General features: G+C 45.0%; 4 protein-coding genes across 4 annotated transcripts; 2 read left to right on the top strand and 2 right to left on the bottom strand.

The window, feature by feature from the left end:
- Positions 1 to 38,035: 38,035 nt before the first annotated feature.
- Positions 38,036 to 44,855, top strand: GPATCH4 (G-patch domain containing 4). The gene is made up of 8 exons (XM_075283223.1): positions 38,036 to 38,115; positions 39,141 to 39,253; positions 39,572 to 39,645; positions 40,513 to 40,605; positions 40,839 to 40,949; positions 41,397 to 41,512; positions 42,502 to 42,552; positions 43,668 to 44,855. The coding sequence occupies exons 2-8, from the start codon at positions 39,175 to 39,177 to the stop codon at positions 44,491 to 44,493; spliced, it is 1,350 nt and encodes a 449-aa protein (XP_075139324.1). The 5' UTR covers positions 38,036 to 38,115; positions 39,141 to 39,174; the 3' UTR covers positions 44,494 to 44,855.
- A 1,818-nt stretch (positions 44,856 to 46,673) lies between these two features.
- NAXE (NAD(P)HX epimerase) lies at positions 46,674 to 51,441 on the bottom strand. Its single transcript, XM_075283192.1, has 6 exons — positions 51,247 to 51,441; positions 50,684 to 50,792; positions 50,393 to 50,503; positions 47,608 to 47,721; positions 47,123 to 47,270; positions 46,674 to 47,018 (listed from the first exon to the last, which is right to left on the bottom strand). The coding sequence occupies exons 1-6, from the start codon at positions 51,405 to 51,407 to the stop codon at positions 46,816 to 46,818; spliced, it is 846 nt and encodes a 281-aa protein (XP_075139293.1). The 5' UTR covers positions 51,408 to 51,441; the 3' UTR covers positions 46,674 to 46,815.
- A 4,543-nt stretch (positions 51,442 to 55,984) lies between these two features.
- On the bottom strand, positions 55,985 to 73,328 carry TTC24 (tetratricopeptide repeat domain 24). The gene is made up of 11 exons (XM_075281215.1): positions 72,636 to 73,328; positions 70,830 to 71,045; positions 70,386 to 70,514; positions 64,237 to 64,358; positions 63,779 to 63,898; positions 62,040 to 62,146; positions 61,252 to 61,373; positions 60,245 to 60,371; positions 59,211 to 59,281; positions 58,286 to 58,334; positions 55,985 to 56,137 (listed from the first exon to the last, which is right to left on the bottom strand). The coding sequence occupies exons 1-11, from the start codon at positions 73,297 to 73,299 to the stop codon at positions 56,041 to 56,043; spliced, it is 1,824 nt and encodes a 607-aa protein (XP_075137316.1). The 5' UTR covers positions 73,300 to 73,328; the 3' UTR covers positions 55,985 to 56,040.
- A 6,473-nt stretch (positions 73,329 to 79,801) lies between these two features.
- On the top strand, positions 79,802 to 105,488 carry IQGAP3 (IQ motif containing GTPase activating protein 3). The gene is made up of 38 exons (XM_075283193.1): positions 79,802 to 79,903; positions 81,713 to 81,800; positions 81,888 to 82,044; positions 82,295 to 82,372; positions 82,450 to 82,526; positions 82,863 to 82,930; positions 83,130 to 83,243; positions 83,550 to 83,728; positions 85,130 to 85,217; positions 85,297 to 85,460; positions 85,590 to 85,677; positions 85,761 to 85,924; positions 86,029 to 86,189; positions 87,441 to 87,562; positions 87,848 to 88,011; positions 88,364 to 88,454; positions 88,730 to 88,897; positions 89,018 to 89,160; positions 89,245 to 89,415; positions 95,737 to 95,820; positions 97,706 to 97,777; positions 97,857 to 97,926; positions 98,160 to 98,368; positions 98,462 to 98,614; positions 98,752 to 98,915; positions 99,010 to 99,234; positions 99,339 to 99,479; positions 99,558 to 99,642; positions 100,321 to 100,547; positions 100,629 to 100,761; positions 100,839 to 100,941; positions 101,945 to 102,092; positions 102,188 to 102,275; positions 102,355 to 102,567; positions 104,084 to 104,250; positions 104,336 to 104,437; positions 104,529 to 104,637; positions 105,339 to 105,488. Exons 1-38 carry the CDS (start codon positions 79,864 to 79,866, stop codon positions 105,453 to 105,455), a joined length of 4,935 nt encoding a protein of 1,644 aa, XP_075139294.1. The 5' UTR covers positions 79,802 to 79,863; the 3' UTR covers positions 105,456 to 105,488.
- Positions 105,489 to 144,179: the final 38,691 nt, after the last annotated feature.

Genomic DNA, 144,179 nt, shown 5'->3' on the forward strand with positions numbered 1-144,179 from the left:
GTATTAAACACCTTCTTGCTTCCCACTGTTGAAGAACAATTCGGGGATGGCGATTGCACCTGTTCATACTGCACGGCCTGTGGCGGAGTGGTTACACCACAATAACATCTCTGTAATGGACCGGCCTGCACACAGTCCTGACTTGAATCCTATAGAGAACCTTTGGGATGTTTTGGAACGCCGACTTGGTTCCAGGCCTCACCGACCTACATCGATACCTCTCCTCAGTGCAGCACTCCGTGAAGAATGGGCGGCCATTCCCCAAGAAACCTTCCAGCACCTGATTGAACGTCTGCCTGCAAGAGTGGAAGCCGTCATCAAGGCTAAGGGTGGGCCAACACCATATTGTATCCAGCATTACCGATGGAGGGCGCCACCAACTTGTAAGTCATTTTCAGCCAGGTGTCCGGATACTTTTGATCACATAGTGTAGATCAAATTAGTCAGGAGGAGGGTGATACGTGCCCTCCGCCCCCCCGGCTTCTGTAAATGGTCATAGCTGTGACCATTGCAACCCCAATAGTTACACAGTGCTTATGGGCCCCTACGGACTCCTGACTTGAAGACCTAGTTGCAGCTGTGAATACTGCAACCCCAATAGTTACACCGGTGCTTACGGACCGCTAAGGCCTCCTAAATTAAGGACCTAGTCACAGTTGTGGTCGTTGCAACCCTAATAGTTACACAGTGCTTCTGGACCCCCTAAGGCTCCTGGGCATGGGTGTGACTTCTCTCTCTGCACCCCCTCTAATTACACCCCTGGCTACAACCAGTGCTTATGGGCCCTAAGGCCCCTTGACTAAATAATTGGTTGGCAGCTGTGACCATTGTAACCTCAATCGCTAGCCCAATGCTTACGGACCTCTAAGGCCCCCTAACCTGTTCACAGCTGTGACCACTGCAACCCCAATAGTTACAGAGTGCGTCTGGGCCCCCTAAGGCTCCTGGGCACGGGTGTTACTGCACTCTCTGCACCCCTTCTAATTATACCCCTGACTACATCCAGTCCTTATGGGGTCTTCTGACTTATGGACCTGGTCGCAGCTGTGACCTCTGCAACCCTCTATCGTTACACCAGTGCCTGTGGTCCCCTAAGGCCCCCTGACCTTGTCGCAGCTGTGACCACTACAAACCCAATAGTAGCATAGTACTTCTAGGCCCCCTAAGGCTCCTGGGATAAGTTGCTTTAGCTACGAGGAGTGACGGTACACGAGCGTAACGTGTTGCGAAGAGAACGCCCATGTGTCATCATAGGGATCACTGTGCCCAAGGTCGCGCGATGCTTGTTATCACTTCTATTACTCTACCCTGTAATGACTAAGTACTCTACAAATACATTTTCTCATCTATTCTTATAAACGCGCGCCGCTTGCGTTCCCTTAATTTGTCATCATTTCACGTGCTCCGGGGATTAAGAAAACTTGCGTTATTCTGAATGACTGAGTAATATACGGAGAGACTTGCGGGGACGGTTGAGTCATATCTCGCTAATAAAGGTTTCATTAGCAAATGGAAATTGTGTTACTAATTAGCAGACAGCCATATTTATATCCGTGCCATTACCAAGACGGACTGACGCAGAAATACTTGGCAAAGCCGTCCTACTAGAACATGACGCGTAGACTAGATGTCATGAATGCCGCACGTTTTATAGAAATTTATGTAGGCCGCCCTATTTGCATACTTCCCAACTGTCCTGGATTCAGCGGGACAGTCCCGGATTCCATGTCCAGTCCCGCTGTCCCAGTCAGTGACAGGGATGTCCCGGTATCGATTCGACGGCGTCTTCTGGACACACATGAGTTAAATATAATGGTGACGCCGGAGCCGTCCTCAGCTCCTGCTTCACCGCTCTGTGTGGAGCTTGGTCGCAGGAGCTGTAGGCGCAATGTGATGACGTCACTCACTTCGTGCCTGCAGCGGTACAGAACAAAAGGCTTCACAGAGCAGCAGGGGAGCGAGGAGAGGTGAGTATCAGTGTTTTATTATGTTAAACTGGAGGCAGATGAAGGGGGGCATTAAACTAGGGTAGATGAGGGAGGCATTAAATTGGAGGCAGATGAAGGTGGGGACATTAAACTGAGGGAGATCAAGATGAACATTAAACTAGGGGGGTAAATGGAGGGGGAGGGACATTAAATTGGGGTAGATGGAGGGGGAATTAAACTGGGGGCAGAGGATGGGGGGACATTAAACTGGGGGAGATGAAGATGAACATTAAACTAGGGGCAACTGAAGGGGGCATTAAACTGGGGGCAGATGGAGGGGGCATTAAACTGGGGGAGATGAAGAGGAACATTAAACTGGGCGGACAGATGGAGGATGACATTTAATTAGAGGCAACTGGAGAGGGACATTAAACAGTGGAGTTCGCTGGACGGGAACATTATACTGGGGCAATTTGGAAGGGGACATTAAACTGTGGGGGAAGCTGGGGGGGGGCATATCTGCTTCTAGTTGCCCTCAGTTTAATGTCCCCTTCCAGTGAACTCCACGGTTTGATGTCCCCCCCAGTTAATGCCCCCCTCCAACACCCCCAGTTTAGTGTCCCCATACAACTACACCCACGGTTTAATGTCCAGCTGCCCTAGTTTAATGTCCCCCTCTAGTTTCTTCATACTGTGGTGCAATTGAAGGGGAACATTATAATGTGGGGTACATAATGTTAGGGTGACTATAGGAGGATTATACTGAGTGGGGGCACATAGAAAAATGGATGAGAATGGGTGAAGTCAATGAAGAAGTGGGTGGAGCTAAATTTGGCATGGGGCGCAGCACATTCTGTCCCTCTTTCTAATATTTGAAAGTTGGGAGGTATACATTTATCACGTACAGGAAATAGAATAAAAATATCTTCTATGTACCGTCATCTAGAGATGGCCCTCAGACAACAGTGGGCCCAGTACATTAAAAAATTGCCAATGATGTGTGAGTGCAGACAATAGGCACACAGCAGGGGCATAACTAGCAAAGACTGGGGCCCGTAGCAAACTTTTGATTTCATTTGAGCCCCACATGGCATAGCAACCTCTTTCCTGGCCCCCAAACAATATAACACCCCATTTACACACGTTATTATGTCCTACAGTGGCCTCCAGACAGTATAATGTCCCATAGTGGCCCCTGCACGCAGTATAATGTCCTATAGCGGCTCCTCCACACAGTATAATTGTCCCATAGTGGTCCCTGCACACAGTATAATGTCCCATAGTGGCCCCTGCACGCAGTATAATGTCCTATAGCGGCTCCTCCACACAGTATAATTGTCCCATAGTGGTCCCTGCACACAGTATTATGTCCCCATAGTGGCCCCTGCACACAGTATTATGTCTCACAATAGCCTCTTGGCAGAACCCACAATTAAGGGGGGGGGGGGGGAGGAATCACTGCCCACAAATTATTATTATACTTGGGGGTCTGTTCAGTGTTAGCGATGTGATATGGGACACATGGGGGCCCCCTGGAGGGCTGAAGGGGAAGCAGATGCAACTGTGGGAATAATCGGGGATCAGTAATAAATATAATAGGTGTATATGGCAGTATGGTAACATGGTGTAGTGTAGGTGTATATGGCAGTATGGTAACATGGCGTAGTGTAGGTGTATATGGCAGTATGGTAACATGGTGTAGTGTAGGTGTATATGGCAGTATGGTAACATGGCGTAGTGTAGGTGTATATGGCAGTATGGTAACATGATGTAGTGTAGGTGTATATGGCAGTATGGTAATATGATGTAGTGTAGGTGTATATGGCAGTATGGTAACATGGTGTAGTGTAGGTGTATATGGCAGTATGGTAACATGGTGTAGTGTAGGTGTATATGGCAGTATGGTAACATGGCGTAGTGTAGGTGTATATGGAAGTATGGTAACATGGCGTAGTGTAGGTGTATATGGAAGTATGGTAACATGATGTAGTGTAGGTGTATATGGCAGTATGGTAATATGGTGTAGTGTAGGTGTATATGGCAGTATGGTAACATGGTGTAGTGTAGGTGTATATGGCAGTATGGTAACATGGCGTAGTGTAGGTGTATATGGAAGTATGGTAACATGGCGTAGTGTAGGTGTATATGGCAGTATGGTAACATGGTGTAGTGTAGGTGTATATGGCAGTATGGTAACATGGCGTAGTGTAGGTGTATATGGCAGTATGGTAATATGGTGTAGTGTAGGTGTATATGGCAGTATGGTAACATGGCGTAGTGTAGGTGTATATGGAAGTATGGTAACTTGGCGTAGTGTAGGTGTATATGGAAGTATGGTAATATGGTGTAGTGTAGGTGTATATGGCAGTATGGTAACATGGCGTAGTGTAGGTGTATATGGCAGTATGGTAACATGGCGTAGTGTAGGTGTATATGGCAGTATGGTAATATGATGTAGTGTAGGTGTATATGGAAGTATGGTAATATGATGTAGTGTAGCCCCTCTTGACTGTGGTGCCGTCATCAGGATCCTGAGCCCCCCCTGTAAATAACTCGGGGGCCCCTAATACTATATATGATTGTGTAACCTATACAACCCCTTTAGGGTTACTGAACAGATCTGGAATAATGAAATCTCGGTGTGAAAATCTTCTATATCCTGTTAATTGGCGTCAGAATGTTTCTGTCATTGATAAATATTTACATCCATTTACTATCATGTCATTTACTTTCTTAATTAGCAACGAGAAATCATTTGACCCAATTAGCACAAGAGCGATTTCCATATTTTATCACAGACACCTGCGAGTCTATATTCACAGCACAAAAGGTTTATTATCAGCTACAGAGATGCAGCTCAGGAGATATCATCATCTCTGGTGACTTAAAGGGGTAGTCTCGTATTAGACATCTATGGCATATCCACTGGGCCCCTCACCTAGACCTAGAATGGGGGGCCCATCCACTCAGGAGGGCCAACAATGGCATCTGCCAACTACTTATTCCCTTCCCTCCATTAGGAAAGACTCACGCGGTTGAGTATTAGTGTGTTTGGAGAAGTCGGAAGAATAGATATGGGGACCATGACCACCCTTAGTAGGTAACTGTGTCTTTAAAAGGGTGTGGTCTACTCAAAATGGGTGTGGCTTTGCTGGATCGGCGGCACATCCATTTATTCTAGGTTTCCTTATTTTTACCTGGACAATTTCAAGAAAAAAATCTGTAGGTTGACAGCGGGATATGGCACAAAGTGACCGCTATCTAGATAGTTGGTAGAGAGCGCCAAATCTGTTTTGGTCTAAACAACCTCCAACCAATATTTTGGTTCTCCCCAACTTCTTAGGGCTCGTTCACATCTGCGGCCCGGTCTCCGTACTTAGGTTTCCGTTTCCTGCCTAAAACACAGGCAGGATACGGAAACCTGCAGGACTCTTTCATACACATTCATTTGAATGGGTGAGAAAGCTGTCCGGCCGTGAGCGGCAGTGAGCGTTTTGCGCTCTCCGCCGCGAAACCGGGTTTTATAATCCGGACACAGAGTCGGACATGCAGTACTCTGTGTCCGGATAAAAAAAATCCGGTTTCGCGGCGGAGAGCATAAAACGCTCACCGCCGCGCACGGCCGGACCCGGTCTATGGTTTCCGTCTTCTGGCATGCAGAAGACGGAAAGCACAGAACGGAGACCCCAGACGCAGGTGTGAACCCAGCGTAACTGTTTTAGTAATCAAATTTTATTTAAAAAAAAAAAAAAACGTGAAGAAGCTCCCTAAGGTCCCTGATGATTGACCTCATCCTTCCTTCACTCGGGAAACTTGGCGAGATGGCGGTGGTGAAGGGATGATCCTTCTAGGTATGGCCACAAGTTTTAGACACTGTGTAATACACCAAAACTTGGGTCAAAAAGTTGGATATTAGAAGACACATGGACAATGTCAGACAAGCCCACCAGAGTACCAGATGATCCATGGTAGGCCCAGGCTCAAACACAATAATGGTCCGGCAGAAGGCCACCAAATTTGAAGAATACTATGCTCCATTTCCCAAGGGTTGGGCCCTCAGAATGATCTTTTTTGGTGGGCCTGAGGAACCATAGTCTGACTCCGTGTCAAGGAATTCAACAATGGAGCAGATTTACTACTGCGGTTATGACTTGACCCTGGTGTAAGATGTACCAAAATTTGGCAAATTTTTGGCCATCAAGTCTGAGATCAAAATTTTCAGACAAATGGGTGTGGGTTTGTTGGAAAGGGGTGACGCATTGCTAAAAAGGGGTGTAGCTTACCCAAAATTTGGCACATTTCCAGATTGCCCAAGGTAACGGTCTAACTATTAGTAAACGTGAGATGATATTGTGCCACGGAAAGACATACCAAGTATGCTCAGCCCTAGGAGCCACCAGCACTGATGTGGTTAGGTTCTCTACAACTTGCCCAATCTCTGTTGACTCCCATTTCCCGGTGGGTTTTGGTGACGTTCAGAAGAGTTGAGAGAGTCCATATGAAGCATTTCCAAAGAGATACCTCTTCGGGTCCCCTTTCACCCTGTCCCTAAGATTTACTATGGTGGTACCAAGAGAAGTTTGAGGTCCTTCTGGGCAATTGATATTCATTATAGCCTGTTCACGGAGCCCATAAGGACCTAAATCCCACAACGAAATTCATATCATTTGATATTTGACCTAGACGGGCCCCTCAGCTGCTGGGCCCCAAGTCACGCATACACTTGGTGTGAAGAACATGCATGAATCCAATGGAATCAATTCTATTTTGTACATAAGAGACATGACTAGGTGACATCTGGACTGAAGCTGGAGATGAAGGGGGCGCACTGAAAGAGTAAAAGAACCTGGCGGGCCCCCCTGGGGAGAGCGAGTGTGTGTGAAGTTATGCCGTGGAAGAAAATATATGAGGAACAGAGCAGGTAAAACCCCCAGAAGCCTCTTCTGTAATCCTGCCCAACTTTCATCTGAGGCGACACGCTGAGGTGTACGTTAAACTATCTCAGCGGGAGTTGTGGTGGGGGGGGGAGGAATCGGCTTTGGACTGGACATCAAATCTGAGCTATCAAGCCGCAGAATCTCCCAATAACACAGTCTGCGCTCCGTGCCATTAACCCTTCTCCCACTTCTGGTGTTACGGGTGGGCTTTATAATCTCTATCCATCGGACCCCAGATCATCGGTCGTAAGGGAAGGGTTAAATCAATAATTTTTTGTAACATTACAAAAAAAGCACAAAATGAGATTTGAGGTCATGTCGCACTAGGAGGAAGGGGTTAATCTGATTATCTATGGTACATTTACCTACCATGGAGGGGTTACATGGCATCAACGAATTCGGGTATTGGTAGGGTGTCCAAAAATTTCAAAAAGTTTCCATTCACGTAAGACTCCTACGGATGCGTCTATCCATTGTTATGAATAATAATACTAGAAATGCTATGCTATACCATATGATTTATAATCATTCTTTTTAAGTAGGGTGACCCTGATAATGGGTGACCCTTACACCTTTTTTATTATTTTAGATAAAAACATTTTTCTTTCAAAAATTATACAGAATTTTCAGAATAAAAAAAATCATAAAATAAGAAAAAAATATAAAAAATATGATAAATATATTATAAAATAAAAAAATATGATAAATATAATACATTATAAAATTAAAAAAAAATATGATAAATATAATAAATTCTAAAATGTAAAAAATAAAGAATATGATAAATATATATTCTAAAAAAAAATAAAAAATTATAAATATATTCTAAAATAAAAAATGTAAAAAATATGATAAATATAATACATTATAAAATTAAAAAATATGATAAAATATATTATCAAATAAAAAAATATGATAAATATAATACACAAAAATATAGTCAAAATAATAATAATAATACTGTCATTAAAGTAAAACAAATTATTAAAATAAATCCAAATAAAAGAACATCATCAAACTTTGACGATCCACTCCACACTGACTCACGACCGACCCTGTTGTGTTCCCATACACCTGTTGGCATCATATACAAAAATTTCATACCTAAGTTTAACACACTTTAAAATCTCACATCGCCCTATAAAATCCACCCTCTATACCTACATCATTTTACATCCTAAGACAATTGGAAAAAAAAAAAAAAATCCAAAAAATTTTGCAATTTTTTTTTTTTTTTTTACCAAAAAAATTGCCTATATTAATCAAAAAAATGCCTTTTTATTTTAGAACCCAAAAAATTGCCCTTTTATTTTTTTTGTGCAAAAAAACCCCCAAAAACAAGACAAAGGAAAATTATTGTAGGTGTGGAATAAAAAAAAAAACATTACAAATCTAAAAAAAAAAAAAAAAAATTCTAACAAGGAATAAAAAATAAAACGTGGCAAAATATATAAAATCTGAAATAAGATGAGTGAGTCTTGTAAGATACGAGGTGCATTGGGCACATTGGTGTCTGCTGTAATATTTTATATAAGACACCTGTGGAATCCTAATCCCTTTTTTGCTTTTTTTTTTTAAATAAATTTTTAGAATTTTAATTCTGCTCATGGTTAAGACCCGGGATAAGAATGCGAATCACTTACCTTGGGCTTCTGCAACAGATGCCGGCTTGGAGAGAACTGAAATATCACATTGTCAATGCAATCTCTCATCTTCCCTTGACGCCAACACCCTTCTCCAGCGAAGGCACACACAGTAGTGTGGGTGGGCGAGACACACATGCACACACACACACACACACGCTCACACACATACACAGGGCAGTGCTTCTCAAGGCTGGGGCTTTTCAACATTGGCCTTGCTTCATTTGATTGGCGGCTTTGGAGGAGAGAGGTCTTAATCTGCCTGACATACAAGCTCCTATGGTCCTATGGTGTAGGGCGAGTGTGCGAGAGTGTGCGTGTGTGAGCACAACTGATGTCATCTTTTGATAGGCACAGAAATGACACAATAGAGGTCTCCACGCTCGGAAGATGGAAAGGAGAAGAAAAGGGGGGGGGGGGGGGAGGAGGAAAAAAAAATAATTAACCCCCGAGGTGCTGGATTTAGAGGAAAAAAATACTACAAAAAAAAAAAAAATCTCACGTGAGACGAGTTTATTATGCTCGACATCAATATGGCAGGGGCTGTTAACTCTTTGCAACACACATGGGCAGGGAGTGTGCCGGGCACGGTAGGCAAACCCTAATGCAATTGTAGTAGTAGGATTTGGTGTATGGAACCATGCAACGTTACGCCCCTTTATAGCACTGGTGGAGACGATCGTGACAATCTCAGAATCGGTCCCATCTGGGTACGACAAAGGATTGCCATTGTGACTACCGTATAGAGTGGTATAGGTAAAGGTCGGGGCCCTGGGCATATGGAATGAACGTGGCTGTGGCCAAGCATACATTTGTATTCTTTTTTAATGTAGATTGTGATCACAATGTACATTTTTTTCCCTATCAGTATGTCTTTATAGTAAAGGAGGAAATCCACGAAAACACGGGGAGAACATACAACCTCCTTGCAGTTGTTGCTCCTGGCAGGATTCGAACCCAGGACTGCAGCGCTGCAAGGCTTCAGTGCTAACCACTGAGCCACCGTGTTGCCCCTGCGTACATCTGTATTCTGTGGGGACAGGGGTGGAAGCAGATTGTCTCCCCTGATAACAAAAGGATTGGCCATAGAAATCCAACCATCATCTGTCGAGTTGGTTGGGAGCCCCTGATACACATCAGATAAAATCTTCAGATTTGGCTGACTTTTCTCTGTTGTTAGTGGGGGGCAGGCAGTGCCGCACCTCTCATGAGGCGACCTAAAGCGACCGCTTCAGGCGGCGCTATGCCAGGGCCCCGGGGGGGCGGCATTTTTGCTGACCTAAGCCAGTCCAGGACAAGCTGTCCTGGACTGGCTTAGCATCACCGTCTCGGCAGCCCGGCACGGGAAGCGAGCGAGCGGTGGATTGGGGAGGCCCTGTGGACACAGCGTTGCTCCAGCGGCCTCCCCTCACACTTAGCAGAGAGCAGGTCCTCTCCCTGCCTGCTCATGCCGCCCTGTCCGCCCCGCCCCCTCCGCTCCACCCCGCCCCCTCCCCCCACGGCTTTCTGTCGTCCGCCTCAGGCGGCAAAAAAGCTAGGTTCATCCCTGGTGACAGGGGAGGACTTCGGTGCCATAAACCCATGATGGAGTCTTATCTCACCTGAGAACAATAGGATCGGCCATAAAAATTCTACAACAACAGTCGGAATGGTTATGAGGCCCGATACACAAGATAAAATGTCTGTGTTCCTCTAAATTTTTTCTGATTTCTATGGGGACAAGGGAAGACATCGATGACAGGCGGCAGATTGTAAAAAAAAAAAAAAATCGACAACCCCAAAATCTTCAGTCGGGATGGTTTGGAGGCCTTGATACAGTAAAATCTCAAGGTTTGGCCAAAATTTGGCAACAAGGGAGGATTTTGATGCCAGATACCTTTGGCAGAGGTTTATCTCCCCCGAGAATACAACTATTGGGTATGGAAATTCACTGACGTCTGGCCAGACGCCGCTGACTGTGACTTACCTCTCCTGAGAACAAAAGGGGTTGGTTGTAGACATTGACGAAATCTGTTGGGAGAGTTGGAGGCCCGATCCACCTAAGATAAAATTTCCAATTTCGGACATCTTTTTTCTGTTGTCAGTGGTGACGGGGGAGGACAATGATACCAGACACCTCTGGTGGCGGCTTATCTCCCCTGAGATCGAAAGGATTGGGCATAGAAATGTTGGGATGGTCGAGAAGACCCAATACACAGAAGATAACATCTCCAGGTTCAGCCAAATTTTCTCTGTTGTCAGCGGGGACAAGGGAGGATGTCAAAGTTAGACATCTCTGGAAGCGACTTATCTTCCCTGAAAATAAAAGGTCTGTCCTTAGAAATTCGGCAACATTTGTCCAATATCATGTGTCCGACATTATCAGTTGGGACGGTCCAGTGGCCGTGATACACCACTAGGGTTGAGCGATCGGGATCGGAAAAGATCGGATCCCGATCGGCGATCGAGCAAATTTCAAGATCGGGATCGGCTGGAAAATGATCGGATTTTGAAATCTCAAGATTGGCTCAACCCTAAAAGTGACTTTTCCCATAGAGAAGCATTGACTAGGGTTGAGCGAGAAAGATTGGCGATCAAGCAAATTTCACGATTGCGATCGGCTGGAAAATGATCAGAAATCGGATTTTAAAATCGATCCTGAAATCTCAAGATTGGCTCAACCCAATACATAAGATAAAATCTCCCGGTTCGGCCGATTTTTCTATGTTGTCAATAGTGACAGTGGAAAATATCAAGGTGGACATCTCTGGCAGCGACTTATCTTCCCTGAGAATAAAAGGATTGTCCATGGAAAGTCAACAACATCTGTCCAATATCTTCTGTCGGGACGGTCGGGAGTTCCCGATACATATAGGATAAACTCTCCAGGTTAGGCCGACATGTCACTATTGTCAATGGGGACAGGGGAAGATGTCGGTCGATTTCAGATATCTCTGGCAGCGGCTTATCTTCCCTGAGAATAAAAAATTCGGCCACCTTTGTCTGATGTCATCTGTAGGGACAATCGGGCGTCCCTAATACACATAAGATTGAATTTCCAGGGTTGGCCGACTCTTACAAAGACAAGACGGTAGTCAAGAGGGAATAGGACAAAGACATAACAGATTTATAGGCCAGTGAAGGTCTATATATATATATATGGGGGACCACCCAAGGGGCCCCGTAATTGCCACCATTGGTGGTAGTCGCTCTCCTTCCTTTTCACCTTAAATTTTAGGCGGTTATTTTTCTCTTGTAGGGGAGAGGCTGCTCCTTTAACACCGACGAAACACAGAAAATCCCGTTATTCATGGTCGACCTTGGCGCTTTATCACGCGCCGCATTCTGTATCTGAACACGTACAAATAGACAGGTCGCCGCTTTCTGCAGATTATCCAATCCGAACTAAAAGTCATTGTTCTGCCAAAATAAAAAAAAAGGGGGGCCTGGAGATATATCTAAACCCCCCCCCCCCACCCGCTGCTCTTGACTCCCCCCCCCCCCCCCAACCACTTGACGTCCTGTGTATAATCTCATTATAACTTTAACCCTTTCACCACCGCAGCGTCTGCTTCCAGATCGCCCCAGAGGGGTTACCATGCTTAGTATATAAGCGACAACCCCCACCCCAGTAAGAAATAATAGTAATAATTATATTAATGAGTGGCGTATCTCTGGGAGTAAGACTGCAGATTAGAGCTAAGAGGCCTCATTTCCTGCCCGTAATGATGGCGAGATGGTTTCATGTGGCTTGAGATAATGGTCTGAGGAGCAGGTAAGGAAACAGAAGAGGACACATCATTAGTATCGGAGTCAAATACAGACCGTGCACCGACCGCGCTCCACAGCAACCGATATAGTGGTGGACATAGGTAGGGACCAACGTAAACCTGATCCACACATCGATCCCGCTCTTAGGAACAGCGCTCATCTCTTTCCAGTCGGTGTATCTAAGCCTATGATGTGTCGTACTGACTCCTGAACAGGTGTATCTAAGCCTATAAAGATAATGGGGCAGGTTTACGATGACAGCGTTATCATCGCCAATGGAAGGTGTTCCCCGCACAACATCATTGCGCCCCCTTTTCTGAAAAGTGCCAAGGATGGCGCAAATAAACAAAAACCCAATTTTTTGTGCAAAGAGATTACGTCTTTTCATGCCTTGTACACCATAGAATATATACAAGGCATAATAAGTCCGCCCCATTGTCTGCTGGACTGGTGTATCTAACCCTATTAGGTGAGATATTGGGCCCACACCAAAAAAAAAAATAAAAAAAAAATGCACATTTTTGCGCAAAAAAAGTTGAAAAATCTCCCTTCTTGTACATCAGAAAACTGACATACAAGACGTATTGAGTCTGCCATGTTGTTTGACAAACTGGTGTATCTAAGCCTATCATGTGTGATATTGTCTGCTGAGCTGGTGTATCTAAGCCTATCTGGGTATATTATATGTATCTACTATGTATAATACTGTTCTGCTGAGCCAGAAATTATACCTTGTGGGGGCCTGTAAAGGGGGCTAATACCATGTGAGTTCTAGGAAAGGGTGTGTTATACAGTGTGGGGGCCAGTAAAAAGGGGTTTATACTGTGTGGGGGCCAGAATAGGGGGGCGTTATACAGTGTGAAGGCCAGTAAAAGGGGCATTATACTGTATGGGGGCTAGTATAGGGGGCATTACACTGTATGGGGGCCAGTAAACTAGGCGTTATACTGTGTGGTGGTCAGTAAAGGGGGCATTATACTGTGTGGTGGCCAGAATAGGGGGCGTTATACTGTGTGAGGGCCAGTATAGGGGGCAATACACTGTAGTGGGCCAGTAAAGTAGGCGTTATACTGTGTGGTGGCCAGTAAAGGGGGCATTATACAGTGTGGGGGCCAGTTATTGGGCATTATACTGTATGGAGGCCAGTAAAGGGGGCATTATACTGGGTGGGGGCCAGTAAAGGGGGCATTATACAGTGCGGGGGCCAGTAAAGGTGAGTGGTGATGTGCCATTTTTGATTTACCCCGGGGGGGCCTCAGTCATTCCTAGTTACACCCCTGTATGTCACATTACTACTGAGCCAGTGTATGATCTGGTCTGATAGCGTCTTCTACACCAGTGTATCTAAGTCTTCCCTGTTGGATACGCCCTTAGAGAGCTGAAGTATTTTATCGGGCATTCATCTTTATTATTTAGCATTCCTCCTTTTTTGCTGTCAGACTCCATATCGATTTTTTCCTGCCGGTCGGCCTCAGATTCGTATTTTCTTCTGTTCTCTCATCCCCGTCCAGGGTCTCTCTGTGATTTTATTGACTTAGTGATATGAGGAGCTGCGGTTCCGGCATCGGTGCCTTTAAGCCTTTCCCAGGGAGGTTGGTTAATACAGATGTGAGTACGCACAACCTAAGGCCGGCAGCGGTCAGCTCTGCTACATGTCTAGTATTATTGTTCGATTCTAGGCTATGGCTGTATTATATTACTAGATTATCTATACAGCCCTTGGATTAGTAATATGAATATTATTATGACCTTTATCATTTTCATTATTACTATGAATATTACAACAAATATCATCGTTATTTATTATCAGAATTATTAATTATTATTATTGTATTAATTCAATGGTGCTGTACATTATTATATTAATTCCATAGTGCTCTACATTATTATATTAATTCCATGGTGCTGTACATTATTATATTAATCCCATAGTGCTGTACATTATTATATTAACCCCATGGTGCTGGACATTATTATATTAATTCCATGGTGATGTACATTATTATATTAATCCTATGGTGCTGGACATTATTATATTAATTCCATGATGCTGTACATTATTATATTATTCCCATGGTGCTGTACATTATTATATTAGTTCCATGGTGCTGTACATTATTATATTAATCCCATGGTGCTGTACATTATTATATTAATCCCATGATGCTGTACATTATTATATTAATCCCATGATGCTGTACATTATTATATTAATTCCATGGTGCTGTACATTATTATATTATTCCCATGGTGCTGTACATTATTATATTAGTTCCATGGTGCTGTACATTATTATATTAATCCCATGATGCTGTACATTATTATATTAATCCCATGATGCTGTACATTATTATATTATTCCCATGGTGCTGTACATTATTATAGTAATTCCATGGTGCTGTACATTATTATATTACTTCCATGCTGCTGTACATTATTATATTATATTCCATGGTGCTGTACATTATTATATTATATTCCATGGTGCTGTACATTATTATATTATATTCCATGGTGCTGTACATTATTATAGTAATTCCATGGTGCTGTACATTATTATATTACTTCCATGGTGCTGTACATTATTATATTAGTTCCATGGTGCTGTACATTATTATATTAATCCCATGGTGCTGTACATTATTATATTAATTCCATGGTGCTGTACATTATTATATTAATCCCATGGTGCTGTACATTATTATATTATTTCCATGGTGCTGTACATTTGAGGGTTTACATACAGTACACAAAATATACAAGCAGATATGATACCAACAGTGTGGTGCAGGTCTACTATAAGGATATTCCACAGATTGTGATTTCCACAGTTCCGTGTGCGGGTTGACAGTCCGTGCTGCAAAACTCAGTTCCTATTCCTGCCCGGTTTGGTGGCTGAGCTCGCTGGCCCCAATTAATGGGCCCATGGAAGCATTGTTCCATTGTTGTCAGCAGAACATCCGCTATTTGCGGCATATCCTTGATTTTCGGCTGCTAGTTGACATGGTTACACTAAGCAGTGATCCTGAAGAAGGCCTGTAACTGTTAAGCAATGAGCCGGAAAGAATAAAGTAATCTACAGTAATTATCTCAGGTCAATATGGCGGAAAGCTGACGGAGACGAATCCGAACCATATTCAGTGTTTCTAATGTCAATGGTTTCCCTGTAACAATCCACTATCTCAATTAACGTCCATATTCACACAAGATGGCCGCATCCCGCTGTCTAATTCATGTACTTTTTGCTTAAAATAACAAAAGAATGCAATTATACAGATTATGCAGATGTAAATTATTATGTTGCCAGGCGACATTACAGGGAAAATAAGTTTGGCGTAATTGTCTTCAAAAAACACACACAAAAAAGAATAAGACATAAAATGTTATACAAATCCAGCACCGAGTAAGAGGAAACGTCACATGAGCCAATAACCACAGATAATACACACAGTGATGTCACAGTACAGGATAATACACACAGTGATGTCACAGTACAGGGATAATACACACAGTGATGTCACAGTACAGGATAATACACACAGTGATGTCACAGTACAGGGATAATACACACAGTGATGTCACAGTACAGAGATAATACACACAGTGATGTCACAGTACAGGATAATACACACAGTGATGTCACAGTACAGGATAATACACACAGTGATGTCACAGTACAGGGATAATACACACAGTGATGTCACAGTACAGGATAATACACACAGTGATGTCACAGTACAGGGATAATACACACAGTGATGTCACAGTACAGAGATAATACACACAGTGATGTCACAGTACAGGATAATACACACAGTGATGTCACAGTACAGGGCTAATACACACAGTGATGTCACAGTACAGGATAATACACACAGTGATGTCACAGTACAGGATAATACACACAGTGATGTCACAGTACAGGGATAATACACACAGTGATGTCACAGTACAGGATAATACACACAGTGATGTCACAGTACAGAGATAATACACACAGTGATGTCACAGTACAGAGATAATACACACAGTGATGTCACAGTACAGGGATAATATACACAGTGATGTCACAGTACAGAGATAATACACACAGTGATGTCACAGTACAGGATAATACACACAGTGATGTCACAGTACAGGATAATACACACAGTGATGTCACAGTACAGGGATAATACACACAGTGATGTCACAGTACAGGGATAATACACACAGTGATGTCACAGTACAGGATAATACACACAGTGATGTCACAGTACAGAGATAATACACACAGTGATGTCACAGTACAGGATAATACACAGTGATGTCACAGTACAGAGATAATACACACAGTGATGTCACAGTACAGGATAATACACACAGTGATGTCACAGTACAGGGATAATACACACAGTGATGTCACAGTACAGAGATAATACACACAGTGATGTCACAGTACAGAGATAATACACACAGTGATGTCACAGTACAGAGATAATAGACACAGTGATGTCACAGTACAGGGATAATACACACAGTTATGTCACAGTACAGAGATAATACACACAGTGATGTCACAGTACAGGGATAATACACACAGTTATGTCACAGTACAGGATAATACACACAGTGATGTCACAGTACAGGGATAATACACACAGTTATGTCACAGTACAGAGATAATACACACAGTGATGTCACAGTACAGGGATAATACACACAGTGATGTCACAGTACAGGGATAATACACACAGTTATGTCACAGTACAGGGATAGTACACACAGTGATGTCACAGTACAGAGATAATACACACAGTGATGTCACAGTACAGGATAATACACACAGTGATGTCACAGTACAGAGATAATACACACAGTGATGTCACAGTACAGAGATAATACAGACAGTGATGTCACAGTACAGGGATAATACACACAGTGATGTCACAGTACAGAGATAATACACACAGTGATGTCACAGTACAGAGATAATACACACAGTGATGTCACAGTACAGGGATAATACACACAGTGATGTCACAGAACAGGATAATACACACAGTGATGTCACAGTACAGGATAATACACACAGTGATGTCACAGTACAGGGATAATACACACAGTGATGTCACAGTACAGAGATAATACACACAGTGATGTCACAGTACAGGGATACTACACACAGTGATGTCACAGTACAGGGATAATAAACACAGTGATGTCACAGTACAGAGATAATACACACAGTGATGTCACAGTACAGGGATACTACACACAGTGATGTCACAGTACAGAGATAATACACACAGTGATGTCACAGTACAGGGATAATACACACTGATGTCACAGAACAGGATAATACACACAGTGATGTCACAGTACAGGATAATACACACAGTGATGTCACAGTACAGGAAGGTATATCTGGAAGAAGTAATAATACACAAGGCTGCCTTCAGTTTCATCCCCATTTTACTAGTCATCACTAGCAGTACATTCTGTCTCTGTAGAATTGGGGCCCCTTAGTTGTTGTGTCCCATAGCAGTCACTATTCCTGCTGCCTGGTAGTCATGCCTTGGTTTTGATATATAGTTTTGTAATGGTTTCCATATACTTACGGTGCTCACATCACACTGGCATACCTCCCAACTGTCCCAGATTCCGCAGGACATTCCCGGTTTCGGAGTCCTGTCCCGCAGTCCCAGTCGGTGGGATGTTTGTCCTGCTTTCAACTCATCTGGGTCTGGAGGATGCAGATGAGTTGAATACATTGGCTAAGCAGGAACTGCCACAGTTCAGCCCCTGCGCTGCAGCTCCTGGAGAGGTAGGCGTGATGTGATGACGTCACTCACATCGCGCCTACAACTCTGTGAGTTGAGACTGTGGAGAGAGCTGCGGGGGATCAAGGGAAGGGTGAGTATCAGTGTTTTTTATGTTAAACCTTGAGGGCAAATTGAGGGGGAACATAATGAAGGGGGCCCATGAAACTAGGGGCAGATGAAAGGGGGGGTGACATGAAACTAAGGGCAGATGAAAGGGGGATGACGACATGAAACTGGGGGCAGAGATGGAGACGAGGACATGAAACTGAGGTCAGATGGATGGGGGACATGAAACTGGGGGAAGAGATGGAGCGGGGACATGAAACTGGAGGTAGATGAAAGGGGGGACATGAAACTGGGGGAAGAGATGGAAGGGGGACATGAAACTGGAGGCAGATGAAGGGGGGACATTAAACTGAGGGCAACTGGAGGCAGACATTAAACTGTGGGAGTATCTGGAGGGGGACCTATCTGCCTCTAGTTGCCCCCAGTTTAATGTTACTCTGCAGATACCCCTATGGTTTAATGTCCCCTTTCAGCAGGCCAAGTTTAATGTCCCCCTCTAGTTGCCCCCAGTTTAATGTCCCACTTCAACTGCCATTAATTTATTGTTCCCCTCCAACTACCCCCACTGTCAATGGCCCCCTCCAGCTGCCCCAGTTTCATGTGCCCATCTAATTTCTCCCAGTTGGGGCACCAGGAGAGGGACTTAATACTGTGGGGTAGTCCAAAGGGAACATTATAATGTGGGGACATATAGTAGGATTATATGGTGTAGGGGCACATGAAAAATGAATGAGAATGGGTGGAGTCAACATAAAAGTGGGTGGAGCTAAATTCGCCGCATAGCGCGCTGCACATTTCGTCCATCTTTCTGTTTTTCATACATTGGGATACTATACTATGTCACTGGCCAGGCCCTTTATCCCATGGTATTAGTAAGTGCAGGGCCTGTACATTTCTATAGAACTCAGGTGACTCTATGACTGAGTGACTGACAGATAGAAACACAAGAGTGACACAATTACCAGAAGAGTTCCCAGTTTGTAGGTTCGGGCTTTTCGGTACATTTAGGGAGTCCATATTGGATATAATGCCTGCCAGCCAAGCCTGTAATATTCGGCTCCTCTCTGCACCGCCTGGAGATTTTAAGCTCTATAAAGATTCCCAATTTCTTATTCAAATACTTCACTTTTAGCTCAGATGGGTTTCAATAATTCATGTGATGTATTGTCTTTAAGCTATTTAACTTTATAATCAAATCAACGCGACCACGGTTCACTTCTCTGTCGCTCTGAAGCGTTCACTGCGGCTCATGTCATTTGTTGTATCCAGAAAGACTAATTAGCAACCTTATTAGTGGCAATCAATGAATCTGCCTCTTACTGACGGAGCAATTCCGAAACGCAGACAGCTTGTGGATCCTGCTCTATAATATTCTTATGCTATATACCAGAGATACCCGGGTTATACCGGCATGATCCGTATCACTATATAGAAGAAGATGTATAACTTATATCAGCTGTACATATAGAATAATATAAAGGAGATACCCAGGTTATACCAGCTGTACATATATAATTATATACAGTATATACCCAGGTTATACCAGCTATACATATATAATTATATGCAGGAGATACCCAGGATATACCAGCTGTACATATATAATTATATACTGTATATATCCAGGTTATACCGACTGTACATATAGAATTATATACAGGAGATACCCAGGTTATACCGGCTGTACATATATAATTATATACAGGAGATACCCAGGTTATACCAGCTGTACATATATAATTATATACAGGAGATACCCAGGTTATACCAGCTGTACATATATAATTATATACAGTATATACCCAGGTTATACCAGCTGTACATATATAATTATATACAGTATATACCCAGGTTATACCAGCTGTACATATATAATTATATACAGTATATACCCAGGTTATACCGGCTGTACATATATAATTATATACAGTATATACCCAGGTTATACCAGCTGTACATATATAACTATATACAGGAGATACCCAGGTTATACCAGCTGTACATATATAATTATATACAGTATATACCCAGGTTATACCAGCTGTACATATATAATTATATACAGTATATACCCAGGTTATACCAGCTGTACATATATAATTATATACAGGAGATATCCAGGTTATACCGGCTGTACATATATAATTATATACAGGAGATACCCAGGTTATACTGGCAGGGTCCATATCACTATATACAAGAAGGGTCAATGTACTTGTAAGAGGTCTGGGTGACTTGGTGACCACATTATTGGACATAGCTATAGACATAAGACTATACGACATCTGCTGGTTTAGTTTATTCACCTTGTGGTCCGTATCGCCGGCCTTCTACGAGGATGTCCTCAGCGTGAACTTATGTGATGGCCGGAGCTGTACTTCCACTCTTTCCTCACCGCAGACTAGAATTTCTCTGATCATCTTCCTCTCACTTGTTTGTAGACTTGCGAGCTCAGTATACCCTTGAGATATCAGCGGATATGAAGAAAACAAGTGAATCGAGAGAACGGCAGACATAACACGACGCGGGGGAGTGTCACCCACACGATACGTGTCTGCAAGTAGAAAATTCTGTCAATGTCCGAGTTTGTTCCCTGCAAGACGGATGAATGAGCTTCTTCTAACTAGGATGTTATTCCGCGCTGTATGGCGAAGTGGGACAAACCACTCCAGGCCCAGGTCCAAACAATGAGCCTTAAAGTTGTTCGTAGGAGATAGATTAAATGGAAACCGGCACCAGGACTGGCCAAACACAAAAGAGAACTTGGCCAACAGTAATCATCCCTGGGTCTCCCATAAACATGTATTATAACGTCAACTTGGCCAAACATGCTAGATGGTTCAATGAAGATGCCAGATCGGTGGCTATCTGGCCAAAAATCTTCAACTTTCCAGTGGACAACCATTGGCTACCCAAGGACTGGATCAAATCCACAGCATTGGCCACATTTTTAGCCACCGTCTTGTCACCTCAACCATCATTTATGGTCAGCAACCCTCATGACTTTTCGATCTGTCCAAAAGGACCTTCTAGTTCCATACTTAGGTTGGTAAAATAGAGATGATTAATATCGTCCTTAGGAAACACCAAAAACACAACTTTTGGGTAGAGGTTTTTAAGCTACACCACCTTTTAATATCAGGACATAGCCAAATTTCTAAGGATTGTTTCCAAAATTTCGAGACAGCCATGGCAAATTTAGGACAATTGGCAACTATGATTTCAGTTCAGCCCACTGAGGACCTTCTACGGGTTCAGATTTGAGTGCGCTATGTCTGTATGAAGTCAATGGGGTTGGGCTGCTCTGTAGAGACGTTATATGGACCAGTCCATCTCTTGGCTTGATTGATCTCCCAGAGGCCATGAACATCATGGAGAGCATGAGCGGACAAGTAAGGAGTACTGGCCTTGACTTGATCTGCGCTATTGTATGTGTTGATCCTGATGAAGGTAGATTATTACCTTCCCGTATAACCCATCGGTGGTGATGTAGGATCCGAATTCATCAAGGCTAGCTGACTATAAGGTAGTAATAATAATAATAATACGGGATGATCACCAACTTTCTGTGGGATGAAGTTCTAGTATCATCATCAGGTGGGGGTCCATTGATGGATCCCACCATTGGTCTAGTGTGGAACCAGGGGCGTAACTACCGGGGTAGCAGTTGCCACAAGGCCCGGGACATTAGGGGCCCAGCGACAACCGCTACTGTTTCGGTAATGGGCCCTACATACTTACTGATCCTGGCAGGGGCTGGGATCGGTAAGTGACGGCGCGGGCTCCACAAGCACTATTATATTCAGGGGTCTTTTTGGACCCCCGAGTATAACGATCGGAGGCCCGGGAGAGGTAAGGGAACATAAAAAACTGTGTTACTTACCTCTCCAGGCAGGCTTCGGCCTACTTGCGTGACGTCATATGACTAAGGGACTAAGGGGCCACTAAGGGACATAATTCTGTGTACTGGGGCCACTATGGGGCATAATACTGTGTGGAGGGGCCACTATGGGGCATAATACTGTGTGGAGGGGCCACTATGGGGCATAATACTGTGTGGAGGGGCCACTATGGGGCATAATACTGTGTGGAGGGGCCACTATGGGACATAATACTGTGTGCAGGGGCCACTATGGGACATAATACTGTGTGCAGGGGCCACTATGGGGCATAATACTGTGTGCAGGAGCTACTATGGGGTATAATACTGTGTGCAGGGGCCACTATGGCACATAATACTGTGTGCAGGGGCCACTATGGGACATAATACTGTGTGCAGGGGCCACTATGGGGCATAATACTGTGTGGAGGGGCCACTATGGGACATAATACTGTGTGCAGGAGCTACTATGGGACATAATACTGTGTGCAGGGGCCACTATGGGACATAATACTGTGTGCAGGGGCCACTATGGGACATAATACTGTGTGGAGGGGCCACTATGGGACATAATACTGTGTGCAGGGGCCACTATGGGACATAATACTGTGTGCAGGGGCCACTATGGGGCATAATACTGTGTGCAGGAGCTACTATGGGGTATAATACTGTGTGCAGGGGCCACTATGGCACATAATACTGTGTGCAGGGGCCACTATGGGGGATAATACTGTGTGCAGGGGCCACTATGGGGCATAATACTGTGTGGAGGGGCCACTATGGGACATAATACTGTGTGCAGGAGCTACTATGGGGTATAATACTGTGTGCAGGAGCCACTATGGCACATAATACTGTGTGCAGGGGCCACTATGGGGGATAATACTGTGTGCAGGGGCCACTATGGGACATAATACTGTGTGCAGGAGCTACTATGGGACATAATACTGTGTGCAGGGGCTACTATGGGGAATAATACTGTGTGGAGGGGCCACTATGGGACATAATACTGTGTGCAGGAGCTACTATGGGACATAATACTGTGTGCAGGGGCCACTATGGGACATAATACTGTGTGCAGGGGCCACTATGGGACATAATACTGTGTGCAGGGGCCACTATGGGACATAATACTGTGTGCAGGGGCCACTATGGGACATAATACTGTGTGCAGGGGCCACTATGGGACATAATACTGTGTGCAGGGGCCACTATGGGACATAATACTGTGTGCAGGGGCCACTATGGGATATAATACTGTGTGCAGGGGCCACTATGGGATATAATACTGTGTGCAGGGGCCACTATGGGACATAATACTGTGTGCAGGGGCCACTATGGGACATAATACTGTGTGCAGGGGGCCACTATGGGACATAATACTGTGTGCAGGGGCCACTATGGGACATAATACTGTGTGCAGGGGCCACTATGGGACATAATACTGTGTGCAGGGGCCACTATGGGACATTATACTGTGTGCAGGGGCCACTATGGCACATAATACTGTGTGCAGGGGCCACTATGGGACATAATACTGTGTGCAGGGGCCACTATGGCACATAATACTGTGTGCAGGGGCCACTATGGCACATAATACTGTGTGCAGGGGCCACTATGGCACATAATACTGTGTGCAGGGGCCACTATGGCACATAATATTGTGTGCAGGGGCCAGTAAGGGACATAATACTGTGTGCAGGGGCCACTATGGGGGATAATAATGTGTGCAGGGGCCACTATGGGACATAATACTGTGTGCAGGGGCCACTATGGGACATAATACTGTGTGCAGGGGCCACTATGGCACATAATACTGTGTGCAGGGGCCACTATGGCACATAATACTGTGTGCAGGGGCCACTATGGGACATAATACTGTGTGCAGGGGCCACTATGGGACATAATACTGTGTGCAGGGGCCACTATGGGGCATAATACTGTGTGCAGGGGCCAGTATGGGGGATAATACTGTGTGCAGGGGCCACTATGGGGCATAATACTGTGTGCAGGGGCCACTATGGCACATAATACTGTGTGCAGGGGCCAGTATGGGGGATAATACTGTGTGCAGTTGAGGTCTTCAGTGTCAGTCGAGGAAGGGGGGGAGGCATGTCAAAAGTTCGCCACGGGGCCCCGCCATTCCTAGCTACACCACTGTGTGGAACGGGTATATGTGGACCATCTGGACTCTCGGACGCTTTGTCATTGCCGGCTCGGCCTACCCATAGTTTTTGAGATCCCCATTTTGGGTTGTAGATACTTCTCTGGTGAGGTTTCTAGTAGGAGCCCCATGTACCCCATAGGGTTGACGGGGCCAGATACATCTTAAAGCTTTTTGATGAAGGTCTTCCTATACCATGACCTGGATCTGACTCTTAGCTTGAAGGGCCACATGTGCTCGTATGATCTACTGTGGATGGGTCTCTATTGTTTACCCTTTGAGGGCCACATGGGCACCAGGAATTTAGTAGCATCTATCCAATCTGAATTTAAAAAAAGTACTGTAGAGAAATTTAGGACCAAACTCCACTAAACAGTCAAGACCGTCCACTTTTTGGTGAACCAAGATCTTCTATGGATATGGGGGGCTAAATGTGCCAATGAGGCCACAGATTGGTCATGCACCTAGCCAATGTAAATACACCTGTAGAAATGTACTGTAAATTTTTTTACAAAAATTTCCTAGTAAAAAAACCCCCAAAATAATAAAAAAATCCAATAAAATATGTCGCAGGTCCGGGGCTAAGGCGACATCAAAAGGGTTAATATATACGTATAATTATGTTGATATCGCCTGACATGAAGCAAACAGGATCGGCGTACAGCGGGGCACCTGCTGCCATGGAAACAGAAAGCTTTCGCTCCCCTCGCGGGGAGATGTACTCCGTGTAATCATATACATAAAAACGACATTTTTTTTTTGTTTTTTTTTTGCTGTTGTGATAACAGAGAGCGCTCGACTGGATGTACAAAAGGACACCCCCCCCCCCTATTTAATTGGTAGGCCGCCCGTCTTCCGTTCTTGTTGACACCTAGCTTATTTCTACGGATTTTTTCGGAAACCGATTTTTCTTTGTGTCCCCAAAATTTTTAAGCGGAAAAAAAAATACCCAAAAATATTAAGACCAAAATCCCTCGTATTCTCCTCGCAGGTCTTGCTTACCAAAAAATACAAAAAAAAAAATAATTGAAAATTGTGATTTTTTTAATTTTTTTTTATTTTTTATTGTGACTGGTAAAAATAGAACATGCCAAAAAATTAAAAAAAAAAAATACAATGAAATCTGCATTTCATTACCATATTGTTTTTCATAAAAGTCCCCCCCCCCCCCCCTTCCCCGACCATCCGCTCCGCTCCTGGCTGCAGAGACTTCATTGGTGTATAGGATTTCTTGGCTGTTTTTGGATTTGCTCCCTTTACCAGCAGGAAGGATCCGAAAATAGAGAAGGCAAATTTAACGGCTTTTAGTTTCTTTGTAAGCAGAGTCAGGAGCGGGAGCAAGGGGGCGAATGCCAGAAGCCACTGGGCCAAATCCAATCTATATGGGATAGACAAGGAACTACTCTATGGAGTGCAAGCACCAGTGACGTCAGTGCCTCCAATGCTTGTACTGTGATGCCCAGAACCTGGAGATGATCCCCAACTTCAGTGCGCATGCACCCGAGCGCCCAAGCCGACTCTATACTTTGTAAGCACAGAATTGTCAAGCATCATTGAGCTGACTGACAGCAGAGAGGACGGGTGAACTCCTCAACAGTGAAAGGGAAGACCTAGGGTGGAGTTACATTGACTTTTAGTGCTAGGTCACCACCACTGTGACCTTATACAGTATATTACACTACTTACCCTGTACTGATCCTGTGTTACATCCTGTATTATACTCCAGAGCTGCGCTCACTATTCTGCTGGTGCAATCACTCTGCAGAGTGTGTAACAGTGTATTAATGTCCTAATAGTGTGTTGATCCTAGATGGGCACCTTCTTTCCCCTCTTCCTACATATAACCAGTATATACATATGACCAGTGTATACATATGACCAGTGTATATATATAACCAGTGTATACATATGACCAGTGTATACATATGACCAGTGTATATATATAACCAGTGTATACATATGACCACTGTATACATATGACCAGTGTATATACATACCTCCCAACTTTTGAAGAACCGAAAGAGGGATAAAATGCGCGCGCCGCGGCAAATTTAGCCCCGCCCACTTTTGTGTTGACCCCGCCCACTCGTTAATGTTTCATGTGCCCGCACACAGTATAATCCTCCTACATTCACCCTTAAATTATATGTCCCCCCTCTATCTCTCCCCCAGTTTCATATACACCCTTCATCTGCCCCCAGTTTCATGTCCCTCTTCCAGCTCTGCCCCCAGATTCATGTCCTCTCCATCTCTGCCCCCAGATTCATGTCCCTCTTCCAGCTCTGCCCCCAGTTTCATGTCCCTCCATCTCTGCCCCCAGATTCATGTCTCCTCCATCTCTGCCCCCAGATTCATGTCCCACATCTCTGCCTCCAGATTCCTGTCCCTCCATCTCTGCCCCCAGATTCATGTCCCCCATCTCTGCCCCCAGATTCATGTCCTCTCCATCTCTTCCCCCAGTGTCATGCCGTCCTCTCCTTCATCTGCCCCCAGATTCATGTTCCACCTCCACATTAAACTTACCTTCTCCTCCGCTCCCTCACTGCTCTCTGCCCACCTCTCTCCCTGACACACGCGGCTGAAGCTGCTCGCGTGCTCGCTTCGCCGCTGCGTCTCTCTCTCGCTGACACATGCGGCTGAAGCGAGGAGCTGACCTGTGTCAGCTACTCGCTTCGCTGCTGCCGCCGGCTCCTGGCTTGTACATCGCGTCTACAAGCCAGGAGCCGGCGGCAGCAGCTAAGCAAGGAGCTGACACAGGTCAGCTCCTCGCTTCAGCCGCACGTGTCAGCAAGAGAGAGAGACGCAGCGGCGAAGCGAGCACGCGAGCAGCTTCAGCCGCGTGTGTCAGGGAGAGAGGCGGGCAGCGGCGAAGCGAAGAGCTGACCTGTGTCAGCTCCTTTCTTCAGCCGCATATGTGTTCAACTCAGATCTGCGTCCTCTGGACGCAGATCTGAGTTGAAATCGGGACATATCTCCCTCCAACCGGGACCGCGGGACATGTCACCCAAATCGGGACTGTCCCGCGGAAATCGGGACGGTTGGGAGGTATGTATATATATAACCAGTGTATACATATGACCAGTGTATACATATGACCAATGTATATATATATATAACCAGTGTATACATATGACCAGCGTATACATATGACCAGTATATACATAATACAAGTGTATACATATGACCAGTGTATACATATAACCAGTGTATACATATGACCAGTGTATACATATGACCAGTGTATACATATAACCAGTATATACATATGACCAGTGTACATATGACCAGTGTATACATATGACCAGTGTATATATATAACCAGTATATACATATGACCAGTGTATACATATGACCAATGTATATATATATATAACCAGTATATACCTATGACCAGCGTATACATATAACCAGTATATACATAAAACCAGTGTATATATATATATATAACCAGTGTATACAGGGCCGGCGTCAGCGCACGGCATAGTCGGGCAAGTGCCAGGGCCCACAGAGCCTCTGGGGGCCCCCCGGCACTTGCCTGTCACGATTTCAGCTCATCGTGTCCGTCCGCCGATGAGCTGGAATACATACGCGATGCAGGAGCTGTGAGTTCAGCTCCTACTTTAAAGCTCCGGCCCGGCTTGCGTGTGTAGGCGCGATGACGTCATCACGCCTACACACGCAAGCCGGGCCGCAGCTAAGCAGGTATACATATGACCAGCGTATATATATAACCAGCGTATACATATGACCTGTATATACATATGACCAGTGTATACATATGACCAGTATATACATATGACCAGTGTATACATATGACCAGTATATACATATGACCAGTGTATACATATGACCAGTGTATACATATGACCAGTGTATACATATGACCAGTATATACATATGACCAGTGTATACATATGATCAGTGTATACCTATGACCAGTATATACATATGACCAGTATATACATATGACCAGTGTATACATATGATCAGTGTATACCTATGACCAGTATATACATATGACCAGTATATACATATGACCAGTATATACATATGACCAGTGTATACATATGATCAGTGTATACATATGACCAGTATATACATATGACCAGTATATACATATGACCAGTGTATACATATGACCATTGTATACATATGACCAGTGTATACATATAACCAGTATATACATATGACCAGCGTATATATATGACCAGCGTATACATATGACCAGTGTATACGTATGACCAATGTATATATATATAACCAGTGTATACATATGACCAGCGTATACATATGACCAGTATATACATAATACAAGTGTATACATATAACCAGTGTATATATATGACCAGTGTATACATATAACCAGTGTATACATATGACCAGTGTATACATATAACCAGTGTATACATATAACCAGTGTATACATATAACCAGTGTATACATATAACCAGCGTATACATATGACCAGTATATACATATGACCAGTGTATACATATGACCAGTATATACATATGACCAGTGTATACATATGACCAGTGTATACCTATGACCAGTGTATATATATGACCAGTGTATACATATAACCAGTGTATACATATAACCAGTGTATACATATAACCAGTGTATACATATGACCAGCGTATACATATGACCAGTATATACATATGACCAGTGTATACATATGACCAGTATATACATATGACCAGTGTATACATATGACCAGTGTATACCTATGACCAGTGTATATATATAACCAGTATATACATATAACCAGCGTATACATATGACCAGTGTATACATATAACCAGTATATACATATGACCAGCGTATACATATGACCAGTGTATACATATGACCAGTATATACATATGACCTGTGTATACATATAACCAGTGTATACATTTGACCAGTATATACATATGACCTGTGTATACATATAACCAGTGTATACATTTGACCAGTATATACATATGACCAGTGTATACATATGACCAGTATATACATATGACCAGTGTATACATATGACCAGTGTATACATATAACCAGTATATACATATGACCAGTATATACATATGACCAGTGTACATATGACCAGTGTATACATATGACCAGTGTATATATATAACCAGTATATACATATGACCAGTGTATACATATGACCAATGTATATATATATATAACCAGTGTATACATATGACCAGCGTATACATATGACCAGTATATACATAATACAAGTGTATACATATGACCAGTGTATACATATGACCAGTGTATACATATAACCAGTGTATACATATAACCAGCGTATACATATAACCAGTGTATACATATGACCAGCGTATACATATAGACTCTCTGCCCACATCCCAGACTTCATATCTGCAGACGAGAAGAGGAAACTCTACATCCTACTGGGAGAAGAAGAGGCCACTGTGGAGATCGCTGCCCAATACGTGTCCAGCTGTCACCAAACAAGAGGAAGATGAGACTCCACGGACTGTTATATTTATCCCAATACACCCGCCCCACCCCCACCTCCAACCCCCCCATATAGCAGTCACCAACTAAGAGGAAGATGAGACTCCACGGACTGTTATACCCCAAACCAACCGCCCCGCCCCACCCCACCTCTCCATATAACGGTCAGAAACTAAGAAGAAGACGAGACTCCATGGACTGTTATACCCCAAACCACCCACCCCACCCCCACCATACCCACCACTCACCCACTTGAGTCCAACTCCCCCCCCCACACACACACTTTACTAGCTTTGGCAATGCCAAATATCTATTCGGACGTGCCAATAAAGCTTTTTTGATTTGATATAACCAGTGTATACATATAACCAGTATATACCTATGACCAGCGTATACATATAACCAGTATATACATAAAACCAGTGTATATATATATATATATATATAACCAGTGTATACAGGGCCGGCGTCAGCGCACGGCATAGTCGGGCAAGTGCCAGGGCCCACAGAGCCTGTGGGGGCCCCCCGGCACTTGCCTGTCACGATTTCAGCTCATCGGTGTCCGTCCGCCGATGAGCTGGAATACATACGCGATGCAGGAGCTGTGAGTTCAGCTCCTACTTTAAAGCTCCGGCCCGGCTTGCGTGTGTAGGCGCGATGACGTCATCACGCCTACACACGCAAGCCGGGCCGCAGCTAAGCAGGTATACATATGACCAGCGTATATATATAACCAGCGTATACATATGACCTGTATATACATATGACCAGTGTATACATATGACCAGTATATACATATGACCAGTGTATACATATGACCAGTATATACATATGACCAGTGTATACATATGACCAGTGTATACATATGACCAGTGTATACATATGACCAGTATATACATATGACCAGTGTATACATATGATCAGTGTATACCTATGACCAGTATATACATATGACCAGTATATACATATGACCAGTGTATACATATGATCAGTGTATACCTATGACCAGTGTATACATATGACCAGTATATACATATGACCAGTATATACATATGACCAGTGTATACATATGATCAGTGTATACATATGACCAGTATATACATATGACCAGTATATACATATGACCAGTATATACATATGACCAGTGTATACATATGACCATTGTATACATATGACCAGTGTATACATATAACCAGTATATACATATGACCAGCGTATATATATGACCAGCGTATACATATGACCAGTGTATACGTATGACCAATGTATATATATATAACCAGTGTATACATATGACCAGCGTATACATATGACCAGTATATACATAATACAAGTGTATACATATAACCAGTGTATATATATGACCAGTGTATACATATAACCAGTGTATACATATAACCAGTGTATACATATAACCAGCGTATACATATGACCAGTATATACATATGACCAGTGTATACATATGACCAGTATATACATATGACCAGTGTATACATATGACCAGTGTATACCTATGACCAGTGTATATATATAACCAGTATATACATATAACCAGCGTATACATATGACCAGTGTATACATATAACCAGTATATACATATGACCAGCGTATACATATGACCAGTGTATACATATGACCAGTATATACATATGACCTGTGTATACATATAACCAGTGTATACATTTGACCAGTATATACATATGACCTGTGTATACATATAACCAGTGTATACATTTGACCAGTATATACATATGACCAGTGTATACATATGACCAGTATATACATATGACCAGTGTATACATATGACCAGTGTATACATATAACCAGTATATACATATGACCAGTATATACATATGACCAGTGTACATATGACCAGTGTATACATATGACCAGTGTATATATATAACCAGTATATACATATGACCAGTGTATACATATGACCAATGTATATATATATATAACCAGTGTATACATATGACCAGCGTATACATATGACCAGTATATACATAATACAAGTGTATACATATGACCAGTGTATACATATGACCAGTGTATACATATAACCAGTGTATACATATAACCAGCGTATACATATAACCAGTGTATACATATGACCAGCGTATACATATAACCAGTGTATACATATGACCAGTGTATACATATGACCAGTGTATATATATAACCAGTATATACATATGACCAGTGTATACATATGACCAATGTATATATATATATATATATAACCAGTGTATACATATGACCAGCGTATACATATGACCAGTATATACATAATACAAGTGTATACATATGACCAGTGTATACATATGACCAGTGTATACATATAACCAGTGTATACATATAACCAGCGTATACATATAACCAGTGTATACATATGACCAGCGTATACATATAGACTCTCTGCCCACATCCCAGACTTCATATCTGCAGACGAGAAGAGGAAACTCTACATCCTACTGGGAGAAGAAGAGGCCACTGTGGAGATCGCTGCCCAATACGTGTCCAGCTGTCACCAAATAAGAGGAAGATGAGACTCCACGGACTGTTATATTTATCCCAATACACCCGCCCCACCCCCACCTCCAACCCCCCCATATAGCAGTCACCAACTAAGAGGAAGATGAGACTCCACGGACTGTTATACCCCAAACCAACCGCCCCGCCCCACCCCACCTCTCCATATAACGGTCAGAAACTAAGAAGAAGACGAGACTCCATGGACTGTTATACCCCAAACCACCCACCCCACCCCCACCATACCCACCACTCACCCACTTGAGTCCAACTCCCCCCCCCACACACACACTTTACTAGCTTTGGCAATGCCAAATATCTATTCGGACGTGCCAATAAAGCTTTTTTGATTTGATATAACCAGTGTATACATATAACCAGTATATACATATGACCAGTGTATACATATGACCAATGTATATATATATATAACCAGTATATACCTATGACCAGCGTATACATATAACCAGTATATACATAAAACCAGTGTATATATATATATATATATAACCAGTGTATACAGGGCCGGCGTCAGCGCACGGCATAGTCGGGCAAGTGCCAGGGCCCACAGAGCCTGTGGGGGCCCCCCGGCACTTGCCTGTCACGATTTCAGCTCATCGGTGTCCGTCCGCCGATGAGCTGGAATACATACGCGATGCAGGAGCTGTGAGTTCAGCTCCTACTTTAAAGCTCCGGCCCGGCTTGCGTGTGTAGGCGCGATGACGTCATCACGCCTACACACGCAAGCCGGGCCGCAGCTAAGCAGGTATACATATGACCAGCGTATATATATAACCAGCGTATACATATGACCAGTATATACATATGACCAGCGTATATATATAACCAGCGTATACATATGACCAGTATATACATATGACCAGTGTATACATATGACCAGTATATACATATGACCAGTGTATACATATGACCAGTATATACATATGACCAGTGTATACATATGACCAGTATATACATATGACCAGTGTATACATATGATCAGTGTATACCTATGACCAGTGTATACATATGACCAGTGTATATATATATATGACCAGCGTATACATATGACCATTGTATACATATGACCAGCGTATATATATATGACCAGCGTATACATATAACCAGTGTATACATATGACCAGTGTATACATATAACCAGTGTATACATATAACCAGCATATACATATGACCAGTATATACATAATACAAGTGTATACATATAACCAGTGTATACATATAACCAGTGTATACATATAACCAGCGTATACATATGACCAGTATATACATATGACCAGTGTATACATATGATCAGTGTATACCTATGACCAGTGTATATATATATAACCAGTATATACATATAACCAGCATATACATATGACCAGTGTATACATATAACCAGTATATACATATGACCAGCGTATACATATGACCAGTGTATACATATAACCAGTATATACATATGACCAGTGTATACATATAACCAGTATATACATATGACCAGTATATACATATGACCAGTGTATACATATAACCAGTATATACATATGACCAGTGTATACATATGACCAGTATATACATATGACCAGTGTATACATATGACCAGTGTACATATGACCAGTGTATATTATACAGTCCTATGAAAAAGTTTGGGCACCCCTATTAATCTTAATCATTTTTAGTTCTAAATATTTTGGTGTTTGCAGCAGCCATTTCAGTTTGATATATCTAATAACTGATGGACACAGTAATATTTCAGGATTGAAATGAGGTTTATTGTACTAACAGAAAATGCGCAATATGCATTAAACCAAAATTTGACCGGTGCAAAAGTATGGGCACCTCAACAGAAAAGTGACATTAATATTTAGTATATCCTCCTTTTGCAGAGATAACAGCCTCTAGTCACTTCCTGTAGCTTTTAATCAGTTCCTGGATCCTGGATGAAGGTATTTTGGACCATTCCTCTTTACAAAACAATTCAAGTTCAGTTAAGTTTGATGGTCACCGAGCATGGACAGCCCGCTCTCAAATGATCTGAAAACAAAGATTGTTCAACATAGTTGTTCAGGGGAAGGATACAAAAAGTTGTCTCAGAGATTTAACCTGTCAGTTTCCACTGTGAGGAACATAGTAAGGAAATGGAAGACCACAGGGACAGTTCTTGTTAAGCCCAGAAGTGGCAGGCCAAGAAAAATATCAGAAAGGCAGAGAAGAAGAATGGTGAGAACAGTCAAGGACAATCCACAGACCACCTCCAAAGAGCTGCAGCATCATCTTGCTGCAGATGGTGTCACTGTGCATCGGTCAACTATACAGCGCACTTTGCACAAGGAGAAGCTGTATGGGAGAGTGATGAGAAAGAAGCCGTTTCTGCACGTACGCCACAAATAGAGCCCCCTTAGGTATGTAAAAGCACATTTGGACAAGCCTGTGGACTGTTGAAACAAAGACTGAGTTGTTTGGTTATAAAAAAAGGCGTTATGCATGGCGTCCAAAAAAAACCAGCATTCCAAGAAAAACACATGCTACCCACTGTAAAATTTGGTGGAGGTTCCATCATGCTTTGGGGCTGTGTGGCCAATGCCGGCACCGGGAATCTTGTTAAAGTTGAGGGTCACATGGATTCCACTCAGTATCAGCAGATTCTTGAGAATAATGTTCAAGAATCAGTGACGAAGTTGAAGTTACGCCGGGGATGGATATTTCAGCAAGACAATGATCCAAAACACCGCTCCAAATCCTCAGGCATTCATGCAGAGGAACAATTACAATGTTCTGGAATGGCCATCCCAGTCCCCAGACCTGAATATCATTGAACATCTGTGGGATGATTTGAAGCGGGCTGTCCATGCTCGGCGACCATCTAACTTAACTGAACTTGAATTGTTTTGTAAAGAGGAATGGTCCAAAATACCTTCATCCAGGATCCAGGAGCGGATTAAAAGCTACAGGAAGCGACTAGAGGCTGTTATCTTTGCAAAAGGAGGATCTACTAAATATTAATGTCACTTTTCTGTTGAGGTGCCCATACTTTTGCACTGGTCAAATTTTGGTTTAATGCATATTGCACATTTTCTGTTAGTACAATAAACCTCATTTCAATCCTGAAATATTACTGTGTCCATCAGTTATTAGATATATCAAACTGAAATGGCTGCTGCAAACACCAAAATATTTAGAACTAAAAATGATTAAGATTAATAGGGGTGCCCAAACTTTTTCATAGGACTGTATAACCAGTGTATATATATGACCAGCGTATACATATGACCAGTGTATATATATAACCAATGTATATATATGACCAGCGTATACATATGACCAGTGTATATATATAACCAGTGTATACATATGACCAGCGTATACATATGACCAGTATCAAATCAAATCAAAAAATGCTTTATTAGCACGTCCGAATAGGTATTTGGCATTGCCAAAGCTAGTAAAGTGGGCGGGTGGGGGGTGGGGGAGTTGGGTTGGGTGGGTGGGGGGTATGGGGGGGTGGTTTGGGTTATAACAGTCCATGGAGTCTCATCTTCCTCTTCGTTGGTGACCGCTATATGGGGGGTGGGGTTGAAGGTGGGGGTGGGGTGGGACGGGTGTATTGGGATAAATATAACAGTCCGTGGAGTCTCATCTTCCTCTTGTTTGGTGACAGCTGGACACGTATTGGGCAGCGATCTCCACAGTGGCCTCTTCTTCTCCCAGTAGGATGTAGAGTTTCCTCTTCTCGTCTGCAGATATGAAGTCTGGGATGTGGGCAGAGAGTCTTTGGTAGTAGACGGCCCTCACAGCTGAGTATTTGGTGCAGTGTAGCAGGAAGTGGGTCTCGTCTTCTAGGGCCCCCTGGTCACAGTGCTGGCATAGTCTGTTCTCCCGTGGCTTGTACGTCTGCCTGTATCGCCCCGTCTCTATCTCTAGGTTGTGGGCGCTCAGTCTGTACCGGCTCAGGGTCTGTCTGTGTTTGGGGTGGCGTATTCTCTCCAGGTAGGTGGCCATGGTGTAGTCCCTTTGTAGGGATTGGTACACGGTGAGTTTCTTGGAGTTATTTATTTCGTTTCTCCATTCTTCAATGTACCGCTCTCTGTTTGCCTCTGTGGTCGCCTTTATTTTGGCCTTGGTTATCATCTGTTGGTGTTTTTGGTTTGGTGGTTGGCTGCTGTTTGGTTGGTGAGTGTCTGGTTTGCTCAGGTGGCTTAGCCATGCTTGGTGGTGGTAGGAGTCGGACTTGCTCACCTGGATGTGTGCCTGGAAAGCTAGCGCCCTCTTCTGTATGGTGAGCCATAGGGGGAGTCTGCCTAGCTCTGCCCTGCAGGCCATGTTGGAGGTGTTGCGATGGACATGGAGCAGGTATTTGCAGAACTCCAGGTGGAAGATCTCTGTTGGGCTGGAATCCCACTTTGACTGGTCTGGGTAGGTGGCTGGGCCCCAAACCTCACTGCCATAGAGAAGGATCGGGGAGATGACTGCGTCAAATATCTTCATCCAGACCCTCACCGGTGGTTTGAGGTGGTACAGTTGTCTTCTGATGGCGTAGAAGGTTCTGCAGGCTTTTGCTTTCAGGGTTTCTATTGCGGCTTTGAAGCTTCCTGATTGGCTGAGCTCCAGCCCCAGGTAGGTGTAGCTGTTGGTTTTCTCCAGTGTGGAGCCGTTCAGTGTGAATTGTGAGGTGGTGGAGGCTTTATTGTGGCCCTTCTTCTGGAATACCATGATTTTGGTCTTCTTCTGGTTGATGGGTAGGGCCCATGTGGTGCTGAATTTTTCCAGCACTGACAGGCTTTCTTGGAGGTCTTTCTCGGTGGGGGCCAGGAGTAGGAGGTCATCGGCGTATAGCAGGAACTTCACCTCTCGATTGTTCAGGGTGAGGCCTGGGGTTGGTGAGGTCTCCAGGGCTGTAGCCAGTTCATTGATATAGATGTTGAAGTGCGTTGGGCTCAGGCTACAGCCTTGTCTGACCCCTCGGGCCTGTTGGAAGTATGCTGTCCTTTTCCCATTCACCTTCACACTGCATATGACCAGTATATATATATGACCAGTATATACATATGACCAGTATATACATATGAGCAGTATATATATATGACCAGTGTATACCTATGACCAGTATATACATATGAGCAGTATATACATATGAGCAGTATATACATATGAGCAGTATATACATATGACCAGCCCCCCAGTAATGATGTGTTTCTCTGACATAATCGGCCGTTTCCGCCATGTGCAGATGTGATACCACAGAGAGGTCACAGAGTGCAATGGCCTCATTACTGGCGGAGTCTCCTCCTCATACAGGCCACAGGGGGGCGCTCAGTATCACTCTGCACTATGAGCGCTGCTCTGGAGCCATGGTCTGACCAGGAGACCATCTATACTAGTGTGGGAGAGCCGGGTTACAGGGCCGGTCTGGCTACACGGACACAGTAATGGAGAGTTATCCAGAGCGGCACAGAAGGGGGCGGGGAGCAGCTGTCCATGGCAATCAATGGAGTCATCACATCTGGAAATTAATGAAGCTGACTGGTTGTCATGGGCAACTGCTTGACATTTAAACGTGCCAATCCCCCGATACAGCGCCCCCCTCTGTACATGGCTGTGTATGACAGGCCGCGCCAAGCCTAAATGTTCAACCCCTCACATGCCGCAGTCAGGATTCAACTCATCCCATCTCATCCTACGTGACAATCTCCTATCATGGAAGCTGTGGCGCCCCCTAGGGTTATCAGGACTAGAAGACACCCCCAGGGCCTGAGCACTGCCCGCTGTCCTGACACCAGAGAGCAGCAGCTGTGCTGCAGGGCTGGAGCCTGACGTCACTTCCGGGAAGATGGCGGCGCCCATGGAGCGCACCACGCCGGTCTGATCTGCAGCCGACAACGGGAACTACTGGTAGCGTTACCATTACTGTACCTGGAGGAGTGAGGGGGCCGGTAAGTGTCCGTGCCGGGGCTCGTATACCGTGTATGTGACTAGTACTGCCTGCTGACGGCTTCCATATACACATCGTATTATTATCTCTTCTCCTGCCTGCTGACACCTTTCCTGTATATGACATATTTGTATCACGTCTCCTGCTTGCTGACGTCTTCCTTGTATATTATCACTGCTCCTGCCTGCTGACACCTTCCCTGTATATGTCATATTTATATCACTGCTCCTGCCTGCTGACACCTTCCCTGTATATGTCTTATTTATATCACTGCTCCTGCCTGCTGACGGCTTCCATATACACATCGTATTATTATCACTGCTCCTGCCTGCTGACACCTTCCCTGTATATGTCATATTTATATCACTGCTTCTGCCTGCTGACACCTTCCCTGTATATGTCATATTTATATCACTGCTCCTGCCTGCTGACACCTTTCCTGTATATGACATATTTGTATCACTTCTCCTGCTTGCTGACGTCTTCCTTGTATATTATCACTTCTCCTGCCTGCTGACACCTTCCCTGTATATGTCTTATTTATATCACTGCTCCTGCTTGCTGACGTCTTCCTTGTATATTATTACTGCTCCTGCCTGCTGACACCTTCCCTGTATATGTCATATTTGTATCACTTCTCCTGCTTGCTGACGTCTTCCTTGTATATTATCACTGCTCTTTCCTGCGGACAACTTCCCTGTATATGTCATATTGTTATTGTTATCACTTCTCCTGCCTGCTGACTTCCTCTCTGAATATAATATTATCATGATACTATTACAGCTCCTGCCTGCTGACCTCTTCCTTATATATGAATATTGCTCCTGCCTGCTGACATCCTCCCTCTATACACCACATTGTTATTCCTGCTGCCTAGTACTAGTCTAGTTGTAGTCTGGCAGTAGCCGCAGTGCTATAGGGAGAGGATTGGTAGATGTATTGGTGCCCTATAGGACAGATTTGACCTTCTCTTGACTCTGCTCTTTCCCTTGTCTACATGATATATGACTTGTACTTATATTACAGAGACGTAGCAGAGCCGCTCACCCCTGTATACAAGATGGACGCCCCATCTAACATCAAGAGCGCCGGCATGAAGTTTGCGGAGCAGCAGATGCAGCGGCATGGCTGGACAGAAGGTAAAATCCAACCTGCATAGCAGAGCTGAGTTTGTTGCTGCATTCATATTCATTCATTCATATCATTGCACACGCAGGGATAGTCAGCTCAGCGTCATACATCTGTATTCTCAGACAGTGACATCTCTTTAGTCCGATATTCCAGCAGTCTGAGCCTGAACTGCAATGTAGAGGGGTATCCCGGATGTGGCCAGTAGAGGGCAGTGATTGGATATATGTCAGGGCATGCTGGGAGTTGTAGTTATATCAGCTGGGGAGCCATGGGCCGGCGACCACTGGTGTACGTGTATCTTACCTGCGTGTTCTGCTTCCTTTTAGGAAAAGGTCTCGGCAAAAATGAGGATGGGATGTCTGAAGCCATTAAAGTGAAAGTGAAGTGCGACTCGGCCGGGGTAAGGGGCAGGGCCAGGGGATCCTAACACCCAGCTTGTGGGGCCCCGTAAGATTTGTACTTGAAGGCTTGGAGTCCTTGTAAGAACTGCACCCTGATGGAGGGGAATCCCCATGAGGTTTGTACTTTAAACCTTGGGAATTCCTATAAGACTCATTCCATGATATTTGCAGGTCCCCATAAGATTTGTCCTCTGATGCCTGGGGGTCCCCATAAGATTTGTCCTCTGATGCCTGGGGGTCCCCATAAGATTTGTCCTCCGATGCCTGGGGGTCCCCATAAGATTTGTCCTCCGATGCCTGGGGGTCCCCATAAGATTTGTCCTCCGATGCCTGGGGGTCCCCATAAGATTTGTCCTCCGATGCCTGGGGGTCCCCATAAGATTTGTCCTCCGATGCCTGGGGGTCCCCATAAGATTTGTCCTCCGATGCCTGGGGGTCCCCATAAGATTTGTCCTCTGATGCCTGGGGGTCCCCATAAGATTTGTCCTCTGATGCCTGGGGGTCCCCATAAGATTTGTCCTCCGATGCCTGGGGGTCCCCATAAGATTTGTCCTCCGATGCCTGGGGGTCCCCATAAGATTTGTCCTCCGATGCCTGGGGGTCCCCATAAGATTTGTCCTCCGATGCCTGGGGGTCCCCATAAGATTTGTCCTCTGATGCCTGGGGGTCCCCATAAGATTTGTCCTCTGATGCCTGGGGGTCCCCATAAGATTTGTCCTCTGATGCCTGGGGGTCCCCATAAGATTTGTCCTCTGATGCCTGGGGGTTCCCATAAGATTTGTCCTCTGATGCCTGGGGGTCCCCATAACATTTGTACTTTATGACATTATATGAACCCTTTTCCAATGCTGGTTCTCGCCCTGTAGGTGGGACACAACCCCGCAGAGCAGTTCACCTTCCACTGGTGGGATCACGTGTTCAATAAAACCGCTTCAAGCATCTCAGTGGAGTCGAATCAGGTGAGTGGAGGGTCTTCTAAGGGGCAAACGTTGTGACATTTAGAGGGGAACAGCTCTCCATTGTGACCTTTACAGTCTGCGAAGACATCCTGGATCTGTGTGGTCAAGGTGCCACCACCTAAACCCCCTTGAACCAATGGGCAGCAGCACGTTCGTTCCTAGCGGTCATGGTAGGAGATACCAGGAGGCGCCATGTTGTCAGGCTCTCAGTAACTTTATTGTTCTGTCTTCAGGACGGTGTTACGGTGAAGAAGCTCTCAGAAGATGATGGGCCGGCTGTGTCCAGTAAGAAGCCTCGGAAGGCCATGCTGCACAGTAACATGCTGTACGGGCGCTTCATTAAGGTGATTGTTATATATGGGATTAATAATAACCCCAATACACAATGACCAGGGCCAATTATCTGCCCCAAGGGGCTCGGGGGACACTTTAAGATGGTGCTTGTTTCTAATAAAGTTTAAAGTGTCTCCATCTTTGGATCCAAGCCTGTAGTAAATTTGCTGCCCTTCTCCCTTATTAGGGTTGTTAGGACCCCCCTCCTGAGCCTAGTCAATAGAACAGAGGTGGGACGGACTTAAACAAGTCCCTCCTCCTTTTCTTACACTAGCCTGAAATGCGGAGCAAACGTTGATGGCCTCCTGCTTACAATCAGCAGGGTTCAGAATAAAGCTTTGAATGTGAATGGAGTATAAAACATAACCGTCATCCATAGTGCACGTAGACGTGCAAAGCTGGAGTTACCCTTTAAGCGGTTAAGCCTGATGCTGGTGTTTGTCACATGGTATTTGCAGTCGGCCACCTTGACATCTGGCGGGGAGAAGCCGGTGGAAGAGCCGTCGTCATCTTCAGACTCCAGCGACAGCAGCGAAGACGAGGACTCCAAGCTTGATCTATCATCTGCGACTAAGTACGTTGGTATCGCCGCAACCCAAATTGGGTATTTTGTGGGTGCAGTAAAAAATCTTCTATATAAACTCAATGACAGGACACACGCTCTGATTTTCTTTCATTTAAAGGGATTTTCCCATTGAAACCTCTTTTTTTGTGGATAAGACGTCGGAGTAGTCTTTAGAAAGGCTATTCGTCACTTACCTTTAGACGTGATCTCCGCCGCGCCGTTCCTTAGGAATACTGGTTTTTACCGGTATGTAAAGTAGTTCTCTCACAGCGATGGGGGTGGGCCCCAGCGCTGAAAATGCAATGGGGGCGTCCCCACTGCTGCTCGCGAACACGATCCCGAGACGCCTCTATCTTCGGCTGGATCCTCCCCTTCTCTGTCGTCTTCCTCCTGCGTCACCTCCGACGGCTGCGCAGTTGGCTTTGCCAGTCAGACACCAACAGAGCCGGGGGCAAATGCTGTCCGGCGGCCATTTTTGGGAGGCCGCTCCTGCATTGAACTACAAGAGCAAGAGCGGCCTCCCAAAAATGGCCGCCGGTCGGCATGCGCAGTCGGCTCTACTAGTGTGTCACTGGCAGAGCCAACTGCGCAGGCGTCGGAGGTGATACAGGAGGAAGATGACAGAGAAGGGGAGGATCCAGCTGAAGATAGAGGCGGCGCAGGATCGTGTTCTCGAGCAGTAGTGGGGACGCCCCCATTGCATTTTCAGCGCTGGGGCCCGCCCCCATTGCTGCCAGAGAACTAATTTTCATACCGATAAAAACCGGTATTTCTAAGGAATGGCGCAGCGGAGATCACGTCTAAAGGTAAGAGACGAATAGCCTTTGTAAAGGCTACTCCGACGTCTTATCCACAAAAAAAGAGGTTTCAATGGTAGAATCCCTTTAACCCTTAGAAGACTTTGGGTGTAGAATTTGGGACCTTCTTCAGATGCTCGACTGACACAGCTGCTTCGCTCTTCTTTTGTACTAACTTGTAAATTGTTTGTGCTTGACCAGGTTGTCGGACAAGGACCTCATGAAGATCTGCGGAGGCCGCACCGCTCACAAGTAGGTCCATGGGATGTTGAGTGGAGATGTTTCGGTGATATATTTGAAGCTGTCGGTAAAGAATCGGTCCATAGGTCAGCCACCATCTAAGGAGGGGTGAACAAGTTTCCTTACAAATGGTGGAACCTTTACTTACTTTGACTTGAGTCAGTAGAGTAAGGGCAAGTTCACTCATGATAGATATTTTTGAGGGATCAGCTATTTTAAGTGTATGTGGGTGGGGTAGGTTGAATATTGAAATCTTAATTTGTGGTAATACGCCATCATCGGTTGTCTGGCAGCGGTTTACTTGCGCCCCTTACCCATTGAGAATAGCATGGTTGGTATTAGTAGTAGAACAGCTGTGCACCAAAATAATGGACGTCGCAGGCGCTGAACCAGCAAGGTACTGTTGTGAGATGCGCATTCTGAGGTAAAACGTTAGTAAAATATATGGTAGGTGTAGACTGTGCTTTATAGGGATTCTACCATGAAAACTGCCGTGCCGTTCCTCAGAAATACCGTTTTTTACCCGTATGCAAATGAGTTCTCCTACAGCGATGAGGGCGTCCCCACCGCTGCCAGAGAAGTGTCTCCAAGCACCGCCTCCTTCTTCGTCCACCGCGTCATCTTCAATGTCTTCTTCCGGCGCAGGCTTGTAATTTCTAGCAGAGCAGGCGCACAGGCCACGGGAAAATGGCCGCTAACAATACTGTGCAAGCGGCCATTTTCCCGTGGCCTGTGCGCCTGCGCAGTCTGCTCTGCCCAAGGTCCGAGGCCTAGAAGTTACAAGCCTACGACGGAAGGAGACATTGAAGATGACACGGCGGACGAAGAAGGAGGTGGCGCTTGGAGACACTTTTCTGGTAGCGGTGGGGATGCCTTCATCGCTGTTTGAGCGCTGGGGCCCGCCCCCATCCCTGCGGGAGAACTCATTTGCATATCGGTAAAAAACGGCATTTCTACGGAACGGCACAGCGAAGACCACGTCTACAGGTAAGAGACGAATAGCCTTTCTAAAGGCTATTCCGACGTCTTATCCACAAAAAAAAAAATGTTTTAATGGTAGAATCCCTTTAAGGATACCAAGTCATTTGTTTTTACATCCCTCAATGTAAAATCTGTTGTTTCCTCAGAGGGGCGAGGCACGGGCTGACCATGAGCGCCAAACTCTCGAGAATTGAAGAGCAGGAAAGAGCGTTTATGGAAAAGTATGGCAAGAAGGAAACCAACCCACAAACGACCAAGCCATCTTCTGAGGTGCCGTCAGTGGAGGAGATGAAAGGTAACGATGGGAAGGTGCATAAAAAGAAAAAGCAGAGGCAAAGTAACGAAGAAGACGATCCCTCTGATGGCGAAATACCGAAGAAGAAGAAAAAGAAGCACAAGAAGAGAGACTGTGAAGAAACGGTGGAAGACGTGCCCAGTGGTCGTGACCAAGACCCTGCTCCTTCTGTGGAGGTGGATACAAAGACCTCAAAGAAGAAGAAGAAGAGTAAAGTTCTGGAAAACATAGAGATGGCCGAAGAAGATCACAAAAACGATTCTTCTGTAGAAGGTGAAACCACCAGACCTGCAAAGAAGAAAAAGAAGAGGAAAACTGTAGAGAATGAAGAGTCCATGATAGTCAACGGCCATACAGAAGCAAAGGAGGAGCAAGAGGATGGAAATACAGAAGAGGAGGCAGGGAAGAAGAAGAAGAAAAAGAAGAGGAGGACAGAAGATCACGAGGAGATGGTCATCACCGAAGAGACCATAGCAGGTCCTGAGGAGGAGCAGACGGGGAAACCCAAAAATAAGAGGAAGTGGTGTGAGGAAAATGGTATCAGTACAGAAGACACAGAAAATGGAAGAAGGAGAAAGAATAAACAGGGAGATAAGGAAGAGGAGCCCAATGAGGAAGACGACACAAATGCCACCAAGAAGAAGAAGAAATCGAAACACAAGGACAGAAAAGACTGAGCAGAGTGGAGGGAGCCCGAGAGGAGATTTATGAAACGGTCTTTTTGCCCATAGCAACCAATCACAGCACAGCTTTTCCCAGAGGAGAAAATGAAAGCAGCGCTGTGATTGGTTGTTATGGGCGACAGGCGGTTTTTCATGAATCTCGATGGTTTGTCACGTTTTTGTGGCAGAATCGGAAATGAATTGTTTTATTTTGGTCCAGACATGGACGGCGCTTGGTCGTCTACAGGACCTGCGTTTCTTTCCCAGGGCATTATGGGAAATCTCTCCAATGATGGAGACTGAGGCCACGTGTTCGCTCCTGAAATGGTTTTCATATTCGCTAGAAATAATTCTAGGAGGAAGACAAGGAACTCAGCAATGGATTTAGTGGCCGAACTCCTGGAGATGCTTTTTACTTTGAAATGATATGTAAGATATGTAAGATATAATAATCCTGTCATACTGTAATAAAAGGACAATCTGCCGCGTGACCGCCACAATGGAAGCTGAGCATCTCACTGGCGCATTGCTCTGGGTCACGTGATCGCCTCTGTATGGCTGGTACGTCACTCCAGGTCACGTGATCGCCTCTGTATGACTGGTACGGCACTCCGGGTCACGTGATCGCCTCTGTATGACTGGTACGGCACTCCGGGTCACATGTTCACCTCTGTATGACTGGTACGTCACTCCAGGTCACGTGATCGCCTCTGTATGACTGGTACGGCACTCCGGGTCACGTGATTGCCTCTGTATGGCTGGTACGGCACTCCGGGTCACGTGATTGCCTCTGTATGGCTGGTACGGCACTCCGGGTCACATGATCGCCTCTGTATAGCTAGTACGGCAACGTGGATCTTGTGAAAACCTCTGTATGACTGGTACGGCACTCCAGGTCACGTGATCGCCTCTGTATGACTGGTACGGCACTCCGGGTCACGTGATTGCCTCTGTATGGCTGGTACGGCACTCCGAGTCACATGATCGCCTCTGTATAGCTAGTACGGCAACGTGGATCTTGTGAAAACCTCTGTATGGCTGGTACGGCACTCTGGGTCGCGTGATTGCCCTTGTATGGTTGGTACGGCACTCCGAGTCACGTGATCACCTCTCTATAGCTGGTACGGCACTCCAGGTCATGTGATCACCTCTATATAGCTGGTATGTTGCGTTGTATCATGTGCTCATCTCTGTAGTGCCACAGCTCTGTGAGATCAGCATATACAGCCACGCTATCACAACCAGACATACATAGGGGTAGGCATTGTACCTCACGGCTGTGTGCAGCATAAGATACAAGCAGGTCTCCTTACGGCTGTATTCACATTGGCCAGACTTGTTTTTCTGTAACATCTTCCTCTTACAATGGTGATAGTGCTAGATACAGCTATCTCCAGGACTCCAAAAACCGATCCCAATGGAAACCTTTACTTGTTACCGCTCCACTCTGCTACAATCCCCTTTTTCACCAGAAGATTTGTAAAATATAGCATTGTATTGTCAAGCTTAAAACAGCGCCACTCTTGCTCACAGGCTATATGTGGTATTAGCTATCCGATATTGTATGTAATGTGTTTGATGGGCATTATATTGGGACGCAGAATAGATATTACACTTATCTATTCCCATATTTGTTTGGGACTACATGGAAGGGCGTAGTCAGGTGGATAGGGGAGGGGGATCTATAGGACATAGTGTGAAAGAAACCTTATTACATGAGGCTGGGCTGTAATATCAGGCACAGCCAAGTGTGGAGCAGAATTAGGTCCCAGAAGAAGATGGGAAGATGACTATACGATCGCTAAAGGCCCCACTGATCGCAAGAATGGGCGTTGCGAATCCTCCCATTTGATTGGAAAGGTAGTCACGTATGCTGCCACACCATTCATCTTTATAGGACTGCCAAGAGTAGCTGAGGTGAATGGCAGCACATAGGCGAGACAACCGTCCCTTTCATAGGGGGATTAGGGACTCCGCATTCTCATGACAAGTGGTCGGCCCCCCACAAATTGGACAATTATTCCCTAACCTATGGATAAGCGTTGTTTGCAGGAAAACGTCACTGCAGAGATAAGCGTCACGTGTGTCGTTTGCCGCTTATCTCCAGAAGGAAAGAGACTGGAGCGGAGTTTAGTCTGGTCTTACAGTGCACGGTTCTGACTCTTCACATTGAAGACAAGCCTCTGCAGTCACATCTAAGCGTTTATTGATGCTCTACAAAGTGCTAAGGTTCAGTTCTGATAGAAGTCAAGAGGCGAAGCAGCAGCTGTGCCGGTGATCTGTCCTCCGTTGCTTCTGTCCTCCGGTAAGGTAAGTTCTGCGGGGTTTGCAGTGTCTTCAGAGCAGTCTGTGGACACATTGGGTATCGGGGTAATCCGGGAGATACAGGCTGTACTTCTTCTGTAAGGCCATGGGGACAAAGCGTCCGCCCAGGTAGTGGTAGCGTCCGGAGAAGTGAACGGCGGACTTTTTGGGGGCGGTCAGGGAGATGAGCATGTCCGGCTGCAGGCCGTCTGGGTTTCCTTTCTCTACATCCCACCCTAAATAAGACAGGTAGAGGATGTTAGTTTCTAAGAAGAAATTGTGCCAATACATAGCTAGGCTAGTTTTCCATTCAGGAGGTCGGGAAAGCTGGGTGCCTTACCGGACGGGATATCCACGCTTGCAATGGGGATGGTGATACGCCTCAGTGTATTCAGGATGCTGCCAAAGGGTTCCCGCACCGCGCCCTTGAAGCTGAAGCCAAAAATGGCGTCAATGACCAAGTTGTAAGCGCCATCGATGACCTCTGCCTAGAGGGAAAGTAGTATCAGCATGGGAAGGAACCGAGACAAACTGGACTTAAAGGGGCAGTACAATAACACATGGATACGGCTACCATTATAGATAGAGCTTTAAGGGGGGGGGGGGGAGGTTGTAAAATAATCCTACTACGGGAACATGATGCTTTGCCACATTCAGAGATAGGGGCATTGGAGTCAATCACTATGCATCTCCTGCTTCTCCTTAATTGTGCACAGGGGGCGACAAAGAGCACATGTAAATGCTCCCCCAGTAGGTGGTCTATTACATAGCAGTGTGTACATAATAGAGGCGATGACTTTACATTGAATATATAGATGGAGTTACCTCTTGGGGAAATTCGGACAGAAAGGGGATGTCCATCTTTTGGCACTGTGTGGTTAGATTCTCAAACAGGGTCTTGTTTGGACGCTTGGGGTAATAAATGGCCGGCTCGTATCCCTGAGGAGAGAGGAGAGAGTCTGAAAGGAGGCAAATCTGCAAGAGGAAGCAACATGGACGACACGGATACTCGCTTCATCCCCCTGCTGCCGGTCTGCAATACTGCAAGTGTCACATAATCTACATGTCTAGACCCATCCTGTATTATACTCCAGAGCTGCGCTCACTATTCTGCTGGTGCAGTCACTGTGTACATACATTACATTACTTATCCTGTATTATACTCCAGAGCTGCGCTCACTATTCAGCTGGTACAGTCACTGTGTACATACATTACATTACTTATCCTGTATTATACTCCAGAGCTGCGCTCACTATTCAGCTGGTACAGTCACTGTGTACATACATTACATTACTTATCCTGTATTATACTCCAGAGCTGCGCTCACTATTCTGCTGGTGCAGTCACTGTGTACATACATTACATTACTTATCCTGTATTATACTCCAGAGCTGCGCTCACTATTCTGCTGGTGCAGTCACTGTGTACATACATTACATTACTTATCCTGTATTATACCCCAGAGCTGCACTCACTATTCTGCTGGTGCAGTCACTGTGTACATACATTACTTATCCTGTATTATACTCCAGAGCTGCGCTCACTATTCTGCTGGTGCAGTCACTGTGTACATACATTACATTACTTATCCTGTATTATACCCCAGAGCTGCACTCACTATTCTGCTGGTGCAGTCACTGTGTACATACATTACTTATCCTGTATTATACTCCAGAGCTGCGCTCACTATTCTGCTGGTGCAGTCACTGTGTACATACATTACATTACTTATCCTGTATTATACTCCAGAGCTGCGCTCACTATTCTGCTGGTGCAGTCACTGTGTACATACATTACATTACTTATCCTGTATTATACTACAGAGCTGCGCTCACTATTCTGCTGGTACAGTCACTGTGTACATACATTACATTACTTATCCTGTATTATACTACAGAGCTGCGCTCACTATTCTGCTGGTGCAGTCACTGTGTACATACATTACATTACTTATCCTGTATTATACTCCAGAGCTGCGCTCACTATTCTGCTGGTGCAGTCACTGTGTACATACATTACTTATCCTGTATTATACTCCAGAGCTGCGCTCACTATTCTGCTGGTACAGTCACTGTGTACATACATTACATTACTTATCCTGTATTATACTCCAGAGCTGCGCTCACTATTCTGCTGGTGCAGTCACTGTGTACATACATTACATTACTTATACTGTATTATACCCCAGAGCTGCGCTCACTATTCTGCTGGTACAGTCACTGTGTACATACATTACATTACTTATCCTGTATTATACCCCAGAGCTGCGCTCACTATTCTGCTGGTACAGTCACTGTGTACATACATTACATTACTTATCCTGTATTATACTCCAGAGCTGTGCTCACTATTCTGCTGGTGCAGTCACTGTGTACATACATTACATTACTTATCCTGTATTATACTCCAGAGCTGTGCTCACTATTCTGCTGGTGCAGTCACTGTGTACATACATTACATTACTTATCCTGTATTATACTCCAGAGCTGCGCTCACTATTCTGCTGGTACAGTCACTGTGTACATACATTACTTATACTGTATTATACCCCAGAGCTGCACTCACTATTCTGCTGGTACAGTCACTGTGTACATACATTACATTACTTATCCTGTATTATACTCCAGAGCTGCGCTCACTATTCTGCTGGTACAGTCACTGTGTACATACATTACTTATCCTGTATTATACTCCAGAGCTGTGCTCACTATTCTGCTGGTGCAGTCACTGTGTACATACATTACATTACTTATCCTGTATTATACTCCAGAGCTGCGCTCACTATTCTGCTGGTGCAGTCACTGTGTACATACATTACCTTACTTATCCTGTATTATACCCCAGAGCTGCGCTCACTATTCTGCTGGTACAGTCACTGTGTACATACATTACATTACTTATCCTGTATTATACTCCAGAGCTGCACTCACTATTCTGCTGGTGCAGTCACTGTGTACATACATTACATTACTTATACTGTATTATACTCCAGAGCTGCGCTCACTATTCTGCTGGTGCAGTCACTGTGTACATACATTACATTACTTATCCTGTATTATACTCCAGAGCTGCGCTCACTATTCTGCTGACTTCAGAGCTGTAATCTATGAGAATTCCCTACTTATTAAATCTCGTCATTTGGTGCCATCTTCACACCGGGCTTTGTTCTCCGCTGCATTATAAGAACTCATCCAAGCTTGCTGATTGTTTCCAATGGACACCAGTAAAATAGTGCATGCAGCTCTGGAATATCATACAGGATGTTTTTCATGAAGATATTTTTTTATGTAGATCACCTTCATACACTTCTTAGCCATGATGAGACCCCCTGTCCATATGGTGTAGTCCCCCCATGGTGGCCGGGACTGTAGAAGCCGTCTGTAGGTTGGTAGCAGTGACCACACCTTGCCCTCCATGGACTTCTTCCTCTAACATGTCACCCCTGGTATATACACCCCATGCCCTCACCCCCCGCTCCCTGTAATTTTCCTGGGGGCGGCTGCTCCCGTCATGTGATGGGTCCTTGAAAAGCAGCAGATGTGCTGGGAACAGTCAGATGAAAGCAGCAGTGGCCATAACGGGACAACCCCTTTAAGGGTGACAACTTACAAAAAGCTTCAGGTGCCTGGCGCACACCAGTCCATCGCCGCCGTTGTTCCCGGGGCCACAGATGACCAGCACGGTGGGCAGGCTGGATGTGAAGGAGCTGACGGGATAAGCCTGCAATACAATGAGATGTGTATAGAGGGCGGCAGAGAGCAGAAACTACATATCCCATGAGCACCTGGGCCAGATCTCCACCCCCTCCCCCACACAGGGTGGTGACAGATGGGCAGTGTCGTCGGTCCCCATTACTGTATAATGCCCCTTACCCTGGCGCTAATAGTACGCAGGGCCTACCTTGGCGATGGCGGTGGCACAGCTCAGTCCTGCCAGCTCCATCAACTGATCCACACTGAACTTGTAGTCATTGAACAGCTCCTCGTCCACCGCTTGCGCCTCCTCCTGGCTGATAAATGGCAAAACAGGCTATACAATTAGTTATGACAACCAATATTCTGTACTACCTGCCGTCACCACCAGGGGGAGCTCACTGTATACCATTTAATTAATCCTATGGCATTCTGTACGCACTTGGCACCCCCTAGTGGCAGCTACAGGCAAAAGAAAAGTAAGTCTCCGTAACCCATTGATTTAAAGGTGTAACGCGCGTACGCCGCCACGGGATCCGTTTTGAAGCCCTCAATAAGTCGTTAAATGTTTTCTTAATTACACAAATGAGCCTAATTTACATATTTAAATTAAACTAAGGCGCCTCCACTTTATCATCTATTCCAGGAAGGAAGCTGGAGGCGTTCCCAACGACAGCCAATCAGATCACGTCTCTGCTATTGGTTGCTGAAGAACTGTGAGCCGCCACTGGGGGGCAGCAGAGAGTATATACAGTCACCCTCCCCCCTCACCTGAGGTATCTCAGCGCCCCCGCCATGGTGGCCCCGGCTCGGTACTGCCTGCACGGAGCTTTCCCGCCTCCCGCCGCCCGCAGACAGGTTTCCGCCCTCACTCCCAGGCGAGCGCCCCCAACCAGGAGGCCGAGGCCGAATAGTGCTCGGATTCCGTACATCCGACACAGGCCACGCCCCTTCAAGCTCCGTCACCGCTTCTTCCGGGTTTTATGTAGTGCGCAGGCGCCGTGAACTTTAGCGATGCTTTTTTCGCGCATGCGCGATAGGTAACATTGCTATTAGAGGGCATGGTGGTCACCTATAGGAATTCTAATGGTTATTATTTATAGGCCTTCCTTGGTACTAGATATTGTGATAGTTATTATTTATAGGTTTTTTATTATATATTATAATAGATATTATTATCAGCTGTACTATTATATAAAATCATGTTAGAAATATATCTACCTTTAAGTAATGTTTACTCTCATATCTACTAATGTTATTGGAATATTTCTGGATAGTTTTGTTTTATCTCTTATATTATCATGTAAATAGATTTAACTACCAGGTGGGAGGTATAGCCGCTACTATGGGGCCCCACAAGTAAGGGGCCCCGCATGTCCACACAGTGGTAAGAAGCCAGGACAATCTGCAGTACGGATGGTGGAGGGTTAAACCAAACTGTGCTATAGTCCCTGAATTTCACAGACAATATTGTCACATTTGGGGTGTCCTAGCGGGCAGGGGTTGTGTAAATCCTGCCCAAAAGTGGCCGTTCAAAAGGTAGCAGGACTGAGCTACCCCCAAATCTTTATACTTACCTAGAGGCGAGTCCCATCAGATACAGCTCTGGTGCTCCGGGTACCTGGGTGCCTAGGCTTCAGTACCCATCATGTACCCAATGGCTGGGGTATAGTACCACGCAGCAGTGAAGCCATGGTGTACTACTCTGCAGCAGGAACCGGATAAGTATAGACTTTTATTTGTTGTTGTGGCCATGGACAGCTTTAGGATAAGGCTATATGGGACCCTGAGACCTGGCTCTTATCTGCGTTCGGTATTTGGGACCCCCTGAATGGAATACCAAACACACTAAAAAGTGGTTAGCTAAGAAAACACAGGAACCCCATAGACTGTAATGGAATCTCTGTGTGTTCCACAGTGTCCACATGAATCATGCAGAGAGCGAAAAGTGGTTCCTGTGGTTTCTTTTATGTAGATTGTGAGCCCCGTATAGGGATCACAATGTACATTTTTTTTCCCTATCAGTATGTCTTTGTAGAATGGGAGGAAATCCACAGGGAGAACATACAAACTCCTTGCAGATGTTGTTCCTGGCAGGATTTGAACCCAGGACTCCAGCGCTGCAAGGCTGCAGTGCTAACCACTGAGCCACCGTGTTGCCCCTGTGGTTTCTTAGCTTTTTAATGCGTTTGTTAGGGGGCGTTCACACTACCGTCGGTGTCCGATGCTAATGTCCGTTCAAAATCTTGTGCGGACATTAGCAGCGAACACTATCTGTGTCCGTGACATTTTGCATTCATTTAAATGGACATCGGGTGCGTTCTTTTACTGTCCGTTCCCAAAGATGTCCGACTTTTCAAGCGGACAGAAAAAATGTGTGTATTTGGTCCTAGCACTGAATCCATACCCGCCATTATTATATTATTATCTGGTTATCGCTATATGAAGACACAAAAAATATAAATATTGCAAAATATATCATTTTAATATATATTCAAAAAGTTAAAGTTTTTCTGCAAATCACAACATTGAGGTACGACACATAAAAACATCCAATGTCTAGTATTGTGTTGTGTATTCACAGCCCTATGTTAGAGGATCGCGCCATGATATAAACCGTACACAGTAATACAAAGGTATAGTAAAATAATTTTATTTTGACCTTATCAGGTAAAGTATTTCTAGAAATATCATTGAATATGCATTTAATAAAGTTAGTAAAAAAAACACAGGCGCTGCGCTGTGATGTCACGTTGTCCGTGGCGCGCAGTGGTACGGTATTATTTTATACAATTTTTATTTGACCATTGTTTTAGAAAATGTAGAGTTATGAGAGTGGAGAGCTCTGGAGGACCCAACACGACCATGTCCTGGGCAGACAACCCATTGTTTATATTATGATTTGTGTAATGCTTAAAATCTCCAGTGGTGGCGCTGTAGGGAAACTGAACACTTACTGGCCGCGTTCCCCAATAGATTACAGTTGATTATTGGGGGTCACAAAGAAAATCTGCCCCTGTTGCTTGAATTTATCATAGTGATGTCCTCGCATAGATCGCCATAAATCTGCGCCAAATGTGCGTCTGGCACAGATTCGTCATAAATCAATGGCGGAAAAAGTCAAGTGACACTGGGGATGTCACTTTAAAAAAAAAGTATATCCAAAGGACCCCATTATAGTCAAAGGGGGTCCCTCGGGCTCTTTTTGTGTCTGCTGTTTTTGCTGTTCCTCTGACGGATCAGAAGAACGGACTGCTCGGTGCAGATGTGGTCGTAGCCGGAATAGGGTTTGTGCTTATGGCAAAAATTTTGTGACATTTTACGCGCTCGCTGCACCTCTAAAATGAAGAGGTGAACTAGATTTATACATTGTGGCCGCGAGTATGCGTAGTCGGCGAGGCACGAGGATCTACAAGTTTGACCACCTGGTCTGGAAGAAGACGAGTGACGAGGACGTTCCTGAAGAAGATGGAGGAGGGACTGGAGAGTTCTCTCGCAGCATTGGGGACGCCCCCAGTGCTGCGACAGAACTCATTTGCATACCGACGAAGTCTAGGACGGAAGACGACACGAAGAGGCCGTTCCAGAAGAAGATGGAGGCGGTGCTGGAGAGTTCTCTCGCAGCATTGGGGACGCCCCCAGTGCTGTTTGAGTGCTGGGGCCCGCCCCCAGTGCTGTGACAGAACTCATTTGCATACCGACAAGCCCAGGACGGAAGACGACACAGGGAGAGGCCATTCCAGAAGAAGATGGAGGCGGCGCTGGAGAGTTCTCTCGCAGCATTGGTGACCCCCCCAGTGCTGAGAGAGAACTCATTTGCATACCGATGAAAACCGGGATTTCTACGGAACGGCGGCGCAGAGAAGACATCTAAAGGTAGGAGAAAAATAGCCTTTCTTAAGGCTATTCCTACGTGTGATCGAGAAAAAAAATGTGTTTTAATGGTAGAATCCCTTTAATAAAGGGCCCCAACAGGCTCAGGGCTCCAGATAGTTTTATAAATTTAGCCCATTTTTGAATCTAACTGGCCTCCTGGGATGCTGCCCCACTTTCTACACCACTCTCTTACGCGAGTGTAATGGCGACAATTTCTGCAACTTTTTAAAAAGTTGCATTTGATAAATCCGGCCTGCATTAATCTGACTACACCTGCTTTCCAAAAGTGGAGCCGGCGGTGAAAAAAAAATATGTAAAAATGTTTGCATTAAAAAATAAATTATTTGAGACTTTATTGACCCCAGGGATTGATAAATTCTCCCCCTTATGTTCCATGAAAAAACAGGTGACATTACTGAGGCATAGGGTTACGCATACTTTAAAAATGACTTTTCACCTCCTCCACCAGCTTGAGCATCCTTTAATAGGGGCTACTCTGCACATTTTGGTGCAGTTGGAATTTTTTCTCTAGCCCCCTGCATTCCCGAGCAATCACGATGTAAGTTTTGATCTGTGATATGGTAACTAGACTCCCTAATGACAAGTGGGTGGTGTCAGGCAGAAGCAGGCAAGGGGACAAGCTCCAATCAGAGGCAAGCACTGTCAGAGCTCTGAGTCACTTCAATCAGGCAGATACTCAGAGCTCAGAGTCTTTCCCCCTTTGCCTGCTTCCACCTGACACCACCCACTTGTCATTAGGGAGTCTAGTTAACATCTCAGACACCAAAACTACCAGCAGTGATTACTCAGGAACGGTGCACGCTAGAGAAAAAATTCCAACTGCGGCAGAATCAGCGAAGAGGCTCCTCTTAAAGGATGAAAGTAACTGAACGTGGGGAAAGGTTGCCTTTAACGACCGCACAAATCGCCATTAACCGTTCACTGACAAAATGGCCTCTTTGATGAGTAGTCATGAAAGACTGTTTCGTCTTTGTCACCGCCGCCATGTCTTGTGATTTTCTCGAGAACATTTTGCGCTCAGTTCTGATTGAAATAAAAACCAGCAATCTACTACAACGTAGCGAGTCCTCTCCACGGAGATTGCCTCTCCAGCCGGGAGCCATCTTCTCCGTCCTGTGCCCGCGTTAATACCAGGACCATTTTCTACTTCTTGTACAAATTAACGCAATTTTTTTTTTGCGGGTCTGAAAATCGCTCTCATTTTCTAAATAGACCAATCAGCCGGTGGCAGCCGTCCTCCAATCATGCCGCAAGCGATATTAAAATGGCCGCCGGCTTCCCAGAACGCTATCTGCTGGATGAGTAAATGATATATTTATGCCAGAGATTGAGGGCACTGATGAGACAATGGCTCTGAGCCCTCGCAATCTGAGGTACTGGATGTCATCCTGCAGTGATGATAGACATGGCCTATGTACTATATGAAGGCGGCCATCTTGAAAGTTGAATGCGGTGTTACCTACCCATAAAAAAAATTTCCGTATCAGCCGCCACTGTAACTCAAGTGATTACAAGTGAATCCGAAAGAAGAGGCAGACATAGATATCCCAAGGTTGATATGGATGTGGCGATCATCTCTCGTCCTTCTAAGGTGCTGCTGGTTTTTGGCGGCAACATTGAAGTAGTTATTGTCTTGTTGTATTGACTGTCTGAGTAATGGAGGAAGGGTCACATGATGGCGCACATTCTGGACTGCAGTCTGGACCTTCTTGGCTTGTCGACGTGTTCGGATCTAGGTACGTGAAGACAATCCAAGGACTGACTCCTGAAATTAGATAATACTGAGATGAGTCAAAGAAAAGAGTAAGATGGGAGATACGTGAACATAGCATCACCAGCAGAATAGTGAGCGCAGCTCTGGAGTATAATACAGGATAAGTAATGTATGTACACAGTGACTGCACCAGCAGAATAGTGAGCGCAGCTCTGGAGTATAATACAGGATAAGTAATGTAATGTATGTACACAGTGACTGTACCAGCAGAATAGTGAGCGCAGCTCTGGAGTATAATACAGGATAAGTAATGTAATGTATGTACACAGTGACTGCACCAGCAGAATAGTGAGCGCAGCTCTGGAGTATAATACAGGATAAGTAATGTAATGTATGTACACAGTGACTGCACCAGCAGAATAGTGAGTGCAGCTCTGGAGTATAATACAGGATAAGTAATGTAATGTATGTACACAGTGACTGCACCAGCAGAATAGTGAGCGCAGCTCTGGAGTATAATATAGGATAAGTAATGTAATGTATGTACACAGTGACTGTACCAGCAGAATAGTGAGTGCAGCTCTGGGGTATAATACAGGATAAGTAATGTAATGTATGTACATAGTGACTGTACCAGCAGAATAGTGAGTGCAGCTCTGGAGTATAATACAGGATAAGTAATGTATGTACACAGTGACTGCACCAGCAGAATAGTGAGCGCAGCTCTGGAGTATAATACAGGATCAGTAATGTATGTACACAGTGACTGTACCAGCAGAATAGTGAGTGCAGCTCTGGGGTATAATACAGGATAAGTAATGTAATGTATGTACACAGTGACTGTACCAGCAGAATAGTGAGCGCAGCTCTGGAGTATAATACAGGATAAGTAATGTAATGTATGTACACAGTGACTGTACCAGCAGAATAGTGAGCGCAGCTCTGGGGTATAATACAGGATAAGTAATGTAATGTATGTACACAGTGACTGCACCAGCAGAATAGTGAGCGCAGCTCTGGAGTATAATACAGGATAAGTAATGTAATGTATGTACACAGTGACTGTACCAGCAGAATAGTGAGCGCAGCTCTGGAGTATAATACAGGATAAGTAATGTAATGTATGTACACAGTGACTGCACCAGCAGAATAGTGAGCGCAGCTCTGGAGTATAATACAGGATAAGTAATGTAATGTATGTACACAGTGACTGTACCAGCAGAATAGTGAGCGCAGCTCTGGAGTATAATACAGGATAAGTAATGTAATGTATGTACACAGTGACTGTACCAGCAGAATAGTGAGCGCAGCTCTGGGGTATAATACAGGATAAGTAATGTAATGTATGTACACAGTGACTGCACCAGCAGAATAGTGAGCGCAGCTCTGGAGTATAATACAGGATAAGTAATGTAATGTATGTACACAGTGACTGTACCAGCAGAATAGTGAGCGCAGCTCTGGAGTATAATACAGGATAAGTAATGTAATGTATGTACACAGTGACTGCACCAGCAGAATAGTGAGCGCAGCTCTGGAGTATAATACAGGATAAGTAATGTAATGTATGTACACAGTGACTGCACCAGCAGAATAGTGAGCGCAGCTCTGGAGTATAATACAGGATAAGTAATGTAATGTATGTACATAGTGACTGTACCAGCAGAATAGTGAGCACAGCTCTGGAGTATAATACAGGATATAACTCAGGATCAGTACAGGATAAGTAATGTAATGTATGTACACAGTGATTGTACCAGCAGAATAGTGAGCGCAGCTCTGGAGTATAATACAGGATATAACTCAGGATCAGTACAGGATAAGTAATGTAATGTATGTACACAGTGATTGTACCAGCAGAATAGTGAGCGCAGCTCTGGAGTATAATACAGGATAAGTAATGTAATGTATGTACACAGTGACTACACCAGCAGAATAGTGAGTGCAGCTCTGGAGTATAATACAGGATAAGTAATGTAATGTATGTACACAGTGACTGCACCAGCAGAATAGTGAGCGCAGCTCTGGAGTATAATACAGGATAAGTAATGTAATGTATGTACACAGTGACTGTACCAGCAGAATAGTGAGCGCAGCTCTGGAGTATAATACAGGATCAGTAATGTAATGTATGTACACGATATATACTAAAATTGTGTGTAATGGACATTCCCTTCACATATAATATTTATTCCTTACCTCCCCGCCACCAGTGTCTTCATCTTTAGCGTTTCATAGTCATGGTTGCCTGAAAGACACAGAAGAACATGTTACCTATAATCTCGCTATGTGCATTGTCACGTGTATTACATATTCCTACCATATTTCACCTAATATCTGATCACACAGGACGATTTATAATTTGGCGACATTAAATAAAGCTGACATTTACTTAGTCATATCCTGACAGATAAGCGGACATTTCCATCAGTATCTGCCAAATGAATTCTATAGTATCGTCCTTCATCGGAGGATATTGCCCCTGTTTTCATAGATCCCCCGATACACAGACAGAAGTACGACATGACCCATATTTTGACGGCCCGTTACAATGGTCGTGTGAATAGCCCCCATTCACTGACATTGAATTTAGTGCTGACGTTAAAGGAACACAGACGTCATGCGGTTGTTATTCACCGTGGTGTGAGTATAGCTTTAGGGTGCATTCACACTACGTTTACTGAAGCTTATTCTGAACGTAAAACACGTTCAGAATAAGCGGCGTATAAAGCAGCTCCATTCATTTCTATGGGAGCGGGGATACGAGCGCTCCCCATAGAAATGAATGGGCTGCTTCTTTCACTCCGAGCAGTCCCATTGAAGTGAATGGGGAGTGCCGGCGTGTACGCTCCGGCATGAGCAGAGCTAGCCGTACACGCCGGCACTCCCCATTCACTTCAATGGGACTGCTCGCAGTGACAGAAGCAGCCCATTCATTTCTATGGGGAGCGCTCGTATCCCCGCTCCCATAGAAATGAATGGAGCTGCTTTATACGCCGCTTATTCTGAACGTGTTTTACGTTCAGAATAAGCTTCAGTAAACGTAGTGTGAATGCACCCTTAGGGTAATGCGCCTGTTGAGGAGAGGCACCGTTATGTTAACCCACGCGCTGCTGATACTTACTTTTCTGGGTGTTCTGCAGGGCACAGTTGTGGTAGAACGGCTCTGGCTGTAGGTAGGTGTTATTCAGATTACTAGAAAGAAGAGTCACAGGTCAGTGATAATATACAGAGGGGCGGGGAGATAGCTAAGAGGGGTGCAGGGGTGTACATAGACACACGTTGCACTTGAACACATCCAACCTTTGTTGTCACAGTAGATATAGCACTACTGAGGGTGTCTGGCAGCGGCTTACTCTCTTCCTCTGTATATGGCAGGCCAGAAAGAAGAGCTATATATCAAAGTATTAGAAGGTGTATCTTCACCTTAAAGAGGACCTCTCACCACCAACTCCATCTCTTTGCTCCGCTCCACTGATTCTGACACATTTGAAATTTTTTCTCTCGCCCCCACCGTTCCTGAGTAGTCAGTGTTCTTAGTTTCAGCTCCCAATAGGCTGACTTAGATATCTACAGTAAGATAGGCGGAGATAGTCTGAGCCAGTAGAGAGCCTAATTAGCATATTGGGCACTGAAACTAACAGCAGTGATTGCTCAGGAATAGTGAGGGTTAAAAAAAACCTCCAACTATGCCAGGATAAGCGGTGCGGCGCCTACTAGAGGGTGCAAAGAGTTAGTGGTGGTGAAGGTGGCACCCTACATGCCCTAAACGAGTCCTAAAATGGCTGCCAACCCTGTTACGGCCTGAAGTAGCAGAAAGGGTATTGCCCTGGGGTCTCCGGTGACCTGTAAAACCCCCATTATCCAGCTGCTGCCATGCGACAGGACCCAGGAAACGCGAACAGCGTCCATTTCGATGTCAATACCGAGAAAGCAATCTGATTCGCTTGCCCTGAGCACCATCTATCCAATAAGTGGGGGCCACAATGTTCAGCGTAGGGGCCCTTTCTGATCTGCTGAGAGTCCCATTGAAATAAACCGCGCATGCGCAGTCACCTGTCCATTTGGGGTCAGGTAGATGGTGCTACCCCTTTAAGAACTTCCTTAAGTGGTGATACCTGTATCCGGGGTGATAAGTGATTTAACCAGTTCCTTTACCTGTTGGCCTGAGGATGGTTTCTAGAACAGATGGCGGCGCCGGTGTCGGTCTCCTCGCAGTCCTCGGAGTACGCATTGGTTACCACTGTGAGGGTGTCGGAGTCGTCCTCCTCCTCTCTGGCTCCATCTGTAAGAGAAATCAGCGGGTTCTATACAGATGTTCTCTTTGTCTGGAGAACAGATCGATGTTCTTACAACATCAACTCAACAGGAAGGAGGCGACGTGTCACTAAGCAGGTGCACAGACAAATCTGCCACAGGTGGGGGCGCTCCGTGCAGACACTTAAAGTCATTTGTCACATGCCGGTTACTCCCTGTGGACCAAGTCACACCTGCAGTCCTGTTCGATGTGTTTATTCACCTGGATGTACGAGGACAAGGACTGAATCCTTGAGATCTGATACTACAGCCAAAGACTAGTATATAATATGGAGCTAGGAGGCAAAGATAGCAACATGGGCTTCTTAAAGGGGTTGTCCAGTATTAGGAAAACCCGGCTCCTTTCTCCTATAAACAGCACCACACCTGACCAAGGGTTGAGCATGGTACTGCAATCCAGCCCCATTCGTGTTAATGAAGCTGAACTGCAATACCAGACACAACCATTAGACACGTGTGGCGCTGTTTAAAAAAGAAAGGAGTCGTGTTTTTAATGACGGTCCACAGTCAGTTTCAATGGAACTAAGCTACACTACCTGGCCGAACCCGTGGATAGCTATGAACAAAAGCAGCCATGTTATTCTAGTCCCGGACATCCCCTTTAAGGGAGACCTGGCCTTGTCTACCTATCATTCCTTGGGCCGCTCAGAACAATCCCTTACAATAATACTGCAAGTCAATCATGGGATGTCCTGTTGTTAGGACAGTAGGTAGGTATTTCATTTCCCTACAGCGCCTCCACTGGCGAAATGAAGCATTACACGATTATTAAAATCGGGGGATAAAATTGTGAAGATTGCAGATTGTACGAGATTTATCAGACTAACGTATTTTTCTTGACCACATACCTGATGCTCTGTTTTCTGAGATTGGCTGGCCGTTGGTTCTAGTGGTCGTCTTGGTCTTTATGGTGGCGTAGGTCGCCTCAGGTTGCGGTGGTTGGCTCGTTCTTCTGGAAAGTCTTCGAGATCTGCGGACAATTGAAAATTAAAAAGCTTATCTATCTATTTCTAACCCCGTAGAGGTGAGTTCATCTGCGGTGCCACAGAAGGTTCTAGTGGTCATACATGTGAAGAACCGCTGACCCTTCATCAGGACTTCTCTAATATGGATGGTGCCTCCTGACTTTTCCCACATGGCCAATGTTCCGGACAAAAATTCAAGCAGTTGGATTTCAAGAACCCAAACCTTAGTTCCTAGGTGCTACTTATTACCCTCTTGTAAGAAAGGGGGCGATAGTTGTTGACTTTCTAACATATATCCATCTTAAAGGGGCGTGTTCACAAAAAATCAGTATATCAAGCCAGCCCCGCAGCTAGCTAGGTTAGGGTCACCTGGTCCAAAAAAAATTTTCCCCTTGTGAATCGGCGCCTCCATTGCTGAGATACAGCCATTTGGGTCAATTTCAAAGGGGCCTTTTGGAGCAATGGCAGCGCCCTTGCACATTGACAAAAACAGCAATATCTCGGCAACGGAGGCAGCGATCCACAAGGGGAAAACACCGTTTGATTCAGGTGACCCGACACTATCTATTTGCAGGTCTGGGTTGATAGGTTGGAATTTGGCGACACACTCCCTTTAAGGCCTGCACTCTTCTTGGCCTTAAGGTATATCATAGATACAGATGTATACTCACTGTTGGACATCCTGAGGAGACATGTGCGTCATGATGGCATGCCCTTGGTTTACGTTTGAAGGGTGTCTTGCAAGTTTTGCCCCAGGGATCTTCCCAGCAAAGCCTCTCTATAATACAACAATAGTGAAATATAAATTTTGAGTTATTTAACCCCTGAAATTGGTGGCCAAGAAATGAGTCTCCTACACGATACCAGATTCTGGGCGACAACCACTAAGGAATGCTCTTCCAAAGTCAGGGCTGGTGGATTATGTTCCCAGTCAGTGGCCCAGGGAACTGGTTAGGTCAGGCAACACAGGGTCAAAGGGCAGGATCAAGCCAGGGTCAGACACGGCAGGGATCATGACATTACAGTGGGAGGAAGTAGCTAACTTCTCCTCCTATTTAAGTTTCACCAACTTGTTAATTCTTGGAACATGTGTATCATCATCAGCCATATTAGCTTTCATGGGACAACACTCTCTATCACCAGGTCACCTATAGTTTCCTCCCTTTCCTACTTCTCATTTGGATAGTGACATCAGAGAGGGAGGAGATAGCTAACTTCTCCTCCTATATAGGTTTCATAATTCTGGAAAATTTGTCTCCTAGGAGTACATTCTCCCAAGAATAGTGACATCAGAGAAGGAAGAAGTAGCTAGCTTCTCCTCCTATTTAGGTTTCATCACCTTGTTCATTCTGGGAACATGTGAACCATAGTTTCATGGGACAACATTCTCTGTCACCTGGACACTTTTTCTTCCCTTTCCCATTTCTCCCTGGGATGGTGACATCAGAGAAGGAAGAAGTAGCTATATTCTCCTCCTAATTTGGTTTTACCACCTTGTACATTCTGGGAATGTGTGTTTGGTCATCAGCCATATTAGCTCTCACTGGACTGCACTCTCTGGCACCAGGTCACCTATTGTTTGCTCTTTTTCCCACTCCTCCCCGGGATCTTGATATCAGAGTGGGAGAAAGTAGCTAACTTCTCCTCCTATTTAGGTTTCACCAACATGGAGACATGTGTATCATCATCAGCCATATTAGCTGTTATGGGACAACACTCTTGGTCACCTATAGTTTCTTCCCTTTCCTACTTCTCCTTTGGATAGTGACATCAGAGAGGGAGGAAATAGCTAACTTTCCCTCCTATTTTGGTTTTAACACCTTGTTCATTCTAGGAATGTATCTATGGTGATCAGCCATATTAGCTCTCACTGGACTGCACTCTCTGGATCCAGGTCACATATTGTTTCCTCTCTTTCCCACTCCGCCCTGGGATCCTGATATCAGAGAGGGAGAAAGTAGCTAACTTCTCCTCCTATTTAGGTTTCACCAACTAGTTAATTCTGGGAACATGAGTATCATCATCAGCCATAATAGCTTTCATGGAACAACACTCTTGGTCACCTATAGTTTCCTCCCTTTCCTACTTCTCCTTTGGATAGTGACATCAGAGTGGGAGGAAGTAGCTAACTTCTCCTCCTATTTAGGTTCCATTATGAGAACATGTTGAAAAGGCCCTTTAAAATATCAATTTCAACAACGTTCAGCTAATAATGGAATTCTGCACAATAGTGATCCTGTTTTTGTCCACGTTGTATTATCACATCCGCAGTAATGAGAGAGCAGCCGCTGTTCTTGTAGATTGTGGTTTCAAGGTTGGATTGTGGAAGAATCAGGGCCGGCTGCAGGAATGTGATGAGCTGGAAGGTTTTTCTGACAACCACACACAGCGCACATGGGGATGCACTTACCAGCGGTGCGCTCGGGGGTATCCCTACTCCGTGGCTGAGGTGCCGGTTTACAGATAGCTTGTATTGGAGGGCATCAGTCAGCTTGTTCACTATACGTTCTTGAGCATTGTCCGAGTCCTCCTGGAATGAACAGACCATGGTCCAAGTCAAAGAGCTTCTCCTGGATAAGGAATCTTCCAAAAACAGCGCCACACCAGTTCATAGGTTGTGCCTGGTATTGCAGCTGCACTGATGTCAATGAAGCTGAGCTGCAATACCACTTATAACCTGTGGAGAGGTGTGGCGCTGTTTTCGGAAAAAGTCGTAAAAATGTACAAACCCCATGAAGATAAAATGCTGTTTCTTAAGGAATTGTAATAAAATGGAGTTATATTAGACAATTCCCTCCGGTATACGTGCTATACCCCCCGGCTGTAATGTTCTCCACTAAACACTATCTGTATCCTGGGAGATCTGACCTTGGCTTTGGAGAGTAAGGCCAGCGCCTGCTTGTAGTACAGAACGGCCTTCTCCGCATCCCCCAGGCGGAATCTGGCAGCTCCGAGTCCTTCACATGCCTGCCACTGACCATGGACATCATCTAGTGGACAAGAAGGACATACCAAATATCACAATTATAGGGGAGGCCGGAAAAATCCATCTAGTGGGTGACATTATCCTGAATTGAGGCTGGGGCCACAGAGCTGACATGAACTGGGGCCCGATAATAGGAGGGATGAATGTAGTAACCTGCTAAATCTGTACTGGCAATAACAGGATGACTAGGAGGCGGTATTGTGGGTAATAAATGGTTGTAGTATACGGTATATGGCAGGTTGTGGGGCCCTGTAGCTGTCACTGTTATGGGGCACTGTGGCTGTCACTGTTATGGGGCACTGTGGCTGTCACTGTTATGGAGCACTGTGGCTGTCACTGTTATGGGGCACTGTGGCTGTCACTATTATGGGGCACTGTGGCTGTCACTATTATGGGGCACTGTGACTGTCACTATTATGGGGCACTGTGACTGTCACTGTTATGGGGCACTGTGGCTGTCACTGTTATGGAGCACTGGCTGTCACTATTATGGGGCACTGTGGCTGTCACTGTTATGGGGCACTGTGGCTGTCACTGTTATGGAGCACTGTGACTGTTACTGTTATGGAGCACTGTGGCTGTCACTATTATGGGGCACTGTGGCTGTCACTGTTATGGGGCACTGTGGCTGTCACTGTTATGGGGCACTGTGGCTGTCACTGTTATGGGGCACTGTGGCTGTCACTGTTATGGAGCACTGTGGCTGTCACTATTATGGGGCACTGTGGCTGTCACTGTTATGGGGCACTGTGGCTGTCACTGTTATGGGGCACTGTGGCTGTCACTGTTATGGGGGCACTGTGGCTGTCACTGTTATGGGGCATTGTGGCTGTCACTGTTATGGGGCACTGTGGCTGTCATTATTATGGGGCACTGTGGCTGTCATTATTATGGGGCACTGTGGCTGTTATGGGGCACTGTGGCTGTCACTGTTATGGGGCACTGTGGCTGTCACTGTTATGGAGCGCTGTGGCTGTCACTATTATGGGGCACTGTGGCTGTCACTGTTATGGAGCACTGTGGCTGTCACTATTATGGGGCACTGTGGCTGTCACTGTTATGGAGCACTGTGGCTGTCACTGTTATGGGGCACTGTGGCTGTCACTGTTATGGAGCACTGTGGCTGTCACTATTATGGGGCACTGTGGCTGTCACTATTATGGGGCACTGTGGCTGTCACTATTATGGGGCACTGTGGCTGTCACTGTTATGGAGCACTGTGGCTGTCACTGTTATGGAGCACTGTGGCTGTCACTGTTATAGAGCGCTGTGGCTGTCACTGTTATGGGGCACTGTGGCTGTCACTATTATGAGGCACTGTGGCTGTCACTATTATGGGGCACTGTGGCTGTCACTGTTATGGAGCGCTGTGGCTGTCACTATTATGGGGCACTGTGGCTGTCACTGTTATGGAGCACTGTGGCTGTCACTATTATGGGGCACTGTGGCTGTCACTGTTATGGAGCACTGTGGCTGTCACTGTTATGGGGCACTGTGGCTGTCACTGTTATGGGGGTACTGTGACTGTCACTGTTATGGGGCACTGTGGCTGTCACTGTTATGGGGCACTGTGGCTGTCACTGTTATGGAGCACTGTGGCTGTCACTGTTATGGGGCACTGTGGCTGTCACTATTATGGGGCACTGTGGCTGTCACTATTATGGGGCACTGTGACTGTCACTATTATGGGGCACTGTGGCTGTCACTATTATGGGGCACTGTGACTGTCACTATTATGGAGCACTGTGACTGTCACTGTTATGGGGCACTGTGGCTGTCACTGTTATGGAGCACTGGCTGTCACTATTATGGGGCACTGTGGCTGTCACTGTTATGGGGCACTGTGGCTGTCACTGTTATGGAGCACTGTGACTGTTACTGTTATGGAGCACTGTGGCTGTCACTATTATGGGGCACTGTGGCTGTCACTGTTATGGGGCACTGTGGCTGTCACTGTTATGGGGCACTGTGGCTGTCACTGTTATGGGGCACTGTGGCTGTCACTGTTATGGAGCACTGTGGCTGTCACTATTATGGGGCACTGTGGCTGTCACTGTTATGGGGCACTGTGGCTGTCACTGTTATGGGGCACTGTGGCTGTCACTGTTATGGGGGCACTGTGGCTGTCACTGTTATGGGGCATTGTGGCTGTCACTGTTATGGGGCACTGTGGCTGTCATTATTATGGGGCACTGTGGCTGTCATTATTATGGGGCACTGTGGCTGTTATGGGGCACTGTGGCTGTCACTGTTATGGGGCACTGTGGCTGTCACTGTTATGGAGCGCTGTGGCTGTCACTATTATGGGGCACTGTGGCTGTCACTGTTATGGAGCACTGTGGCTGTCACTATTATGGGGCACTGTGGCTGTCACTGTTATGGAGCACTGTGGCTGTCACTGTTATGGGGCACTGTGGCTGTCACTGTTATGGAGCACTGTGGCTGTCACTATTATGGGGCACTGTGGCTGTCACTATTATGGGGCACTGTGGCTGTCACTATTATGGGGCACTGTGGCTGTCACTGTTATGGAGCACTGTGGCTGTCACTGTTATGGAGCACTGTGGCTGTCACTGTTATAGAGCGCTGTGGCTGTCACTGTTATGGGGCACTGTGGCTGTCACTATTATGGGGCACTGTGGCTGTCACTATTATGGGGCACTGTGGCTGTCACTGTTATGGAGCGCTGTGGCTGTCACTATTATGGGGCACTGTGGCTGTCACTGTTATGGAGCACTGTGGCTGTCACTATTATGGGGCACTGTGGCTGTCACTGTTATGGAGCACTGTGGCTGTCACTGTTATGGGGCACTGTGGCTGTCACTGTTATGGGGGTACTGTGACTGTCACTGTTATGGGGCACTGTGGCTGTCACTGTTATGGGGCACTGTGGCTGTCACTGTTATGGAGCACTGTGGCTGTCACTATTATGGGGCACTGTGGCTGTCACTATTATGGGGCACTGTGGCTGTCACTGTTATGGAGCACTGTGGCTGTCACTGTTATGGAGCACTGTGGCTGTCACTGTTATAGAGCGCTGTGGCTGTCACTGTTATGGGGCACTGTGGCTGTCACTATTATGGGGCACTGTGGCTGTCACTATTATGGGGCACTGTGACTGTCACTATTATGGGGCACTGTGACTGTCACTGTTATGGGGCACTGTGGCTGTCACTGTTATGGAGCACTGGCTGTCACTATTATGGGGCACTGTGGCTGTCACTGTTATGGGGCACTGTGGCTGTCACTGTTATGGAGCACTGTGACTGTTACTGTTATGGAGCACTGTGGCTGTCACTATTATGGGGCACTGTGGCTGTCACTGTTATGGGGCACTGTGGCTGTCACTGTTATGGGGCACTGTGGCTGTCACTGTTATGGGGCACTGTGGCTGTCACTGTTATGGAGCACTGTGGCTGTCACTATTATGGGGCACTGTGGCTGTCACTGTTATGGGGCACTGTGGCTGTCACTGTTATGGAGCACTGTGGCTGTCACTATTATGGGGCACTGTGGCTGTCACTGTTATGGAGCACTGTGGCTGTCACTGTTATGGGGCACTGTGGCTGTCACTGTTATGGAGCACTGTGGCTGTCACTATTATGGGGCACTGTGGCTGTCACTGTTATGGAGCACTGTGGCTGTCACTATTATGGGGCACTGTAGCTGTCACTGTTATAGAGCACTGTGGCTGTCACTATTATGGAGCACTGTGGCTGTCATTATTATGGGGCACTGTGGCTGTCATTATTATGGGGCACTGTGGCTGTTATGGGGCACTGTGGCTGTCACTGTTATGGGGCACTGTGGCTGTCACTGTTATGGAGCGCTGTGGCTGTCACTATTATGGGGCACTGTGGCTGTCACTGTTATGGAGCACTGTGGCTGTCACTATTATGGGGCACTGTAGCTGTCACTGTTATAGAGCACTGTGGCTGTCACTATTATGGGGCACTGTGGCTGTCACTGTTATGGAGCACTGTGGCTGTCACTATTATGGGGCACTGTGGCTGTCACTGTTATGGAGCACTGTGGCTGTCACTATTATGGGGCACTGTGACTGTCACTGTTATGAGGGCACTGTGGCTGTCACTATTATGGGGCACTGTGACTGTCACTGTTATGGGGGTACTGTGACTGTCACTGTTATGGGGCACTGTGGATGTCATTGTTATGGGGCACTGTGGCTGTCACTGTTATGGGGCACTGTGGCTGTCACTGTTATGGGGGCACTGTGGCTGTCACTGTTATGGGGGCATTGTGGCTGTCACTGTTATGGGGCACTGTGGCTGTCACTGTTATGGGGGTACTGTGACTGTCACTGTTATGGGGCACTGTGGCTGTCACTATTATGGGGCACTGTGGCTGTCACTGTTATGGAGCACTATGGCTGTCACTATTATGGGGCACTGTGGCTGTCACTGTTATGGGGCACTGTGGCTGTCACTGTTATGGGGCACTGTGGCTGTCACTATTATGGGGCACTGTGGCTGTCACTGTTATGGAGCACTGTGGCTGTCACTATTATGGGGCACTGTGGCTGTCACTGTTATGGAGCACTGTGGCTGTCACTATTATGGGGCACTGTGGCTGTCACTGTTATGGAGCACTGTGGCTGTCACTATTATGGGGCACTGTGACTGTCACTGTTATGGGGCACTGTGGATGTCATTGTTATGGGGCACTGTAGCTGTCACTGTTATGGAGCACTATGGCTGTCACTATTATGGAGCACTGTGGCTGTCACTGTTATGGGGCACTGTGGCTGTCACTGTTATGGGGCACTGTAGCTGTCACTGTTATGGGGCACTGTGGCTGTCACTATTATGGGGCACTGTGGCTGTCACTGTTATGGGGCACTGTGGTTGTCACTGTTATGGGGCACTGTGGCTGTCACTGTTATGGGGTCCTGTGGCTGTCACTATTATGGAGCACTGTGGCTGTCACTATTATGGGGCACTGTGGCTGTCACTGTTATGGGGCACTGTGGCTGTCACTGTTATGGGGCACTGTGGCTGTCACTATTATGGGGCACTGTGGCTGTCACTGTTATGGGGCACTGTGGCTGTCACTGTTATGGGGCACTGTGGCTGTCACTGTTATGGGGCACTGTGGCTGTCACTGTTATGGGGTCCTGTGGCTGTCACTGTTATGGGGCACTGTGGCTGTCACTGTTATAGAGCACTGTGGCTGTCACTGTTATGGGGCACTGTGGCTGTCACTGTTATGGGGCACTGTGGCTGTCACTATTATGGGGCACTGTGGCTGTCACTGTTATGGGGCACTGTGGCTGTCACTGTTATGGGGTCCTGTGGCTGTCACTGTTATGGGGCACTGTGGCTGTCACTGTTATGGGGTCCTGTGGCTGTCACTGTTATGGGGCACTGTGGCTGTCACTGTTATGGGGCACTGTGGCTGTCACTGTTATGGGGCACTGTGGCTGTCACTATTATGGGGCACTGTGGCTGTCACTGTTATGGGGCACTGTGGCTGTCACTGTTATGGGGCACTGTGGCTGTCACTGTTATGGAGCACTGTGGCTGTCACTATTATGGAGCACTGTGGCTGTCACTGTTATGGAGCACTGTGGCTGTCACTATTATGGGGCACTGTGGCTGTCACTGTTATGGGGCACTGTGGCTGTCACTGTTATGGGGCACTGTGGCTGTCACTATTATGGGGCACTGTGGTTGTCACTGTTATGGAGCACTGTGGTTGTCACTGTTATGGAGCACTGTGGTTGTCACTGTTATGGAGCACTGTGGTTGTCACTGTTATGGAGCACTGTGGTTGTCACTGTTATGGAGCACTGTGGTTGTCACTGTTATGGAGCACTGTGGTTGTCACTGTTATGGGGTCCTGTGGCTGTCACTGTTATGGAGCACTGTGGCTGTCACTATTATGGGGCACTGTGGCTGTCACTGAGTTGGGAATCATTGTGACTGTGATGACTATGAGCACGGTATGGCTGTATATTAGGCATGTCGTGTGACATTGTTATGGGCGCCCTGTCACATGACATGTCACTTACCTGAGTCTTTAAATGCCTGCAGTGAATGGAGATAATATTCTCCTGCGGCCTCGTGGTCATCGAGCTGACTTAGTGCATAGGCCAAGTTTCCAAAACACTGGCCCTGTGCCCTGCGGTTACTGAGCAAACCTGAAATACACAAGACAGGGTCATAGACAGCGCTATTGTCTGTCACTAAGTGTCATATACACATGGCTGAATGTCACCATATCTACAGTGTCAGTAACACACAGTCTACTGGTGATATGGCCCCATCTGGTGGACACATGTCATCATTACACCTCTGGGCTAAAATCACGAATTAGTCCAAAATATAGCAATCGAGTGCGTGTGTGTGAACAAGTTCTTCAGAGCACTGCAAAGCATTTGGAGCAATGTGAATACAAATCCTAATAGGTGATATCCGGTATCTAATCTACCCATATAACAAGGATCATCTCATACTGTGTAATGATGCCGCCCTCCTGTGATAGTCCAGACCCTCGCCATATTGCTCCAGTGTGTTGTATGCAGCCCCCAGGTTCTGTAGTACCACCGCCTCCTTATATCTGTCTCCTTCATCCTCCTGACAGAGCGGCAGCGCCACCTGGAAACACTCGACAGCCAGGGCGAAGATCTTCAGCTGGGCGTAGCTGAGTCCGATATCATTGTAGAGCTTAGCTGTAAGACAGTGAGAGTGCCTAGGTTATACCAGCTGTATATATATATATATATATATATATATATATATATATATATATATATATATATATATGTACAGTACAGTCCACCTTATCATTCAACAAGTTTTCCTCTGCTGCGGAGATTCATAGTTTTGATGCCTTCAGTGGGAATCTACAATTGTCATAGTCATGAAAATACAGAAAACTCTTTGAATGAGAAGGTGTCTCCAAACTTTTGGTCTGTACTGTACAGCGCCGCACCTCCCATGAGGCGACCTGAAGCGACCGCTTCAGGCGGCGCTATGCCAGGGTCCCAGGTAGGGTGGCATTTTTGCTTACCTAAGCCAGTCCAGGACAAGCTGTCCTGGACTGGCTTAGCACCGAGCGGTGGATTGGGGAGGCCACTGGCTGCTCCAGCAGCCTCACCTCACGCTCAGGCAGAGAGCAGGTCATCTCCGTGCCTGCTCTCTGCCTGCGAACGCCTCTAAGCCCCGCCCCTCCGCCCCCTCCTCCTTTCTGTCATTCACCTTGGGCGGCAATAGGGGCAGGTTCACCTCTGGTACTAATATATATATATATATATATATTATATAATAATATACAGATCATACCTATATTATACCAGCATGGTCCATATAACTAGATACAAGTAGATGTATAACTTATACATATATAATTATATACAGGAGATACCCAGGTTATACCACCTGCACATATATAATTATATACAGGAGATACCCAGGTTACACCAGCTGCACATATATAATTATATACAGGAGATACCCAGGTTATACCAGCTGTACATATATAATTATATACAGTATATACCCAGGTTATACCAGCTGTACATATATAATTATATACAGGAGATACCCAGGTTATACCAGCTGTACATATATAATTATATACAGGAGATACCCAGGTTATACCAGCTGTACATATATAATTATATACAGTATATACCCAGGTTATACCGGCTGTACATATATAATTATATACAGTATATACCCAGGTTACACCAGCTGTACATATATAATTATATACAGTATATACCCAGGTTATACCAACTGTACATATATAATTATATACAGGAGATACCCAAGTTATACCAGCTGTACATATATAATTATATACAGGAGATACCCAGGTTATACCGGCTGTACATATATCATTATATACAGGAGATACCCATGTTATACCAGCTGTACATATAGAAATATATACAGGAGATACCCAGGTTATACCAGCTGTACATATATAATTATATACAGGAGATACCCAGGTTATACCAGCTGTACATATATAATTGTATACAGTATATACCCAGGTTATACCAGCTGTACATATATAATTATATACAGGAGATACCCAGGTTATACCAGCTGCACATATATAATTATATACAGGAGATACCCAGGTTATACCAGCTGTACATATATAATTATATACAGTATATACCCAGGTTATACCAGCTGTACATATATAATTATACACAGTATATACCCAGGTTATACCGGCTGTACATATATAATTATATACAGTATATACCCAGGTTATACCAGCTGTCCATGTACCATATTACTCATACCGAGCAGGTCTTTCCTGGTAACTTGCTCGCACACCATCCGGGCCTCATTGAGTATCTGGAGGACGTGTCCGGAGTCGTAGCTCTGACTTTGCAGCATGTAGTTGGCGGCCTCGTTGAGAGCTAAGGCTGCCATATCTAACCTCTGAGCTTCCATATAGGAATCTGCGGCTTCTTGGAAGCACAGAGCGGCTCGTGCCTTGTCCTTCATGCACACATAGCAGTACCCCATCTTCATGTGAGCGTCAGCCTCGCTGCCGAGCTGTGAGGGCTTGTAGAGGAGAACAGCTTTTCTAAAATGTTCAAGTGCCCTTGGGAAATCCTGTAAGGATTCATAGGCCATACCGAGGTTGAAGTAAAGGTCTCCACTGGGTTCTTCGCCTTCTCCATCCTTTGGTTGGGACTTTAGGAGGAACTCCAACCCTTTCTCTGGCTTCCCAGTCTCTACATAAACAGCTCCGAGGTTAAAGGCACAGGCCCTTTGGACAGCCTTCTGCTGGGTGCCAAGTGACAGAAGGAAAGCTTTCTTGAAGCAGGACATGGCCACCTGAAGGTCTCTAGACATCAAGGCCTTGTGTCCTGCCTTGGTCAAATCTTCTATCTCGGCTTGAGAGATGGTGGTGGAGTCCTCATCTTTCTTCCCGTCCTTCTCACCAGACGGTTTCATCTCCTCTTTCACCTTCTTCTTTTTCTTCTTCACAGGACGAGGCTCCGGTGGTGGACCAGAGTCTTCAGGATTTGGTGGCTCAGTCTGCAAGTCCTCGGAAGCCATGACTGATATCTGAAAAACATGCAGGACAAAGAGCGTTCATCTGACCAAGCAATGAACTTGGGGCAAAATATGGAGCCTTGTTTTACTTAAAGGGGTTCTCCATGATAAGATATTGGTGGTCTAATGTGTGTAGACCTGGAGTCGGAGCCTTCTTTTACTTAAAGGGGTTCTCCATGATCAGATATTGGTGGTCTAATGTGTGTAGACCTGGAGTCGGAGCCTTCTTTTACTTAAAGGGGTTCTCCATGATCAGATATTGGTGGTCTAATGTGTGTAGACCTGGAGTCGGAGCCTTCTTTTACTTAAAGGGGTTCTCCATAATAAGATATTGGTGGTCTAATGTGTGTAGACCTGGAGTCGGAGCCTTCTTTTACTTAAAGGGGTTCTCCATGATCAGATATTGGTGGTCTAATGTGTGTAGACCTGGAGCTGGAGCCTTCTTTTACTTAAAGGGGTTCTCCATGATCAGATATTGGTGGTCTAATGTGTGTAGACCTGGAGTCGGAGCCTTCTTTTACTTAAAGGGGTTCTCCATGATCAGATATTGGTGGTCTAATGTGTGTAGACCTGGAGCTGGAGCCTTCTTTTACTTAAAGGGGTTCTCCATGATCAGATATTGGTGGTCTAATGTGTGTAGACCTGGAGTCGGAGCCTTCTTTTACTTAAAGGGGTTCTCCATGATAAGATATCGATGGCCTGATTTTTGAGGTCCGAAATCCAGGACCACCACAGATCAGCTGATATTTGCTCAGTGTATAGGACCAGCCGCAATAGCGCGGCATGGCCACTGCACCATGTATGGCGCCACCTGATTCTGACTCCATTGATGGGGGGCCCCTACCAATCTGATATTGATGAACCATCCTTAAGAATAGGTTATCGATATCAATTCTTGGACAGTCCCTTTAAGTAGATCCTGGGATCCCATAGAAACATATTTAGTGTTATTTGTAGAACCCTGTTCACACATCACATTATGTTGAAATAGCTGGTAAGATCCTCAACTGGACTCCCTAGAGCCAAGAACACTAAGTGTATGTTCACACTGAGCTTTTTCACACTGATTCGGGCACTAAATGGTTAATATACGTGCCGGAGGTTTCTGCTATCTACCAGGGCAGGTTTATCTGTTGCCCGTAGCAACCAATCACAGCGCAGCTTTCATTTTTCAACAACAGAATATGAACTGAAAGCTGCGCTGTGATTGGTTGCAATGGGCAACAAAGACCGAGTCTTGTCTCCTCCATTATCTAAGGGGTTAATAATAGTGACCCCATAATACTGCACCAAGTGCACCTGAAAAACCGCTATATAGTGCCCAAACCTGCTATATACTAGTGCCTAACTAATATGACCATAAAGCGCCAAGTACTCATCATACTGCTATATGGTGCCCGCTTAACAATACAGGGAACCCATAACAGTGCCCCAAATAAAGGCGCTATATCATGGGCTATAGCTGAAGTAGTGCCGCCATATATGTATATGTAATCTATAGATATCTTATAATGCTACGGTAGTATGTAATGTCACTGCCTACATAATAGTGCTATATACTGCCCAAAAATATAATAATACCTTCATAATATTACCATATAGTGCTAAGGTAAAGCACCATACAGTAGCTACATCATCATGGTGCCTCCATAAAGTTACCAAAATAGCAGTACTGTATACCGTATGATCCACATAATACAGTGCTTACATAATGCCGCCATACAGTATCATACAAAGTCCATGTAAGACAAGTATATGGTGCCACTGCCTAAAAAACAGTGCTATATAATGAGCACAAATACAATGCTCAACTAATACCGCCATATGGGCCAAGTGCAAGAACTATAGAGATCCCATACTATGGGGGCGCTACAGCCACCTAATTACATCCAATATTACAGTACCCACTATGCAGCACCACTAACAGACCCATACAACTAGAATACTGTCATGTAGTGAAAGTGTTAGTACCCAAAGATAGTTGCCCCCTAATAATAATCCCACTATATAGTGGCAATTAACAGTAGTGCAAATAAATGAAACCGCTGACATGTAACAGTACCCACATAATACTGCCATAATACGTGCCAACATAACACTGCCATAAACAGGCTGCATTATAATACTAGACAGTATCAATAGCCATATAATACTGCCATACTCATGCTGCATTACACTGCTATAGAGTAGAAGTACAGTACTCAACTAATACTACCAACAAAGGCTGAATTATACTGGCAAACAGTACCAATACCCGCATCATACTGCCATACAGTATCACTGTCCACATAATACTGCCACATACAAACTCCATTATACTTTCATACAGTATCAATACCCACATAATACTGCCCAAGGCTGCATTATACGGTCATATACTATCATTACCCACATAATACTGCCACATACAGGCTCTATTATTCTGCCATACAGTATCAGTACCCAAATAATACTGCCATATCCAGGCTGCATTATACTGCAATACAGTATCAGTGCCCACATAATACTGCCATACATATACTGTATTATAACACCATACAGTACCAGTACCCACATACACAGACTGTATTATACTGCTATATAGTACCATTATCCACATAATACTCCCAAACACAGGTTGGATTATACCGCCGTACAGTATCAGTACCCAGAAAATGTTCTGTATGTTACCCAACCAACACTTTCAGTACAGTGCACGGTAGGCGGTTACAGGGTGCACTACATGGCAGGGTGGTAGTGCTAGAGACCCCTAAATAGCGGAGGCCTAGTTGCCAATGCTACACACCAGCCTGGATGGCTAGCAGGTGGCACAGTGAGGCAGTGACCCCCTGGCACAGTGAGCAGGATACCCCCCCACACGTTACCCCCTTCTATCACCCAGGTGGCACATACCGCTGCTGGGTACCCTAGTGTCCTGGCAGGAGGAGCAGCGGCGTCCCACGCTCAGCGCCTTGCAGGCTCATGGCTGCTATGGCTCAGCCCTATTGAGTTACTTGGAGGAGATCATCTTGCATTGTCAACGTCTCCTATGGTGACCGGGATCAACAATGCCAAATCCGTCCCCCTCCTCCTCCCATTCACCCTGCTCTGGGGATACCCATAGGCATCACTGCCCCTTAACTCTTTCTCACCCAGGTCTACAATGTCCGTCTTGAATTTCCTCGGAGGGAAAAAAAAAAAGAATAAATTAAAAAAATAAAATTAATTTTAAAAAATAATAATTAAAAATAAATGACATGTCCAATTATATACAGTATGTGCGTGCTTGTATACAATATATACGTATAATATGGAGTGGCAACCTGACCACCATAGGGGCTGTCACCCAGCCTTCCCTCTGCTTTCGTAATGTGTCAGTGTGTACTGCAGTTCTGGTATTCCATTCACAGCCCAGTAAGCACAGGGTGGATAGGACTATAGGTCACCAGTATACAGAAGCATGGTGAGACTCGCGTGTAACGTCAGCAACGGTTTTGTTTTCGTACAGAACTGTATGGCGAGTTTGGCCGCAACACACACAGGTCACATGACCAAAGATGGCAGTATAGCGCTACCTTCAACGCAAGTAACGAAAGAGAACGCAATAGCGTCGCGACTCCCAAATCACCGTCACAGTGGCTGTATGGTTAGGGCTACGCGGCCACTGCGGCAACTTCTAGCCACAAATAGACTGAACAATGGTGGATTTTATTGGCATGCGCGGAGTCGTAACGCGACTGCATTGCCTAAGGTCGGGTTCACACGATGTATTATGGCACGTAATGTGGTACGTAGACGCCGCGGGATCTTTTGCGGGCCATATACGCTCCCATTGTTTTCTATGGGAGCCGGTACCGTATACGCGGCGCTATTTTGTGGCCACTGCAAAATCACGGCCGCAAAATAGCGCCGCGTATATGGTACCGGCTCCCATTGAAAACAATGGGAGCGTATATGGCCCGCAAAAGATCCCGCGGCGTCTACGTACCACATTATGTGCCAAATACATTGTGTGAACCCGGCCTTACATTAAAACGAAACAGTGATCTTCGCTTATGTGATGGAAGTTGTGGCCACAGTCACCGCCAAACCCTAGACATATTGTTACGGTAATTTGGGAAGGTGTTGCAGGGTGACATGGAGATCGTGGCTGTTACAGAAAAATAATCAAAAATAGATTCAGAATATGTGGTCAGATGACGTGGCAGGGGTTGCGACCGTGAACGGGCCTGAGCTGGCCGGGACCCCAGACCACTATGACAGCGGTCAGGGAAAGCCTGGTTCCCTGATCTCTATAGATATTGTAAATGAATAGGGGCCCCAGTATGTCACCAGGATCCTCAATAGATGTTTACTAGAGATGAGCGAACAATGTTCGATCGAATAAATATTCAGGCCATGAGGCAAACGCAGTAAAAATTCGTTCCCCTCCCACCTTCCCTGGCGCTTTTTTTGCACCAATAACTGCGCAGGGGAGGTGGGACAGGAACTACGACACCGGAGGCAGCGAAAAAAAATCAGAAAAAGTAATTGGCTGCCGAAATCAGGTGACCTCCACTTTATACGAATGGTGGATTTAATATCCGGGTCACATGAGACTGTGAACTCTGTGACTGTGAGACAGGGATAGATGTACAGGCAGGGATAGCTAGGGATTACCTTTATTTCGGGGGGAATGTCACTCACCCAGCTCTTTGGGGCTCTATCTGGTCGGATCCCTGTCAGCTTGTGATATGCGGGAGCTGACTTTTCCCATAGGAATGCATTGACCAGTGTTGATTGGCCGAATGCCATACAGAGTACAACATTCAGCCAATCAATGCTGGTTCTGCCGGAGGAGGCGGAGTCTAAGATCAGTCCACAGCAGTCTCCATTGTGGTCCGATCTCAGATGTAGCAGTGCTGGCACAGCTCTGCTACACGGAGAAGCAGCAGAGCTCAGCACACACAGAGATGTAGCAGTGCTGAGTGTGTGTTGAACCCTGCTGCATCTCGGGCGTAGCAGAGCTCAGCGCATATACAGTATACTCGAGTATAAGCCAATTTATTTTTTTGTAGGGGGGGGGTCTATGACCAGCAGCAATATCAATGTATAGAATCTCCCATAAAATAGGGGGGGGGGGGGGAGAAGCTTTGAAAAAATAAAAGCTGTAAATCCCTCCTTTCCCTAGAATACATAGAAAAGTAGAAAGTGACTGTGACACACATACACATTAGGTCTCCCTGTGTCTGACAGTGCCCGGTCTGCTGAATATAGGGGATCTGCAGTGCTCCTGTTCCATCAGGAAGGGGTTAATAGGAGCACTGCAGATCCCCTATATTCAGCCAGGCTGAATTCCAAGTGGGGGGGGAAAAACCCCAGTCCTCAAGCTCAGGGAAGGGGCAGACAGACAACCAAACACCCCCTCCCCCTCCCCAGCAACTACTGCACCCAAAAACTCTGACCATTTAAATTTTTGAAATTTTCCAGGGCTGCTGCATTTCCCCCCCTAGGCTTATACTCGAGTCAATAAGTTTTCCCAGTTTTTGGTGGTAAAATTAGGGGCCTCGGCTTATATTCGGGTCAGCTTATACTCGAGTATATACGGGTATATAACTTTTTCTGTGCAATGTGAATAGGGACAGTAACTTCAAAGAATTGATCAGCAAGGGACCCAGGTGTTGGACCGCCACTGATCTTTCTATCACTTAGACTGTTAGGACCCTGCAGATCAGCTATTTCTCAAAGCATGCAGCTCTCAGTATTGTTTTTATACGTCGGGCACTGCTCACTCGGCATTTTCTTGAGAACTGCAGTTGTGGGTACGACATCTGTAGTATCTGAGATATCGCTGCTGCACCCATAACCGTCACTGTCAGAAATCTGCTTTAGGGAGGGGGTAGGATGAAAGTTTGCACCTGGGCCCACAAGACTTTTGTTACTCCACTGGTCAGATGCTCAATTAGACATCTAAGATGGCGGCTATTCGATGTCCAGGCGCTGGCCATGTATGAATGCCCACTTATGCTTGAGCAATCGTATTACAAATGTTATATGATGTATCTTGTGGCGCTGACGCTGCATAAAGCCATTATGTTCCTGTATAACCCTGTGCGGATGAAAATTATCACAGAGAACCACTACAGGCAGCCATTAGGAGCCTTCAGGCAGCTTTTCACATTACATCCCAGCCAATGTGTCAGTCTTCACTGCTGGAATTCTAGTCATGGACCAGTGTAAATACAGCAGCCGTCACCATGACAGTTCCATATTACAATACACAGCCCAGTGATACATGGTCTATACCCTGACATAGTTATTACATGGTGTATACTACAATCCCCCGCACGCCCTCAGTATTGGACTACAATTCCCGACATTCCTGCGGCTCGGGTGACGTCATCAGTGTGCGCCCCGGCGCTGACAGTTACTCCGGAAAAGGCGGACGGCGGGACATTCAAACCAGTGTAAACAGCGGAGAGAGAACCGGGAGCGAGCGGGGACATGGGGACCAAAGCCGGGCCCGGGCCGGCCACTAACGGATGTGAGTGCAGTATCTGCAGGGGAGGGCTCCGTACACCACAGGGGGGCGCTACAGGTGACGGACTACAAGTCCCAGGATGTCCGTGCAGATGTGACAGCTCTATGGCCTCGGGACAAGCCTGGGACTCGTCACGTGACTGCTACAGCCGCTTATTGCTAAACTTATATTTATATCATTTCTATAGAAACGCGTCATCTGTTTAGCTTTGAATGATTTAATTGTTATTTGTTTTTTACTACTTTATGGCGATTTTAGTTTATTTTTTCTTGTGTATTTTTGTTCATTTTTTTTTTAATAAAAAATTTTTTTTAGATATATTTTACCTTTTTTATTATATTATTACACTTTTCTTTTTATGTTGCATGCCTTTTTTTTTCTGGGCTGTTTGTTTTTTTTTTCTTTGTTTTTTATCAGTGCAGCAAGAAATTTGTTACAGTTGCCCTATGTGAACAAAGCCTTAGGGTATGGACTGATGTCTAACGAATATGTTCGGTGATGGCGAGATTTATTTTTACAAATTTTTTTGATGTCGGTTTTATTTTATTCCTTTTTACGGTTACTTTTAATTATATTCTATTTTGTAAATTATATTTTTTTTCCCCAATGAAAATTAAATATATTTGTTTTCCCTTTGTCTGCACAGTGTGATCAGGGCCTTAAAGGGGCTCTATCGGTAAAATGATGCCATATGAGCCCCACATAAGCATGAATAGCCTTTTTATAGAGGACCTTTCACCGATTTGGGCACAGGCAGTTCTATATACCGCTGGAAAGCCGACAGTGCGCTGAATATAGAACTGCCTGTGCCCAAATCGGTGAAAGGTCCTCTATAAAAAGACTATTCATGCTCATGTGGGGCTCATACAGCATATTTTTGCTTATAGCGCCCCTTTAAGGTGTGGACTGACCTCTATGCTGAATGTTAGATGACAGCAGGATTTTTATTTATTTATTTTAACTTTTTATATAATTATATTTATTAATTTTTAGTGTTCTGTTTTGTAAATATTTTATGCAATTTTTTTTTTTTTTTTTAAAGAAAATTTTATTACACATATACATACACACACATATATATATATATATATATATATATATATATATATATATATATATATATATATATATATAGTGTGTGAACCGAGCTTTAGAGTAGGCACTGACGTGTCATGTGTATGTCCAGTGACAGTAGGATTTCTTCTTCGGGGGTGTCGTATATTTGGGGTTTTCTCCGCCAGTCTTTCTATGGGGTTAATTCTCTCATTTTCCATCCATAATGGATTTATTTTTTCGTGTCCGGATCTCTCTCTACATGTCTATGTTCTATAAGCCTCATTCACTTGTGTTATGATGAGCCTGGGCCCCCGCACATGTATACAGTATAACGTCTCTGTATCACTGGTTGTTTCTGTGTCTTTTTTTATTATTTTATGATATTTGCAATGTTTTCTGTACTCCTCGCGCTGTAATCCCGGCAGGTTATAACATGGGTGGTGACCATAAAGGGTGTAGACAAATATTTGTCCAGGAGGGAGCGGAGCACAGAATGTAACTAGCGAGATTGTCCAATAATCCACAATGTTCCCTAGTCTGGTCTCAGGTCCGGGGGATAAATAAGGAGCCGCTGGTGTAACATTGCTCTGCTGCTGGGGAGGGACTACAACTCCCAGAATACCCCAAGAATCCAAGTTTCACAACAGTCTGGCCTTAGAGCAATGGAGGGACTACAACTCCCAGGGTCTCCGGCTGTTTCCAAACTACAACTCCCAGCATGCCCTGGTTTGAAAAGAAATTGTGTTTGTCCCTCAGATGAGCGTCTCACGGCGGACGAGATGGACGAGCAGCGGCGTCAGAACATCGCTTATCAGTACTTGTGCCATCTGGAGGAGGCGAAGCGGTGAGGAGGATGTGAGCGCTGGTAGTCATCTGCAGGGTGTCATCTGTTTTCTTACGTAACAATGGCGTCTCTTGGTTTTCTCTGCAGCTGGATGGAATCCTGCCTCAATGAGGAGCTGCCGCCCCCTACTGAGCTGGAGGAGAGTCTGCGCAATGGCGTCATCCTGGCCAAGCTGGGCAACTTCTTTGCTCCGGAGATTGTGCCGCTTAAAAAAATCTATGACGGCGACCAGCTGCGCTACAAGGTAAGTCAGGGGACCCTCGTACTATACAAAGGGAGTCTCCCACTCTGGAGGACCCCACACGTCCATTTATTGCAATAGACACCGTGTAATACTTCATCTCTCCTGAGGTGGAGCTGTTGGGGAATGGAACACTTGCAGCCAGGTTTCCCTACCGATTGCAGCTGATCGCTGGGGTCTATGCAGCAGTCGAAGGGCCGGATGCAGCAAGCGATTGTATGACTGGATTAACCCTTGTTTTTCTGCGTTGCAGGCGGCAGGCCTTCACTTTCGCCACACAGATAACATCAACCATTGGCGCCATGCTATGAGTCACATCGGTCTGCCCACGGTACGCCGTTTAGCCTTCATACTTGATAATCTATCAGATCTATAGATCTTATTTATAAGCTTCCTCTTCCTTTGCAGCTTTTCCAGCCCGAGACGACAGACATATATGACAAGAAGAACATGCCCCGCGTGGTGTACTGTGTCCACGCCCTCAGGTCAGCTTGCATATTTTGCGCAATGTGTTTTCTTCTCCGGTCTTATCCAGAGCTTGGTAACTAGAGATGAGCGAACACTGTTCAGATCAGCCGTTCCGAACAGCACGCTCCCATAGAAATGAATGTGAGCACCTGTGACGCTGACTTTGCCGGCGGCCGGCCGGCGTCACAGGTGCTTCCATTCATTTCTATGGGAGCGTGCTGATCCGAACAGTGTTAGCTCATCTCTATTGGTAACCCTTTATGTAGGTCTAAACTGAAACATTGTTGAAAGTGGAATTGCCCTTTAAGTGACGCTTGACCTTGCCATAATTCCGATTCTTATTATTATTGCAGTTTGTATCTGTTTAAGCTGGGCCTGGCTCCTCAGATTCAAGATTTATATGGAAAAGTGAATTTTACAGGTAACTCTACCATTTCTCATATGTGGCCCTTAGTAGTCAGGAAACCAGGGATTAGTGCTCCAACTGCTGTGAAACTACAACTCCCAGCATGCTCCATTCACTTCTATGGGGGCTCCAAGAAGAGCAGGTATGCATGCTGGGAGTTGTAGTTCCACATGGGTTATCTGTCTTCCATTCATGTTTTGTATTACCTTTCCAGAGGAGGAAATCACCCACATGAAACGTGAGCTGGACAAGTACGGGATACAGATGCCGGCGTTCAGCAAAATCGGGGGGATCCTGGCCAATGAGCTGTCCGTGGACGAAGCGGCAGGTGAGCGGCAGCCATATAATGTGCGGAGCGTTTCGTTCTACTATTATTACTGTTATTTTCTGATAGACTCGGTGTTTCATTTCTTCCCAATTTCCAATATGTCTGCTTGCTGTGTCATTCTTGTTATTAAAATCTGTAAATATCTAATACTCTCCACAGCTGAGGGTTTGTTGCAGTTACAGTCCTCTCATCTGAATACAGCGGCAGCGCAAACCTCTCCTGTCCTGAGATTTGTTACAATGTATCAGGCTAGACTGGAGACATTGTAAAATAACCAGCCCTATAAGTACTATCTGTCTATCATAGTGCACGCAGCAGTGATCGCCATCAATGAAGCTGTGGACAGAGGAGTGGTGCAGGATACCATGGTCGCCCTACGAAACCCCAATGCCATGCTGGTGAACCTGCAAGAGAAGCTGGCAGCCGTGTACCAGGAACTCCTCCACCAAGCTAAATCCACAAAGATGACAAATGCACGCAATAAGGCAAGATATATTACATTACTTATCCTGTATTATACTCCAGAGCTGCGCTCACTATTCTGCTGGTGCAGACACTGTGTACATACATTACATTACTTCTCCTGTATTATACTCCAGAGCTGCGCTCACTATTCTGCTGGTGCAGTCACTGTGTACATACATTACATTACTTACCCTGTATTATACTCCAGAGCTGCGCTCACTATTCTGCTGGTACAGTCACTGTGTACATACATTACATTACTTATCCTGTATTATACTCCAGAGCTGCGCTCACTATTCTGCTGGTACAGTCACTGTGTACATACATTACATTACTTATCCTGTATTATACTCCAGAGCTGCGCTCACTATTCTGCTGGTGCAGTCACTGTGTACATACATTACATTACTTATCCTGTATTATACTCCAGAGCTGCGCTCACTATTCTGCTGGTGCAGTCACTGTGTACATACATTACTTATCCTGTATTATACTCCAGAGCTGCGCTCACTATTCTGCTGGTACAGTCACTGTGTATATACATTACATTACTTATCCTGTATTATACTCCAGAGCTGCGCTCACTATTCTGCTGGTGCAGTCACTGTGTACATACATTACTTATCATGTATTATACTCCAGAGCTGCGCTCACTATTCTGCTGGTACAGTCACTGTGTACATACATTACATTACTTATCCTGTATTATACTCCAGAGCTGCGCTCACTATTCTGCTGGTGCAGTCACTGTGTACATACATTACTTATCCTGTATTATACTCCAGAGCTGCGCTCACTATTCTGCTGGTACAGTCACTGTGTACATACATTACATTACTTATCCTGTATTATACTCCAGAGCTGCGCTCACTATTCTGCTGGTACAGTCACTGTGTACATACATTACATTACTTATCCTGTATTATACTCCAGAGCTGCGCTCACTATTCTGCTGGTGCAGTCACTGTGTACATACATTACATTACTTATCCTGTATTATACTCCAGAGCTGCGCTCACTATTCTGCTGGTGCAGTCACTGTGTACATACATTACATTACTTATCCTGTATTATACCCCAGAGCTGCACTCACTATTCTGCTGGTGCAGTCACTGTGTACATACATTACATTACTTATCCTGTATTATACTCCAGAGCTGCGCTCACTATTCTGCTGGTACAGTCACTGTGTACATACATTACATTACTTATCCTGTATTATACTCCAGAGCTGTGCTCACTATTCTGCTGGTGCAGTCAGTGTGTACGTACATTACATTACTTATCCTGTATTATACTCCAGAGCTGCGCTCACTATTCTGCTGTTTGCTATTGGACAATAGTGTACAGACTCAGGTGATCTGTCGGGGTGTATCTTACAAGCTTGCGTTATATCTTGACCTCCTCTGGTCTCTGCGCAGGTTCTTCAGAGTCCGTCTGACCCGGAGGATATCTATGATCGGTGCCTGACACAAGCTGAAATCCAGGGGAACATCAATAAAGTGAACGGTAACCTAACCCCTGTGATGTGCCCTGCACCCCTTGTAGCTGGTGAGCGGTCACACTGACCTCCTCTGCTCCTCCTCAGTACACGCGGCTTTGGAGTACGTGGATGAAGCCCTGGAGAGGAGGGATGTGAAGGCTCTGTATGTCACGTTACAAGACTCCGCCCTCCTCCTGCGCCGACTACAACGCGAGAACGCAGACTGGTACCTGGAGCAACTGACCAGTGACCGGGAGCAGAAAGCCCTTGTGAGTCCATAGCAATCATACATAAGGAATTGATAAGCGGCTCTATAGTGACTGGCGCCGCTGATCATTCCTCTAGTCCCAGGCCTAGATGGCAGGCTTTATACATTGATGGGGGTGTGCTGGTTTCAGGAGCTGGGATACATGGATTTACTGGAGAAGGAGGAGCTACAAGCTGGCGTGGACGCCGCCAATCAGAACGCGGTCAGAGAACACGCCAGTAAGTGTTGTTTCTCTCCTTTGGGGGGCACTGTTGTCTGTGAGAAGTTCTGCAGGGTGACATGTGTTCTCTTCCTCCTTTAGTGGACCAGGCCATCTCCCGCATCAATACCGCTATTCGCAACGGAAACGCGGCGCTGACCATGAAGGAGCTGGCCAATCCGGACGCACAGCTGCCCGACGTCTACACCTTCGCAGCAGATCTGTATCAGCAAGAACTATCAGTACTCCAGGGACAGAGTCCTCGAGTGAGTCCTAATATACTAACCTCTTAGTGACAACCATTATGGCTACCAAATCCCTCTGTTGCTGGTCTAACTTCTTCTTCCCCCCACTCCTTCCAAATAAATAGGGCTCCCTGGTGCAGGAGGAGCTCTTTGTGGCCGTGGAGATGCTGTCCTCCGTGGCCCTAGTGAACCGAGCCATAGAGGCCGGCGATCTGAATACATTCTGGGCCGCCCTGGTCAGCTCGGCTCTGGGCCTGTCTGATGTGGATGAGGAGAACATTCAGAGGTGAGGAGAGTCGCCATTACTTATACCCAATACAGTCAGGCTCCTCAAATATTCTATCTTTAAGGGATCCTAACACGTTGGAATAGCCTTAAGAAAGGCTATTTGTCTCCTACCTTTAGATGTCTTCTCCGCGCTGCCGTTCGGCAGAAATCCGGGTTTTTGTCGGTATGCAAATGACCTCTCTCGCAGCACTGGGGGCGTCCCCAATGCTGCGAGAGAAATCTCCAGCGCCGCCTCCATCTTCTTCAGGAATGGCCTCTCCCTGCGTCTTCTTCCGGCGCTGGCTTCAAACTTTTACGCATGCGCAGTTAGCTCTGCCATCATGCCTCAGGCAGAGCTGACTGCACATGCCCGCAGCCATTTTTTGTGGGGTAAGCGGCCACAAGAAAATTGCCACGGGCATGGGCAGTTGTCTCTGCCTGAGGCCCGACGGCAGAGCCAACTGCGCATGTCTAGAAGTTTGAAGCCAGCGCCGGAAGAAGACGCAGGGAGAGGCCATTCCTGAAGAAGATGGAGGCGGCGCTGGAGATTTCTCTCTCAGCATTGGGGATGCCCCCATAGATTATGATGAAGCGGCCATTTTCTTGTGGCCAGCGGGCATGCACAGTCGGCTGCCCAAGGCCTAGAAGTTTGAAGCCAGCACTGGAAGAAGACGCGTGAAGAGGCCGTTTCTGAAGATGGAGGGGTGGCTGGACAGTTCTCTCGCAGCATTGGGGACGCCCCTAGTGCTGTTTAATCACTGAGGACCGCCCCCAGTGCTGCGGGAAAACTCATTTGCGTACTGACGAAACCTGGGATTTCTACCGAACGGCGGCCCGGAGAAGACATCGAAAGGTAGGAGAAGAATAGCTTTTCTTAAGGCTATTCCGACGTGTTAGGCAGAAAAAATTGCATTTTAATGATAGGATCCCTTTAAGGGTATGTTCACCTTTACAATTGTTCCAGTAGATAAGAAATAAAGAATGAAACACTTTTGCAAATAATCTTGATCAAAAATCTCCATCCCTATATGTATTCATGGCAACAGACTACAGACAATCACTGTGTAGTCAGATCCTGCAATTTTTTTTTTAATTTTTTTTTTCTCATTTTCTCTTTGCAAAGTTACCTCATTTTGACATCTTTAATATATTGAAGTAAATAAATAAAAATATTAAATATATAAAAAAAAATATATTTAATAGTAAATATAATAATTATATATTATTATTATTTTATTTTATTTTATTTACTTTTTTTTTTTTTGTCCAGGTATTTCAGCAAACTGTGTAAGCGTAAGCGTCGCTCTCAGGGTGGTTGCGGCTTCCTCAGCTGGAACGATCTGCAGTCGTGTGTGAATAGCATTAACCACTCCACGCAAGAAGAGCAAGACAGTAAGTGGGGGGCGTTTATGTGTCGAGTGGGGGGCCTACAGTGGACCACCCCTCCGTATATTGGTACATTCCCTGACTGTATGGGACCTCTGCACTCTCTTGTCATTACAGGGGGACCCCAGCAATCACTGCTCAGGGTAACCTACTGTCACCCACTAAATCCAACGCACCTTCTGATCACTTTCTCTCCTTTTGCGATGGACACTGAAGCGTACATCCATGCCCTCGTAGATGTGAGATCTGATTCACTTGCTATAAGTGACCGTTTATTCTCTATTTCCCTAGAAATCCTGGCCGTCAGCCTCATTAATGAAGCGCTCGAACAGAACGATCCCCAGAAAACCTTCACCGCCCTTCTACTGCCAGCAGCCGCCCTCACCGACATCAGCCTCCCAATAGCCTGCCTGTATCACCAGATCCTCACCGGTGACCTGCGCCACAAAAAGAAGGTGATGCCACGAGCTTACCTCATATATATGGGGGGAATTTCAGGCTTCTCCTGTGCCAACTGGCACGGACCTATGTGTCATTGCCCCACACTTCTCCAGACTATGTTATTGAGAAATTGTATCTTCCTGCAGCCAACACTAGGGGGAGCTCACTGTGTACAGATTTACCATTCTTTAATAGGCTTTCTACTAGTCTACCTATTGTGAGCTCCCCCTAGTGGCTGCAGCAGGAAGCTCTAGTATTTATAAATAACCATATATAGGACCTTTCCTCCATATATTCCTGACTGATATGTGCAGCGATGGTTTATAGTCTATGAGGAAGTTAACTCCATATTGTTTGATGGGACAGGTGACCCGGGATGACTCCGCAGTGCTCTGGTTGGAGGAGATACAACAAGGAGTGTCCCAGGCAAACCAGGAAAATGCAAGAGCAAGGAAAAGTGAGTAGTTAAAGGGATACGGCCTGTTTTGCCTGCTCCCTTAAAGGGGTTGACAGCTGTCCCTGGAGCTCGGGGGGAGACCTGGTGATGTCCAGACACCTCTGGAGGTTTGGTACACCCCCCAAGGGCATACATGTCATGGAAACATTGCTTTACGATACTCCTAGCTGCTGCAGAACCTCTTTTCGAAGGTTCGGATGCAGCTGTGGTCAGAATATGTGGTCACTCTAGAAGTAATTCCTCATCTTCCCTTATTTTTCTCCTCTGTTTCTCAGTGGCCCTGGGCATAGCGGCCATCAACCAAGCCATCAAGGAAGGGAAACCCTCTCAGACCCTGCGGGTGCTGCGTAACCCAGATGCCCTGCTGTGCGGGGTGGTGTCAGACTGCGCCGCGGGATATCAGGCTGAACTCGCTGCGGTCATGAACCTAAGACGTAAGAGAGGTAAGATTACGATGGAGACCTGACCTGGAGACTGGCCGAGGGGCCATTCCTATGACATTGTATTGATGAATGGCGCTGTATGGAGCTCTAAACTCTGGTGTCTGTCTTTGCTAACTGCAGGTGACGCATCCAATTATTGGGTCAGACACAAGGTAAAGGACAGAGGTGACTATTTCTTCCACCTGCGCTCATTCGAGGGGACATGGGAACCACCGGCAGGATTCAGTCCCAGCACCACGCACCTGTCCCGGGAGGAAATCCAGGTGAGGGCACCATGAAAATCTCCTTACACCATTGATTTCTCCCTAATACGGGATACATGACTCTTTCTATTGTGTATTTTACAGTCCGCCATTAACAAGGTGACCGGTGGTTTCAAGCGCGAGAAGCAGTGGGAGGCCAGCGCGGACATGCTGGTGAGGCTACAAGCACGGATGAGAGGCTACCTGGTCCGCAAGAACTTCTATCAGAGGATGCACCTCCTGCACAAGCAAGTGCCCGCCGTCACCTTAATCCAGGTACACACTGCCATCTGCAGACATCATTCCCGTGTCTAGTGACAGCCATATAGGAGGAGAAGTTGGCCACGTCCTCCCCCTCAGTGGTGTGAAAGTGAAGGCTCTGCTCTGTGCGGCCCCTGATGGGCAGGCATTTAGTAAAGCGTGCCTCATTGCAGTGATGGGGGTATTAACCTGCGGGTGACCAAGTGACAATTGTCTGGGACACAAATGGATGGGCTTACAATAGGAGACTGCACGTCAGGGCCCGAGTTGTACCTTGCGTCAGCCTGACCATTATGTTATGGGTTATTGTTAAATATCTTGTATTTGCCGGTGAGACTTGTGTCCACTGTTAAATATCCGGACCTGGCCTTGTCCACGATAGGAAGAAGTCAGCTTGTTATAAATCAGTGTAGAGGTTTATTAATATCTTGAAGGAAAACACAGGAACAGGGAAAATGTCCAAATAATACAAATATCAGTCAATGTCAATAGCTTACATCTTCAGAGAAGTTAAATCATCTGGATATCTTGTAGTTACAGCTTGGTTCATGCTTGTCATCTGGTTGGTGGACTTGGGCTGGTTACGACGTCCATGGATGTCCATCTGCCTGGACCACCCACCCTGGTGTTCCCAAAGACAGACCTCCTGGTCTTCCCCTGGTCTTCCCAAAGACAGACCCAGACATGTGTATTTCTTACTCATTTATATTCATGAGAGTGGGTGTTACCTTCCATCTTGTAGCTATGTAAGGAGATTTCTAAAATGGTCTACTCTAACCGCACCCATGCACCCAAAATATAAGACTATGATGTCAGTAGAGTGTTAACCCCATGTCTGCTAGAGAATATTGTAAATATATAATATTTAACATTTCCCCCTTTTGAGAGTGAAATATCTGTTTGAACTCTCAAGATATACCATACAACAATATTCATTCAATTAGATTATATCTTCTTTCTTCTTTGCTGGAACTTAATTTTCATTGATTGTCCATGTAACAATAATTTCATCAATTTGCAATACATTTTGACATTAATAAATGTTATGGTATGTTATGGTAAACTGTGATCAAAGATGGAAACAATTTGATCCACTATCTAACCTACACCTGATGAAGGCTCTTCTTTCATCGTCTGGTCTTCTGGTCATCTCTTCTTCCGTCATAATAGAAGGCTTATTACCACAAATGTAGTTCTTGACTTAAAGTCCTTTAGATTTCCTCCGTGTTGTGCAGATATTATAACATTGTCCATTAAAGTTCATATTGTGAAGATATTGATATAACAGCAAAGTCCATATGTTATGTTTCACTTCACCAAGACATAGACTGTAGAAGGGTTTCCTTCTGTAATTACCTTGACCTCCTGTCACTGTACAATCATGTGACACTTCTGGAGCAATACTGCAAAAGCAAGGCAAGTGTGAATTCTGACATCATCCCTGCTGCTTGTCAGTAAGGTTCAGTCCTGGAATCTCAGTCTCTTGGATACACAATATCTGTGTTCGGGTTTTATCATTCATAACCCTTTTGCGTACAAACAACTTGAAGTCTTGAAATAGAAAGGATTCCACCAAACATTGATGAGGACGTCTTTATATCTGTCCAATCATCCGCTGATCAAAGGTTCCAAACTCCAGTAATAGTTTTTAAACACAGTCCTTGGCATAAGCTTAAGCATATAGCATCATACCTTCAGATTTTGTCTTTTCCCGCACATCTTCTTCTTGTAACTGTTAAAGTCTTTTTATTAACATTTGATATCAAACTTTATCATAATCTTGGACTTGATTGAAGATAAGTTTTCTTTCCCTAATAGCTAAGCCAAACTAGGCAATTAACTAAACTATAATATCACAGTGTACCATACCACTCATTTATATATCATACTTCTCTTTACATTGTATCAATATTTATATTTGACTTATTAAAATATTGATATTCAATACATTTATCAAACTATCAGATAATAGTACTTTGGATACAATAATCTATATAAACATCATATATCAACATATATATCTTTATATCTATATGTATGAATATATATGTGTAATTTACTTGTGATGACAAATTGCAACATAACTCTGAAATATAATGTGATTATTAATTACCATTCTATAGACAATCACAATATTTATTCTTTAGTTAGAACTTTTCACCAATTATACTAAACATATGTTCCTATATGAATGTGTTATATTATACTTAATCATACATTTTCTAAAGTTTAATCACTTTATTTCCTTTTTAATAAGATATTATTTTATTTTAAACATTCATTTATTAAATATCATTGTGTTCTTTATCTGAGACACAATATTAACCTTTATTCATAAAAACGTATGTGCCTAAAGTTTCCTCTTAACACCTCGTCTCTTCACAGATTCCTGTGACCTTCTTAACCTTTCAGATACCTCCAATACCAAGAATAGAGACAACACTTGTGCCAACACACTCTTGTCTCTGTCTTAAACTTAACTGTATATATTCTTGTGTACTGGCTGTATATGAATACCATATATATGAAATAAGTATATAAAACATAAACATTTCAAAATATGTCACATCCTATAATCAGAAGTTTAAAGAATAAACCAGAGACTATCTCTCTTGATATCCCATATCCTTTGATGATATTATACTTCTCCTTGCATGAAGATGATTAGCTTATCTCATTTGCATATAAGACATATTTTTCCCAATGTTTGTTTTCCCAATGTTTGTTTTCCCAATGTTTGTAGATGTTGATGTGTGTAAGTGTATGCAAGTGTGTGCATACATGTAAGAATACATAATGAATAATAATACAATAAATCAATACTGCAATACTGGCTATAGCTAACTAGATTTTCCCACCATAACTAATATATTTATTATCCCATGATCCAATTACCCCAATAAGCCTTTATTATTTGTCAGGTTTGAACAAATATATTGAAGAGCTATCTATATCTTAGTCAAAAGCTTCTTCTTTTGCTACAAAATATTCACAAACTAAAATAACCTTCACCCTAGTGCAGCTGTCACCTTTTCCTCAGCTCATGTGACTTAAACACTTGGTATAAACATATGAGGTTCCTTTCAATGGATTTCAAATATATTTGCTAATTTCCCAATTTAATATAGAGGATCATATAAGATAAAAAATAGAAAGAAATAGAAAAAGAAAATAGAAATAGAAAATAGAAAGAAATAGAAAATAGAAAGAAAATAGACGTCTCTTTGTTGGATATATTTTCCTTTTTTCCTTGTTGGATGCATCCTGATTTTCTTAGGCCTATTTGTGATGTCACAGATCTGTTGTATACACCAGTGGACACATAACACACATAACACTTATACTGACCAGCCCATCAGGGTCACAGGTCACAGTGTGTTGCTGTCAATCAACTGACCACATGAACGAACACTTATTCTCACAGTAAGTAAGAGCTCCATGCCTAGTTGCATGCCTTCATACATAATGGATTATAACTTGAAAATCCTAAAAACATGGACTTTACATGAAACTATTGAAAAACATGCTTGAGGTAAGTTAGAACTTCTATCACTTTATCATGCATTGTTATTAGTCACACCATGTGAAATTAGTTTACTCATTAATAGTTAGACACTCCATGTATTCTTTTGGCTATAAGGAAAGAATGATGAATGAATGGACATCACTGATTGAACTGATCCATTTTTCCATATATCTATATCTGATGAGAAAAAAATAGATAAACGTTAGCAAAAACCAAATTAATACAATAATGATTTTAACCAATGGAAAATTTAATAACTTTATGGATCCCTAGTACTATTTGATCATATTCATATAATGTACATAACATGTTCCTCCTCTCTCTGCATCCAGAGAGTGGACTATGACAAAAATCTGTCACCACACATCAGGCTCTCCTCCTATATGTGTGTGTATATATATAATAATATGATCCATAGTATTATTCACAATAGCATAATTAGGATTATGTTACAAACATTATCACATAATCATGTGGGTTATACCTGATCATTGGACTTCTCCTCATGTAAAAGGGATTTCTCTTTACATAGCCAGATAGTACATAAGTAAATACTCAATAGACAGTCATTCCTTCAGAGATACTTTTAAACTCGACCCCTGACCTTCCTGTCAATCACATCCCACAATAACTCCACCAGGTCATTAGAGAATGCCAAGCTTGCCCTTTTCCTAAAAATATTAGGTAGCTCAAATTCCTCTTGGTTACTGGGAAGATCTGACATTTTGGAGACAACTGGTACATTCCCAGATACATTCTTTTGCAGATACTCAATAGATTTGGTTGGCTGCAATTCTTTAATTTCAGTTAATAATGGAATTTCAATTTGTGGATTTTCTTGCATGGCATATGGTTTATATGCAACATGTAATTTCCTACGTTTCTCATAGATTTTGTCACTTTCCCTCCTATAAATAGGGGACACTTTAACATGATTTGACAGATGTCTCTTAATAGGCTTTGCTTTTTGCTTTGGACATACTCGATTTACATTTGACATATGTTTCTGATGTCTTCTGGCCATGTCCAATAAACTAGCAGCTTCAAATAAAGTCTTCTTATCTGACGCACTGGCAAGGGTGACTGCATCCAAGAATTTGAACTTTTTAACAAAACTTTTCACCATAGATGAAGAGTTCACCTTTTGAATGACAGTTTTGTATGTCCTTTCAAATTTAGACATGAATGCATATGTACATTCTTTTCTGCCAATCTTTATCTCATTCAGTATGTCAGGTGTTGGCACGCTGTCACCTCTAGTGCACCAGATTAATTTCTTTAATCTCTCCACATCACTGTCTTTTAACCATTCATCTGACTCATTATCATAAGACATTTTTGCAGACAAACGTTCTGTAAAATCAATAGGAAGCCATAATTTAAACAGTTTATTTCTCTGTTCAATATTTAGATCAAATTTCTCTGCATGGCTTTCAAAAATTTCTGAGTTTCTACAGACATGGATCTTTACATCATATGTGGGAATGGCTTTACTCAGATTGATCAAATATTCCTGAGATTTTAATTTCAATTTAGTTTCTTGTATCATTTGTTCCTCACCATCTATGGCCATTACTGCCACATGGTGCTCTTTATCAACATATTGAGATTTCTCATCTGTCTGAACAGATTTATGCATACTATTACTTAATTTCTTTTCTGTTACCATGTCATTAAAAATCTTTACCATAGAAGCTATATTCCTAAATACCTGCTTCTCTTTTGTAGAACAAATTCTATTTTCAATCTTAGAATTTGCCTGCTCACATTGTGTATACAAATCTTGCCATATACTCGCTAAATTGTCACTAGACACAATTTTAAACTCAACGTTACACTTTTTAGACAATGACTCTAATTTTTCCATACTTTAAAAGTAAAATCTTTACTCACCACTGTAGAAAGCTTCACCTTTAGCTTGTCCTTGGAACAGTTGGTCCCTGTCATCAGAACGTCTCAGTACGTCTGGCACTTGTGGTCCTTCTGTATTTCCTCACAGGCTTTCCTCACACAGGCTTCCGTATCATATAACACGCACAACAGTCATCTGTATCTCACCAATATAAGTTCTTTTTCGAAGTCTTCCTGAATCTTGCAATTCATACAACTTGCAAAATACTCCTCTCTTCCCCCTTAATTGCAAGTGAACGGAACGAGAAAAACAGGAAAAAAAACGACCGTGCTGGCTCGCCACTGTTAAATATCTTGTATTTGCCGGTGAGACTTGTGTCCACTGTTAAATATCCGGACCTGGCCTTGTCCACGATAGGAAGAAGTCAGCTTGTTATAAATCAGTGTAGAGGTTTATTAATATCTTGAAGGAAAACACAGGAACAGGGAAAATGTCCAAATAATACAAATATCAGTCAATGTCAATAGCTTACATCTTCAGAGAAGTTAAATCATCTGGATATCTTGTAGTTACAGCTTGGTTCATGCTTGTCATCTGGTTGGTGGACTTGGGCTGGTTACGACGTCCATGGATGTCCATCTGCCTGGACCACCCACCCTGGTGTTCCCAAAGACAGACCTCCTGGTCTTCCCCTGGTCTTCCCAAAGACAGACCCAGACATGTGTATTTCTTACTCATTTATATTCATGAGAGTGGGTGTTACCTTCCATCTTGTAGCTATGTAAGGAGATTTCTAAAATGGTCTACTCTAACCGCACCCATGCACCCAAAATATAAGACTATGATGTCAGTAGAGTGTTAACCCCATGTCTGCTAGAGAATATTGTAAATATATAATATTTAACAGTTATTACTTTACCTTTGATATAAATGTGGCTTTAATGTGGACTGTTCACAGGCGCACTGGCGAGGTTACAGGCAGCGACAGGAGTATCTACAGAGGCTCCACTATTTACATAGGAACGTGGCTGCCGTGGTTAAGGTAAGTTGTGGCCTAAGTGACGTCTGTTGTGCAGTGCAAATGGGGTTTTCTGGGACTTCTATAAGGATATCAGTTATCAGTATGGGACTGGGGGAGGGGGGTCAGACACCCAGGTTCCCAAGATATCAGTTGTTTGAAGAGTTGATGTCACATGGTATAGCGTTCAAGTGAATGGCGTTGAGCTGCAATACCAAGCTCAGCCACGATACAATGTACGGCGCTGTGCTTGGTATTCAGAGGTCACCTCAACTCTGCAGCCTCTTCAAATAGGCTAAATTGTGGGGGTGTCAGATCCCCGCCGATCAGCTGTTGACCTCTCCTAAGGTATAATAAGATGTGAAAACCCCTTGCATGGCCCTGATCGGCCTCATTGATTTTTAACCCTATTTATGTACGCTAAAGTGCACGGTTGCTTTAACCCTATGGTAGTGGGGGGGCTCTATTGGGACAGTCCTGCATTTGTTACCCTGCTGTTCCGGGCATTGGGTCCGGGCTGCCCCAACTCATTCTCACCCTCCGGGCGCGGATGGGTTGGAGCAGTAAGCGCAAAGGCAGGACAGAACAGAGGGAGGTGAGTATTAGGTTTTTTGGGTTTTTTTTTTTCTTTGTTTGATATACCGTATTTTTCGGACTATAATGTACTTTTTAGTTATACCATTTTGGGGAATGTCTATTGCTTAGATCACCTTGTATTGAAAAAAAACCCGGCGGTTTAGCACTTGTGATATTGAAGTTCACCTTACTGGAAAACTATTAGTAGAGCGGGCATTTTCGGACACAGGGATACCTAATGTGTACGTGTTTGACATATGATTTTCTACTTTTATATGTATTCTAGGGAAAGGAGGTGATTTAGAACTTTAGAACTTTTATTTATTTCATTTTTTTATTATATATTTTTAAAGTGTTTTTTTTTTTCTATTTTATTCCCCCCCGGGGGCTTGAACCTGCAGTCACTTGATTGCAAGTCCCATAGACGTCAATACAACTGTATTGCCGTCTATGGGACATTCTGTATATTAGTATTACGGCGGCTGGTCATAGACCCAGCTGCAATACTAATAGCAGTGACAGGCCCGGGAGCCTCATTAGGCTCCCGGCTGTCACCAGAACAGGTCGGCTCCTGCGATATCGCCGCGCAGGAGCCGACCTGCAACTTTACAGGTATGGGACCGGCCCCGGGGGAGAAGGGGCCGCCGATACTGACCCAGCATCCGCTGTACTAGAGAGGCGGATGCCGGCGAGGGAAAGACGCCGGCACAGGTGCCGGGGCCTGAGACATCGCTGGGCTCCTCTGCCCTGCATGAAGCCAGCGGCGGGGGGATGGAGGAGCGGAATAGCATCGCCCCTGCCGCTGCTGGCTTCATGCAGGGCAGAGGAGCGCAGCGATGTCTCAGGCCCCGACACCTGTGCCGGCGTCTATCCCTCGCCGGCATCCGCCTCTCTAGTACACATCTCTAGTACACTCTCTAGCGGCCACATTCGGACTATAAGACGCACCCTTCTTTTCCCCAAAAATTTTGGGGAAAAAAAGTGCGTCTTATAGTCCGAAAAATACGGTATACAGTGGGGTGAACTGAAAGGGGGACATGAACCTATGGGGGCAACCTGGAGGGGGGACTTTGAGGTGAACATTATAATATAATGTCTGAGGGGCAGGTTAATGGCTGATGGGCCATTGGTGGGGTAGACAGTTTAATATGTGATGTATGCAGGGGTATTTGACTGCGTGATCGGCCGCTGAGGGGCATTATATTGTATGGGGCAACTAGGGAGTCATTATACTGTGTGGGGGTATTATAACTTGTGATGGGGGGGCACTTATAAAACCTTTGCACTGTTAAAACTGCCCTGCTAAAGTGTGTCTACCTTTGCCCTTGACCAGATCCAATCCCTGGTGAGGATGTGGCTCGCCCGTAAGAAGTATCGAGAGCGGCTTAGATACTTCCGCAAGAACGTATGTATTCGTCTTTACAGTGTATGGTCCTGGGGGGCGAACCACGACCATTCCCCAATTGTCACTATTCTTCCTGCAGATTTCCAGCATTGTAAAGATCCAGGCTTTCTTCCGAGCCAGCAAGGCCAGAGGGGACTACAGGATGTTGGGTAAGGGGGGGCTTATGAGCGGAGCTGCAATACCTACTACAGCCACTGTGCAATGTACGGCACTGTGCATGATAAGTAGTGAAGAGGCAGCAGATCTCTCCCAAGGCTACGGCCTCTTCAGTCTAGGGGTGTTGGACCCCCGCTGATCCTAAGGATAGATCAACAGTCATTTAGCCTGAAAAACCTCCTTTAACGTACCAACGTCTTAAAGTTCTATTCCCCCTTGGTCACAGTGCACGCCCAGAACCCCCCGCTCAGCACTCTGCGGAAGTTTGCCCACTTACTGGAGCAGAGCGAACGGGATTTTTGGGAGGAGCGCGAGGCGATGAAGCTGCGGGAGGAGGTGGTGAAAAAGATCCGATCCAACCAACAGCTGGAGAACGACCTCAATATGATGGACATAAAGATCGGCCTGCTGGTGAAGAACAGGATCACCCTGCAGGTACAGAGCGGGCCCCGGGACCCCCCCCCCCCTGTCAGACCAAGGGTTCATATACTTGTATAGCGACTCTCCCATTAACCTGTTCCTGTGCAGGAGGTTGTATCTCATTGTAAGAAACTCACCAGGAAAAACAAGGAGCAGCTGTCGGACCTGATGGCCATCGATAAGCAGAAAGGGTTAAAGTCTCTGAGCAAGGAGAAGCGGCAGAAGCTGGAGGCCTATCAGCACCTTTTCTACCTGTTACAGGTGAGGCCTGGTTATTTTGACTCCTCCCACCATAGGGTCAGGGCTTGTTACAGTATTTGGGCCTCCACCCCCTCCATATTGCCCAGGTCACTGACATCAGTCCGGGCTATCTAGATATATCTATATCTCGTTCTCAGACGAATCCCGAGTACATGGCCAGACTGATCTTCCAGATGCCTCAGAACAAATCCACCAAATTCATGGAGTCGGTGACCTTCACCCTCTACAACTACGCCTCGAATCGGCGGGAGGCCTACCTGCTCCTCAGGCTCTTCCGGACTGCACTGCTGGAGGAGATCAAGTGAGTTCCCCTTTAAGGACACTTGTAGGACCCCAAAATGTCATCGACATTGACATTGGTAATTATTTGACACCCCCCCCTCCCCCCCTTGCAGCTCCAAAGTGGACAGGATACAAGACATCATCACCGGGAATCCTACGGTCATCCGCCTGCTGGTCAGCTTTTACCGCAGCGCCCGTGGCCAGAACGCCTTGCGCCAGATCCTGGGGAACGTGGTGAAGGAAGTTTTGCAGGACAAAACCATAAATATCCGCATCAACCCAGTAGAAATCTATAAGAGCTGGGTGAACCAAGTGGAGTCCCAGACAGGAAAAAAGAGGTACAATACGGGCGACTGGTCAATCCTTAAAGGGCTCATGTGCGATTGGACTATAAGAGGGTCTGACCCAACCCAATTTGTGACAATATTGTCCTGTGTTGCAGCATGCTGCCGTACGACGTCACCCCAGAGCAGGCACTCACCCACTCGGAGGTGCAGAGACGTCTGGATATCTCCACCCGGAACCTCATTGCTGTCACCGATCGGTTCTTCTCCACCATCTTTGCCAACGTTGACCAGATACCGTGAGTGTTGGTGACGATTTGTCGTCCGCAGACTTATTTCAGATAATTCTATGTGACTATTGCGCTTTTTGTCTTTAGTTATGGCATGCGTTACATTGGCAAAGTGCTGAAAAATTCCTTAAGTCAGAAGTTCCCGAAGGCCCGAGAAGAGGACATCCATAAGGTGAGTCTTAAAGGGCTTGTGGACACTTATTGTCTATCCTGTGGATACAAAATAAGCGTCGATCGCTGGTCTCCCAGTGATCAGGAGGATGGGGACCCCTATAGAAGTGCCTATGGAGATCCCCATAGAAGTGAATGTAGTGCCGGTCACGCACTGACACGCCATTCACAAGGACTTTCGGTCCCCAATCACTGGGATAGGGGAGGAGTGTACACAACGGGACAGCTCCTATCATTGGATACACTTTTTTCTGACTAACGCATAGGAATAGCCTTAAGAAAGGCTATTCTTCCCCTACCTTTAGATGTCTTCTCCACGCCACCGTTCCATAGAAATGTCGGTTTTCTTCGGTATGCAAATGAGTTCTCTCGCAGCACTGGGGGCGTCCCCAATGCTGCGAGAGAAATCTCCAACTTCTTCTAGAACGCCTCTCTCAGCATCTTCTTCCGTCCTGGATTTCAATCGTCAAGGCTTTGGGCAGAGTCAGCTGCGCGTGCCCCACTGCCACAAGAAAATGGCCGCTTACACCAGCTTATTGTGTACGCGGCCACATGAAAATGGCCGCTTAAACCAGCTTACTGTATAAGCGGCCATTTTCTTGTGGCCCGGTCTGTCGCCTCTCCTGTGCAGTAGACATCCGTGACTGTAATAGGCCTTTACCTTCATTTCTGATGGCAGATCGTGGGTAACTTGCTCTACTACCGCTTCATGAACCCGGCCGTGGTGGCTCCTGACGCTTTCGATATTGTGGACATGTCAGCCGGCGGGACCATTCATCCAGATCAACGGCGGACATTGGGCTCTATCGCCAAGGTTCTTCAGCACGCGGCCGCCAACAAGTTGTTTGAGGATTCCCAATTGGGACTTGTCAACCAGTATCTGGCGGAGACGCACTGGAAATTCAGGTAAGTCTAAGTCGAGCTGATACCCTTGAGGCTTCTACTATGACTTCTGGCTGATGGAAAGTCTCTGGACTTCTCCTATAGGAAATTCATCCTCACGGCCTGTAATGTCCCAGAACCAGAGGAGCGGTTCAATGTAGACGAGTACTCCGAGATGGTGAACACCATTAAACCAGTCATCTACATAACGGTTGGGGAGCTGATAGACACGCACAAGGTCAGGATCGGGCTTTATGGTTGTGGAGGTCGCTCGCATTTGTTTTGGTTCTGGTGTAACTGTTCCTATGTCTCTAGTTGTTGTTAGAGCACCAAGATGCCATCGCTCCAGACCACAAAGAACCGCTTCACGAGCTCCTTGAGGACCTGGGAGAACTTCCTACAGTCCAGTCCTTGATCGGTAAGGTATCCAGATTGCCCACCACAATAATGTCCACATATACATGGTTATTTTCTGCTGGTCAGGCCAGGTAGGATGTCAGTCAGGATGACCCGACCTTTAAAGGGATTCTACCATTAAAATCTTTTTTTTTTCTTGCTAACACGTAGGAATAGCCTTAAGAAAGGCTATTCTTCTCCTACCTATAGATGTCTTCTCCGCGCCGCCATTCGGTAGAAATCCGGGTTTTCGTCTGTATGCAATGAGCTCTCTCGCAGCACTGGGGGCGGGCCCCAGCGTTCAAACAGCACTGGGGGGGTCACCAATGTTGCGAGAGAATTCTCCAGTGTTGCCTCCATCTTCTTCAGGAATGGCCTCTTCACCGCGTCTTCTTCTGGCGCTGAGGGTCAAACTCCTATGCCTCGGGCAGAGCCGACTGCACAGTAAGTAAGTGGCCATTTTCTTGTGGCCGTGGGCATGCGGGCACTCAGCTCTGCCCGAAGCCTAGAAGTTTGACCCCCAGCGTCTGAAGAAAATGCGTGACGAGAGGCCGTTCCTGAAGAAGATGGAGGCGGCGCTGGAGCGTTCTCTCGTAGCACTGGGGACTTCCCCAGTGCTGTTTGAGCGCTGAGGACCGCCCCCAGTGCTGCGAGAGCACTCATTTGCATACTCGTCTGTATAATATATGATGGCACTGAAGATCTGTTACTAGGAAATTTGTCTGGATAAAGTGGTGATCTTTGAGGTCTCGCTGTATTTATGAACCCTCCTCGCTCTTTATATGACCCTGGGCTGTACACCAGTCCTGACGCCAACCAGAATCTGGGCATTTTAGTTGATTCAGGACACCAGCGGTTTTTCCACCACTTACTACAGAAAACCCTGGTTGGGAAACATTGAGATAGACAAGTAGTTTAAGTCAAACCACTGCCCCTGATAGAATTCAGAAGTTTTCAGTAGTGCAGCCTCAGGATTTGGGCCTTACACATACTACACTCTGCTTAATCTTTGTTCTGTATCACAGGTGAAAGCACCTCCAACCTGCACGACGTGGCTTCAGAACAAGCTCTGGCCCAGCTCCGGAAGCTGGAGATGTCTCTGACTCTGACAAACAAGTTTGATATGGTCGGGACCAACGCAGAAGAGATGGACACCCACAGCTTACTACTGAGGTGAGGGACATGAGTGCCACCAGACCAAGCACTGTAGATGTACCTACCCCACTGTCCTGATTCAACACGCTGATTCGCGCTCTTCCTCTCTCTAGTACCAAGCACATGTTGGTGGACATCATCCAATCCCAGCCCGGAGACTCTCTAGCAGAGATCCTGAACACCTCCGCCTCAGCGCTGCAGGTAAGTACAGCACCCCCTATACCCTGAACTGTAGGTGAGCAGGTGATGAAGGATGTAACGTGTGACTATCCCTGGGCAGGAGGCGTCCCACTACCACCTAATGCACCAACGAGCCCTCAGAGATGCCAAGACCCCAGAGAAGATGAAACGCCACCGATCCCTGCTGGGAGACAGTAAATTATCAATAGAGGATAAGAAACGTAAGGTCATCCGAAACCTGCGCAAACTGGAGAGCCTGGGCCTTGTGTCCTCCCGGAACCAATACCAAGAAATCATCAACATGATCGCTAAGGTATCTGCTTAGAAGAACAAGATGGCATCTGCATAGTCTCTGTTTTATATTTTTCTGTTTTCTGTGTTATACTCCAGAGCTGCATTCATAGTTCTGCTGCTCGGCATAACATACACTCAGCAACTTTGGTGACGGACATACTCTTAACCCTTTCCCAACATCCGCCGTACTAGTATGGCGAATGCCGGCTGTTTAACTATGGCAGCCGCCATAGCCGCCAGGTGTCTACTGTGTTACACAGTAGACACCCAGCGCTAATGCCTCGGGTGGAGGCGCCATTTTTCCAGACGCCGTTTTGCCGCAAGCTCCAGGGCCCACGTCGCATTTCCATGACAGCTGGGAGCCTTGTAAAGGTTCCCGGCCGGTCTGCAGCCTCTTTCTTTTGCAGGCAATAAAAAGTGATCAAAGCAATAACATTTCCCGAAAATGGGAGAACTAAAAAGTACACCCGGCCCCGCAAAAAAAGACGCCCTATACATCCCCGTACACGGACATATAAAAAAGTTACAGCTGTCAGAAAATGGCGACTTTTAGAAAAAAAAATTTTTAACACCGTTTTGGATTGTTTTTAAGGGGTTAAAATGTAAATAAAACCATATAAATTTGGTATCCCCGGAACCGTACCGAAACACAGAATAATAGGGGACATGTCATTTTGGCCGCACAGTGAACGCCGTAAAACCAAAGCCCGTAAGAAACTCGCAGAAATGCATTTTTTCTTCAAATCCTCTCCCCCCCCCTATTCTGAATATTTTTCCAGCTTCCCAGTACATTATACAGAATAATTAATGGCGGCATCATGAAGAAAAATTTGTCCCGCAAACATTAAGACCTCATATGGCTCTGGGAGCGGAGAAATAAAAAAGTTATGGGGTTTAGAAGGAGGGGAGTCAAAAACGAAAATCAAAAAATGCCATCGGCGGGAATCGTTAAAGGGATTCTACTATTAAAATCAAATTTTTTTGTCGATCACATGTAGGACTAGCCTTAAGAAAGATTATTCTTCTCCTACCTTTAGCTGTCTTCTCCGCGCCGCCGTTCGGTAGAAAGCCTGGGTTTCGTCGGTATGCAAATGAGTTCTCTCGCAGCACTGGGCGTGTCCCCAATGCTGTGAGAGAAATCTCCAGCGCCACCTCCATCTTCAGGAACGGCCTCTATGTGTGTCTTCTTCCGGCGCTGAGGGTCAAACCTCTAGGCCTCGGGCAAAGCTGACTGTGCATGCCAGTGGCCACAAGAAAAATGGCCGCTTACACAGTAAGTAAGCGGCCATTTTCTTGTGGCCCGGGCATGCACAGTCGGCTCTGCCCAAGGCCTAGAAGTTTGAAGCCTGCTCCAGAAGAAGACTCGCAGAGAGGCCGTTCCTGAAGAAGATGGAGGCGGTGCTGGAGAGTTCTCTCGCGGCATTGAGGACGCCCCCAGTGCTGCAAGAGAGAGCTCATTTGCATACTGGCGAAAACCGGGATTTATACTGAACAGAGGCGCGGAGTAGAATAGCCTTTCTTGTCTCCCCCTGTAGGATATTCGGAATCAGAGGCGATATCGCCAGCACAGGAAGGCAGAGTTGGTGAAGCTACGTCAGACCATGCAAAGGCTGCACTGTAAGACGTCCTTCCACGAGGAGCAGATTGACTTCTACAACCAATACATTAAGACCTGCCTGGATAACCTGACTGCCAACCAGAAGTATAGCGCCCCCTTGCCTTTATATCTTCACATTAACTATTGAGTCTCGCCTTCTAATTCCTTACCCTTGGTTTTTCCTCCCAAGACCTACAGGGAAAAATAAGAAGCAGAATTCTCTGAACTACACGGCCACCCGACTACACGAGAAGGGAGTCTTACTGGAGATAGAAGACCTGCCCTTCAGCCAGTCAGTACTTATCTCAGGGGGGAGGGGTCATCACGACCCAATGGTCAGTGAGAATCTTAAGGTAAACCCTGACTTATGTCTTGTCTTCTAGGTTCCGTAACGTCATTTTTGACATCACCCCCTGCGAGGAGCCCGGAAAGTTTCAAGTGAAGACCAAGTTCTTGGGGGTTGATATGGAGAAGTTCCAGCTAAACTATCAGGTCAGTAGTCAGGTGGGCGGGGCTTTCAGGACTGTGATAATTACACATAGATTACGATGAAGCGGCCATTTTCTTGTGGCCGGCGGGCACGCACAGTCGGCTGCTCAAGGCCTAGAAGTTTGAAGCCAGCACCGGAAGAAGACGCGTGAAGAGGCTGTTCCTGAAGATGGAGGGGTGGCTTGAGAGTTCACTCGCAGCATTGGGGATGCCCCCAGTGCTGTTTGATTGCTGAGGACCGCCCCCAGTGCTGCGGGAAAACTCATTTGCATACCGACGAAAACCGGGATTTCTATGTAGCGGCGGTGCGGAGAAGACCTCTAAAGGTAGGAGACGAATAGCCTTTCTTAAGGCTATTGCTAAGTGTTAGGGACAAATAATTGAGTTTTAATGATTGGATCCCTTTAATATACTTGGGAGTACAATAGTGATTCGCGAGTGGTGAACCCAAAAACATCTCCGGTTCAGACAAACCTCATCTCTAGTCGCCATTAATTATTAAGTGTAACGTCAGGCAATCTGTTTGAGCGCTATGATGATGTCACTGATGATGTCATCACACCTAACTGGCCAGCAGGACCATTCAACAGGGGCAAATAAGTACCAATTGCACTGTAGTTTTGGTACCTTAAGGGCCCCTTTGCTGCAGAGGGAGTACTTTCTAGTTACCCCTCCGTCACCCCCCTTCTGTGTCCTCTCTCCAGGATCTCCTCCAGCTGCAGTACGAGGGGGTGGCCGTCATGAAGATGTTTGACAAAGCCAAGGTTAACGTGAACCTGCTCATCTTCCTGCTCAACAAGAAGTTCTTCCGGAAGACCTAAAAGAACCCGCGACCCCTCTTCCTGCCCCTCCTGAGCACTACACCTCTGCAGGCTGCGTCGACGACCGCCCTCTAGTGGCCGAAAGGGAATTTACAGCTAATGTAACCGCAGCACCTCCATGCATGAATCACGTTTGCTTCCTAGTTAATATCTATACTGCAGATTTTTTTTTTTAATCTAACCTCAATGCTGCTTGATGTTTCAATGGAAACGTTGTATAACAGACTGTATGTAATAGAGCGGTTGGCCGCCGCACCTATACGCGGCCTTGGACTTTGCACCTCCGCCTTGTTCTAGTGCCGGATAGAACAAATCCTCTCGGCGCTGATCTACAAAGCCAACGATGTGCAATATGGTGACTTCTACTACACTCCTGCACTGATAGAGAGTCCCCGGGGCCCTGGTTAACCCTTGTGATTCTGCAAGACCCTTGTAACCATGCTCTGCACTCTCCTTAGGTTATATATGTGTTGTCTGCACCTCATCTGTATCTGTATAAACTACTTTGCTTTCTACAAAGGACTCCGCCATGTTGTCTGGGAACTAATAGGGGAATAATCCAGAACACTAGAATTGTCTAGTCTTGTCTAGAACTTTCCTTAGAACAATGACCATTGTCTGGATCACTGATGGTACTACAGCCCCAATCACTTGAGTGAGCTGCAGTACCAGGCCCAGCCACTATCAAAAGTATAGCGCTGTGCGCGGTAAACAATGAAGGGAATGTGGAACTAATCGGTGACCCCTTAAATTGGATTAATGGTAGGGGGTTTGAGAATCAGACTCATAGTAATCTAATACTGATGACCCATGCTAAATCTATGAATCCATGCAGGTAGCCCCCCACTCTCGAGGTCACCCAACTGTGGTAGACCTTATACTGACTTACAGCTCACAGTGTAAAAATGGACTTCCCCTTTAAATTCCCTGGTCCTCGGCCATCAGTAAAGTGATGAATAGCTGATTACTTTCTATAAATTGTATCTCATTGACAGATCCCACTGGCCCTTACTTGACAGCCAGGGTAGTTGTCAGCTCCGCCCCTGCCGTGTCAGTTTATCATATCCATCAATCACTTACTTACTCTAATCTGAATATCTCATGTTCGTGTAAATCCGCTTCCTCCTGTTGTGTCTAAAAACTTTGCCATGTCTATGTTATTTGTGTATTTGTGTACCGTCTGCCCCCAAACATATTTATACCTCAAATTATTTGCCCTACTGTAACCCCATTATGTTAATACCTAGACAAGATCTGTACTCGCAACATGGCTGTCACTCTTCTGTGCACCGATGACTGGCATCCTTTGAAATCACAGAATTGACAGCATTGTCTTGTGTTTTTACCACGCATTTTAATAAAGGCGAATTATTCTATAAGATCTGCTGAGTTCATGTGGTTAGTGCAAGAAATTCTGTCATCTCCCCCCACTCACAATGTTACATTACTTATCCTGTATTATACTCCAGAGCTGCGCTCACTATTCTGCTGGTGCAGTCTCTGTGTACATACATTACTTATCCTGTATTATACTCCAGAACTGCGCTCACTATTGTGCTGGTGCAGTCACTGTGTACATACATTACATTACTTATCCTGTATTATACTCCAGAGCTGCGCTCACTATTCTGCTGGTGCAGTCACTGTGTACATACATTACATTACTTATCCTGTATTATACTCCAGAGCTGCGCTCACTATTCTGCTGGTACAGTCACTGTGTACATACATTACATTACTTATCCTGTATTATACTCCAGAGCTGCGCTCACTATTCTGCTGGTACAGTCACTGTGTACATACATTACATTACTTATCCTGTATTATACTCCAGAACTGCGCTCACTATTGTGCTGGTGCAGTCACTGTGTATATACATTACATTACTTATCCTGTATTATACTCCAGAGCTGCGCTCACTATTCTGCTGGTGCAGTCACTGTGTACATACATTACATTACTTATCCTGTATTATACTCCAGAACTGCGCTCACTATTGTGCTGGTGCAGTCACTGTGTACATACATTACTTATCCTGTATTATACTCCAGAGCTGCGCTCACTATTGTGCTGGTGCAGTCACTGTGTATATACATTACATTACTTATCCTGTATTATACTCCAGAGCTGCGCTCACTATTCTGCTGGTGCAGTCACTGTGTACATACATTACATTACTTATCCTGTATTATACCCCAGAGCTGCGCTCACTATTCTGCTGGTACAGTCACTGTGTACATACATTACATTACTTATCCTGTATTATACTCCAGAGCTGCGCTCACTATTCTGCTGGTACAGTCACTGTGTACATACATTACATTACTTATCCTGTATTATACTCCAGAGCTGCGCTCACTATTCTGCTGGTGCAGTCACTGTGTACATACATTACATTACTTATCCTGTATTATACTCCAGAGCTGCGCTCACTATTCTGCTGGTGCAGTCACTGTGTACATACATTACATTACTTATCCTGTATTATACTCCAGAGCTGCGCTCACTATTCTGCTGGTGCAGTCACTGTGTACATACATTACATTACTTATCCTGTATTATACTCCAGAGCTGCACTCACTATTCTGCTGGTACAACACATAAGGCTAAGTGAATGCAAAAATAGAACCATGGCTCTGAGAAGACAAATAGCTCGGTTCTTTAGAACCCTTTATTCTGATGTTGGACTACGGACACATATCTGGGTAATTTTCCTCTTCTCAGTAGAATAATATTTGCCGGGCAGTGGTGAAAGAGAAAAAGTTGCTAAGAAAACATGTTTGGTCATAGACGCCTGGCTCGTAGGATTCTGCCATGTGGCAAATTTAGTAAGGGAAAACGCAAAAGAATTAATCAAAGGTTCACAAAGTATCGTGTCCTAAAGGGTGAATTACAATCACTTATATGGATGCATAGATAGATAAGGTCGTGTCCATCCAGGGTTTAGTACCAGGCTGTACCCAAAAGCTATCTCCCTGAACCTTGGCCTGCATCTGAAGAATTGGGACCCTTGGGAGGAGGCGAGCACAACAACTATGTGAATAGAAAGACTGCTGTGTCCAAGCAACCACTGTCAACTACGAATGTACTGAACATCTACCAGACCTGCCGAAACGTGTGCGCTTCCTTCAATGCACCAGAGTAACAAGGACCCGCTGCCCTGTCCGTAGGTAGGCCCATGTCAGGGAACCACATTCACAATCCTGTGTGCTGTACAATGGCTGACACTAAAAACACAACATGGGAGGCCGGAACAGATCCAAAATTAATTTGGAACCTCAGAATAAATGCAGACCCCAGACTTGAAGCAATTCAGAACCTGGAGCAGACCCTAAAATTAACTCAAACCCCAGAACAGACCTCTAAAATTAATCCAGACCCCAGAACAGACCTCTAAACTTAATCTAGACCCCAGACCAAACCCTAAAATTAATTCAGCTTTCAGACCAAACTCTAAACTTAATCTGGACCTCAGACCAGAGCCTAAAATTACTGTATATACTCGAGTATAAGCCGACCCAAATATAAGCCAAGGCCCCTAATTTTACCACAAAAAAACTGGGAAAACTTATTGACTCGAGTATAAGCCGAGGGGGGCTATTTAAGCACAAAAACTGTGCTGAAAAACTCGGCTTATACTCGAGTATATACGTTGATTCAGATGTCAGACCAGACCCTAAACTTAATCCGGACCACAGTCCAGATCCTAAAATTAATTCAGACCCCAGGCCAGACCTTAAAATTAATTTAGACCCCAGACCAGACCCTAAACTTAATCCGGACCCCAGACCAGAGCCTAAAATTAGTTCAGACCCAAGACCAGACCCTAAATTTAATCCGGACCCCAGACCAGAGCCTAAAATTAATTCAGCTCTCAGACCAGACTCTAAATGTAATTTAGACCCCAGACCAGATCCTAAAATTAATTCAGACCCCAGACCAGATTTTAAGTTTTATTCGGACCAGTCCCTAAAATTCATAAATCCCCAAGACCAGACATTAAAATGTCTCCAGACCCCCAGACCATTACCTAAATTTAATTCAGACACTACCCTAAAGTTTTATCATCCCTCACATCCCATCACTAAATAAATTCGGGCCCCTGTATATTTTCTATATTATTATTTATGTTATTTTTTTTGTGTAAATTATTAAATACTTGATAAAAAATAATAAAAAAATTTTTTATTTTATTTATTTTATTCATTATTTTTGTCAATTATTATTCATTCTTTGTGACTTTTTAATGATTTAGTCTGTTCTCCATTTTTTAATGGTTAATGAAGTGAAATACCGTAATATTACTATAATGGAGGTGAGGATTCGGCCTGTATGTCCTGGATTCCAGAAGAGAATTACGGTGGGGGTCTCAGCTAGGCCTGGCGGCGGCGGCGAGCTTGGCGTGGCGTGGTTACCGGTATCCTGGCACTAACCCTCACACACATTTTGCCTATTCATGATTCTAAAATAGTGTCATTGTTCTCCCGGGGCAGAGACTATGGCCCTATTGATAACCCCAGTGTGTACACAGCCACTTCCTTCACTGCTCTCTATAAATGGACTTTGGTCTTTAAGACACAGATCGAAACAAACTTTTTTTTTTTTTTTTTTTTTCCGTTCCAAAAACTCCTACTGTGCTATAAAAGCTAAAAATATCCCGGAGCTATAAATAGCCTGTGGTCTAGACGAGGCACCCGGCTCACTTCCTATTAGAATTTTTTTTTTTTTTTTTTATGGATGACGTTCCGGCCTGCAAGATATTCATCCACCACATGGGGGTGGAAAACTCCAGAAAATAAGGAGAGAGAAAGGACTGAACCCAGTAGAATCGCCTTCAAGTATCACTGTCTTATATAAGGAGCGTGGAAAGGGATGGTCTGCATAGTAATAACCCCCCTAAGGGGGCAACCAACTTTGGCCAAAGGAAACGGAGAAATTTTTGGTGAAGGAAATGTCATTTTTGGTTCCTGGAAACCATCAGCAAGTTGTTGATGGACCTGATTTTTTTAAATTTTTTATGTAGATTGTGAGCCCCATATAGGGATCACAATGTACATTTTCCTATCAATATGTCTTTGTAGAATGGGAGGAAATCTACACAAACATGGGGGAGAACGTACAAATTCCTTGCAGATGTTGTTCCTGGCAGGATTCGAACCCAAGACTCCAGCACTGAGCCACCGTGTTGCCCCTATGATGGACCTGATTTTGTAATTATGGTTTACTAGGTCTTATTTCTCCAAATCAGTTCCTATAATCCTTGCGTGGCGTAACTAAAATCTTGTGGACCCCGGTGCAATTTTTTTGTCCGGGCCCCCCTACCTCATCCCTACAGTGAATTCTTGATAGTGATGGTTACGGGTGCTAAGGAGTTTAATCCGCCTTGGTGTGGTTGGGGGTAATCTGTGGGCCTCCTTGGTTTATGGGCCAGATGGGAGCTGCAATCTCAGTACTGATGCCAGTGCTTATGGGCCCCCCTAAGGCTCCTGGGCCCCGGTGCAACTGCACCCTCTGCACCAACTCAAGTTACACCCCTGGGGTTGAATGCAGATAGTGAGCAACAAGGTGCAGACTCTTTACTTTTCTTATGGTAGAGTTGGAAGGGACCTCAAGGGCCATCGGGTCCAACCCCCTGCGAGTGCAGGTTTTCCTAGATCATCCCAGCTATATGTTCATCCAGATTCCGCTTGAAGATTTCCATTGATGGAGCGCCCACCACCTCCCGTGGCAGCCTATTCCACTCTCTCACTACCCTCACTGTCAGAAAGTTTTTCCTAATGTCTAATGACTAGAGTCTAATGACTCTAATGCCTAATGACTCCTTGCAGATGTTGTTCCTGGTGGGATTCGAACCCAGGACTCAACCACTGAGCCACCGTGTTGCCCCTAAGTTACACCCCCGGGGTTGAATGCAGATAGTGAGCAACAAGGTGCACTAGTGGCTGCCCTGATCTGCTGGGTTCTTGGGTATACTGATGGGCCTCCAATCCCACCTGGCACCCACCACACTATTAGGGGCACCGACAACCCCCTGATGATGACATTACGTCCATGGCGAATCATCAGTCACGACACAAGACGGGAGAGAAGCTGTGGAAGTGTAAAAGTCCAGGTCCGTCACAGATTATGAGCTTTAGGTTGTGGAATGGGGGCACTGATGGTCTAAAAAGGGCCAAAAACTGGTAAATGGGCAGAGGATTCAAGTGCCAGTCTGGAGCTCTTTCTGCCCCTTCGGTGGCCCTCTTCAGTGCTCACTTGAGGCAATTTATTTAGGTTCACGTGTAGGAACTTGACACTAAAAAATGGAGTTTCAGGTTTCCAACATAAAATCCACCATATGAACTTACCCTCCAGCCTCCTACATCGCCATAAGGTGTCCATATTTTCCAGACTGTATTACGGTTGCACATCCCATTTGGACACCTGAAACATCATAGAGATCCGTTGAGTATTACGTTCCGGCCTGAATGGTATTTGCATACGTAATATGGTTCGAAAAATCCGGACGCATTAAGGTAATATAATCCTTATGGCCACGTGATATAATAACGAACTATTAGGGCCATATCCGGGCGGCTCAAGATGCAATAGTCGACAAATTGGCACCAAGACTTGTTTAAAAGGTTGTCCAAGGAGTATGGATTCACTTGCCTGGTCCTGGTGATGCTTTTGATGGACCTGGGGGTTCTGGCAACGCCAAAACCTCCCAGGTCATGTGATTGGAGGTAGTGTTGGGCTCCGCCCCATCCTTTCCCGATTTTACAGTGAGCTACTTCTGATCACATCACCCCGGGGGTCATGATATTGCTGGAACTCCCGGGTCCATCAAAAGCATCCCCGGGACCACGTAAGTGAATAAAGACAACCCCTTTTTTTTTTAGTAATGGGCATCAAAAGCAGATTCTACCCGACCCAAGGCCGATCCATCTGTAGGAGTCTGACCCTTAGGCCTACATGACATCCCTAGAAGTCACATCCATTATTGATCACTTATAAAAATGAAGTGGAATACCCCTTTAAGAATGACCAGCTGTCCAATATTGTGAACAACAGAGAGGCAGGGCACAATAGTGGCCACTACCCGAGGGGACCCTGCTGCCCTGAAGGGGTTACATGACCTATACCATGCTTAGGTAGTGGGTACGTGTCAGAGTAATGTCCATATGATGCCAGGACACCATATTGTAATGTCCCTATGACAATAGGTCCCGTGGTGCCACGTGTACCACCATTGGCGGCAGCTGAATATTAGCGGTATTTACGGCCGTCGGACGTGGTTTGATGATTATAGCGTTGTAGGAGAGGTGTTGGGAACATCAGGCACCATGATAAAAATATCCCTGTATTATTGGTATCCGAGCGTCTCCGCAGCCTTCTTTCCATCTCCACTTCTCAAAGACGGAAATCAGCCTGTGTGGTACACAAACATGGGCTACCCGACCAAAAGCCACAAGTGGGTTGTCCATTGTGTCCTCCGTCAGGAAACATTATGAATCATCGCTTTTTTGGACCGCTTACTCGGCTACTTCTACGCCAAAGAAATAAATCTCTGACAGATTAGTCAGGCTTTGGGAATAGAAGACTTAAAGGAATACTGGCCCGATAAGTGCTAGGCGGGGCAACTTGTAGAGCTGTCCTTGCTGCTTAAGACAATGTATGTACCGGTTATGAACAATGGTATATTATAAAGTTATTCTGTGGCAAAGATCAATAGTTTAGCCTGGATCATAGCTCAGGATTGGTGGCGCTCTTGCATTGAAGACTATGGAAAATAGTTGTGGTGGAAATTGGTACTGCACTAGAGGAACAAAAATTGTGTTTGTCACAAACTAATCGTCTCTTTTTGTGTAGATTATAAACTTTATATGTCCTAATGAACTATTAGGTGGACTAAGTGAGAGGCAAGCTAGCTACTTCCTTCCTCGCCAGTGTCATCGATGAATTATGAGATGGACTAAGTAAGAGGAGAAGTTAGCTACTTCCTTCCTTGACAGTGTCATCGATAAACAATGAGATGGATTAAGTTGGAGGAGAAGTTAGCTACTTCCTTCCTTGACAGTGTTATCAATGAACTATGAGATGGACTAAGAGAAAAAGTTAGCTACTTCCTTCCTTGACAGTGTCATCGATTAACTATGAGATGGACTAAGTTGGAGGAGAAGTTAGCTACTTCCTTCCTTGACAGTGTCATCAATGACCTATGAGATGGACTAAGAGAAGAAGTTAGCTACTTCCTTCCTCACTAGTGCCAACGATTAACTATGAGATGGACTAAGTTGGAAGAGAAGCTAGCTACTTCCTTCCTCACCACTCCCATCACTGAACTGAGATGGACTAAGTAGAAAAGACTCTCGCTACTTTCATCCATGCCAGTGTATTGATTAACTATAAGATGGACTAAGCAAGAGAAGTTAGCTACTTCTTTCCTCGCCTGTGTAGTTAATGAACTATGAGATGAACCATATACACAGAGATGCTAGTTACTTCCTTGCCAGTGTCATTAATGAAATTTAAGATGGACTAAGTAAGAAGAGAAGCTAGCTGTGTCATCACTGAACTAGAAGATGGATCAGGTTTGAGGAGAAGTTAGCTACTTGCTTCATCAGTGTCATCAATGAGCTATGAGATTAGCTACAGTCCTATGAAAAAGTTTGGGCACCCCTATTAATCTTAATCATTTTTAGTTCTAAATATTTTGGTCTTTGCAGCAGCCATTTCAGTTTGATATATCTAATAAGTGATGGACACAGTAATATTTCAGGATTGAAATGAGGTTTATTGTACTAACAGAAAATGCGCAATATGCATTAAACCAAAATTTGACCGGTGCAAAAATATGGGCACCTCAACAGAAAAGTGACATTAATATTTAGTAGATCCTCCTTTTGCAAAGATAACAGCCTCTAGTCGCTTCCTGTAGCTTTTAATCAGTTCCTGGATCCTGGATGAAGGTATTTTGGACAAACAATTCAAGTTCAGTTAAGTTAGATGGTCGCCGAGCATGGACAGCCCGCTTCAAATGATCTGAAAACAAAGATTGTTCAACATAGTTGTTCAGGGGAAGGATACAAAACGTTGTCTCAGAGATTTAACCTGTCAGTTTCCACTGTGAGGAACATAGTAAGGAAATGGAAGACCACAGGGACAGTTCTTGTTAAGCCCAGAAGTGGCAGGCCAAGAAAAATATCAGAAAGGCAGAGAAGAAGAATGGTGAGAACAGTCAAGGACAATCCACAGACCACCTCCAAAGAGCTGCAGCATCATCTTGCTGCAGATGGTGTCACTGTGCATCGGTCAACTATACAGCGCACTTTGCACAAGGAGAAGCTGTATGGGAGAGTGATGAGAAAGAAGCCGTTTCTGCACGTACGCCACAAATAGAGTTGCCTGAGGTATGAAAAAGCACATTTGGACAAGGCAGCTTCATTTTGGAAACAAAAATTGAGTTGTTTGGTTATAAAAAAAGGCGTTATGCATGGCGTCCAAAAAGAAACAGCATTCCAAGAAAAACACATGCTACCCACTGTAAAATTTGGTGGAGGTTCCATCATGCTTTGGGGCTGTGTGGCCAATGCCGGCACCGGGAATCTTGTTAAAGTTGAGAGTTGCATGGATTCCACTCAGTATCAGCAGATTCTTTGGAATAATGTTCAAGAATCAGTGACGAAGTTGAAGTTACGCCGGGATGGATATTTCAGCAAGACAATGATCCAAAACACTGCTCCAAATCCTCAGGCATTCATGCAGAGGAACAATTACAATGTTCTGGAATGGCCATCCCAGTCCCCAGACCTGAATATCATTGAACATCTGTGGGATGATTTGAAGCGGGCTGTCCATGCTCGGCCACCATCAAACTTAACTGAACTTGAATTGTTTGTCCAAAATCCCTTTATCCAGGATCCAGGAACTGATTAAAAGCTACAGGAAGCGACTAGAGGCTGTTATCTTTGCAAAAGGAGGATCTACTAAATATTAATGTCACTTTTCTGTTGAGGTGCCCATACTTTTGCACCGGTCAAATTTTGGTTTAATGCATATTGCACATTTTCTGTTAGTACAATAAACCTCATTTCAATCCTGAAATATTACTGTGTCCATCAGTTATTAGATATATCAAACTGAAATGGCTGCTGCAAATACCAAAATATTTAGAACTAAAAATGATTAAGATTAATAGGGGTGCCCAAACTTTTTCATAGGACTGTAAGTAGGAGGAGAGGTTAGCTACTTCATTCTTCTACCAGTCTCAACAACTAACTATAAGATGGACTAAGTAAGAGGAGAAGTTAGCTACTTCCTTTCTGCAAATTGTCATCAATGAACGATAAGTCAGTTATCAGGATACAAATTTAGAAGTTTGACCTTTGAGGAGGACGAGCGACTTGCTGGTGTCCTTCACAGAAGTGTCCTTAAAGTCTCTGCCCATTAGGACCGGTCTCCTCTAGTAAAAAGCATAGCCCAGGTGATGTATCAGGACCCAGACTGGGGCAAAGCTTTGCTGTCCAGGTAATGGGATGTTGTTTTATATGGGGTCATCATCATTCTAGACCTCACCTACAGATCTCATTTTGGTTCCTGGACCCTGTCAACAAGTTGCTGTTGATGGATCTTACTAGGGCTGATAACTTAGCTCTATAACAAGATGGCCGTATACATTAGATAACTGTGGGGACCTCCAGGCTATCCCCTAATTGCAGACTAGGTAGGGCAGCTGGAGGTTAACATGTCTGATCCTTTTGTTCTTGAAGACTTTATACACCCAGTAATAGGGGCACCTTATATAATAACAGCACCTTGCTGATGGTTTCCAGGCTGTTATGGTAATGATGATATAATACAAGGTTGTGGCTCTAGAGCAAATGTAGATGGGATTCTGTATTACACATCCGAGCCGTAATATACCATGTGATGTTGAATCCTATATATAGAAACGGCTCTGTTGTAACCCTCACAGTCACTGTCAGCTTGCCGACTCTCCATATGACCGGACACCCACAAGACACTTTCTGTTCCCCAAATCTATGCTCTGTAAGTCCCAATATAGCTATTGCTCAACACTAAGCAAATTCCTCTAATTCCACTCTCTGTATCCTAATACCATTTTGTTACGTGTTTGATGAAAGGTTTTACATTGTGCCCCCTCCATGCCTCTGTCAATGCTAGTTGCAGTATTCTTCCTCCGGGCCTCGCTCATCCACCTCCTGAATTGCCGCCATGTCCTCATGTCCATATGGCCTGATTCAGCTGAGCAACCGCATCACTAGACCCGAATACATCATCAATGCCGCGGATACATCATATGTGGAGGAAGAATAAAGGCTGCAGAATGACCTGTACTCATATATGGGGATTGAGAAACAACAATCCGAATTTGTGTGATAAAGTGATAAGACTTATGGCAGTGCCATAGCCAATGTCTATTATAGGGACACTTGGGGTACAGGATAATGACACTGACACTTGGGGTACAGGATAATGACACTGACACTTGGGGTACAGGATAATGACACTGACACTTGGGGTACAGGACACTGACACTTGGGGTACAGGATAATGACACTGACACTTGGGGTACAGGATAATGACACACTGACACTTGGGGTACAGGACACTGACACTTGGGGTACAGGATAATGACACACTGATACTTGGGGTGCAGGATAATGACACCGACACTTGGGGTACAGGATAATGACATGCTGATGCTTGGTGTACAGGATAATGCCACTCTGATACTTGGGGTACAGGATAATGACAGGCTGATACTTGGGGTACAGGATAATGACAGGCTGATACTTGGGGTACAGGATAATGACACACTGATACTTGGGGTACAGGATAATGACACCGACACTTGGGGTACAGGATAATGACATGCTGATGCTTGGTGTACAGGATAATGCCACTCTGATACTTGGGGTACAGGATAATGACAGGCTGATACTTGGGGTACAGGATAATGACAGGCTGATACTTGGGGTACAGGATAATGACAGGCTGACACTTGGGGTACAGGATAATGACACTGACACTTGGGGTACAGGATAATGACAGGCTGACACTTGGGGTACAGGATAATGACAGGCTGACACTTGGGGTACAGGATAATGACACCCTGACACTTGGGGTACAGGACACTGACACTTGGGGTACAGGATAATGACACTGACACTTGGGGTACAGGACAATGACACTGATACTTGGGGTACAGGATAATGACAACAATACTTGGGGTACAGGATAATAGCAGGCTGATAGTTGGGGTATAAGATAATGACACGCTGACAATTGAGGGAACAGGATAATGATAGGCTGACACTTGGGGTACAGCCTATTATTACCCTGCACCCCAATTATTGGTGTCATTACCAATACTTGGGGTACAGGGTAATAGCAGGCTGATACTTGGGGTTCAAGATAATGACACGCTGATATGTAGGGTGTATTTGAACCCTACAAATTGTTCAGCGCTGCGGAATATGTTGGCGCCATATAAATATAACGTCTTCTTATTATTAATGGTATAGTATGATCCAGCCCCCTGACATGTCCCCGTGCCCCACAGCGGGTGACCTCCGCTCCTCTCCTGTATTATCACTGTATATTTGCTTTTTGTCACATGTCCGGACGCAGTGATTCTTGGAGTGACGTCTGCGGTTTCAGCTCTGGGCGGAGGACCCCTGTTTTTGATGGGTCTGAGGCAAGTGACGTGCTCCACCCTGATAAGCCCTTTCATGGCCTGTCCACTGCGCCTATTCAGAGTGTCTCATTTATAAAGGTAGTGGCTCCCTCTGTTTGTCGGGGTTATCGTTGTGCCACTCCTCGCCTGTACATTAAGGTTAATGTTAAGGAGGGGCCCAGTGTTTACATACAAGGGTCACAGCAACCCCATTATAGCAGGCCTCAACCAATATCCTCCCGCAGCAAACCGAGCTGAGCGTCAAGCACTGTGGCTCCTAGCTTACATATGAGGGCTTCTGGATGACACTGTATATGGGGGGACCTGGGAATGACATTGTACATAAGTAACTTGTGGCGTATATATATGACAGCTTGTGGGTTACTCATATAGTGTCGGACACAAGCCCTCATATATGAGTCAAAGTCCATCGATATACAGAGTTAATCCCATGGCACCCAAGATGCAGTGTCAGTGCAAGTCATAATATATAAGCCACAGGCCACTTATATACAGTAATATTCCCATGCTACCACATATACAGAGCCAGACATCAGCCCCCATATATAAGCCACATGCCACCTATGTAAAGTGACATTCCCAGGGTACCCAATATACAGTATTAGCTCCATAGCCCCAAGCCCTCATATATACACCACAGTCCTCCTATATACAGTTTCATTCTCAGGGCTCCCTATATACAGTATCAGCCACAATCCCTCATATATAAGCCAAAGACCACCTATATACAGCATCATTCCCAGGATACTCAATATACAGTTACATAAAGGGCTCCCTATATATACAGTGTTAGCCACAATCCCTCATATATAAGCCAAAGTCCACCTATATACAGTGTAATTCCCAGGGTACCCAATATACAGTTTCAGGACAAGCCATCATATATACGCCATAGGCCACCTATATATATAATAACATTCCCACGGTACTGCATATACAGTGCCAGACACTAGGCCCCATATCACAGCTTGTGGGTTCCCCATATACAGTGTCACTCACAAGCCTTCATATATAAATACAGTGTCATTCTCAGGTTACCCACTATACAGTGTCAGGACAAGTCCTCATTTATAGGCTATAGGCCACCTATATACAGTACAGTGACATCCCCAGGGTATCCCATATACTGTACAGTGTCACAAATAAGCATTCATATCTAAACCACAGACCTCCTATATACTTCATCATTTCCAGCCAGGATTCAGCAACAAGCCCTCATAGATAATCTATAGACCACCCATATACAGTGTCATTCTCAGAGTACCCCATATATATTGTCAGCCACAAGCCTTCATATATAAACCACCGACCACCTAATATAATTCCCAGGGTACCCTATATATATGTAAAACACAGAACACCTATATAGAGTGTAATTCCCAGAGTACCCCATATATATTGTCAGCCACAAGCCGTCATATATGTCACGGACCACTTATATACAGTGTCAGACACAAGCCCTCTTATATAAGCTACAGACCACTTATATACAGTGTAATTCCCAGAGTACCCCATATACAGTGTCAGCCATAAGCCTTCCTATATAAACCACAGACCACCTAATATAATTCCCAGGGTACCCTATATACAGTGTCAACCACAAGTCTTCATATATGTCATGGACCACTTATATACAGTGTCAGACACAAGCCCTCTTATATAAGCTACAGACCAGCTATATACAGTGTAATTCCCAGAGTACCCCATATACAGTGTTAGCCATAAGCCTTCATATATAAACCACAGACCACCTAATATCATTCTCAGGGTACCCTATATACAGTGTCAACCACAAGTCTTCATATATGTCATGGACCACTTATATACAGTGTCAGACACAAGCCCTCTTATATAAGCTACAGACCAGCTATATACAGTGTAATTCCCAGAGTACCCCATATACAGTGTCAGCCATAAGCCTTCCTATATAAACCACAGACCACCTAATATAATTCCCAGGGTACCCTATATACAGTGTCAACCACAAGTCTTCATATATGTCATGGACCACTTATATACAGTGTCAGACAAAAGCCCTCTTATATAAGCTACAGACCAGCTATATACAGTGTAATTCCCAGAGTACCCCATATACAGTGTCAGCCATAAGCCTTCATATATAAACCACAGACCACCTAATATAATTCCCAGGGTACCCTATATACAGTGTCAACCACAAGTCTTCATATATGTCATGGACCACTTATATACAGTGTCAGACAAAAGCCCTCTTATATAAGCTACAGACCAGCTATATACAGTGTAATTCCCAGAGTACCCCATATACAGTGTCAGCCATAAGCCTTCATATATAAACCCCAGACCACCTAATATAATTCCCAGGGTACCCTATATACAGTGTCAACCACAAGTTCTCATATATGTCACTTATATACAGTATCAGACACAAGCCCTCTTTTATAAGCTACAGACCACCTATATACAGTGTCATTCCCAGGGTCCCCTATATACAGTGTCAGCCACCAGCCTTGATATACAAGTACCCCCCCTCCTCCAGTACAATATTATGTGTATCTGGGCTGATAGGCGCCATGTTATCTCATTTTCCACATATCTATCATATAATTTCCCCCGAAATTGATCATTTAAGACGCTGTAAATATGAATCTCCGCCCGTCATATATGGACGGCTTTGGGGTCAGCTATAATTCTGCAGGCTGCGGCAGATTGTAGGTTTTTTCCTTAGAAATGGAGCAGAAATCTCGACCATCCAGTTCCGCAGACCGCACCGGGCTCCTGCTGTTGTTTACCGCCACCGTTGCCATGGTGACAAGTGACAAGATGGCAGGACGGAAGCATTTTCTTGCATTTCTGAAGAAGTGTGAATGTGTCTGAGAAGGTGATGGCATTTAGATGCTACAGAAGAAATTAACCCCTTAAGCACCCTGGCACCGGTCAGACGTTCACTGCGACAAAGCAATTTCGCAGTGCAGTTCATCGGCATCCAGTCGTGGCATTCCGCTCCGGATTAGGCCCAAATGAATGGGCCTAGTCAGGAGGACGTGTTGCGCCGCGGACGCTGCGGCGGAGTCAGCCTCGGAATCCGCGTCAAGATAGGGCAGCTCGCTTCTTTTTTCGGCGAGCGGCAAAAAGAACGCTAGCGGAAAAAAGAAGTGAACGGCTCCCACTGAAGTCAATGAGAGGCGTTTTTTGGAGGCGGATTCTGCGTCAAAATCCGGACCAAAGGACCCTATGTGAACTCAACGATAACTAGTTACATCGCAACCTAATATTAGAATGTGCTGACTTCACAACCCACTAATGACTATGACATCACAACCCACCAATAACCAGTACTGACATCACAACCCACTAATGACTATGACATCACAACCCACCGATAACCAGTACTGACATCACAACCCACTAATAACCAGTACTGACATCACAACCCACTAATGACTATGACATCACAACCCACCAATAACCAGTACTGACATCACAACCCACTAATGACTATGACATCACAACCCACCAATAACCAGTACTGACATCACAACCCACTAATGACTATGACATCACAACCCACCAATAACCAGTACTGACATCACAACCCACTAATGACTATGACATCACAACCCACCAATAACCAGTACTGACATCACAACCCACTAATGACTATGACATCACAACCCACCGATAACCAGTACTGACATCACAACCCACTAATGACAATGACATCACAACCCACCGATAACCAGTACTGACATCACAACCCACTAATGACTATGACATCACAACCCACCGATAACCAGTACTGACATCACAACCCACTAATGACAATGACATCACAACCCACCGATAACCAGTACTGACATCACAACCCACTAATAACCAGTACTGACATCACAACCCACTAATGACTATGACATCACAACCCACCGATAACCAGCACTGACATCACAACCCACCAATAACCAGTACTGACATCACAACCCACTAATGACTATGACATCACAACCCACCGATAACCAGTACTGACATCACAACCCACTAATGACTATGACATCACAACCCACAGAAGGTTGTGATGTCATAGTCTTATTGGGTTCTGAAGTCAGCACTGGTCATCAGTGGGTTGTGATGTCATAGTCATTAGTGGGTTGTGATGTCAGTACTGGTCGTTGGTGGGTTGTGATGTCATAGTCATTAGTGGGTTGTGATGTCAGTACTGGTCGTCGGTGGGTTGTGATGTCATAGTCATTAGTGGGTTGTGATGTCAGCACTGGTCATTGGTGGGTTGTGATGTCAGTACTGGTCGTCGGTGGGTTGTGATGTCATAGTCATTAGTGGGTTGTGATGTCAGCACTGGTCATTGGTGGGTTGTGATGTCAGTGCTGGTCATCAGTGGGTTGTGATCGTATTAGAACCCCTTACAAGTGGCAACATCACAACATACTCATAATCAGTGCTGACATCACTCACTGAGGAGTGCCTATATTACAACACACTTATAAGTGGTGACATCACAACTCACTGATAATAACTGATGACCTCCCAGTGCACCCCATATACCGTGCCCATATATACGAGTCATAATCCGCCATATACACTTATATCTTCCCCGAATCCCCGCCACACACACATCTCATGAAACCTCACTGATCATAACTGATGACATCACAACAAGCTCATGATAAGTGGTGACATCACAGATCACTGATGATTAATGGTGACATTACAGCTTGCTGATGATATGTGGTGACATCACAATACGCTCATGATAAGTGATGACATCACAGCTCACTGATATAAAAAAGCATTGGCACACTAATTATATGTGGTGACATCACAATTTCCTGATGACAAGTCATTGCTGATAATTGGTGACATCACTGATTAACAGTGGTGACATCACGAAACTGCAGATATAAGTGATATAGGCGTTCCGCACATAGATAAGATCAGTACCCGGCCTCACTGTCATGTACATTGTGAGGTTTAACTGTCTGTCACATCTGTCACTACAGGAACCAGCTGCGGTGGCACCCCGAGATGGGGGGAGGAGGTCATAAAACGGGGAGAAGGCGTTCATTATGGTCCACCAAGTCACACGTCTCTATAGCTGTACTGCTATAATATACAGTAGTCTAGGATCATGTCTTAGATTCTCACTTTAATACTCTGTGCTGCTGTGACACCCCTTTAATCCAGCATTAACTGGACTAGAAGATTATCAAATATTCTAGATTATCGGACAGCGATGTAAAAATAGGCCCTATTTACTTGTATCCTACTGCCGCTGTAATCCATGATCATAGGGATTACCACTAGGGTTGAGTCGGTTTTGAGATTTCAGGATCGATTTTAAAGGGGCTCTATCAGCAAAATCATGCTGCTAGAGCCCCACATATGCGTGCATAGCCTTTAAACAGGCTATTCAGGCACTGTAAAAGTTAAATTAAACTACCCCCCCCCTCCCCCCCCCCGTTTTAAAATAATAACTTAAAAAAGAATGTTCTCTACTTACGGAACGTGCACCCTGGGCGGGCATTCAGGGTGCGCCGTCTTCTTCTTCCCCGCCTCTTCTTCCTCTGACGTCTTCGGGTCCCGTCCTTTTCCGGCGCTTGGTCGCGGACACTGATAAAAAAAAAATAGCCCGGGCGCATGCGCAGTAGCATGCGGCTTCTACTACGGCTACTGCGCATGCGCCCGGGCTATTTTTTTTTTTATCAGTGTCCGCGACCAAGCGCCGGAGAAGGACGGGACCCGAAGACGTCAGAGGAAGAAGAGGCGGGGAAGAAGAAGACGGCGCACCCTGAATGCCCGCCCAGGGTGCACGTTCCGTAAGTAGAGAACATTCTTTTTTAAGTTATTATTTTAAAACGGGGGGGGGGGGTGGGTGGGTAGTTTGATTTAACTTTTACAGTGCCTGAATAGCCTTTTTAAAGGCTATGCACGCATATGTGGGGCTCTAGCAGCATGATTTTGCTGATAGAGCCCCTTTAAAATCCGATTTCCGATCATTTTCCAGCCGTTCGCGATCGTGAAATTTGCTCAATCCGATCTTTCCCCATCCCGATCCTCAACCCTAGTCAATGCTTCTCTATGGGAAGTCACTTTTAGGGTTCAGCCGATCTTGAGATTTCAAAATCCGATTTCCGATCATTTTCCGGACGATCCCGATCGTGAATTTTGCTCGATCCGATCTTTTCCGATCCCGATCGCCCAACCCTAATAACCACACTGTAGGGTGCAGAATTAAAGGAATGATCCTACATGTATAAATCCAACTGGAAGTTAAAGCAAATTTCCATTTGGACCCCGTAATATTACAGAAAAGCCAAAAAGCAAAGTGCAGCAAAAGCCTTATATAATATAATGTACGCCAGACCCCAGCCCAGCACCAAAGGGGTTAAGCGCTTCATGTGGGCATCCTATTCCTTCCCCATCGTTCGCCGCCACCTCTCCGTTAGTTAATATGACCCCTTATTACACGCCGCAGGCAAAGCCTCGTTATGGGTTCCCTGGCAACCGCCCGTTACCATGGCAGCCCCTGACAACCTTATGCTCATTAATTTAGGAAGAAAAAACGGGTTCACCGTGTAACGAATGATATTGTTATAATCTCATCACGAAAAAAAGAGACAGCGGGGTGGGGACGCGTCCATGTTGTATAGGCCTAATGCTAGGGTAAAGACACCAGACTCACTTCTCAGGTCTTATATTAGAACCTACGACCCGATTTACAGTCCCGTTATAAGAGCTAAGTGTAGGCCTCAGCCATTGTCTACAGACGATAATGTGCCGCAAAGCACTCTGGGTAATGGCTAGTCACCACCATTTGTAATATAAGTTTCCCCCGCCTCCTTCCATACCGGTCCTGTCCCCGAAAATATACATAAAGGCACACAATGAATGACAATATCAGAGCTCCACAAGGCCTGGGAGATCCGGAGTTGTCACCTGTCGGCCATGTTCCCTGTCACCTAACAACTGCTGAACATGTGAAAATATAATAGGAAAGTTGAAGGTGAATGTCAGTCCCTTTAAGGTTCTCTTTAAGACAGTGTTTAACAGTTTACATATAGATTTAATCTCCATATACAGATTGAATTATTATATACGCCAGAGCTGCGCTCACTATTCTGCTGGTACAGTCACTGTGTATATACATTACATTACTTATCCTGTATTATACTCCAGAGCTGCGCTCACTATTCTGCTGGTGCAGTCACTGTGTACATACATTACATTACTTATCCTGTATTATACTCCAGAGCTGCGCTCACTATTCTGCTGGTGCAGTCACTGTGTACATACATTACATTACTTATCCTGTATTATACTCCAGAGCTGCGCTCACTATTCTGCTGGTACAGTCACTGTGTACATACATTACATTACTTATCCTGTATTATACTCCAGAGCTGTGCTCACTATTCTGCTGGTACAGTCACTGTGTACATACATTACATTACTTATCCTGTATTATACTCCAGAGCTGCGCTCACTATTCTGCTGGTACAGTCACTGTGTACATACATTACATTACTTATCCTGTATTATACTCCAGAGCTGCGCTCACTATTCTGCTGGTGTAGTCACTGTGTACATACATTACATTACTTATCCTGTATTATACTCCAGAGCTGCGCTCACTATTCTGCTGGTGCAGTCACTGTGTATATACATTATATTACTTATCCTGTATTATACTCCAGAGCTGCGCTCACTATTCTGCTGGTGTAGTCACTGTGTACATACATTACATTACTTATCCTGTATTATACTCCAGAGCTGCGCTCACTATTCTGCTGGTGCAGTCACTGTGTACATACATTACATTACTTATCCTGTATTATACTCCAGAGCTGCGCTCACTATTCTGCTGGTACAGTCACTGTGTACATACATTACTTATCCTGTATTATACTCCAGAGCTGCGCTCACTATTCTGCTGGTGTAGTCACTGTGTACATACATTACATTACTTATCCTGTATTATACTCCAGAGCTGCGCTCACTATTCTGCTGGTACAGTCACTGTGTACATACATTACTTATCCTGTATTATACTCCAGAGCTGTGCTCACTATTCTGCTGGTACAGTCACTGTGTACATACATTACTTATCCTGTATTATACTCCAGAGCTGTGCTCACTATTCTGCTGGTACAGTCACTGTGTACATACATTACATTACTTATCCTGTATTATACTCCAGAGCTGCGCTCACTATTCTGCTGGTACAGTCACTGTGTACATACATTACATTACTTATCCTGTATTATACTCCAGAGCTGCGCTCACTATTCTGCTGGTACAGTCACTGTGTACATACATTACATTACTTATCCTGTATTATACTCCAGAGCTGCGCTCACTATTCTGCTGGTACAGTCACTGTGTACATACATTACATTACTTATCCTGTATTATACTCCAGAGCTGCGCTCACTATTCTGCTGGTACAGTCACTGTGTACATACATTACATTACTTATCCTGTATTATACTCCAGAGCTGTGCTCACTATTCTGCTGGTACAGTCACTGTGTACATACATTACTTATCCTGTATTATACTCCAGAGCTGTGCTCACTATTCTGCTGGTACAGTCACTGTGTACATACATTACATTACTTATCCTGTATTATACTCCAGAGCTGTGCTCACTATTCTGCTGGTACAGTCACTGTGTACATACATTACTTATCCTGTATTATACTACAGAGCTGTGCACACTATTCTGCTGGTACAGTCACTGTGTACATACATTACATTACTTATCCTGTATTATACTCCAGAGCTGCGCTCACTATTCTGCTGGTACAGTCACTGTGTACATACATTACATTACTTATCCTGTATTATACTCCAGAGCTGCGCTCACTATTCTGCTGGTACAGTCACTGTGTACATACATTACATTACTTATCCTGTATAATACTCCAGAGCTGTGCTCACTATTCTGCTGGTACAGTCACTGTGTACATACATTACATTACTTATCCTGTATTATAATCCAGAGCTGCACTCACTATTCTGCTGGTAGTCACTGTGTACATACATTACATTACTTATCCTGTATTATACTCCAGAGATGCGCTCACTATTCAGCTGGTACAGTCACTGTGTACATACATTACATTACTTATCCTGTATTATACTCCAGAGCTGCGCTCACTATTCTGCTGGTACAGTCACTGTGTACATACATTACTTATCCTGTATTATACTCCAGAGCTGCGCTCACTATTCTGCTGGTACAGTCACTGTGTACATACATTACTTATCCTGTATTATACTCCAGAGCTGTGCTCACTATTCTGCTGGTACAGTCACTGTGTACATACATTACATTACTTATCCTGTATTATACTCCAGAGCTGCGCTCACTATTCTGCTGGTACAGTCACTGTGTACATACATTACATTACTTATCCTGTATTATACTCCAGAGCTGTGCTCACTATTCTGCTGGTACAGTCACTGTGTACATACATTACTTATCCTGTATTATACTCCAGAGCTGTGCTCACTATTCTGCTGGTACAGTCACTGTGTACATACATTACATTACTTATCCTGTATTATACTCCAGAGCTGCGCTCACTATTCTGCTGGTACAGTCACTGTGTACATACATTACATTACTTATCCTGTATTATACTCCAGAGCTGCGCTCACTATTCTGCTGGTACAGTCACTGTGTACATACATTACATTACTTATCCTGTATTATACTCCAGAGCTGTGCTCACTATTCTGCTGGTACAGTCACTGTGTACATACATTACTTATCCTGTATTATACTCCAGAGCTGTGCTCACTATTCTGCTGGTACAGTCACTGTGTACATACATTACATTACTTATCCTGTATTATACTCCAGAGCTGCGCTCACTATTCTGCTGGTACAGTCACTGTGTACATACATTACATTACTTATCCTGTATTATACTCCAGAGCTGCGCTCACTATTCTGCTGGTACAGTCACTGTGTACATACATTACATTACTTATCCTGTATTATACTCCAGAGCTGCGCTCACTATTCTGCTGGTACAGTCACTGTGTACATACATTACATTAGTTATCCTGTATTATACTCCAGAGCTGCACTCACTATTCTGCTGGTAGTCACTGTGTACATACATTACATTACTTATCCTGTATTATACTCCAGAGATGCGCTCACTATTCAGCTGGTACAGTCACTCTGTACATACATTACATTACTTATCCTGTATTATACTCCAGAGCTGCGCTCACTATTCTGCTGGTACAGTCACTGTGTACATATATTACATTACTTATCCTGTATTATACTCCAGAGCTGCGCTCACTATTCTGCTGGTACAGTCACTGTGTACATACATTACTTATCCTGTATTATACTCCAGAGCTGTGCTCACTATTCTGCTGGTACAGTCACTGTGTACATACATTACATTACTTATCCTGTATTATACTCCAGAGCTGCGCTCACTATTCTGCTGGTACAGTCACTGTGTACATACATTACATTACTTATCCTGTATTACACTCCAGAGCTGCGCTCACTATTCTGCTGGTACAGTCACTGTGTACATACATTACTTATCCTGTATTATACTCCAGAGCTGTGCTCACTATTCTGCTGGTGCAGTCACTGTGTACATACATTACATTACTTATCCTGTATTATACTCCAGAGCTGCGCTCACTATTCTGCTGGTACAGTCACTGTGTACATACATTACATTACTTATCCTGTATTATACTCCAGAGCTGCGCTCACTATTCTGCTGGTACAGTCACTGTGTACATACATTACATTACTTATCCTGTATTATACTCCAGAGCTGCGCTCACTATTCTGCTGGTACAGTCACTGTGTACATACATTACATTACTTATCCTGTATTATACTCCAGAGCTGTGCTCACTATTCTGCTGGTACAGTCACTGTGTACATACATTACTTATCCTGTATTATACTCCAGAGCTGTGCTCACTATTCTGCTGGTACAGTCACTGTGTACATACATTACATTACTTATCCTGTATTATACTCCAGTGCTGTGCTCACTATTCTGCTGGTACAGTCACTGTGTACATACATTACTTATCCTGTATTATACTCCAGAGCTGTGCTCACTATTCTGCTGGTACAGTCACTGTGTACATACATTACATTACTTATCCTGTATTATACTCCAGAGCTGCGCTCACTATTCTGCTGGTACAGTCACTGTGTACATACATTACATTACTTATCCTGTATTATACTCCAGAGCTGCGCTCACTATTCTGCTGGTACAGTCACTGTGTACATACATTACATTACTTATCCTGTATTATACTCCAGAGCTGCGCTCACTATTCTGCTGGTGTAGTCACTGTGTACATACATTACATTACTTATCCTGTATTATACTCCAGAGCTGTGCACACTATTCTGCTGGTACAGTCACTGTGTACATACATTACATTACTTATCCTGTATTATACTCCAGAGCTGCGCTCACTATTCTGCTGGTACAGTCACTGTGTACATACATTACATTACTTATCCTGTATTATACTCCAGAGCTGCGCTCACTATTCTGCTGGTACAGTCACTGTGTACATACATTACATTACTTATCCTGTATAATACTCCAGAGCTGTGCTCACTATTCTGCTGGTACAGTCACTGTGTACATACATTACATTACTTATCCTGTATTATACTCCAGAGCTGCACTCACTATTCTGCTGGTAGTCACTGTGTACATACATTACATTACTTATCCTGTATTATACTCCAGAGATGCGCTCACTATTCAGCTGGTACAGTCACTGTGTACATACATTACATTACTTATCCTGTATTATACTCCAGAGCTGCGCTCACTATTCTGCTGGTACAGTCACTGTGTACATACATTACTTATCCTGTATTATACTCCAGAGCTGCGCTCACTATTCTGCTGGTACAGTCACTGTGTACATACATTACTTATCCTGTATTATACTCCAGAGCTGTGCTCACTATTCTGCTGGTACAGTCACTGTGTACATACATTACATTACTTATCCTGTATTATACTCCAGAGCTGCGCTCACTATTCTGCTGGTACAGTCACTGTGTACATACATTACATTACATTACTTATCCTGTATTATACTCCAGAGCTGCGCTCACTATTCTGCTGGTACAGTCACTGTGTACATACATTACATTACTTATCCTGTATTATACTCCAGAGCTGTGCTCACTATTCTGCTGGTACAGTCACTGTGTACATACATTACTTATCCTGTATTATACTCCAGAGCTGTGCTCACTATTCTGCTGGTACAGTCACTGTGTACATACATTACATTACTTATCCTGTATTATACTCCAGAGCTGCGCTCACTATTCTGCTGGTACAGTCACTGTGTACATACATTACATTACTTATCCTGTATTATACTCCAGAGCTGCGCTCACTATTCTGCTGGTACAGTCACTGTGTACATACATTACATTACTTATCCTGTATTATACTCCAGAGCTGCGCTCACTATTCTGCTGGTAGTCACTGTGTACATACATTACATTACTTATCCTGTATTATACTCCAGAGATGCGCTCACTATTCAGCTGGTACAGTCACTGTGTACATACATTACATTACTTATCCTGTATTATACTCCAGAGCTGTGCACACTATTCTGCTGGTACAGTCACTGTGTACATACATTTCATTACTTATCCTGTATTATACCCCAGAGCTGCGCTCACTATTCTGCTGGTACAGTCACTGTGTACATACATTACATTACTTATCCTGTATTATACTCCAGAGCTGCGCTCACTATTCTGCTGGTAGTCACTGTGTACATACATTACATTACTTATCCTGTATTATACTCCAGAGATGCGCTCACTATTCAGCTGGTGCAGTCACTGTGTACATACATTACATTACTTATCCTGTATTATACTCCAGAGCTGTGCTCACTATTCTGCTGGTACAGTCACTGTGTACATACATTACTTATCCTGTATTATACTCCAGAGCTGTGCTCACTATTCTGCTGGTACAGTCACTGTGTACATACATTACATTACTTATCCTGTATTATACTCCAGAGCTGCGCTCACTATTCTGCTGGTACAGTCACTGTGTACATACATTACATTACTTATCCTGTATTATACTCCAGAGCTGCGCTCACTATTCTGCTGGTACAGTCACTGTGTACATACATTACATTACTTATCCTGTATTATACTCCAGAGCTGCGCTCACTATTCTGCTGGTACAGTCACTGTGTACATACATTACATTAGTTATCCTGTATTATACTCCAGAGCTGCACTCACTATTCTGCTGGTAGTCACTGTGTACATACATTACATTACTTATCCTGTATTATACTCCAGAGATGCGCTCACTATTCAGCTGGTACAGTCACTCTGTACATACATTACATTACTTATCCTGTATTATACTCCAGAGCTGCGCTCACTATTCTGCTGGTACAGTCACTGTGTACATATATTACATTACTTATCCTGTATTATACTCTAGAGCTGCGCTCACTATTCTGCTGGTACAGTCACTGTGTACATACATTACTTATCCTGTATTATACTCCAGAGCTGTGCTCACTATTCTGCTGGTACAGTCACTGTGCACATACATTACATTACTTATCCTGTATTATACTCCAGAGCTGCGCTCACTATTCTGCTGGTACAGTCACTGTGTACATACATTACATTACTTATCCTGTACTACACTCCAGAGCTGCGCTCACTATTCTGCTGGTACAGTCACTGTGTACATACATTACTTATCCTGTATTATACTCCAGAGCTGTGCTCACTATTCTGCTGGTACAGTCACTGTGTACATACATTACATTACTTATCCTGTATTATACTCCAGAGCTGCGCTCACTATTCTGCTGGTACAGTCACTGTGTACATACATTACATTACTTATCCTGTATTATACTCCAGAGCTGCGCTCACTATTCTGCTGGTACAGTCACTGTGTACATACATTACATTACTTATCCTGTATTATACTCCAGAGCTGCGCTCACTATTCTGCTGGTACAGTCACTGTGTACATACATTACATTACTTATCCTGTATTATACTCCAGAGCTGCGCTCACTATTCTGCTGGTGTAGTCACTGTGTACATACATTACATTACTTATCCTGTATTATACTCCAGAGCTGCGCTCACTATTCTGCTGGTACAGTCACTGTGTACATACATTACATTACTTATCCTGTATTATACTCCAGAGCTGCGCTCACTGTTCTGCCGGTACAGGCACTGTGTACATACATTACATTACTTATCCTGTATTATACTCCAGAGCTGCACTCACAATTCTGCTGGCTGAGTCAGTGTGTACATAGTATGTTGAGTTCAGCTCTGAGGCCTATCAAGTGCGATTGCTGTTGCTGATAGTAGGGGTTATAGTATGTCCACGCTTTGAAAAAACAAGGCCTGTCAGGATATTCTAGTTCTAAAGCCTATAGAATTGTGAATGCAGCTCCTGGGGGTTGAGGGCAGTGTTGCACATAAACCTGGATCTGGCCCTGTTTGGCCCCCTACCATTATTCTGTTCCATTATTATCTAGTGTCCTATTTCTGAATGTTGCGGCATATCTATAGCTTACATTATAGCACATATGGCGGAACCGTTCATTGGTCAGACCTGCAAGGATAATGAGATCATCAAACCCTTCCTTCCCACCAGTGCTGTCCTAATGAATGGCCCCTATTATTTTATCTGCCGAAATACCGGGGAGAGACGTAACCGTCCCAGATGGAAATGAGGACAATCCGCTCGGCCCCAATTACCGGTGAGCCCCTGTTTCATTCCTCGATACGCTTTCATCCTTGATTTTACACCCAGGTCCCCCCCGAACTTAACCCATTTCGCATTAAAGTTCTTCTCACTCCATTTTATTATGTTATAAACCAGGAATAATATGATTTTTTTTTTTTCTCGACATCAAAGATTTGCGGTGCTGAGAAAATGCGTCTTTTATCTCTGCCGGATTCAGCCGCGTCCCACATTTTAAAGGGCACCCAGTCTCCCTTGATCATCGGCTAAGGCTGAAAGTTGAACATCTAACAGGCTTCCATGGCTGTGATTGTGCTCTCCAGACGGAGCTCTGTTCCTTGGGGAACTGTGCGCCACATAATACTGTCCTTTACTTCTATATTCAAGAGTTTAACATGGTTTAACCCTGACTCCCGGCAGGAAATGCGAGCCTTGTGTCCAATAAGTAGATTGGCGGTCTGAGCCGGCAGTAGAAGATCAGGAGGACGGGGCGCGAAGGTATCAGCTCCTTCACTGCCGGCCTGAGCCATAAACACAAGATTCTTACTGATAGCCATTTATTACATGAAAAAGATCTATCTATCTATCTATCTATCTATCTATCTATCTATCTATCTCCTATCTATCTATCTATCTATCTATCTATCTATCTCCTATCTATCTATCTATCTATCTATCTATCTATCTATCTATGTCCTATCTATTAGATAGGAGATGATAGATAGATAGATAGATAGATAGATAGATAGATAGATAGATAGATAGATTAGATAGGAGATAGATAGATAGATAGATAGATAGATAGATAGATAGATAGATAGATAGATAGGAGATAGATAGATAGGAGATAGATAGATAGATAGGAGATCGATAGATAGATAGATAGATAGATAGATAGATAGATAGATAGATAGATAGATAGGAGATAGATAGATAGATAGATAGATAGATAGATAGATAGATAGGAGATCGATAGATAGATAGATAGATAGATCATCTATCATCTATCTATCTATCTATCTATCTATCTATCTATCTAATATTTCTATCAAGTTATGTCCCTCAGGGTTTTAATATATAACCATGAGACATCCTAGCAATTTTTTTTCCATCCTGACTACCCCTAGCACAGGGGTAAAAATACTGTCACAAAACAGATATATCACAGTACAGAGATAATACACACAGTGATGTCACAGTACAGGGATAATACACACAGTGATGTCACAGTACAGGGATAATACACACAGTGATGTCACAGTACAGAGATAATACACACAGTGATGTCACAGTACAGGGATAATACACACAGTGATGTCACAGTACAGAGATAATACACACAGTGATGTCACAGTACAGAGATAATACACACAGTGATGTCACAGTACAGAGATAATACACACAGTGATGTCACAGTACAGGGATAATACACACAGTGATGTCACAGTACAGAGATAATACACACAGTGATGTCACAGTACAGAGATAATACACACAGTGATGTCACAGTACAGAGATAATACACACAGTGATGTCACAGTACAGGGATAATACACACAGTGATGTCACAGTACAGGGATAATACGCACAGTGATGTCACAGTACAGAGATAATACACACAGTGATGTCACAGTACAGGATAATACACACAGTGATGTCACAGTACAGGGATAATACACACAGTGATGTCACAGTACAGGGATAATACACACAGTGATGTCACAGTACAGGGATAATACACACAGTGATGTCACAGTACAGGATAATACACACAGTGATGTCACAGTACAGGGATAATACACACAGTGATGTCACAGTACAGAGATAATACACACAGTGATGTCACAGTACAGGGATAATACACACAGTGATGTCACAGTACAGGGATAATACACACAGTGATGTCACAGTACAGAGATAATACACACAGTGATGTCACAGTACAGGGATAATACACACAGTGATGTCACAGTACAGGATAATACACACAGTGATGTCACAGTACAGGATAATACACACAGTGATGTCACAGTACAGGATAATACACACAGTGATGTCACAGTACAGAGATAATACACACAGTGATGTCACAGTACAGAGATAATACACACAGTGATGTCACAGTACAGGATAATACACACAGTGATGTCACAGTACAGGATAATACACACAGTGATGTCACAGTACAGGATAATACACACAGTGATGTCACAGCACAGAGATAATACACACAGTGATGTCACAGTACAGAGATAATACACACAGTGATGTCACAGTACAGGATAATACACACAGTGATGTCACAGTACAGGATAATACACACAGTGATGTCACAGTACAGAGATAATACACACAGTGATGTCACAGTACAGGGATAATACACACAGTGATGTCACAGTACAGAGATAATACACACAGTGATGTCACAGTACAGGGATAATACACACAGTGATGTCACAGTACAGGATAATACACACAGTGATGTCACAGTCCAGAGATAATACACATAGTGATGTCACAGTACAGGGATAATACACACAGTGATGTCACAGTACAGGATAATACACACAGTGATGTCACAGTACAGAGATAATACACACAGTGATGTCACAGTACAGAGATAATACACACAGTGATGTCACAGTACAGGGATAATACACACAGTGATGTCACAGTATAGGGATAATACACACAGTGATGTCACAGTACAGGATAATACACACAGTGATGTCACAGTACAGGATAATACACACAGTGATGTCACAGTACAGGGATAATACACACAGTGATGTCACAGTACAGGGATAATAAACATAGTGAAGTAATCAATGGGACTCAATAGCATACTTCCCAAGTTTTGAATAACTTAAAGAGGGACAAAATGTGTGGCGCGTGTAGCGCGTCGCGGAAAATTTAGCTCTACCCACTTTTTGTTGACTCCGCCCATTCAGTATAATCCTCCTACAGTCACCCGTAAATTATATGTCCCCCCTCTATCTCTCCCCCGGTTTCATATACACCCTTCATCTGCCCCCAGTTTCACGTCCCCTCCATCTTTGTCCCAGATTCATGTCCCCACATCTCTGCCCCCAGATTAATGTCCCCCCCATCTCTTCCCCCAGATTCATGTCCCCCCATCTTTGCCCCCAGATTCATGTCCCTCCATCTCTGCCCCCAGATTCATGTCCCTCCATCTCTGCCCCCAGATTTATGTCCCCCATCTCTGCCCCCAGATTTATGTCCCCCATCTCTGCCCCCAGATTCATATCCCTCCATCTCTGCCCCCAGATTCATGTCCCCCCATCTCTGCCCTCAGATTCATGTCCCTCCATCTCTGCCCCCAGATTCATGTCCCCCCATCTCTGCCCCCAGATTCATATCCCTCCATCTCTGCCCCCAGATTCATGTCCCCCCATCTCTGCCCCCAGATTCATGTCCCCCCATCTCTGCCCCCAGATTCATGTCCCCTCCATCTCTGCCCCCAGATTCATGTCCCCCCATCTCTGCCCCCAGATTCATGTCCCCTCCATCTCTGCCCCCAGATTCATGTCCCCCCATCTCTGCCCCCAGATTCATGTCCCCTCCATCTCTGCCCCCAGATTCATGTCCCCCATCTCTGCCCCCAGATTCATGTCCCCTCCATCTCTGCCCCCAGATTCATGTCCCCCATCTCTGCCCCCAGATTCATGTCCCTCCATCTCTGCCCCCAGATTCATGTCCCCCCATCTCTGCCCCCAGATTCATATCCCTCCATCTCTGCCCCCAGATTCATGTCCCCCCATCTCTGCCCCCAGATTCATGTCCCTCCATCTCTGCCCCCAGATTCATGTCCCCCCATCTCTGCCCCCAGATTCATATCCCTCCATCTCTGCCCCCAGATTCATGTCCCCCCATCTCTGTCCCCTGATTCATGTCCCCCCATCTCTGCCCCCAGATTCATGTCCCCTCCATCTCTGCCCCCAGATTCATGTCCCCTCCATCTCTGCCCCCAGATTCACGTCCCCCATCTCTGCCCCCAGATTCATGTCCCCACATCTCTGCCCCCAGATTCATGTCCCCACTTCTCTGCCCCCAGAATCATGTCCCCACATCTCTGCCCCCAGTGTCATGCCGTCCTCTCCTTCATCTGCCCCCAGTTTCACGTTCCACCTCAATGTCTACACACAAAAACCACTTAAACTCACCTTTTCCTCGCTCCCCCGCTGCTCTCTCCACAGTCTCGCTAACACAGTTGTAGGTGCGAGGTGACGTCATCACATCGCGCCTACACAGCCACTAGAGGGAGTGCAGCGGCAAAGCAAGGAGCTGAGCTGTGTCAGCTCCTTGCTTTACTCGCGTATGTATTCAACTCAGATCTGCGTCCTCCTCTGAGTTGAAATCGGGACATACCTCCCACCAATCGGGACCGCGGGACACGTCACAGAAATTGTGAATGTCCCGTGGAAATCGGGACGGTTGGGAGGTATGCAATAGTGACATTTATTATGTGGCCATATGACGATGGAAGTGACAACTTAGCGGTTGGGCCCCATAGAAATGCACTTTCATGATTGAATTTTGTAATAAATCTGTCTATACAATATACTATATATATATATATACAGATGTGTGTGTGTGTGTATATATATATATATATATATATATATATATATATATATATATATATAAAGCGTAAGGAGGAAGTGTCGCCCATAGCACCCTGTCCTATCTCTGCTTTCACCCCCATCCTGCCATCTTACTGATTGCTATGGGTAACCCCGCTTCCTCTTCGGCCTAGTATTACACGTTTCCCCGGCCTTGTCTTGTCTTCCATTAACTGACTGTCAGGGAATGAAGCAGACAAGTGTGTACACGGTGTAAGCGGCCGCCAGGATCTGTCCTTACCGATCACAAAGGGAATCAGACAAGTTGTTTTAGCAGAGGCGAGGAAGTCGATGTCCCAGGGCAGAGCCTGAGGTTTTTAATAGATATTACTTAATAATTTAAGGCCTGCAGACTGAAATAGCGCAGATGGGGCTGGCTGCGGCGGAGGGGGATACGGTTTGGCCTGTGTGTACGTCTAGGAGAGGAAAAACAATTCACCGTAATCTCAAATCCGCCACGGACAATGTACAGACAGCCGTCACCTTGAGAAGTCAGAAAAGAGAAGTATCTGTGTATCTAAGCCATAGTATCAGGTGTCATCTCTACACCAGTTATGTGTAATACTGCGTATCTAAGCTTATCTGTGTGATACTATCTGTTGAGCTGTTGTATCTAAGCCAAGCATGCCTGTCTGCTCACCAAGTCTATTATGTGTGATACTGTCCGCGGAGCTGAAGTATCTAATTTATCATACTGTATCTGATACTGTCTGTTGAAGTGTTATCTATAGACCCATCATGTGTAATACGTTTCGCTGACTGGTGTATCTAAGCCTATCACATCTGATACAACCTTCTCAGTGGGTGTATCCAAGCCAATTGTGTATCTAAACCTATCATGTGTGATACTGTCTGCTTAGTAGTTCTATCTATGGCCAAGTTCACATCTGCGCTGGGGTCTCCGTCATTCAGGTCCACTGGGGCACCCCAAAGACAGAGGGCCTGACCGCCAAATCAGCAGATACCCGTTGACACCGCCAGACCCTACGCCATGTGTGGTACTATAGAAGTGCACTAGATCATGTACGTGTAGGCCCTTGGTCACGCTGCAGTACACAGACCATACATATCCATTGGACCATCAGCTGCTGGTGGGGGCTCTATAGGGAACAGATGTTTGGTGTGGTCATCATGTTTCTCTATGGCCGACGTAACGCTTTGCAGTACCACATGTGGGGTGAGCGGCCATGACTGCAGGGATGTCATCTTGCAAATATGGTTTTATTTTTTCTGCGGTTTACATACCTCCCAACCCTCCCGGATTCCATGGGACATTCACGGATTCGGTGTCCTGTCCGGTGGTCCCAGTCGGCATGTCCGAGTTGAATACATCCACTAGCCGCCGCACTCCAGCTAGGGGATGTGTAGGCGCGATGTGATAACGTCACATCGCGCCTACAACTCTGTTAGTGAAACTGCGGAGAGAGCGGCGGGGGAGCGTTGGAAGGTGAGTATAAGTGGGTTTTTTTGTGTTAAACATTGAGGTGGAACATAATGAAGGGGGCCCATGAAACTGGGGGCAGATGAAGGGGGGAGGGGGAACGGCATGAAACTGGGCAGAGATGGGGGACATGAATCTGGGGGCAGAGATGGGGGGGACATGAAACTGGGGGCAGATGAAGGGGGGAGAATGGCATGAAACTGGGCAGAGATGGGGGGACATGAAACTGGGGGAGAGATGGAGGGGGGACATAATTTACGGGTGACTGTAGGAGGATTATGCTGTGTGGGGGCACATGAAAAATGAATGAGAATGTGCAGAGTCAACATAAAAGTGGGTGGAGCTAAATTTGCCACGGCGCGCTGCGCACGCCACGCGTTTTATCCCTCTTTCAGTTCTTCAAAAGTTGGTAGATATGGGTTTACATTCATCTGGAATAATTATGAGTAGTGAAATCCACTTCACTGCCCCCCCCGGCCCCCCACCCCAGGGCAGTAAATCCACAACTATGGTGGTAATTTTTACAACCTGTTGTGTCACAGGGGGTGGAGCTACAATCTGTGACGTGGGTGTGATTGTAACTTTTTAAAAATTCTTAATTAATATAAAATTATTATAATAATATGATATGATTATAATAATAATGGGTGTACAATACTAATATAATACTATATATATAATAGAGATGAGCAAGTGGTGACTATAGACTCAGCGCTGGTGTGAACCTAGCATTAAACGATATTTAGCAAAAACTAGGCCAAAATGTAGAAGCCACATGGGAAAAATGAGGGTAAGTAGGAGCAAGGTGCTTCTAATCTAATGGACTTGACTGATTGATCAACACCATAAAAGCAGAACTTTGGGCAGTTTGCTGATCTGGTGTACTCAATGCCAAGGAGGAATGACATCAGCAATGATTTTAGAGATGATATTCTTACAGTTCATCAATCTAGGAAGGGTTATAAATCTGTATCCAAACAAATGAACAATCTACAGTGAACAACAATTTCCACAACTTTACATGGTGTTATGTGCAGTGTATATGTTACGGTTCTGTATATATATATATATATATATATATATATATAAATATTTTTTTTAAACTACAGAACCTCTTAGCTGTAGAACACTACAGCGAGGTACACAGGCCCAGTGGTGGGCGGCTGTATGTCTGAACTCAAACTGAACTACTGCAAAGACACTGCAGCGTGGACTAAATGTGAACTACTGCAAGACACTGCAGCCTGAACTCAATGTGAACAGTGTGTACTGTGCGACACTCCATGCGAACAAGGTGCAACTAAAATACTGCCAGTTTAGCTCACTGGCCAGGTGCACCAGTACAAGTGAAACACACATGGCTGCCAAGGGTTAACACTCACCCCAGGGCAGCAAACACACACACACTTACCCCTGCGACAGCTAAGGACCACCACGGAAATTTAGAACATTCTCCTGCACACAGCTTGGAGTTACCAGGGGAGTTTGCATGCTCTTGCACACAGCTTGGAGTGATCAAACACCTATGCTCCCGCACACAGCTGGGAGCCATACATGAAGTCAGACAATAACACATAGGCTATCTCAGAGACCAAGCCTGCTGCAGCTCCACAAGCTGGAACGGCGTCTACCGCTCCTAGCCCTGGTGTAGAGCTGACAGTTCAGGGCTTACAGATCCTAACTAACAGCACCCAGATTGAAGCAGAGAAACCCCACACAGAGGCCTAGTCTGACAACCTGCCTGAATACTGGAGCCTATCCCTGACTACTGTCATTCACTCCGTGGACTTTGAGGAAATTTTAGACAAAGTGTGAGCACCCGTGGGCGTCAGCTCACACTATTTAAAGGGAAGTCCCCGCCCAATAGGGGCAGTGGCCATGACCTCACCACTCATGCTGAGTAGGGGAGAAATGGCACTTAGCTTGTGAGCAGCTCAAATACGTCTGAGCATGCTCAGTAAGGTGAAATCTGGATGGTTAGACTGATCCGCAGGTGGCGCTGTGCGCTATGAGAGCAACCTGCAGGACCCAATCCTAACAGTATACTGTACAGTATATATATGTGGTGCTGTGCAATGCAGTGTCGGACTGGGGTGTCTAGGGCCCACCAGTGGAATTGTTTCTAGGGGCCCACCGCCAGGACCCTGCAGATCAGCGGTACCAAAACACGACGTCTAAAGGTAATAACATGTCGGGAGCCATGCTGCTCACCCACTATACCATGTGCACTACCTAAATGTATTGCTACACCTTGTATGGCAAGTGAACAGCGCGGCTCCTAGAAATGCTACTATTCCCTGTAGCTGCTTGGTCCTGGAAAAGGCTGATCTGCAGAGGTCCTGGCTGTTGTATCATCGTAGATGTAATATTGATGGCTTATCCTAAGGACAGACCATCAATATTAGAAAGATGAATAAATCCTTTAGAGCTAGTTCACACAGAGATACATGAACTCTGCGTGTGAACATTCTGTCGCAGATGCCAGGCATCCCGTCATGGCATTCCGCTCCGGATTAGACCCAAATGAATGGGACGGAGCCTCGTGTCGCAGATGCCGAGATTGATTCAGCCGCGGAATCTGCGGCAAGATAGGGCAGCTCGCTTCTTTTTTCCGCTACTAGCTAGCGGAAAAAAGAAGCGAGCAGCTCCCATTGAAGTCATTGGGAGTCATTTTTGGCAGCGGATTTTGAGGCGGATTCCACCTCAAAATCCACTGCCAACTTCCCCGTGTGAACTAGCCCTTAAAGTGGTTGTCCAGGAATTGGAGCAACTCATGTCCCGGGTGGGAAGTGTAAAATAAAAAACAAATAGATAAAAAAAAGCCTACTCACCTGTCCCCGTTACTCTGTTGTGCGCTGCCAGTGTCCATTCAGTCTCGTACTGGCGCCTCCTTGCTGGGAGTCCTGCACCTCATGTGATTGCTAAGACTAGTTAGGTAAAGAATTTCCAGAAATGAGACCGTGAGATCGAACAGACACAGGTGGGGACAACGGGGTGCTGTGTACAGGTGAGTATACTTTTTTTTTTTTTTTTTTTTTATTTTTACACCTCTACTGCATGTATTTTTCTGCAATGTGTGGATGGGATTGCACACACTATATACCTACACACTCAGGCCTGGTTCACATCTGCGTTCAGTAATCCATTTGGGGAGTCCGCATGGTGGCCCCCGAACAGACTACTGAACGCATTAGCAAGCAGTGTGCTGTGAAAGCACATGGACCCCATAGATTAAAATGGAGTCCGTGTGCTTTCCGTGCGGTGTCCACACGGAACATGCGGACAGAAAAGTACTTCATGATCTACTTTCCTGTCCACATGTTCCGTACAGAGACCGCGTGGAAATCTAATCTACAGGGGCACACAGTATTTTCCCCTATAATGGCCCCTGCACACAGTATTATGACCCTTAGTGGCCCCTGCACACAGTATTATCCCCCATAGTGGCCCCTGCACACAGTATTATCCCCCATAGTGGCCCCTGTACACAGTATTATCCCCCATAGTGGCCCCTGCACACAGTATTATGTCCCATAGTAGCTCCTGCACACAGTATTATGTCCCATAGTGGCCCCTCCACACAGTATTATGTCCCATAGTGGCCCCTGCACACAGTATTATCCCCCATAGTGGCCCCTGCACACAGTATTATGACCCTTAGTGGCCCCTGCACACAGTATTATCCCCCATAGTGGCCCCTGCACACAGTATTATCCCCCATAGTGGCCCCTGTACACAGTATTATCCCCCATAGTGGCCCCTGCACACAGTATTATGTCCCATAGTAGCTCCTGCACACAGTATTATGTCCCATAGTGGCCCCTCCACACAGTATTATGCCCCATAGTGGCCCCTGCACACAGTATTATCCCCCATAGTGGCCCCTGCACACAGTATTATGACCCTTAGTGGCCCCTGCACACAGTATTATCCCCCATAGTGACCCCTGCACACAGTATTATCCCCCATAGTGGCCCCTGTACACAGTATTATCCCCCATAGTGGCCCCTGCACACAGTATTATGTCCCATAGTAGCTCCTGCACACAGTATTATGTCCCATAGTGGCCCCTCCACACAGTATTATCCCCCATAGTGGCCCCTGTACACAGTATTATCCCCCATAGTGGCCCCTGCACACAGTATTATCCCCCATAGTGGCCCCTGCACACAGTATTATCCCCCATAGTGGCCCCTGCACACAGTATTATGCCCCATAGTGGCCCCTGCACACAGTATTATCCCCCATAGTGGCCCCTGCACACAGTATTATCCCCCATAGTGGCCCCTGCACACAGTATTATCCCCCATAGTGGCCCCTGCACACAGTATTATGCCCCATAGTGGCCCCTGCACACAGTATTATCCCCCATAGTGGCCCCTACACACAGTATTATGTCCCTTACTGGCCCCTGCACACAGTATTATGCCCCATAGTGTCCCCTGCACACAGTATTATCCCCCATAGTGGCCCCTGCACACAGTATTATGCCCCACTGTGGCCCCTGCACACAGTATTATACCCCATAGTGGCCCCTGCACACACTATTATGTCCCACTGTGGACACCCATAAACAGTTATTATACTCTGGGGTCTTTTCAGACCCCAGAGTATAATAATCGGAGACCCGGGGGAATAAAAACATAAAAAATTACTGTTTCTTACCTGTCCCTGACTCCAACGCTGTCTTCTCCGCTGCCGTCCTTCTGAAATGACGTCAGACGTCACATGACCCGGGACGCAGGCCGGGTTCATGTGACGTCAGAAACGTCAGGAAGGATGCCTGGCAGGATCGTGGAGAGGTAAGTAACAGTGTTTGTTACGTTCCCTTACCTCTCCCGATCCGCCGATCATTATACTCGGGGGTCTGCAAAGACCCCCGAGTATAATGATGGTATTTGTGGGACCCTCAGTGTCACTTACCGATCCCAGCCCAGCCAGGATCAGCAAGTGAATAGGGCCCGTAACAGCCTATTAAAAAAAAAAACAAAAAAACGCAGCGGTATTGGCTGTCACCGGGCCCCCTAATGGCCCGGGCCCTGTGGCAGCCGCCTCCGCTGCCTCTATGGTAGTTACGCCCCTGATACCATATATGTCATATATATACTTATATGAATGTATGAATACTATATATACTCACATA

This window comes from Leptodactylus fuscus, chromosome 7 (genome assembly GCF_031893055.1).
Source record: "Leptodactylus fuscus isolate aLepFus1 chromosome 7, aLepFus1.hap2, whole genome shotgun sequence".
NCBI classification, from domain to species: Eukaryota; Metazoa; Chordata; class Amphibia; order Anura; family Leptodactylidae; genus Leptodactylus; species Leptodactylus fuscus.

Bases quoted from the DNA above. Each gene is read 5' to 3' on its own strand.
- TTC24 (XM_075281215.1), bottom strand. From the start codon at position 73,299: ATGAAACCGTCTGGTGAGAAGGACGGGAAGAAAGATGAGGACTCCACC. The intron at 70,515-70,829 runs GTATGAGATGAT...TGTGTATTTCAG, and splicing joins GAGGGCGGCATCATTACACA to GTTTGCTCAGTAACCGCAGG. The intron at 56,138-58,285 runs GTAAGGAATAAA...ATCTAATTTCAG, and splicing joins AAGACACTGGTGGCGGGGAG to GAGTCAGTCCTTGGATTGTC.
- IQGAP3 (XM_075283193.1), top strand. From the start codon at position 79,864: ATGGGGACCAAAGCCGGGCCCGGGCCGGCCACTAACGGAT. The intron at 88,455-88,729 runs GTGAGTAGTTAA...TCTGTTTCTCAG, and splicing joins AAATGCAAGAGCAAGGAAAA to TGGCCCTGGGCATAGCGGCC. The intron at 98,615-98,751 runs GTGAGGCCTGGT...TCTCGTTCTCAG, and splicing joins ACCTTTTCTACCTGTTACAG to ACGAATCCCGAGTACATGGC.
- GPATCH4 (XM_075283223.1), top strand. From the start codon at position 39,175: ATGGACGCCCCATCTAACATCAAGAGCGCCGGCATGAAGTTTGCGGAG. The intron at 40,606-40,838 runs GTGAGTGGAGGG...TTCTGTCTTCAG, and splicing joins TCTCAGTGGAGTCGAATCAG to GACGGTGTTACGGTGAAGAA. The intron at 40,950-41,396 runs GTGATTGTTATA...TGGTATTTGCAG, and splicing joins TGTACGGGCGCTTCATTAAG to TCGGCCACCTTGACATCTGG.
- NAXE (XM_075283192.1), bottom strand. From the start codon at position 51,407: ATGTACGGAATCCGAGCACTATTCGGCCTCGGCCTCCTGGTTGGGGGC. The intron at 47,722-50,392 runs GTAAGTTGTCAC...CTCTCTCCTCAG, and splicing joins CCAGGCACCTGAAGCTTTTT to GGATACGAGCCGGCCATTTA. The intron at 47,271-47,607 runs GTAACTCCATCT...CTTTCCCTCTAG, and splicing joins TGTCCGAATTTCCCCAAGAG to GCAGAGGTCATCGATGGCGC.